This window comes from Rhinatrema bivittatum, chromosome 2, assembly GCF_901001135.1.
Source record: "Rhinatrema bivittatum chromosome 2, aRhiBiv1.1, whole genome shotgun sequence".
Lineage (NCBI taxonomy): Eukaryota > Metazoa > Chordata > Amphibia > Gymnophiona > Rhinatrematidae > Rhinatrema > Rhinatrema bivittatum.
In genome coordinates this window covers 464820471-464946423 of record NC_042616.1, presented here as the reverse complement: position 1 = coordinate 464946423, position 125953 = coordinate 464820471, and the positions used below count along the sequence as shown (strand labels likewise).

Sequence of the window (125953 nt, the reverse complement as noted above, 5' to 3'; positions counted from 1 at the left end):
AGATGAGTGCCCAACCAAGTTCTGTCTCAGTGCTGCTGTCGGGTTAGTGTTTTCTGAGTGAATATTTGCTTGATTTGACCAATTATTAGGGGTGTTTGAATTTTTGTGTATGATATTAGTAAAATGAATTAAATGTATTTTATATTTTTGTGGATCGCTAGTGCGAGATGCTTTATTTAAAGTTATGATTGAATTTATGAGAAGCTACATTTTGTTTTGACAATAAATTAGTGAGATGGGAAAGAACCTGTTGAATAATAGGTAGTTTACTATGTCTGTGGATGATATATATTATATACAATTTTTTGTTGTTTTTGTAGATGAGTATTTCTATTCTACACACATAGAAAAACACAAACATACATATATTACATGCATTGTGATCATATTGTGAAGACATGAGAATTGTATCAGCGATAGAAACATATATAGATGTTTATATCCCCTGATGAAGCCATATGTGAAACAAGGGCCCGTTGTTGAGTATATAGGAATTTTGTAACAGAATATATGTAAAAATTTGGTAATTTTAAAATAATGATTGTATTATATTCAGGCCAGCTGTCGCAAGAAGATTCAATCAATGTCCCTAGCCATGAAGTACAATCAATGAGCAGCATGTTGGATGTTTTGAATGAATCAGAGTTTTTGTGCGTTATACATGCATTGTGATGATATTGTGAAACATGAGAATTGTAACAGCGATCGATGTTTATATCCCCTGATGATGCCATCGGTGAAACAAGAGCCCATTGTTGGGTATATAGGAATTTTGTTACAGAATATATGTAATAATTTGGTAATTTTTATATGTGTATATATATATATATATATATATATATATATATGTTTGTAGATTTTCTATGTGTGTATAATTGTATTAATTTCAATGTTTACCTACTATGGGGAGTTTTTAAGGGAACTATTTGTATATAAAAACAAATTTTAATATTGGTTTTGCAATAAATTCTTAAAGTATGCATACTGTTATTTGATATTTTGTGACAATGTGTGTAATACCTGGCTTCTTCTTTTGTATATTACCATTGTGCATAGTCTTATGCCAGCAGAGATTGAAAATGTTTAAAAATTGAAAGATTGTTAATAAAATGTGTTATTTGGTGAACATACTTAGCAGTATAAAACCATCTGTTAATTTATGCAAATTTCCCACAGAATCACTGCAAAATCTACCAATGAGCTGCTGCAGAGATCTGGGGTGTTTCACTGTTAGCAGTAGGCAGAATGGTAGTCACCTTAGCACTTGCAGTACTCAAACAAGAAAGCAATGCCTTGCTACAGTGGGAAGGATAGTCACTGTCGCAGGGATGGGCAATTCTGGTCCTTGAGGGCCACAAACTGGGCTGAGTTTTAGGATCATCTTAATTAATATGTACAAGGCAGATTTGCTGGCAGTGCATACAAATCTATCTCATGCATATTCATTGTGGATATCCTGAAAACCTGGCCTGTTTTTTGACTCTCAAGGACTGGAGTTAGCCACCTCTGCTCTAGCAACTCAGTATTCAAGGAACCACCAATTTCTAATTTAGAAAGTAGGTCGCCACCTCATCTAGTCATTCAGCAGTGCAGTATGTGGCTGGCCATCACAAATCTCGCAGTTGTCATAGATCCAGCAGATAGAATTAGGGCAAAACATTTTTTTTAGAGGAATAGATAAGAAAACAAGATTGACAACAGAACTCCTCTTCTCCTGGAACTCTAATCCTTTACATCAGGGGGTGCTCAAAACAGTCCGTGAGGGTCCATCAGCCAATCAGGTTTTCAGAATATCTCTGATGATTAATATGCATGTGATTTATTTGCATGTACTACCTCCTATATATGCAAATATTTCTGAAGCATAGTCAGGGATATTTTGAAAACCTGACTGGGTGGGGGTGGGGGTGGGGGAGGGGGGAGGAGTGCAAGGACCAATTTGAGGACCCCCCTGCTTTAAACTGAGAAGGATTATGGTGATGACAGCTTGAGATATCAGACCCAGCAATCAAATAGAGCTGGTGGGGCTCTATGGAATAATGCCAGGGAAATATTGATGCTGTTTGCCTCTGAAACCCTTTTCCCCCTGCTAAAATCAAGCAGTGTAGCCTACTTCAGCATGTATTTCTTTATGCACTTTAATCTTGTTTCTTAAAACCAAATTTTGCTTTCTTTGATGACCACTCCCCCTGTCATGGGTACATTCTCAATTGAGCCAAATAACCAAATATCAGAAGATACCAAAAAAAAAAAAAAGATAATTATGACATTTGCTGCAAAGAAAAACACTCAAATCAACTTGGTGACTAGTTGGAGGAGATTCCCTCATGTGCTTTAATTCTTGTACACCATTGCATTCTGCAAATTAGAAGCAGGCCATACAGAATATCCTATGAAGAGTGAATATTCTCGATGTAGCAGGTCTGAATTGTGATCAAAGGTGAGCTCCACTCTCCAGTGTTACATTCCCATCTAAGGAAATTGATACATGCTTCCATTACCAGGGTTTGAGAACTACAAAATAAACATTTCCATTTTGCCTGGTTAGAAGCACTTCACATGTCTATGTATTGATTGTGGTTGTTTGTCATCAATAAAACTACAATTTGAAAAAAAAATGTCCATTTTGAAACATCACATCAGTCAAAAGCATCAATTATGTTACAGTTTCTCTTTATAAGCATTTTGGGTTTTTTATTTCCTCAAATATTTAATCAATTTTAATATACTTTTTAAGATTTTCAAATGGAACTTAATTCCTGAAAATTAAAAAGGAAAATGATCAAAACAATTCAGAATGACAAATTATGCTTCTTGTCATTTGTATGTAGTTGCTTTATAGAAAACTGATAAAAACTAATGGGAGATGCTTGAATTTAGCCTGTTCAGTTCACTGAATGATTCATGAGACATAGGTTTGCCATTGTAAGCCTCAAAGTTTAGTTCCCTATAACAGGGGTAGTTAAACTACAGCCCACAGGCCAAATCCGGCCTGAAAGGCTTTTTCCAGCCTTCCTTCTACTCAGTTTGCCCCATTATCTCTGGCTCGCCAGTGCCTTGCAATGATGTCATCACCAATGGCCTGATATTGTGGGCCTTTGTTGATGATGTCACCCTGGGTATTGGTGGCCAGTGGTGATGTCCCCTTCAGAGGCGTAGCAGCATAGAGAGAACAAGCGGCCCCAAGCAGTATGACCAGCGGGGCAGGAAGAGGGGGAGCATCGTGGCCCCACTGGAATCGGTGTGTGCTAATGGGAGGTGGCCAAAAACAGGGAGAGAGGCTCGTATGGCCAACAGTGGATCCCATCTAGGGTTGCCAACTTTTCCACCAAGCAGAACCAGACACTTTGGGGGGGGGGGGGGTTTGACTGCAGCCTCCCCCTCCTCTTCTTCCCTTTTAAATCAGCCTTAATAGTTTCCTAGGCAGATGCTGCTTGCCTGTCTGTGAGGCTCAGCTGCGACTCTCCTCGTCCTGTCTCTCCCCACAGCTTTTGAGCTGACATGCCGCTTCACTTTGACCTCATCTTAAGTCCCACGTGATGCAGCCCCCATCTCTCCAAATTATGTTTGGAGGGTGAGAGTGTACAGAAACACCACTCCCCCCCCCCCTCACCTTGTTCTGTTTGTATCATTTTATTCAAGTGAAAATCAATAACATTGTTGAAACAAAGATAATTAGCTATGTCGCGCCTGCTGCTTCACGCTGTCCTCATGCCCCGACCATTTAAGTGAGTCCCGCACAGACCACAGAACGGCTGGCATGGCCAAACTGTAAAGTTAGTCCAATACCATTACTGTTTAGCTGTGCTTTGGCCGGCGCAGAAGAAGAGCGTGAAGAAGCAGGTGTGACATAGCTAATTCTTTGGATTGGAGAGATGGGGCTGCACTGCCTGGGACTCAGATGAGGTCAAAGTGAAGCGGCACGTCAACTCCACAGCGGTGGGAGACGAGGGAGGAAGAGGAGAGTCAAACCCAAGCCCTGAAGACTGGCAGGTTTTTGGAGCGCTACCAGGTTGCCATCGCTGATTGGTCCCTGGCCTTGTCTAACAGGGTTTTACAGTGTCCGGTTACCCTTGTAACCGGACACTGTACAACAGGCTGGAAAAACCAGGCTGTTGAGTCCAAAAATGGGCAGTTGTTCATTCTAACCCCATCCCACTAGTGGCTGAAGAAGTAAGAGGCCACACATAAGGACAACCGGGAGTAAAGAATTGAGCCTGTCTCATCTTCTGTGACAGCCCTGCAGTATTAAAAACACAAGGGTAGCAAGTTCACTATGCTTATCTCGCGATGCATGAGCTCAGCATGGAGGAAGTGCTAGTTCCGCAAATTTTTAAATATTGCAGGGCCTGCAGAGAGGAGCAGCAGCAGAGAGGGCTTCTGTAGCAACGATCGATCAGCTCCTCCCCAATACGCATGGGGTGGCAGTGACAGTGGCATCTGCAGCAGAGGAGTGAGACAGGCTCCAAGGTTGCTGGTAAAAGAAAGAAGGAAGCCTGCCTGGGTTGGGTGTGAATGAATGGGAGCCTGCCTGGGGGTCTGTGTGTGTGTGAGAATGAATGGGAGCTTGCCTGGGGACGATATGTGTGAGGGAGCCAATGAGAGCGAGTGCATGTGTGTGTGTGTGTGTACGTGAGGGAGCCAGTTACAGTTTGTGCATGTGTGTGTTATATGGGTGGGTAAGAGAACACATTGTGTGTATGGATGAGAGAGAGCATGTAAATATGATTGGGTGAGAGAGAACATATGTGTGCATGGGTGAGAAAGAACATATGTGTATGTGGGTGAGGGACAGCATATGTGGTGTGCAACAACCCCCCTTCCTCTCTGCTTGCTAATTCATGACAATCTCAGGGCATCTGGAAATCAAGAGTTCCCAGGTATGGAGTATGGGAAATTTTTAAAAATATCTACTAGTTTTAATTCTTATTAATTATTGGATATTATTTGATGTGTCTCTTTTGAAATAGTTTATGGTGTCTGGAACATTTTGATATGAGTGTTTAACTATTTGATGTTATTCTATTTGTTAACTCTTTGGAATTATTCTTTTTATCGGGATGGTTGCTGCTTTGGGGTACACTTGCCATGTAACCATCCCCTCTTTCTCCCACTCACAGAGTTCTAAGGGGGACAAGCCCCCTCCCCTGGCTCAGATAAGCACCAGTAATGTGACCCTGTTTAAAAAAAGGTTTTCCCCACTCCTGCCCTATAGATATCTCAGAAATTAAGCACCAGTAGTGGCTCGAGATAGGAAAAATGATGGATGGTAGAAAGACTTTCAATATATTTCATGTGGTGACAACAGAATAGCATTACTATATAAAGTTCAGAAATATAATTAGACCATAGATGCCATTCAAGAGTAACTAACCCTCTGTTCACAGACGGTCTTTGAAAAAGCTTTATTTGACAACCACCAGACAACCCCAGCCAGAAGATCTACTGGTAGTCGTGCATGATAGCTCATGAAAAAAAATCTTAGGCTCTATTCTGAACTTCACATCTCAGTCCTATGGTAGGCAGGAATCAGAGTCTGTGGGCTCCCTGTGATGTGTGCTGCGATGCCTGCCTGTAACAGAATGTGGGGTAGCAACAGAAACAAGGCAATACTGTACAACAGTACAGTACCTTTCAGAGATTACAGGATAACTGCTGCTTGCTTCATCATCTTTTCCAGTAACTCCATAGTCATAGTCAGAAACTACAGCAGTTGATAGATTTATTAGGAGTCCATTCGGCCATCATTCTACATGCTAATCATATGTAATATTAGACTTTCTTCCTACTCCTTTTTGGCTTCGAGCTCAGTCAGAACCAGCCTCTGTCAAGCTACAGTGCCATAAGCCAAAATACACAACTACTTGGAAGAACTCTCTCTTATTTTTATCTACCCCCCCCCCCCCTCCCCTCAGTCCAGTATCTACAGCAAACATCCTTGCTCAAAGAATACAAACCACAGCTATCACAGGAACTCAGCTAACATGGACCCTAAATTTGGCCTTGAAGTGTCACCATTGTGCAGTGGCCGATACTCCTCCGGGGGCTGTGAATGTGGCCACCACATCTCCAATCCTGGCAAGGCTGGGGAGCAGGGACTAGACCTGCGAATTGAGCGCTAAGCCACCAAGTTGGCCTCTATTAGTGGACTTTTGATGCAAAGTTAACTATGTCAGGATAATACAACTCAAAACTCTACCAAAGAAGATTTGGTTGAGGAATAGAAAGGGAAAGGTGCTGAATGCAAGGGTAAGATAGTTCCTTGTTTGCCCATCTTGTGTAAAACGCTGTAATAATAATTCTGAAATACTTTGTTTTCTTAAGCATAAATTTAATACTATACATCTTTTTAGTAGAAACTCAAGTTTAGCTATTTTTCATGTACAATATTAAACATTTATCATTTTGATCTTTTCGCCAGTAATTTTGTAAAAAAAAATTTATAATCACTTTACATAAAAATTTGCCTTATCCAACAAATCTTATATTACCTTACAATGTATTCCTGGAATCGAAATATCAAAATAAAATCACTTTAAAAATGTCTTCTAAATGTTTATTTACACACCATGGGGCTTATTCATCAATGTGCAGTAAAACTGGAGTGTTAATGCAGTATTTACAAAATAATTATATGCAAAACCTGTCAGCATGCACTAACTAATTTGTATGTTAATGCAGATGTCATGTTAATACCAAAAATGTAACTACACTTTAATGGGTGTAGTTACATTTTTGTATTAACATTTTCACTATTTAACACACATCCAACATACCCATATTAATGAAGGAGATAATTTGCATCTCATTACCAGATTATGGTAAGACTTTGTAGGAATATTAATGCCAGTGCATTCATGTCGATCTAGCTCATGCTAATGCATGCATCAGCACTAACACACTTTATTAAACAGATTCCCCCGTGTTTGGGATTTCATCTCTGCAAGCAAGCCACATACTATCCTGATCTTGGAGGTAAAGACTGATTTGCTTAGATCGCCATCTGATCTGTAGTGTGCTAATTTATTTATTTATTTATTTTCAGCAAACTGAAGTCACGCTGGTAGCCGTAACCAATTAATCTCCTGACTCCACCGCGCTGATCTAAAAATATTGCAACAGTGATACCTTTAGGATGCAGAAAAATGAATGATAGTAGGCTTGTAATGTTACATTCAGATGGAACATTTTAGAATGACAACGTCTGTAAATTACACTTCATTCTGTCCAAGTACCCATGAGCATAAAGAAAAATAATCTGGTTTTCCCACATCATATGGTGCTTTTGCATATTAATCATGAGCTAGAATCTTTTTTGTTAGTTTGTGAAGTGATTTTAGTGTAAAGTTACTTCTATGAATTAAAAATCGCAAATGCACTCCGTTCCGCTTTTATGTTTTAGGTGCTGCTCCATCTTTAAGATAGAAACGTCTTCTCCCTTTCCTGAACTTTGCAAGGCACATCAGAAAGATCCTTGGCCCGCATCTAAACTTTGGCAGATATTACTACCCAGACCCTTGGAAACCAAACCTCTGAGGAACATGAAAGAGGTTTTTTGTTTTTTTTGCTAGTAATACTGCTTATGGGCTGCTGTTCAGTGCTGGAGTGTTACATATGTTCTCGTCCCAATCCTAAATAAAAAAAAAAAATAATAATAAAGCCTCTCATTTCCACGCTTCCTTGGATAAGTGCTCTGATTTCCCCTCCTCTTGCACAGGTACTGATGCTGCATTTGGGTGGCATGGCCCAGGGTGCTGGCAGTCTTGGGTTTCTTCCTGAACCACAGTTCCCAGGCTCCTCTCACATTTTGCTGCATCGCTCTGCGCTTCCTCCTCTGCTGCGCAGGCTTGATGAGCATCGCTGCACTTTGCATTTTGCTGCTGAGTATTTGCTACAAAGCTATCGCAGCGGCTCTGGTTTTGCTCCTGCACGGGACTTCCCACATTTCCAGACGTTCCAGAAGCGACAGGTGCCTCTTGGGAGTTTTGACTGACATAGACAACAATGATATCTCCCTTAAAATTCATTACTTGTCCACTTGAAATAAATGTAGAGTTACTGTTTCCAGTCACGTTGCCTAGAGGGAAAGAACAGGCATGATTAACGTTTACCAATGTTATTCTGCAGTTTTGTTTCACAACGTGAGGATTTCATAACAGTTTTAAATTACACAGTTAATACAGAGAGGGATTTTCATGCCCCCCCCTACGGAGCTCGTACCCACAAGACTGCAGGCTCGTTTCCAAAGAAAACCTTCTTGCAGAGTTCCCCTTTAAAACTACGGCCTGCGTGCATAGCGAGAGTACAAAAGTGCCTGTGTGGGTGCAAAATACGGGCATGAAAGGCTACGTGGAGATTTGAAATTGAAATCTCAGCCCGTGCTTTCACTCCCCTGCTCTAACTCTGCCCACCTTTGCCCTGCAGTAAAAGTACTCATGGCTTTTGTTCTGTTCAACACCTGTACCTTTATCCACATACGAGGGGTGCGACGATAAAACCACAGAAGTAAACCTTCAAGACGGAGGTAAAAATACATCTTTCTCGTGAGATGTGTTAAGTTTATGTAATGTTAATGTAATATATGGGTGTTATGCATTATTGGTTGATACTTATGTATTATGTCTATACTTATGTGATCCGCCCTGGACAAATTTTAAATTTGGAAGTTGAAGAATATAAGTATTTTTAAATAAATAAGTAAAATAAACCCATTGCCCCCACAGTAACATTAAAGCTGAAGGCAGACAAAGACCAATTGACCCATCAAGTCTGCCCAGTTAAGAGTCTTCCTTTGGGTAGATGAGTCCATGAATTCCCAATACTTCCACCGACTCCAGCTCCCCCACCTGCACCCCTCACCATGGCTTCTGCCAGACCTCTCCACCCTTTTTCTACTGCTGCCCTCTATGGGTGAATTTTCAGACAGCACCCATTGTTGCACGTCCGCAGATACTGCTGCCATACATACTGTACAGCTAATTTTCAAAGCAAATCTATTTGTGTGGGGGGGATAGTGCATACACTTTTCAAAATGTCAAGTACATGCACTATTTTTCTCCCCTGACCTAGATATACTCAAAGGGACGTCTCATTTTAACCAGAACAACAAGTTTGCTCATTACGGAAACTCGCACGCACGTTTTGCTAGGCAGAAGCATGCAATTTCTAGTCAAGCTAATTTATTTAACTAAATTGGCCAGTCTGAAACCTGCCTTCTGTACCCTTCTCAAGCATGACCAAATTGTTACCGTGCTTGTCTTCCTCACTGGCAAGCCATTTGAAGTCTGGTCTTCCTTGTCAATTCTTACAAGGCCAGTATTGAATCCAACACCCAAGCCCCGCTTCCACGCATAGCCACCAAAATTAGTGTGGCTGCTGCCCAAGACCTCCGGCCCCCCTGTGCTTACAGAGGTGTGACCACTTTGTGCAGGTCCCCCGCCACTACTTGAAAGCCCAATGAGACGGTAATACTGCTGTTAGGGTTGCCACCGCCTTGCCATGCCTTCCTGAAAGCCTGATAGAGTCAGACTGCTGCCATGCAGGTCATCCCAGTGCTTTGGGGTTGAAACCATAACATAACAACTCACCTTATTTTTTGTCTTTCTAAAATGTTGCATACTACAATACCCTGTTCACCAATCCAGATATGTTCTGCCATATTTTATTAGGAATCCAAAGAAGCATTTATACAGTTATACATTTTAGTTAATTTACTTTAAATAAGATGCCAGCCCATCAGATTATAGTGTTCATCTTGGGCACAGAGTTGGTTGCATTAATCCAAAAGAAGTCAAAATGCCTTAACTCCAACTTTAAACAGTCCTTGCCATAAGAAAGCAATGCTATTACATCTCTGGATCAGCGTTTATCCATTCGAACTTTAAACAAGTCTGCACACCTGGTGTTACCATGAACTTTTAGGTAACAGATCTGGCTGAACTCTGAAAGTCTTATGGAGGTGGCTAGAACTGTCTCAGTCGAGAGCACATTCTGTAGATTTAAGCAGCAGTGCAATCTACAAAAATATGCCTGTCATTCAGTCAGCAGAACTAGAGAGTTAAGGTAGCCCATCCGGCTAAGTTAATTTTCAGCCATAATCTAACTGGTTGGGTAGTGGCTGTAAACTCACCTAAATTTAGCTGCCTGTATCTAGCCGATCACTTTGGCCACTCTGTTCTTTTTTGAAAATTGCCACCAAAGCCTTAATGTGCACATTAAGATGTCAGCCTGTGCTTTAGTGCCTGGATGGTAAAACCATAGCATGGCATAGTGAATGCACGCAAATATCACCTCGTGCACGAAACCACTTGCTAATTCGCAACCGAGGCTCAAAAAATTAACTTTCCTCTGTTAGCTACTCTTGAAAAACAAATGGTCACGCATACAAGCTTTCTAAGGCAAATTGACTTAGTTTTGTTTTAGCTTCCGAGAAAACCAAATGGTTATTTTGACGGACATGCAGACCCCTGGGGCTACCTTCTTTTAAGACATTAGAGAACTTGGGGCATTGCCAGATTTAAGATTATGGCACCAATAGACAGAGGACCAGGGATAGGTAGGCTTTGCCCCTCCCCTCTCTAGAAATCCTACAGCAGCAGGAGTTATTCCAGTTTTTGGGCACCTTCAGAATTTTGGTGCCCCAGGAATGTGCCTAGGTTGCTTTCTCCTAAATCCTGCCCTGACTTAGGGTTTGCATGCGTGGAAATTACAGTGGATCATGGAAAGAAGGCCCCGGCCTCCACTATGCTTCGTATTTTTTTCTCCGAACTAAAAGCCAATGACTTCAGCTTAACTAACCATTAGGAGACAATTATTCCTTCGTGTTTGCCAATGAGAGGCAGTGGAATAATTACTAATAAGATAATTAACCAAGAATAGATCTTCCTTTGAAGATTTAAAAACGTAGGATTCCTTCATTCGGTATTAAGAGAGAAACCCTGCTATGTAGACTTTGAGGTATGACTCGGATGATTTTGGCCTGCTAAGTACAAAACAGAAGTAAATTGTCTTCTTTATGAGTTTAATGCATTTTTTGTAAGCAGCCCAAGGCTCAGAGTATATCTTAGCTAAAATGCTAGAAATGATAGTGAAGTAAATTAGGTGGCTTGGTCTAATTTTATTTTTAATAAATTCACACAGTTAAATGTCTCATCAAAATGTGCGTGCACTACAGACTGCATTATAGGGACTAAGGGAAAGAGTCAGCAGTTAGAGAGGAATTTTGTTAATTTTTGTAGTGTTAGTGTAGTTTGTGTAGCCCCTGCACCATGCCAGCCCTAGACACAAGGGCTTCAGGGAGGCTTCATGTCCCCTCCCTATTCTATATAATAAACAGTTTCTATATTATTTTCTTGGTCCAGCTTGCTCAGAGGCTTATGTATTTTAGACAAGGAAAGTTTCTCAAGCTCCTCCACCATAAGAACCCAAAGATCCCAAAGCAAAGGACTTCTAAAGATACCTACAACACAGAGTACACATCTAACACAAATACAAGACCGAATGTTCTCAACAGCGGGCCCCAAGCTGTGGAACTCTCTTCCAGAGTCATTACATCTGATAACAGAAAGAAAATGTTTCAAGCGTGAATTGAAAATATGGCTATTTAGAAAAGATATGATTTAACATAAAATACCAATATACCGATAACTTCACTGTCAGTACCAGAGATAACATTAGCAGAGTGAGCAATTAGGACTGAACGATGTAAGGTGTAATGTCAGTAGAATCAGAATTTGTATTTGATGTTGTGTTGCTCTAGAAAATGTAGAAATGTGAACTAGATTATTTATTTGCTGTTATATTGATCTAAAATAGGTATGAATATTAACTAAAATATATATTTACTATTGTGCTGACCTTGAGTATGAAAGCTGAGCCAGTATGTGAATGTTGACCAAGAATAAGTATGCTGATTTTGCAAACCGTTCTGATCTTCTTTTGGAACGACGGTATATTAAACCCCCAAATAAATAAATAAATATTGGGAATTACCCCAATATTGACTAGGTAAGTGAATCATCAGGACAATCTACAGAGATAAAGTTCCTGGATGGAATAAATGACAGTTTTTTGGAGCAATTGGTTCAGGAATCAATGAGAGAGGGAGCAGTTTAGATCTAATCCTCAGTGGAGTGCAGGATTTGGTGAGAGAGGTAACGATGGTGGGGCATCTTGGCAATAGTGATCATAATATGATCAAGTTTGAATTAATGACTGGAAGGGGGTCAGTAAGTAAATCCATGGCTGTAGCACTGAACTTTCAAAAGGGAAACTTTGAAAAAATGAGATAAAAAGTAAAAAAAAAAAAAAAAAAAAAAAAAATTTGAAAGTTGCAGCTACAAAGGTAAAAAGTGTGCAACAGGTGTGGACATTGTTAAAAAAAACAACAACAAAACATCCTAGAAACACAGCCCATATGTATTCCTTGCATTAAGAAAGGTAGAATGAAGGTCAAACAATTGCCAGCATGTCTAAAAATTCAGGTAAGAGAGACTATTTTAGCCAAAAGATCTTCATTCAAAAATTGGAAGGATCCATTAGAAGAAAATAGGATTCAGCATAAGCATTGGCAAGTTAAATGTAAGACATTGATAAGACAGGCTAAGAGAGAATTTGAAAAGAAATTGGCCGTAGAGGCAAAACTTCACAATTAAAAACCTTTTAAAAAATATCCGAAGCAGAAAGCCTGCAAGGGAGTCAGTTGGACCGTTAGACGATTGAGGAGTTAAAGGGACACTTAGGGAAGATAAGGTCATCATGGAAAGATTAAACGATTTCTTTGCTTCGGTGTTTACTGAAGAGGATGTTGGGGAGATACCCGTTCCGGAGACAGTTTTCAAAGGTGATGATTCAGATGAACTGAAGCAAATCACAGTGAACCTGAAACGTGTGGTAGGCCAGATTGACAAACTGAAGAGTAGTAAATCACCTGGACCAGATGGCATATACCCTAGGGTTCTGAAAGAACTAAAAAATGAAATTTCAGATCTATGTCAATTAATTTGTAACCTCTCAATTAAAATCATCCTTTGTACCTGAAGATTGGAAAATGGCCAATGTAACCCTGATATTTGAAGAGGGCTACGGGGTTGATCCGGGAAACTATAGACCAGTGAGCCTTCAGTGCTGGGAAAAATCATAGAAACTGTTATAAAGAATAAAATCACAAAACATTTAGATGGACAAGGTTTAATGGAACACAGCCAGCAACTATTTACTCAAGGGAAGTCTTGCCTCACAAATCTATATTTTTTTTTTTGAAGGGGTAAATAAACATGTGGACAAAGGTGAACAGGTAGATGTGGTATATTTGAATTTTCAGAAGGTGTTCGACAAAGTCCTGCATGAGAGGCTTCTAAGACAACTAAAAAGTCATGGGATAGGAAATGTCCTTTTGTGGATTGCAAGCTGGCTAAAAGACAGGAAACAGAGAGTAGGATTTAATGGTCTGTTTTCACAGTGGAAAAAGGTAAACAGTGGAGTGCCTCAGGGATCTGTACTTGGACCAGTGCTTTTTAATCTACCATATAAATGGGCTTGGACCGACGTGCCGCAAATGCGCAGTAGAGAGCAGCTCTACTGCACATGCACGAGAGCACGTCGGTCAGAGGAGAGCCCAGCAAACGGCTGTCTTGAAAACGGCGAGGAGGAGCAGCGGCGGCAGCAGCAGCACAGGTCTCCGGGGGGGGGTCTCTCTCTCGCACGTGGGGAGAAGCGGCGGCATAGTCACAGAAATGGGAGGTCGCCGGGAGTTTCTCTCTCTCGCGCGCGCCTCATCACAGAGCGTCGGGCGGGCCAGCAACGAGCCCTGTGGAGAGGCACGCGCGAGAGAGAGACCTCCCATGGAGCAGTGGCAGTATCTAAGTGTCAGGCGGGCCAGAGAGAAGAAGAGGGAGTGGAGGAGGGCTGAGGGAGAGGGAAGGGGTTGAGGAGTTGGGAGGGGAAGGAAAGGGAAGATGAGAAGGGATGGAAGGAAGAGGATGTAAGTGGGAAGGGTAAAGTGGAATAGAGAAAAAGAGGGAATGGAGGAGGGCTGAGGGAGATGGGAGAAGGGGAAGGAAAAGGGAAGAGGATATGACTGAACATGTGGGAAGGGTAAGAAGTTCTGGAGAAGAGAAAAAAGAGTGGAGGAGGGCTGGAGGAGGGAAGGGGTTGTAGATGAGGTGAGAGAGGATGGAAGGAAAAGGGAAGTTGTGGAGAACAGAGCGGCTCTAACCGTGCCGGTCTGACCGATGGAATCTCGCCCGTTTTAACAGGCTTAACGGCTAGTATATTTATAAATGATCTGAAAAGGAGTACGAGTGAGGTGATTAAATTTTCGGATACACAAAATAATGCAGAGTAGTTAAATCTCAAGTGGATTGTGATAAATTGCAGGAGGACCTTGCAAGACTGGAAGATTGGGCTTCCAAATGGCAGTGAAATTCAACATGGACAAGTGCAAGGTGTTGCATATAGGGAAAAATAATCCTTGCTGTAGCTACACAATGTTAGGCTCTATCTTAGGAGTTACTACCCAGGAAAGAGATCTAGGCATCATAGTGGATAATACATTGAAATCATCGGCTCAGTGTGCTGCAGCAGTCAAAAAAGCAAACAATGTTAGGAATTATTAGGAAGGGAATGGCAAATAAAATGATTGATGTCATAATGCCTCGGTATCGCTCCATGGTGAGACCACACCTTGAAAACTGTGTGCAATTCTGATCACCACATCTGAAAGAGGATAGTTGCACTGGAGAAAGTGCAGAGAAGGGCAACCAAACTAAGTGGCATGGAATGGCTGTCTTATGAGGTAAGGTAAGTTAGGACTGTTCAGTTTGGAGAAGAGACGACTGAGCGAGGATACGATAGAGGTCTACAAAATCATGAAAGGACTTGAAAGATTTTACTCTCTCATAACACTGGGGAACAATTTTTAACATAATTACTATTGAGTTTGATTTTTCAACTGTTTTAGACTTAAATAGGCATGCTGATTTCAAAACTGCAGTTAGTTTTCTTCTATCACGTCAATTTTTTTCTCTACAGCCTCTGTTAGGCCTGGATTTATCAAAATGCACTAAATATCGCATGCGATAGGAAAAGGGGTGTATTTTAGGGTAATAGGCTGTTTATTGCAAAGTGCGCTATCCAAACATTCTACATGAGCCACTTGTTGACAGAACATTATATTCCCACCTCTGCACATGAAACTGGGTCTCATGAAGCAATTTGTTAAAGCTTTGTCAAATGAAGGAGACTGTTTCAAGTATCTCATTTTGGCAATTCCTAGCCTGCCGTTTGAAAAGATAAAGGCTGGTGTGTTTGACGGTCCTCAGATTCGGCAGCTCATTAAAGATGAACATTTCATCAGGACAAATGTCAGAACTCCAAAAGAATGCTTAGTTGTCATTCAAAAACCTTGTCAAGGACTTTCTTGGAAATACACAAGCACAGAATTACACCAAAATTGTCCAGAAACTCTTGGAGAGCTTCAAAATGATTCGTTGCAACATGAGAATCAAGGTGCATTTTCTACATAGCCCTCTTGCTGACTTCCCAAAAAACCTTGGTGCAGTCTGTGATGAGCAAGGTGAACGATTCCACCAAGATTTGAAGGTCGTGGAGGCACGGTATCAGGGTAGATGGGACATATGATGGCTGACTACTGTTGCAGCATCAGGCGAGATTGTCCACAGATTGAACACTGCCGGAAAAGCTATAAGCGTAAATTTTTACTTTAATATGTATGTTTGGAAGCAGAACTTTACTACTTGTACACAATTTGACTTACAGTAACAATATATAGTCTTTGTATGAATAAACTAACTAAATAAACAGTATATTCAGGTAATTTTTTCTTTTATTTCCTTTGTATGTACATTTTGTATGATTTTGGGGACAAAGGGAGGGTATCCTGTACCTTAAAAAGTTGACATGATAGAGAAAAACTGGGGTCATTTTTGGATTCAGATGTCAAAAGTTAGTCAAAAACAAGTGTCAGATATAACAACGAAAATTGTGTTCCCCAGTGTAATAGAAGGACTAGGGGGACACTCCATGAAGTTAGCAAATAGCTCATTCAAAACAAATCAAAGGGACTGATGCAATAAATTCACATAGAAAGCGGGTGCTGAACAGTCAGCGCCCACTCTCTTAATGCACCCCAGGTGCCCCCAAGGGAGGTGCCATGCAATATTTAAATTAGGGGGTCATGTTAGCAAGGAGGCGTTAGATGACAGTTAAATGTGCGTCCGAGACTTTTTTTTTTTTTTGCATCGGGAGTGAATGCCTAATAGCCTCATTCACATGCATTTGCATGTGATGAGCGCTATTAGATTGACTCCGCGTTGGCCACGCGTTGAATATGCGCTAATCTCCTTTATTGCATGAGGGGATTGATTAGCACCTATTCTACCCATGTCCAACTGCATCAGCCCCAAAGAAAATTCTCTCTCACTCAGCACATAGTTAAGTCTGGAATTCATTGCCAGAGGATGTGGTTACAGCAGTTAGTGTAGCTGAGTTTAAAAATGATTTAGATAAGTTCTTAGAGGAAAAATCCATAAACTGCTATTAATTAATAAGCAATAGTAGCTTGGGATCTATCTAATGTTTGGGTACTTGCCAGGTACTTGTGGCCTGGTTTGGCCTCTGTTGGAAACAGGATGCTGGGCTTGGTGGACCCTTGGTCTGACCCAGCATGGCAATTCTTATGTTATGTTCTCTCGCTCCATTGTTTATTCTTAAATTCATTTTTGAATACACATTAACTAGGGACTCAATTAAGCTCATTTATATTTTGTTCTATAATCAAATGGAAGATGTTGCCTTCTAGTAAGAGGAGCCTGAAATCAACAAGAACTAAAGAGAAAGAAGACTTGCAATCATCCTAGAGAGAAGGAGAGAGAGGGGAAAAAAGGAGTTTTATGGACCCACAACAGGGCCGAGTAACATCTACTGGAGGAGAGGAGCTGCAGGTATCATCCTGATAATGAAAAGGAGAGGAGAAGTGCAGGTGAAGACACAGCATGGAGGAGGTAGAAGATAAATGACTGTGTATCATGAATTCCAACTTTGACACTTCCCCTACATTGGGAGAGAAACAATCAGCTTGCCCTATACCCATGGGAGGGAAGAGGTCATCAACTAAAGATTATATCAATTGCCTTTACCATCTTGAACTTAAACAAGACTTTAAAGAAATCACACATTTATTTACAAAGCACTTGGAGCAACGAGAAGTGAATCAATCAGCTGTAGAGAACTTTATTCGTTATCTTACAACCTATCAGGAAAAGTATTCTTGGAAACAACCAAAGCCTTCATCATGTTTCCTTGTTTAATGACTCGAGCATTTATCTGTGTATTTACCATCACTGCAGTATACAAGAACTTTAAATTGGGAATTAAGAGTAGCAATCTGAAGGGCCTTGAAAGATCTTTCCCCCACTCAGTGAACCCTGCAGTAATCTAATTTGGTCTTATTGCTATGATTATTATTTGTATTTATTTTGACTGATTTTGTATGTCTCTTGTAACCCTAGAATGGTAGATGGGCAGGCTATACATTTATAAATAAAGTCTTTAACCACTCGAGAGTGGCCTCTGGAACTACTATCCGGGTACAACCATCACAGAGGTTACATTGTATTTACAAGAGACATACAAAATTCACTAGCTCTGATCGTGCTTCCCAACCTCTGGGAAAACCTTTGGCTGTGCTGGCCCATTTCAGTTGTACATTTGAGAGGAAGAGGTATTTGTGTAAACCTACCCTATTAATGCATCACTGGCAAATATTGCTCATTTAAAATATCCTTCCTTCCTTATCCTAGCCCCTGCGATAACGGGAACTGCCAGTATGTAGGCACAGTTGTGTAAGGGTGGTCAGGGGGTCACGTGTGCTATCGCCATAAAATGTACCATCTACTCTGGACCACACTTAGGCACCGATTACACGTGATAGAAAGCCTCCGACTGGCCAGAGACAGGTTACATGAGAAAAGTTTGGCTGCTGCAGAAGGAAAGCAGTTTTGTGAGCTTCAGAGTTTTCCTCTAGTGCGATGCTACTGAAACCTCACAGAATCCTGAAAATACAGAAGAAAACCCTAACAGGTTGATTTATGACTCAAGGCGCATTCTGCTTTTCTTCCTTCCTATAAAGCAGATTATAACATGGCTAGCTAACCCTCACTTCACTTTTATTTGCAAAACATTTCTGCCATATGTGCAAAATGAGCAAAATCTTTTACAAAATGAAGCCCTGTGGATAATTAAGTGCTTCCCACAAAAACAAATCAAAGCGGTGTTTATTGTAGCACTTGGAAGGCTTACAGATTCCTCACTGGTGCTGTTATTTCACGTTGGCTTGCTTAAAAGAAATGTGAGTTTCTAATTAACAGAAATCCCACAGCTCATGTGTTTTTTCCTCTTTCTGGAACTCCACAAGGTTAATTTATTTTGGCTCTTGTTGATGGAAAGATCTATGGCTAAAGAGGAGATGATCAAAACAGCTCCGTCTTGAAATGTCTGAGTGATATAAAAACATGTCAGGCAGTTCATTTGTATGGTGGCAGAACGGCAAACAAAGCCAAGATTATACCGTGCTCTCTCTTTCTTGAATTGATCTAGAAGTCTGACAGGACGCCTCCGTGTACGGGCATGTCATACTACCTTTAATAGATGATTCTATCACAGCATACAAGCTCTCTCTCCCAATTCCTTTCCAACAAGATAATATCCGTTTTGTCCAACTGAGATAAGATTTGTGGCCAACACAGAAATTCTTTTAATATTTTCTGGCCTTCTGATCAGCAAAAGGTACCACAGTACAACACCCAAGACAATAAGGAGCTGAGCAGGAAGCACACTTCCTTTCCACATGATCACTTTTTCTTCCTCCCCCTCCCATAACCTCAATAAGGGGCAAATTACATGAAACAGGACAGCAAAATTCAAACCAAAAGCAGCCAGGCTTACTTTCTTTTCTCTTCCTCGCCTACCCTGTCTATTCGCAGTCAGGGGGGGGGGGGGGGGGCGATATCTAACTCATGGAGCACTATGGGCGGATGAGCTAGGGCATTAGTCTGTGCCAGGAAGGGAAGGGCAAAATGGCTTGCAGAAGCAAAGCGGGCTTTTCAAAAAGGAAACGTCAATTGCCAATGATGCCCACTAATAATATGTGAATACTGAAGGAAGGCTCTACCGTACTCAAAACCAGAGGTTCTGCAGCTTGCCATGGGCGCTTAGGGGTAGATTTTTAAAGGTCTGCGCGTGCTTCCCGGCGCACACGCATGTTATAAAATCTGGGGGCCGTGCGCGCAGGTGCAGGCAGCACGCGCAAGGGGGGGGGCAGACTTCCGCAATTTTCACGTAGCGACGCATCCCGGCCTTCCCCAGTTCCCTCCTACCTAACCTCCCTTCTCCTTCTCCTTCTCCTCTCCTCCCCACCCCCTAAACCCTCTCCTACCTTTTAATTTTTAAATTTTGTTGCTTACTGCTCTGTTGGAGCAGCAACAACCTACACACACCGGCAGTCCCTTCCTCGGCACAGCAGAAAATGGCCGCTGTACCGGCCGCCTACAGTCCCCCCCTCCCCCCAGACTGCCCCCTTCCTTCGGCTCTGCATGCATGTTATAAAATTGGGTGTAGATTTGTGCGCACAAATCTACACCCACGCATTGGTATTAAAATCTGCCCCACTTTGCGGATATTCATAAAGGATCTTCTTCTCCACACAAACCCCACTTGGTCTTTAGTTATTAAAGAGGGAATAAAATATTTCAGTCTATTAGCTAATACCTTAGCATATAATTTAATATCAATGTTTAAAGAGAAATAAGGTGATAACTAGCCGGATAACAAGGATCTTTCCCATTCTTGTGAATAACTGTAATAATCGCTTCTCCCATCATGGAAGGTAAGCAAGAGCAAGTGGGCAAATGACTGAATAGTGCACAAAGATCATTCACTTTAAAAAGCCCACATCTAGACCATCTGCTCCTGGTGAATTAAAATTGGATAACTTTTTTTATAGCTCTACAAAACCTCTGTCACTGAGATAGGTTCACTCAATTTTCTAGCTGTCTGCTCAGATTTTTCGGTAGCTGAATATTTTCTTTAAAAAATCCGCACAGCAACCCATTTCCATATTAGTGCCTTGTAAAGATTGGCATAAAATTCCCTGAACACCCTACCAATTTCTCAACTATGTGTCCAAAGTTTCCCATCTCTATCATAAGAAGAAGAAATAAAATTTGAGGAACTTGGACCATGGACAAGATAAAGCAGGTAAACTCTTGGCTAATTACCATATAAATGTAATTTATGTTTGAAAAAAAAAAGTGTACGACTGGCCCTAGTATGCAAAAGGTTATTCAAAGATTGTTGAACTCTCTGATAGCAGGCTTGATCTTCCTTGGAATTGATAAGCAGCCAAATTCTTTTGAGGCCCTGCATTTCCTATCCCAATTTCAGAATATTCTGGTTCAAAACCTTTTTCTTATGGGCCACATTACCTATTATTTCTCCATAGAGAACTACTTTTGCCATCTCCCAAAAATAATAGGGGATTGGATCTATGCTCAGCATTACATTCTGCATAAAATATTCTACTTTTCCTCTAAAAACTGTGGAAAGGTATTATCTTGATAAATAAAAGGCAATCTCCTGGCAATTGTCCGAATACCTGATGGACTCAGATCTACTTCAACTATAGGGCAAAGATCTGAAATCAAAGCAGTTTCTATTTCTACCCTTTGTAATTTACCAATATGTACCCTTTGTACATATTGTATATACTTGCAAATCTTGTTTATAATAATTTAACGCTATACTCCCCTTTATATCTCCCCCCCCTCAATTACTCTCTTGTTAACATGTTATATTTGTTCGACGTTATATTTGTTCGATGTAAAGCGCCACCCCAGGCTTCTGTTTGCGTTACACTGTGAACCGATGTGATATCATTGATGAATGTCGGTATATAAAAACTTTAAATAAATAAATAAATAAAAATCTCTCTTCTGAAACCATCAGATAATCGATGCAAGTCTTAGTATTATGGGCTCTAGCTTGGTGAGTAAAATCTATGTTGATGGATTAAATGCTCGCCATGCATCTACAAGTTTTAAATTAGAACATAAGAACTCCACTTCCTTATGTTTACCCAAACCCCCTTTAACACAGCCAGGAATTCTATCCAACAATGGCTCAACAATACAATTTAAATCCCCTCAAAAAATAGTCGGATAGTTCCCTAAAGATGATATTTTAGATATTAAAGTAACAAAGGAGGAGTGAGTATAAGAATTGGGTGTATAAGCCAAGACTAGTATACTTTATAGCCTTGAAGTTCCCCCAAAATAATTATAATCCTGCCCTCAGGATCTATGACATACTAAAGCAATTTAATAAATGAGGTATTTCTATGAATTAAAATTGCCACCCCTCTACTCTTGGCAGTATCTGTAGCTGAAAAAAACTGAGCAACCCAGTGCCTCCTCAGCTTCTGATGTTCTTTTTTCAGACATATGTGTTTCCTGCAATGGACAGATGTTAGCTTTGAGACGTTTCAGATGGCTAAGAACTTTTTCACGTTTTATGGGTAGATAGATTCCATGAATGATATGTAGGATCTAAATGGTAGAATGAATACCAAATGAATAAGTAAACTGGGATTCCCTAAGAGAACCATTTGTCCCATATCAAGCATATCTATGAAGAAAAGAAATATATGCAAAATGCAGTTTGTACAACTATTAGTATACACATACACCCCACTTACATAAAATTAAATCCCCATCTTCATCATATGTCCCATATAGCAATTCACCCAATCCCCCCTCCATCAACTCCCTTCAGTTTCTCATCTCCTACTCCAACCAACAAAAGCTTGAATAGCTCAGAAACTTCTGAGTAGAGGACCATAATGACATGTACAGGTGCCGTCCCTCCTAATTAAACCAAACTTAATATGACAATGCAAAGAAAATCAGCAAAGCTTCACTTGCTGTAAGAAAGAAGAAAAAACATCTCAACTGTAAACAATCTGAACGACCACAGATTGGATTAGAAAGCAGTGAAAAATGGGGACAATTTGCTTCTTACTGTACAGGGGAGCACACATTAAGAATCTTTGCCATATAATTTAATTTAAAAACTCTTCTATACCGTCGTTAAGTTAGATAACCATCACAACGGTTTACAGAAAGGCACGATAATGAAAATTATGAGTGGTATAGATTACAAATTAATCATGTGCCATCATAGTACAATTTTATACAATAAATTGTGTGTGTAGTTTAGGTCTGTTTGTTAGGAACATATTAGGCATTTGTAGGTTAAGAATAACAGCCTCTAGCTTGGTGCGTCCTTATGAATCAATTGATTTTCTCCTTCTCTTTATTTTTGTAGAAAGCTAGTTTAAAGAGCCAAGTTTTCAGATTATTTTTGAATATAATAGGCAAACCCCCCCCCCCCCCCCAAAAAAAAACCAAAACAAACCCCAATACAAACCCATGTCAGTTAAGTCAAAAGTATATAGACTGAGTGCCCTACCTCATACCATTGCCTTGGTCAAAAATTAAAAGATTGATAAGTAAAGTAACCATAGAGCAAACAGAGCTAGTCCAACCAATGACCCAAAAATACAATATAAACCATCGTCAAGCATAATAAGCAGATGACACTAAAAGGACAAATGCGCTATCCTGAAAAGCTCTGGAGAGGAAAAAGAAAAATTATCTGCATCACAGTTGATTGTCTGCAACACAAACCCAGGCATCCAAAATGGCCCCTAGGACATGGCCTGAAGTAAAAACATAGAAGAGCAAGCACTTCTTCCAGAGTCCGAAGACGAGTCAGGCAGGGCTGCTACATGTCACGTGGTATCCAATGCAGACTCTAAGAGCTTCATCTTGCTAGCATTCCAAATCCTGAAACGAGCTGGATATTGAAGCACAAAACGAATATCTTGCCTGACCAATTCTGAGCACACCTCATGGAATTCTTTACATTTAGCTACTACACTTGCTGATAAATCTTGAAAAATAAGTAGCTTTTTGTCTTGATGAGAGAGATTTCGATGCTTGTGGTAAAGCCTGTAAAATCTGAAGCTTGTGAGTGTAATTTAAAAACTTTGCCTTAACCACTCGAGATCTGGTCACATCTTTTTGTTTCACTCCCACTCGAATCATACCACCACCAACCAGCTCCGGGTGGCCACGTTCTCTGGGGAGCCATTGTTCTAATAAGTCTGGTAGCTCATGATCTTGCACGGTTCCACTGACCCCCCCCCGAGTCTCAAATTGTTCCCATGTGACCTGTTTTCCAGATCATTGATCTCACTACTGAAATCTTTAGTTTGTTTCTCTAAGGAAACCACTTTTCTCTGTAATGTAAGTGCATCAGCCTCCAACAAAGAAATTCTCTCTTCTGCTGCGGACATTGTTTCCCACCTCCAATCCTGTAGACTTAAGTTCCCCGATATTATCATTCATTGCCACAAGACTATTCTCCAACGTCGCAACTACTGCTTTGATTATGGATGTAGTCATCTGTTCATATGAAGACCTCATAGCATCATCTGCCAACTTACTTTTCTCCTTCTCTTTGCGGGCTGTGTAAGGCGATTGTAGTTGAGGGAGTCAAGGTAAAAGGGCACTAAGGGAGGACAAGGCTATAGCAGAGAGATTAAATTATTTGCTTTTTTTTTCTACTAAGAAGGATGTAAGACAGATACCAATGCCAGAAGTGATTTTTAAAGGTGATGATTCAGAAGAATCTAAACAAATCTCAGAATTTAGAAGATGTACTAGGGCAAATTGACAAACAAAATAGTAACAAATCACCTGGACCAGATGCTATACATCCCAGAATGTAGAAAAATCTGCAGACTTACTGATAGTAGCCTTATACTATCCTTTTGGAGTCAAACTAAGTCAGTAGATAAGAAAGGGTTTTTTAAGCTGCGTTTTTTAAGCAGCCTAAAACCACTTTTTTTATGCATGTGATTTTATAATAGTTGCATAGGTCATGAATTTACCATTGCTTGATTGTTGCAATTCGATTTCTGTTGGGTTGTCTGCCTATACCCTGAAAGTGCTACAGATATTTCAAAATGCTGCAGCATGAGCGATTCCAGGAAAGAAATTGAGGGAGCATATTATGCTAGTGTTGAATGACTTGCATTCGCTGCTGGTTGAGTCATGAGTGAAATGTAAGGTTGTTACTATTAGTTTAAGTTTTTACAATCAGATTCTCTTCTTTGGGTGAACGCTATGTTGAAAATGTATAATCCTGCACGCTCCTTCCGATCGTGACAATGAGGTCTGCTAGACGTCCATCAGTGCAGCAGGTGTGCCTGGCAGAGTCCAGAGAATGGATTTTTTTCATTGTGGCCCCAATGCTGTAGAACTCATTGCCTGAATGTCTTCTAACAACTTGTGCTAAGACATTGAAAGCAATGTTGAAAACTTTATTCTAGTTAGCCTCGTCTCTGGACCAATGTTTTTATTTATTCCAGTTGATTTTATTTCATTTTGTATGTGATTTATCTGTTCTATTTTATGTATGTAAATATTTTATGAACATATTGAGGTAGATCTTCAAAAAATACGCCGGCGCGAACAAAAGTACACCAGATTTTATAAGATATGCGCGTATCTTATAAAATCCGGGGTCGGCGCGCACAAGGCTGCGCAAAAAATCGGCAGCCTGCGCGCGCCGAGCCGTGCAGCCTGCCTCCGTTCCCTCCGAGGCCGCTCCGATTTCGGAGGGAACTTTCCTTCCGCGTCCCCCCACCTTCCCCTCCCTTCCCCTATCTACCCCACCCCCCAGCCCTACCTAAATCCCCCCCCTACCTGTGTTGGGCAAGTTACACCTGCTTGAAGCAGGCGTAACTTGCGCACGCTGCCCCGGCATCCTCTGGCACAGGCCGCAGTGCCGGGGGACTCGGGACCGCCCTCCTGGCCCGCCCCCGAATCATCACCACACCCACATACCCACCCCTGCCCTGCCCCCTCCCGCCCCTTTTAGGAAGCCCCGGGACTTACGCGCGTCCCGGGGCTTTGCGCGCGCTGGCGGCCTATGCAAAATAGGCGGGAGGATTTACGCGCGTAGGGGTTTTAAAATCTACCCCTTAATTTGTATGTCACCTTGGGCTTCGGTATTGGCAACTACATCTTTAATAAACAAACATATCGGTTGAAAATTATCAGCTGCCACCCAAGTTTTTCTTTGCTTACCTTCAAGCGCGATACTACCTGCAGGCCTTTCCCTGGCGGCCAGAGGAGTTTTTAAGAGAATCCGCTTTTGCTAAAACTCTGTTTGAATTTGCGTACTCACACAATTCTATCAAAGGCTGGAGTGGCTTGATTAAAAGCGTGTTGCCTACCTCGCACCTTGATCTTCTGGCCACCTATTGAACACCTTTTTGTGCAAAGGACATACCTGTTACCTTCATAACTTCTTGCTTTTCCTCTCTCCATAAACGGCTGAAAGACAGTGGTTTGCGAGACTTACACTTTCGGATTATCCATCATGCAATCTGTGACGATGTGCGACATTTTCATATGGGCCAGTTCCCTTCTTCCTTATGCATCAAATGCTCCAAAGTTGAAGGCACTATGGTACATCAGTTAATTCTCTGTCCGCCCTTAGAGACTTTCTGGACTCAGATACTGGCTTGTGTCACTAAATGCCTTCAGATCCCTCTCCAAATGTCTGCTGCCCTCCTTCTGGCTGGATCACAGGTGAAGTCTGAAAAGTGCACCGGGGCCCAGGATCGCTTTGGCCAGATTGCGGTTTTGTTAGCATGCTATACTATACTTGCTGATTGGACAGATCCATTAGCTAAGCCGCCACTTGCGGCCTAGCATCACCATATGATAGACATGGCACTGCTGGAGCGGATGGATTATACAAAATCACCTAAGACAATGGACCAGAAATATGCAGATTGCTGGGCTCATTACTACTCTCTTCTTTCCCCAGATTTTCAAGGTCATTTGCTTACTGCAGGCTACCGCGTCAATTGGTATTCCACTGCTTCCTCTGCAACTAAACCCTTAGTGGGACTATAATGCATTTTTTCTCTGTTTCTTTTCCGTCGAGGTTCATATTTCTGTAGATGGGACTTGGGACTTCTGGGCAGGGTTTTTTTTTGGGGGGGGAGGGGCTGTGTTTGTTGGTAGGTGTGCAGTGTGACTGGTATGCATGGTCGAATGAGAGTGGGCTCAGCTTGGGGTGTTCAGATTGAATATAGGGGTGAAACAAGTTGTTTAAAATGAAGATTTGCGATACACTGTATTGATTGTTATCGTGATGGTATCGTTTTTGTATACCTCTGTGATTGTGGAATTGCACGTCTTCACAATAAAAATGATTTTGCAAAAAAAATAAACAAGCATATCATTAAAATCAGCTACAGTACCTAAAGTCCAGAGGGTGACCAACATAATGAGAGGTTTTTTGTTTTGTTTTTTTTAAAGGTTCCAGTGATGATCTGGGAAACTACAGGCCAGTGAACCTGGCATCAGTGCTGGGAAAAATGGTTGAAACTATTGTAAAGATCAAAATTTACCGAACAAATAGATAGACATAGATTAATGGGACAAAGCCAACATGGATTTAGCCAAGGGAAGTCGTGCCTCACCAATTTGCTACATTTTTTTGAAGGCATGAATAAATGTGGATAAAGGTGAGCCAGTAGATGCTGAGGTAGATCTTAAAGAAGTACGTGCGTGCGTACTTTTGTTCGCGCAACCGGCGCAAACAAAAGTACGCCGGATTGTGTAAGATATACGCGTATCTTATAAAATCCGGGGTCGGCATGCGCAAGGCTGCGCAAAATCGGCAGCCTGCGCACGCCAAGCCGCACAGCCTGCCTCCGTTCCCTCCGAGGCCGCTCCGAAATTGGAGCAGCCTCGGAGAGAACTTTCCTTCTGCGTTCCCCCACCTTCCCCTCTCTAACCCACCCCCCAGCCCTAACTAAATCCATCCCCTACCTTTTTTGTGCAAGTTACGCCTGCTTGAAGCAGGCGTAACTTGCGCGTGTCGCCTCGCCATCTCCCAGCACAGGCCGCAGTGCCGGGGAACTCGGGACCGCCCTCCCGGCCCACCCCTGAACCCGTCTCGGCCCGCCCCCTGACATGCCCCCGGACACACACCCCGACTTCCGACACGCCCCCTCCCGCCCCTTTTACGAAGCCCCGGGACTTACGCTCGTCCCGGGGCTTTGCGCTCGCCGGCAGCCTAAGCAAAATAGGCACGCGAGTGCCCTGCACCCGTAAATCCGACAGGATTTACGTGCGCAGGGCTTTTAAAATCTACCCCTTAGTGTATCTGGATTTTCAGAAAGCATTTGACAAAATCCCTCATGAGAGAAAATTAAAAAATCAAGGGATACAAGGCAGTGTTCTACTGTGGACTGAAAACTGGTTAAAAGATAGAAAATCTAAATGATCAATTTTCTTAATAGAAAAAGGTGAATAGTGGAGTGCCCCAGGGCACTGTACTGGGGCTGCTGGTTTTTGGGGAGTTTTAAAAACATATTTATAAATGACTTAGAGATGGGAACAATAAGTGAGGAGATAACATTTGCTAATGATACAAAATTATTAAAAAGTAGTTAATTCACAAGAGGAATGTGAGAAATTGCAAGAGGACTTTGCATGATTGGGCGCCTGGGCATCCAAATAGCAGATGACATTTAATGTGGACAAGTGCAAAGTGGTGCACGTAAGGAAGAGCAACCCAAATTTTAGCTACATAATGCAAGGTTCTACACTGGGAGCCACCACCCAAGAAAACAATCTAAGCGTCAACATGGCTAATATTTTAAAATACTCTGCTCAGTGTGCAGCAGCGGCCAATAAAGCAAATAGAATTATTAGGAACGGAATGGAGAATAAAAAACAGAGAATATCATATTGCCTCTGTATCACTCTATGGTGCAACCACATCTTGAGTATTGCGTGCAAATCCTGTGTGTTTATCCCATGCCTTTTTAAATAAATAAATAAATACCCTTGGCATAGAAACCTGAAATGGCTGTCTGGGTTAGAAACTGGTTGAGTGGAAGGCAACACAGTGTACTGGTAAATGGAATTCACTCCAATGAGAAGAGCATTACTAGTGGCATGATGCAGGGATTGGTCCTTGGACCAATTCTTTTCAACATTTTCAAAAGCGCTTTGTGGAAGGATTATCAGGAAAGCTTTGTCTTTCTGCAGATGATATAAAAATATGCACAGGGCAGAGATCCAGAAAGGTGTAGTACACATGAGGAGAGATCAAGCGAATTTGGCAGCTAAAATTTAGTGCAAAAAATGCTGGATCATACATTTGGGTTGCAAAAGCCCAAGGGAGCAGTACAGTATGGAGCTTTACATTCTTTTATGCATAAAAATGTAATGGGATCTATGGGTGATCGTATCTGATAATTAAGGTGGCCAAACAGGTGGGCAAGGCGATGGTATTTATTTATTTATTTAACATTTTTATATACCGCAGTTCATGTAGCAGAGTTACATATCACTTCGGTTTACATTAAAACATTAAACAAGCATGTAAGAATGCGATTACATTGAACAAGGGAGATAAACTAGGATCAAAGTAACTGGGGAATAACGTACAATGAATAAATAGAAAAGTAATAAGAGTCTGTAGTAGAGTTGAAATTGATCTGGTTAATGATCTAGGTGCATATTGGAATGAATTAAAGTCTCAGTACATGGAGTACATGTTTGGATTGTTGATTGCGGTAAAATTTGGTAAAAAGTTTTGGTAAAAAAGTAAAAACACATTTTTGGTAAAAAAGAATTTGGTAAAAGCCAGAAAGACGCTTGGATGCACAGAAAGAGGAATAGTCAACAGAATAATAGAGGTGACATTTCCACTATATAAATCCCTAACACCCCATTTGGAATTTTGTACAATTCTGGAGATTGCACCTTCAAAAAGATATAAACCAGATGGAAACGGTCTGGGGGGGGGGGGGGGGGGGGGCTGCTTGATCTTCACTGTAAAGCTAATGGGGAGAGACTTTAAGATCTATCCATGTATACCCTAGAGGAAAGGCAGGATAGGGGAGATAGAGAGACATTTAAATGCCTCCAAGTTACCAATGCACATTAAGTGGGCTTCTTTCAACAGAAAGGAGGCTCAGGAAAGAGAGGTCATAGGATGAGGGTGAAAGATATTGGACTCAGGAGTGATATAAGGAAATATTTCTTTAGAAAGAGGGTAGTGGATACATGGAAGAGCCCCTCCAGTGGAGGCGGTGGAGACAGTGTCTGAATTCAAGAAAGCATGGGATGGGGCAGGGCATCTCTAAGGGAGTGGTGAGGATTGTAGAGTTGAGCAGTTGGTGTAGATTGCAGACTAGAAAGGTCATGTTTTTTTTCCTGCTGTCATGTTTCTCCGTGTCTATATTTCTATGAACAAATAAAATGCTGCAGTCTTGATATGATATTTGCAATAGTGTTTATGCCTTTGTTCTGGAGAAAGGTGCGGGACCAATTCAGGGATGTGGTTATGGGAAATGGATCATGTCTATTGTATGCTGCTTAAAATGAATGAATGGGATTCAATGAAAATGCAGAAATATGTCTGGAATAAGTGAGATGGCAAGACTGGAAAGTTAATAAGTGGAAGAGAAAGAGAGAGGTGATTAGTTTTCTTAAGGACTGCTTCCTAGTTAGAAGGCATGAGTCATCAAAATCTTTTTCCCTAGACACAGAACACGTGAAGAGCCTTGGTGAATCAGGCCCATAATTTTAGATTGCTGTTTTTAGACTTTTGCAGGGAGGAAGTAATGTCTTTCATGTGAAATGCAGGATGTGGGGAAAAATAAAGGTTGAATAGAAGATCCATTTTAAAGGTCTTGTGAATGCAACTCTTGGGACCAAATGTTTGTTCTAGAGCAGTTTTACAGTTCATAATTCTGGGAGAATTTGGCTGCAAATATCAAAAATGGTTTGGTGTAAATTGGCTGATGATACTAGATATTCTACAGAATGTTATACTTTATGGTGCAAGGGTCCTGTCAGATGAGATAATGATGTGTTCAAATTTTGTAGAAAACATTTTGTTAATTCAATTCAAAAAAACCTTTCCAAATATCTTTTGATTTTGTAGAATTTTTCTTTTAACTTACACTAAAGCTGCACATGCTACATATGATGGCTCTCTCCAAAGGCGGAGCCCTTTTTGTCACTGAGAATACCCCTGCAGAGGATTCTGGGTGGGGAGAAACCTCTACTTGGTTTCTAATTCTAATGTCAAGGAATGAAGGGGTGGGGAGATACTGCAGGAGAGCAGAAGTGGTCCATGCAACCGAAAGTTAAGAGGTGCTGGGAAAAGGAGTAGGATGGCACTTACCTATGGGGTACTTGTAATGAATTGCCACCAGATGGCTTCATGCATGGTAAAATTGCATTCATGTGTACTGTGATAGTGTTCATTAGATTATGCTGGTAAATGTCTCCTTTAAGAGGTGACAGAAGAAAGATTCTTTAGGGGAAGTGTATTAGGTACTACAGAAATCTGAGTTCACAATTTGGCTGGAGGCTTTTCCTCTCAAGGGGAAAGGCCCGAGACAGAAATAACCAAGAGCACTCATCCAGGGTCCCCCCAAAAAAGAAGAGAGGTCAAAGGTTCCAGTGTTTGTGGAAGACCTAGAAAGAAGGTGGCCTGGAGGCGGCTTTGACTTTGATAATCCAGGGATACTCCAGCCAAGGCTTTAAGGAGCACTTCTGGAGCTGTCCTGGAAGAGAGGTGATCCCAGGGTGGTAAGAGAAAATTATTGGTGTGCTTTGAAATTCCAGTGTGAGGACATGGCAGGAATTTGGGCATTATTCTGGACATTTTTGATGCATGCCCAACTGAAGGCAGTAATAAAGGCTTCCTTTTTTAAACTGCGCATCTCACATAGGCTGAAACTTTTACATAATACCTCCAGCTTTCACTCTGGCTTCACCATACAGGAATGAATTATTGCTATTCTTTACTTACTGGTACCCTGCGTTATGTTTTGAAAGCACTGCAAACTGCCCAAAATTTGGCTGTCAGGGTATTAATAGGAGCCAGTATCCATGAAGAATGACAAGACAGATTTTGCTGTCATTACAATGGCTTCCAATTGAGTGATGGATTACATTTAAAATCACCTTGTTGGCACATACATTGTTGAGCAATAATATGGCACCTTGGATCAACTTGATATTGTGTATCTATGTACAGACAAATGCTTTGAGACCTGCTTGCGGCTTCCTCGAAATTTCATTGGCACATGTTGAGCAGCACACGAGCAAGCATTTTTAGTAAGGAGGTCCTATTCTGCAGAACTTTCTTTCTGAGTATCTGCGGACCATGACATATACCAAGTCATTTAAGAAAGCCCTAAAGGCTCTCTTTTTTATGCAAGCTTTTGATTTGGAGGGATCCGAATATCAATTTGCCGCAGTTCCAGGGGCACTTTTTATTTTATACTCTTATGTTAATATAGTTGAGGTCAGGTGTTGCCTATGCTAGTACTAGCATTTTTCATTTATAGCAGTGGAGAGACCCTAGCTGGCCCTAGCGCCCAGCCCTTGGTTAGGCAGCTAAGAGGGACATACCATTCTCAATACCTCCTACCCAGATGTTTGCTGGAATGGATAGCACCGAGTTCACAAGGAGGATGGGGGAGGCTAGGAGATGAGGACACTATGGCAGTGTGGATTTGGTTTTTGAGAGTGTAAGAAGTGTATGGTGTGTGCTCTCAGTTTTAGGCTCCCAGCCTACAACAGATTAGGGAGAGGACCTGCCTTGTCAATAGGGTGGCCAACTTTTCCATTGACCATAACTGGACATCCCACTAAACTTCATGCTTTGGGAGTGGAGGGACATTACAGACTACTGTCAGTTGTCGATCCACTCATTACTTGGCTTTCAAGCACTCCCCCCATCAATATGCTTTGCTTTATAAAATGCTATTTCAACTATCTGCAAACACGACAACCACAGCCTCTCTTATACAGTTTTGCTATCACAACTAAAGTCTTTCAAATTCACACCCATCTCTATACGTCCCCATAAACACACAGCCTCCTCTCTCAGGCTCAGATGGTTCGCTCTCCTTTTCCTTAAAACCTTCCCAGCCTTTCATCTGTCTCCCTTGTGCCACCTGTCTCTCAATATGCCCTCCCCCTCCTCTCTTATACTGCCCTCCTATCTCTAATCCCCTTCCTCCCCCCTTCTTTCCCTCTCCTCCCCAGTGCCTTCCTCTCTCATTTCCTCCTGTGTCCCCCTGTCTCTTTTGTGCCTCTTCTCTCTTCCTTTCTCCAGCTGTCTCCCACCTTCCCTCAAGCTCCCATTGTGCCTCTGCCCTTCCCTGTGATCTTTCCGCCCTTGCTCCCCATGCGTCTACCTTCCTTTCCTTCCCCTTTTCTCTGTGCCCCCTGTGTCTCTTGCCTTTCCTCACCCTATGGCTCTGCCTCTTCTCATCTGTTCCTGTATGTCCTCAGCTGGCTCACTGCAGCCCCTCTCTCAGGTCTTGGCCCAGCACTCAGTGAGGGCAGGGAGGGACCCGGAGGGCATTGCTGCAGAAATCTGTGGAGCCAATGGGAAGTGAGGGCTATGCTGTGCCCCGCCTCCTCTCCCTATCCCATCCAATCACAACACAGGAAAGGAGGGGACACAGCTCAGCTACCAGCTCTGGCTTTCCCTGTAACCAGGAAGCTGTGGGAAAGAGGAGCCTCTTGCAAAAACCGGATTTTCAGTGTCCAGTCAGTATTTCTGGCCAGAGACTACACAGCACAGCTGAAAACCTGGCTGCCCAGTCCAAAACTGGGCAGTTGGCAACCCTACTTGTCAGCTCCTTGTTTACGGCTGGCAGGGATTTGGAGAGAGGAAGATTTTTTGTAATTTTTCTTGGGTTTGGCAGTCTTTTAACCTGGCGTTCTGGAAGGTTGTTTCCCCAGCTCAGGAGGGAGCTGTACACCTCTTCGCCCCATCCAAGAGGAGGTTGCAGTAACCATCCAGGTGATAAAAGAAGGTTTTCTTGTTTTTTCCATCTCAGAGGGAAAGCAGTTGTATTTTCTACCGCCCTTCCTTATCCCAGAGCTGGAAAGCTCTAAGAACTGTTTCCAGCAGGGGCCTTTCCTCCAGGAAGGCCTGCCTGCAGTCTTGAAAGAGGAATCCAAGGGAGAGAAGAGGAGAACATCTGGAGACGCCCAGAGGAGTTTCCACCCTGGGGACACAGGACACGGCCAGGTTGGAGATCAGGAGTAAAACTGTACCTCAGATACTGTGGGGATACCCTAGGATACCCCAGCCACTGTGAGATGCTTATCAATCCACACCATGGAGGAAAAGACAGTTTCAAGACCCTACACTGAAAGGCACTTCCATAGAGATAGAGAGACCCTTAATCTGTACTCTCGGACAACAGTGACACCTGGATGTATCTGGACAACATATTTATGCATCCTAATTATTTGGCAATGAATCACAGTAAAGGTTTATTTGAACACCCATCCAGAGAGTCCAGCCTGGTTTATTAGTGTTCCTACCTTGAAAAGTCATATATACACGCACAGATCTGGTTCCACTCCAGCTCTAGGCCTTGAAGGGTATCCATTCCCCCAAGAGACAAGAACCCACAAACCCTGGGCAGAAATGACTGTGACAGTGAATACTTTAATGCTAGCCCAGGATTGTACTATTTTGTTTTATATGGGCCCCTTAGGATTCAGGCTATCCATGAAAAAGGGGTTACAGCAGTGTTTAAGATCTGATCCTGTGGGCCTTGATGGTTTTTTTTATATGAATTTCATAGAGTAGGATGTCTTATCTTTTCATGAGTATCTCCTGTGTTTTTGTTTTTAGGTTTTGTCTGTCTATTCTGCAATCCGCCGCAGATAGTGGAGTGGAATATTAATTTTTTTTTTAAAATAAACTAATAACAGTGAAGGGTAATTGTGAAGTAACATTTTGACAAAGGACGGCATAGAGTGATGGGAGGAGAGGTATTTGTAACACTGTATGTACTACTATTTTGAAAGTTGGTAGGAGTAAAGTATCAATCTATTGTTTGAAAACTAATGCTATGCTACAGCCTGGCTGTAGAAGCCTGTGAACACCCTGTTTCCAGTCATAAACCCTAACTGCTATTATCTCAAGACAATAAACATGAATACAGCTGAATAGATTCAATTCCCAACCCTAAAATGCTCCTTTTTTTATGCATGTTAGGAACTTGCACACATTTATGCACCTAGGTTTTGACAACTGAAAATCCATTTCAGGCATATGGAAGACTTGTGCGTGCAAGTTCATATTTAGCATGTGTAGATCCCATCAAGGCATTTAAAAATAATAACATAAGAAATTGCCATGCTGGGTCAGACCAAAGGTCCATCAAGCCCAGCATCCTGTTTCCAACAGAGGCCAAACCAGGCCACAAGAACCTGGCAAGTACCCAAACACCAAGAAGATCCCATGCTACTGATGCAATTAACCCCTATTTGCCCATCATCTGAGCGTATGACAGACCAGTTTGGTGAGCAACGGCAGAGATATGCTTCACACAGAAATGCAGTTAATGTGCTCTTTGTAATAATTTCTTGAGGAAAACCACAACTAAAGTTGTAAGCTCTCTGGAATAGCCTCTGTTCTGCCTTAGCAAAGTTATAATCATTCCAAAAAAAGTCCTTAACTCAGGGAGTTTGCTTAATCCAAAAGAAATATCTATACCAGGGCTGGCAGCTAACAGACCTGTTCATAGCTCTGGTAGGAGACTTGTAACCTGAATGATTCTCCCAGGAGCAACCACAAGTTCTACCACATACAGGAAATAACCATGCTCTCTACTTCCTGTCTGACTTTGTCTATCTCCACTTCCTAGACTCAGTCCTCAGGCTAGTAATTACTCTAATTGGAAACCTCTGAGCATTTCCTCAAATTGCTGTAACTCAAGCTCGGTAGCTGTAAAATGAACCCTTTCAATGAAAAGTCTGTCTATCCTGTATCAAAGTAGATGACCAGTAACATTCACTATATACACAGAAATATCATGAGTACAATCGATTTTAAAAGCATATTTACCTGCAATACTCTGAATTCATACACTCTCCTGTTATGGACCCTGGGGTCAGGGAGTGGCACAGGACTGCAAGGCAAGATTCGGGATAAGACAATGGCCAGTCTTCTGCCTAGCCAGCCCCCTCCCCCGCAGGTTGAGCCCTTGGGTTCTGGGGGCTAGTAGGGCTCTGTGGGTAATTACATCATAGTGGTGAGTCCACACAGGCTGTGACATGGCTGAACACGGAAAAGCTGGACAGGCAAGGCTTGGTCAAGGCAGGCAAGGCTGGGCAGATGAGGCAGACAGGGATGGCAGGCTGGACAAGGCAGCCGAGGCAGGGCTTGGCAGGATGAACAAGGCAGATGAGGCAGGTAGTGTTTGGCAAACAAAGCAAGGGTTGGTACTGGACAGGACCTGGAACTAGACAATACAAAAAAGAGTGAAACAAGACAAGGACAGGAGAGGATACTTGAAACAGACAGGACAAGACCAACAAGGCAGACTAGGGCAGGATTTGTACAAGGCCGACAATAGAAACACCGAACAAAGAACATGGAAGCCTGAAGGCATCAAGGCTTCAAACAGACAGAATAGGCCCGAAGGCCCCAAGGCAGGATAGGCCAGAAGACCTTAAGTCAAGGCAAGAGACCAGAAAGCCTGAAGGCCACAAGGATAGGCAAGGCAAGAAAGCCTGACGGCCACAAGGCAAGAACAAGGGTCAGGTCACGGAGCCAGAAGTGACACTTGAGAAGACAAGAAGCTTCTATCAAGACAGGGTTTCACAGGGCTGGGACTTGAGCATTGTAAGGGCCGTGAAGACTAGTGATGAGGCATGCTGAGGGCCTCTGCTGGTGGAGAGGCGTGATGAAGGTAGGGTAAGGTTGCATAGCAGGGGAAATCCTAACATCTCCAAAACAGATGCATGCAACTTTTAATATTAGTGTTAGCAAGTGTTCTAAAATGATTAGAGGTAGTTTTGTCAAAGAACTACAAAAGCTTAAGGACCTTAATACATTTGCATATTTTAAAATTGCTCTTCACACAAACATTCAATGGAAGTATAACAAGTTCCTGTTGCTCATGACTGACATATCTATTTGTCCTGCCATGTAGAGCTCTAGCGCCATCTCTCCTGTATACACTGACAAAACCCAAACCACTTTTATTTTAGCTAGAAACTCCTACATAAGTTATTTTGGGTGCTATTAGGGCAAGGAGTGCTCAATCATAATGAGCGGTAAAGAAATGGAAGTTGGGCGTGAACAATTGACGCAATGTAGTATATTACTAACATTAAGCTACATAACCTTGCTCTAATAAGTCTAAAAGTGCTCTCTGTTCTAAATAATATTCTAGCAGACAGCAATGCTAGACTTATCAATTCTTTGACATTGATGTTGCTCTTTCTTGTGTTCCATTTCCACTAGCTATACAGGTGGATATCTTGAAATAAAACTGGAGGTTCATTATGTCCAGTCTTCTAATCCTCTTGCAGCTAATACTTTGTGGCAATGCAGAAGAATGCAAAAAATAGTCTGCAGCTAATTCGACTGCACAGTGTATACAAAAAATTCCTTTCCAACCACACCATGTTGGTAAAATCCCTAGATCAGCACATTTTCCTAGAATTTGTATACAGTAGCACACACACCAGTTTCTCTTTCCTAAAAATTATTCTCCCGTTTAACTTTTGTGTTATTTACTGTAGCAACCACAGTAGGATATACTAGAATTTCTCCACTTAGGAGGGTAATTTTGTAACCGCCTGTATACATTTTCAAATACAGGCATATTTTCCCTTTGAAAATTACCTCACCAAAATTACCCGCATAATTTACACCTCCCAATGTGTGTGCAGTTCTCCCCCCCCCCAGCGAAAATGTAGTCGCTTAAGAGTGTGTACGCGCTAACCCCTCTCTAACTCCACCCCAGGAATGCTTCGACTCGTTGTGGGTAAACTTGCGTGCATACAGGCCATGCATGCATCAGTTTAACCACATATCAGGCAGCCGGTTTTGTAACAGACCATTTCTGTAACTAGAGCACTCTTTTACCCATAGAAATGCCTTTGACAATTACCCTCATAAAAGTACAAAATCCCTTCCTCTGAAGGTGGGTAAAATCATGTCCCTTGATTTGTTAGTTGTTCTGACAGAAAATCCATCTGTTATAACGTGCCTGTACAGTCTACTGATACGTTTGTGCATGAAAATTCAACTCAACGTTGTCATCTCTTGCCTATGTGTACCAGAAATCATTGAGTGAACAACTCACTCCCAATCAACTTCCCTTGCTAATCCAAAGGTAAACAAAACCAAAGTTTCCGGGTATGTTCAGATCATTTTGTCTACCTTCTATCTCGGTCAACCCCCACCCTTTGCTCTCTGGCTCACCTCCCTCAACCCCAACCCTTGAAAATCCAGAAGTAGGCTTGTAAGTGCAAATTCCCTCGGCTCACTGCGGATGCACAGAGGTCCTACCCACAAATGCTTACCCACATGTTGGGCAGGCAGTTTTAGAGCTCGCTCTTTCCATGACTAAACACTGTTTACCTGTGGAAATGACTTGAAAATTACCCTCATCATGTACAGTGCTGACCGTTCTGTTGCAAAATTTTCTTATTTACCCACACTTGCAATCTCACAGTGCCTCTATGTTCTCTAGGCATAAAAGATTAGTTTTTGGTATAACTCCCTTTAGAAAACAAGGGGCATCTTCAGCTGCTGCAGCCATGGGACAAGATTCTCCAATAGAGAGTGGGGGGTGCAGGATGCACTTACTCCTAGGCCCAAAGTGATCAAGCACAGTCACTCAAATAAAAAGCTCACACTTGAATTGTTGTCCCAAAACAAAAATAGCCTTTTCTGAAATCCAAAAAAGTGAAGTAGTACAGATATACCAAAACACAGGAAAACTGTGCTCCAAAATTCATTAGACAAAAAAAAAATACAAGAAAATTAGTTTCCCAAGTTTCTTGAGTACTTGAGCAAGGATTTAGGCCTCAGGAGTTCAAGGTCTCCCTTCCTCCCAGAGACCTAGCCAAAACGCCAGCATCCTCTTCTCCCACTCTAAGGTTATCACTGAACCTGGTTAGTGAGATATACACTAAGCCCTTCTAAGCACAGCCTTCAGGGTCCCTCCTAGAACCTATTCCAATCGTCAATTTCTAAAGAAATAGAATTAAAATGGAAAAAGGAATTTTCCCTTTCCAGGAACAAGAAAAACAACAGTCAGATGCTGCCTCTCCACTGCAATCTCTCCCCCCTAGTGCTCCCCAAGCACTTGTAGATTTTAGTAGAAAGCCCTTCCCTATAGGGATAGGTCATGAACACCAGTACACTGCCCCAGTCACTCCCAGAACTAGAAGGTTCCACATTATCAACAGCAGTAAAGGCATAGCGGGCCCTGCACTGGAATGGTAGCCTTTTGCCTTTACCTCTTTATAAATTGTGTGCTGCTATAAATTCAGGTGACAAGCCCAGGATGTGCCCACTAAACCACTGTCGCAGCCTCTGAACAAGTAGCAGCCTACAAATCAAGTGCTGCTTACCTATGTTTACAGGGTGCTCTGTTTTTGTATTTTTAAAAACAATTTATTTTAAATATTTGCAAAGAAGTGTCAGTCAGTAAGGAATTCAGTTCCTGCTGTACCCTTCACCTTGAAGAGAGAGACATTTTATTGTATTGCATATAGTAAATTCTTCCTCTTCTGCCCGGCTGCCTTTTGACCCATGCTAAAGTTCAGTCTGTAGAGCCTAGTTTTCTAGAAGTATCATCTGACTGGGTCTGACATTGGGATAGATAGAAACAAGAAAGGGAAGTAATGAAAACAGTAGTAAAAAAAAAATAAATAGAGTAAAATGAAACCGCGCCTTTCAGTTTTAGAAAGAAATTTTTACATATGCATGCAAGGGACACTGGTTCAGATTCCCTTGGCCAAAAACAAAGACAGAGTATCATGATTTAATGGTCGCTTTATATTTAACAGATGAACCATATAAACCACACAGCTATGAGCCACATGTTTTAAGAGTTAGAAGTACAAATCACTAAACTTTGCTTGTACAGTTTTAGGAAACCAAAAAGTGGTTCATTGTCCAATTTCAGACATGTACTGTACATGTTTATCCTCCCATGCAAAGACTCTCTTGCTTCTCCAGCTCTCATCAGTCATCGCACAGCCTGAGGTGCCTTCTTCCCTCTGGCCAACAAGACCCTGCAATAAAAACAGCCTTGAAACCTCTTCCTGGGGGGGCTGTGCATGTTTTTTCAGTTGCACCTCATGGAGGAGGAGCTCAGTCAAGAGTCCTACCTAGGTCTCCATATGAGTGATGAAAAGTATTAACCATAGAGCTACCGGCAGCTTTCAAGCACCAAAACTACATAACTGCCAAAATGGGGGTTTTTTTTGTATTTTAATGAACCAAACAGACAGGACTGTGCATGTGAGCACTTCCACGCAGGCCCAGGATTAGGCATCAGCAATGTAAGCAACTGCCTCCAGGGTCAAATTTTCTTAAGGCGGAGAGGTACTGCTACCATGTGCACCTGCCATCGCAGGCCTTTTCTTGATAACTCCTGCAGGAAACTTTAGCGTGGGGGCCTGTCGGCGCATGTCCTACGGTGGCAGTCCCTTGCATGGGTTTCCATGGTAACAGGAAACCCGTGCGGGAGGAGGGGGCAGGGCCACTGCAGGGGCTTCTTGCAGAATTTTGCAAGAGGGACACAGCAGCTCCAGGTAAGGAGGGATACAGGAAGAGGCCAAAGGCAGGATCTGGGCAGTTGAGGTGCTCAGAGGGGGTGGGAGGAGAAATATCCTCCATTTTCCAAAAATTACAGGAGAACTTCCAGTCCTCCATTGCCTATGGGTGTCCAGATTTAAAATCTGGCCCTGCTTCTATGCAGTAATTATGGGTTAAACTTCAAGTAGCAGTAGAAAACCTCTGTTTGCATCATCACATAAAAATGTAGGTTTGGGTAAAACTGTGCACTCAGGATCACATGGAATTTACTGGCGAAAACCTCAGGCTGAGCATTTCCTTTATGCTATTGTGTGTGTGTGTGGGGGGGGGGGGGGGTTTGGGGTTTTTTTCCCACTCTTTGCCAAGCATGCAGCCTCCCATCTAAAGTGAAACTAAACATGGCAGGAAGATTATGCTGGAAATGGCACCTTCACCTCCTCCAAATTCCCATTTGAAGGATTTGCAGCACACTCGTTAATGTGCATCTTTCCTATTTGAATCCACTGCAAACAAACATGTTAGGCAACAGAATCAACCGTCCAGGTCCTGTACTGAGAATATGAAGGGCTTAACATCTTACTGGGTGGAGGAAAAACCACTGGCACCAACAGGAAACCTCAGTGACTCTGGACTGTTTCCACAATCCAAGAAGAAATTGCTTCTGCCACTTTTCTAACATGGTATTGCGAAACTGGCTTCAAGGCAGACAAACGAGAATGCCTCACTTCACTAGTGTGCTGTTTTCTTTGAAGAAGTTTAGAGGAAGGACTGCTTTGAGATTTTAATTTCTATAATATATTGGAAGACCTTCATGGCGATTTAGAACGCTATGAAAACCACATTCGTTTCTAAACCTCACATTCAGCTATAATCTTCGATATATATAAATCAAGAAGACTGAGTTATGTTTCACAGGGACAAATTGAAGATTATAGCTGAATGTGAGGTTTAGAAACTAACGTGGTTTGCACAGCGTTCTAAATTGCCATGAAGATCTTCCAATATATTATAGAAATTTAAATCTCAAAGCAGTCCTTCCTCTAAACTTCTTCAACGAAAACAGCACGAACCACCTTCATGGCAATTTAGAACACCTTGCAAACTGCGTTCGTTTCTAAACCTCACCTTCAGCTATAATCTTCGATTTGTCCCTGTGAAACATAACTCAGTCTTCTTGATTTAAGCGCTGTCATCCTGGATCTGTCTAACATCATCTGTTCCCCCTGATGAAGCCGTTTTCGGCAAAACAACGGGGCTTAGAAAAACTCCCGGTACAGATTCTACAGCAACATTACTTCTTTGCAGGAACAGCTCATTAGTACAACGTGAGCTCAAATTGATAAATTCTTGGGACAGTATTTAAGAACTCTTATTACAGGACAAGTCGTTTACAAGAACCTTTGGGACATTTACCAAGTTATTTATGGATGTTTCTTATTTATTAGAGGATTTCTGAAGCAAGTCTGTTTTCTAAATGCTACTAATTCCTTAGAAAAATAGTCACATGCGATGTCTTTACTATTTTCACAAATAGTTTGATTACAGTGTTTTAGGTTCAAGTATAAAAATAAACAAATATATATACATATTTATATGAAAAAGGTTTTAGGGTCACACGCTTATTCATAAATATTTCTTGTATATTTAATTTACACGGTTCCCTTCTCTTTTTTTGTCTAGTACATATCACTTCAGGAACTATTTTAACATTGGGTTTTTTTCTGCCTTTCTTGCTTTACTAAATATATGTGTGTATATTTTAGGCTTTGGAAAAAGAAAATTGGCAGTGAGTAATCAAGTGAAATAGAAAGCACACTAGGTCACCTCTAGATACACCTACCTGTTGGGGACGGGAGGTCAGATGTGCAGCTGCTTGCGATACCACTTGCCTCCGAAGTGCTCTCATTTGTGCTCTGGTGTTTTGTGTCAGTACTGTCAAACGATGCGCTTTCATCAGTGCCGCTCTCCAAACTAATGTGGCCGGTGGGTGGGAAGTCCAAACTACAGGAGCACTGTGGAAAATTCTCTTCTGATAATGGTGCTCTGGAAGCCAGGGGTTTCCTCCATTTTCTGTGCGACTCCCTCCTGGACATCTCACATGCATGGGAGCTGTTTAGATGGTCCAGGTTTAACTGTGTGGCACATGTAGCTCTGCTTTGAGCATCTTCTGAGGGATCTTTGCAGGTGCAATGGTAAGACCTCAAACTGGAACTGCTGTGTGAAGAAGCTTGCGTACAGTCCGTCCCACATAAAAATTCAGAGTCACAGTGATCGCCTGCATCCGGCATGCTTTCAGTCCCTGTGAAGCACTGACTGAGACTGTGATCCTCTTCAACTTCCAGAGGCTTCGAGAAAGGGGCCACAGGTTTATTCTCAGGTGGACCTGAGGCAGCTAAATATGAGGCCCTTTGAAGGCCACTGTACACATATTCATCTTCTGTAGGACCCAGCCGGAGTTGGTCGTCCTCAGATTCCGAAGACAGCATGAGTGTGTCGCCTTCAAAATGGCAGTGCCTTGCATCTAAGCAGCCCTTCCCACACGCAGACTGTCCGTTAAGGCAGCACATGCCTTCCGAGAAACTTTTCTCATCAAGCGTCAGCAGAAACACGCCTTCAGAATGTTGCCGGCAGAACGTGTTCATGCGTGCATTATTGATAGTACTACAAGCAGACTTTTCCTGAGCAAAAATGAAAAAAAAAAACAAAACAAATTATGCTTTGTCATCAAAATCTTGATTTGCAAACGTGCAGCGGCAATGGAGCCTGTGGCATGAGCTTTGTAACGGATGAAACCCCCCCCCCCTAGGGTGCCCATGGACCAGGCTGTCCCGGAGAAGCGCAGAAGCTGCAGGTTTGGATCCCCCTTCCGTCAGGACTGATCGGGCATGGGTATGGCACAGAGGGGTGTACTCAGACCTGGGGAAAGAGGGAAGGAAACGCCGCTGCCCAGTGACCAAAAATGCTCACAGCTGCTTAAAAACGTAACATCTTGGGAGGGGAGAATGGCAGAGAAAGCAGAGTAAGAAAAAGACAACAGCACCCCTTCCACCCCCCCCCAAAAAAAAAATAAAAAATTACAGTGTATAAAGTGGGTATGGCCTCCAGTGCTCGATGTCTTTATATTTTTTTTTTATTTTGGAGGGGGTGGGATGTTGGGTTTTTTTCATGTAGTCTTAAATTACAGAGCTCTAAAAGGTAGATTTTAAAACGAGCGCGAGCGTGTCCATGTGCGCGCGGTTCCCGGTGCGCAAACACAGACACAATCATTTTATAGCCTGCGTGCGTTGGTGCACACACGTTATAAAATGCGATATCTGTCACCGGATTTTAACATCCGCGCACACATGGACGGTCAAGCCCGTGACTCGCGTGCGCGGGGTTGGGGGGGGGAGAATATTCTAAAGTACACGCGGCGACTCGTTCGGGCCTTTGCCCGGTTCCCTCCCAGCTCCAAATAAGGAGCAGACTGGGAGAGAACTTTTCCTATACCCCTACCTACCCCTTCCTTCCTTTTCCCCTCTCCTCCCCGACCCCTATACTAGCCTTAACTATCCCCTATTTTTTTTGTTTCTATACTTACTGCTCCGGATGAGCATAAGTGGCCGGCGTGCACTTCTCCGGGACAGCGTCTAATGGCGCTGTCCCGGCCCTCCCCCTACCCCGCCACTCCCGGCCACCACTTTCAGACAGGCTGGCACTTCGGTGTGTATCGGGGGATACGCGCATGGCCAGGCCCATTCTAAACTACGCAGGCAACCCCCAAACGTTACGCGCTCAGCCCTTTTAAAATCTGGCTTTAAGGGATCACAGGGGTAGAGTGGAAGATAGGTCCTGCTTATTATCCTTCAGGTACAGTAGTCATCGTCTTATGAGGGGCACCATCGTAGGGTTATTGAATATTTCCCCAAACCTCTCCTTTTTGCAGGTTTGGATCATTTTATTGCTTTTTCCCCAATCAAATGAAACATATAACATCAAGGAAACCTATGCACTATATAAGTATACTTAGACACTATAGTAACTCAACAATAAAAAGAACTGACAGGGGTACAACACAATAACATGCAACACACACCATCTGAGGTAAGGGCACGTCGCTCTCATTAAATGCCATCAAGGATTGTAGTTTTCAAACTGGCCGCTCTGCTGGAAGTCAAAGGGTAATTTTTACCTCTGGATAAGTGCACCAAATTTCAAAAGGAAAAAAAAAGTGTGTGCATGTGTCCCTTTGAAACTGCCACAGGTACAAAAGCACCGGTGCACTTATGCACCTGCTTCTTGTCTGGATACGTTTCTCAGGGATAACGTACTTAGCTTTGAAAATACGTCCTGCTTGCGTTATCTGCTGAGCCCACTCAAAGCCCCCCGCCCCTCCCCCCGGGGAGCGCCTTTTCCAAAGGCGGCTACAAGCACGCACTGTGCGGGAGCATCAGGCATACTTTTAGGTGGATTGGGAGAAGACAATTTCCGGACAGGCAATTTACCCTCAGCAATGGCTTTAAAAATTGCTCTTTCCAAACTTAAAAAAAAAACAGCTCAGGTGAAACAACGCTCGAACAAACGGCCATCAGTTTTTACTGAGACTGGTAGAGCGGCTCCGGCCACTCAGTAGCGCTGCCATGCAAGGGACTTGGGTTTGACATTGGGGCTTGAGGCCCTTCCTCCCCCCCCCTTGCCACCTCTTGGGAAGTGTTGCTCTCCTGGAGGGATGTCCGCTTCGGAGGATGGGAGGGGGGTGCCTGCTCTACCGCCTAGATTAAACAACATGCAATAAAACCGCACATGAACAAAGTTTAAACATGCTTTGGTAAATAGGCCCCCATTTGTCGATAGGTTTTCTCTTATCTTGGCTTCCCTTTTTGGAGCATGGGCAGAAATGAGAAAAAAAAATTGCTAATTTAAATTGCGCTCATAAAGGGGAAGGTGCAGAAAAGTTACTGCACAACTCTAACACATCTGTCATTTCCACTTCCTTAGGGGGCCAGCGTATAGCTCTGCAAATTCATTACCCTTGGCTTTTCTGTTTGGGGGAGACACTTAATAATGAAGCATGCAATCTGTACACAAGTCTAAGTATTTGTCTTCCTCAAATCTAGATGCCGACTGCAAGTTTTGATATTTAGCGCAGGTTAAACTATGACCCTGCTGCTCCCTCTGCAAGGGTTAGAATGTAAAGAGGTGAAAGCAGAATACAAAGACGAGTTTAAAATTGTCATTGTGAGATGAAGCAACCGTACCTTGGCTCTTCTTATGCTGCTGCATGCTTCGTTGACCCAGTTCTGCAAGTCTGCTGCAGGAAATAATGCCATTGGATATGGTCAGAATTCTTGACACAGTGCATTACAGCTTCACTGTTTAATTGCTACACATTGCTTGCTTGCCCTCTGCATCCCTCCGAGTTCTCTTCAGCTTATCACTCAAGACAGGAGGGGTTCCAAAAGGCTGGAGAAGCAACAAATATGGCAGAGCTGCACAAGCGTGGGCACGAGGAGGACGGGATCTTTTAGTTTCACAGCAGCGGTGGGCATTGCAAGGTAACAGAAGTACTACTGAAGGATAGAAAAGTGCGGTAGCTTGAAAACAGTGGGTTTCAGGGATCACAGGTAAGATGGTGTCACAAGGAGAAAATCTGGCTAAACTACCTTGAGTGATTTCTTTCAGTAAAAAAAACATTTGACGCTGTTCTTTTCCGCACAGAAGTTAGCCAATCTAGATGATGAAAGAAATATTATACGCTGGGTGAGAGGCTGGCTGAGCAACAGAACTCAGAGACTGGTGGTTAGTGGGGTTCAGGCTGGTGAAGGGAATGTGACTTGGGTGTGGCACACCCAGTCCTCTTCAATGTCTTTATAAATGATAACGGGGTAGGGGGAGTGGATAAAATATTGTGGTTGTTTGCAGATGATATTAAAATTTGAGAGTAGACATGAACGAGGGGCAAATAATATAAAAGAAGACTTCAAAAACCTAGAAAAAATGCTAATTATGCATTTGGGATGCAAAATCCAAGGACCTAACACTCTTTTGAAAGTGACGAGCAGTAACAAAAAAAAAAAAAGGGAAACAGACCTGAGGATCATCATCTCCGATGACCTTCAGGTAGCCAATCAAGCAAGGCTATAGCATGCTTTACTATCAGAACAAGTTAAAATATTTGACATGCTGAAAAGGCTAATCTAGATTCTAGAGACCATCTTTATCACCACCATATGAGATATGTAAACTGAAAAGATACAGGTTTTCTACTCTGGTTTAACAATTAGTACATATAAACAAAAATGCTTCCTTAAAGAGAAGCTCCCATACCAACAGAAATCCAAAAAACAGTAAACTGGGGCCCACTTTAAGGATTTTATTGAAAACACAGATACTTATTAAAAGCTCATACATATAAACAGCAGCATCTGGTGAATCAAAATGGAGATGGCACATCAAGCTGTCAGCTATCCAAGCGATCTTCATTTTGACTCACTGTTATCAGTTTTGTCTTGCTGGTTGTCTTTGTGAAGGTTTGGGAGCGGTGTCCTGGCCTGGAATATGGACATTGTCAATTCCCTGTGTTGGCTGAGACTTTTAAAACTCATTTTAAAGGAGGTCTATATATGAATGTTTCATTCCAGATTAATCCACAGTACCTCCTCATCTCGTAAGCCCAGCAGTTCTGTTTTCATGTTTTGTTTTGTTTTTTTATAGAGAGGGCCAAATCTTCCTCCCTTTCTTCCTATCCTGTCCTTGCTGAGTAGATTGTAACCCGAAATAACTATATACCGGTCATGGTTTTTCTAGGCTACAACGTATTCAGGAAGCATACGGTAGGAAGAAAGGGAGAAGCAGCAGTACCATATATGAAAAATATTATTAAAGCAACAGAACTGAAAGACTTAGGATAGGAATGGCCTGGGAACTAGGGTTCATATTCCACTTCTCCTCTTGACACTTCTTGTCACCTTGAGTATGTCACTTAAGAACATAAGAACATGCCACACTGGGTCAGACCAAGGGTCCATCAAGTCCAGCATCCTGTTTCCAACAGTGGCCAATCCAGGTCATAAGAACCTGGCAAGTACCCAAAAGTTAAGTCTATTCCATGTTACTGTTGCTAATAATAGCAGTGGCTATTTTCTAAGTCAACTTAATTAATAGCAGGTAATGGACATCTCCTCCAAGAACTTATCCAATCCTTTTTTAAACACAGCTATACTAACTGCACTAACCACATCCTCTGGCAACAAATTCCAGAGTTTAATTGTGCATTGAGTGAAAGAACTTTCTCAGATTAGTTTTAAATGTGCCACATGCTAACTTCATGGAGTGCCCCCTACTCTTTCTATTATCTGAAAGAGTAAACAACCGATTCACATCTACCTGTTCTAGACCTCTCATGATTTTAAACACCTCTATCATATCCCCACCCTCAGCCATCTCTTCTCCAAGCTGAAAAGTTCTAACCTCTTTAGTCTTTCCTCATAGGGAGCTGTTCCATTCCCCTTATCATTTTGGTAGCCCTTCTCTGTACCTTCTCCATCGCAATTATATCTTTTTTGAGATGCGGCGACCAGAATTGTACACAGTATTCAAGGTGCGGTCTCACCATGGAGCGATACAGAGGCATTATGACATTTTCCGTTTTATTCACCATTCCCTTTCTAATAATTCCCAACATTCTGTTTGCTTTTTTGACTGCCGCAGTACACTGAACCGATGATTTCAATGTGTTATCCACTATGACGCCTAGATCTCTTTCTTGGGTTGTAGCACCTAATATGTAACCTAACATTTGTAACTATAGCATGGGTTATTTTTCCCTATATGCATCACCTTGCACTTATCCACATTAAATTTCATCTGCCATTTTGATGCCCAATTTTCCAGTCTCACAAGATCTTCCTGCAATTTATCACAATCTGCTTGTGATTTAACTACTCTGAACAATTTTGTATCATCTGCAAATCTGATTACCTCACTCGTATTTCTTTCCAGATCATTTATAAATATATTGAAAAGTAAGGGTCCCAATACAGATCTCTGAGGCACTCCACTGCCCACTCCCTTCCACTGAGAAAATTGTCCATTTAATCCTACTCTCCGTTTCCTGTCTTTTAGCCAGTTTATAATCCACGAAAGGACATCGCCACCTATCCCATGACTTTTTATTTTTTCTAGAAGCCTCTCATGAGGAACTTTGTCAAACGCCTTCTGAAAATCCAAGTACACTACATCTACCGGTTCACCTTTATCCACATGTTTATTAACTCCTTCAAAAAAGTGAAGCAGATTTGTGAGGCAAGACTTGCCTTGGGTAAAGCCATGCTGACTTAGTTCCATTAAACCATGTCTTTCTATATGTTCTGTGATTTTGATGTTTAGAACACTTTCCACTATTTTTTCTGAAACTGAAGTCAGGCCCTTTTTAAATATTGGGGTTACATTAGCTATCCTCCAGTCTTCAGGTAAAATGGATGATTTTAATGATAGGTTACAAATTTTTACTAATAGGTCTGAAATTTCATTTTTAGTTCCTTCAGAACCCTGGGGTGTATGCCATCCGGTCCAGGTGATTTACTACTCTTCAGTTTGTCAATCAGGCCTACCACATCTTCTAGGTTCACCGTGATTTGGTTCAGTCCATCTGAATCATTACCCTTAAACCTTCTCCAATTCAGGTAACCTCCCCAACATCCTCTTCAGTAAACACCGAAGCAAAGAAATCATTTAATCTTTCCACGATGGCCTTATCTTCTCTAAGTGCCCCTTTAACCCCTTGATCATCTAACGGTCCAACTGACTCCCTCACAGGCTTTCTGCTTCGGATATATTTAAAAAAGTTTTTACTGTGAGTTTTTGTCTCTACAGCCAACTTATTTTCAAATTCTCTCTTAGCCTGTCTTATCAATGTCTTACATTTAACTTGCCAACGCTTATGCATTATCCTATTTTCTTCTGTTGGATCCTTCTTCCAATATTTGAATGAAGATATTTTGGCTAAAATAGCATCTTTCACCTCCCCTTTTAATCTTCCATTGTCTGAGATGCCTACCTAGACTGGAAATTCTTTGGGGCAGGGGCTTATAGCTGTGCACATCCAGTAGAATTATACAAAAATGATAAGTATTCTCATCTGTCATTTCAGACCCAAGACACGTGGCAAAAAAGTCACTTGTCAGCATATTTTAACCACTGTTTTCTTTGCACCGTTTATCTTTTCTGTTGTCCATTTTGAAGCAATTATTGGCTCATTTGTATGTTGTCCTTGGAGATATGATAAAGAGTTATTTGATTATGTGGATTATGGGATAGAAGAGTCACTTGGACTCACGGGGTTTTTCCACATGAACATAAAAATGAGAGAAAACCATCTGGCCCCTAGAAATTGATTTTTTGTTCACTTTTTAACTGTGGAACACATAGCAATGGTTTCTGAGTATGAACATTTTTAATAAGTATCTGGGCTTTTTAAAAATCATTTTTGAGCCTCACTGAGACACAATTTACTGTTTTGGTTATCTGTTGGGAAGTAGTTTTAATGTCTGACTTCCCTAAATATGGCCATCCCCTTCCCCTATTTTATTTTTAAAGAAAAAGTTGGAGGGGTATTTGGTCACAGAGGACATTTTAAAATGGAGCAATTTAAAATATATAGATAAACTACAAAATGTATAAAGTACACTGATAGAGCAAACCTTTATTTTCTCTTTTCAGTTACCTGCCCATGCACAAATCATCCGGCTCCCACTGGCACATTTGTTTGCAGTTTACCAGCGGGAATCTGAATCATCCCATGGCATTATGAGATGATTTTCCACAGGACCCAGATGGCAGCAGATCCTGAGGACCAGGCTGAGTCAGATTTCATTTTCCCCATTACATCTGTGAATGTATAAATTATTTTTGGCTGCCATGTTAGTCCACTTGAATGCACAGAGATAAAGGTAAACAAATAATATATGGTGATATCTTTCTATTGGACTAACAATATATTTCTTGAATGTGTAATTTCAGTTTCTATAATAAAATCAAGGCTGTAAATCCATAGCTGAAATGGAATAAAACCAGGACTGACTCAGCCTGTCCCTGATGACCTGGAGGCATCGAGTGATCCTTCCTATGGAGATTCACCCCAGAATGCCCAAGGTCAACTCTCCTTCCAAAGTCTATCTCCAGGAGCGGCCCATAGATTGATATGCAGGCAGGCATTGGAAACAGCACCGAGTGTGACTAAAAGGAAATGCAAGCTTTTTTTTATTTTTTTTTTTAAAAAAGCTTCTTTCTGAGCACTCCCTGGGAGCCTCTTTGTCTTTTCATTCAATGGCAACTGTGGCCAAGTTGAGAAAAGACTCATTTTACACCACATTGCAAGAAGCAGCTGTTGGATGTACCTGTAACGGCTTTCACCTTCTTCCTGTGGTACACAACAAAGATGGCGACGACCACCAGCGTCACAGACACAAACAGCAGAGAGAAAATCACAAACTGTAAAACCTTACTCAGTTCTGTAAGGGAAAGAAAAGAAACAGGACACAAAAATAAGACAAATACTTTTTCGCCATGCATTTTGTGTCTAATTACTATTGTTAATATGCTATCAGCACTACTGAAGTCCAACACGTTCCATTCCTTTGTTTCTTTCAGAGACCCCCATATGGGTATAGGGAAGCCTCATTATATTAAGTGACTCCAAATGTAGGGCAGGGGGGCACGGGGAATGATACAAACCCTATTAAAAAAAAAAGGGCTTAGGATGCTTAGAGTGTGTTCATTGATGGAAGGAAGGAAGGGATGGCAGGACATTATGAAAACTTTGAAGTGTCAGACGGGCTTCAGTGGGTTGGGGGAGGATGAAATCTTCCATTGACAAGGAAATTCAGGGATGGGGGTCATGATGTGAAGCTGAATGGCGTTGGCTATAGAGGAAGAGTGAAAAGATACCTCTTTGCTGGGAAGATGGTTGATGCCTGGAGTGGTCTACCGGCAGAGGTAGGGACCACCAAAGCCACAACAAAGTTTAAAAATGCTTAGGGTAGAGACAGATTATAGTAGTTGGGGCGGGGTGGGGGTTAACAGGTAAAAAATGGCACAGGGACAGGCTTGGGACAGTTACGGAAGATGGTGGTGTTGGTGGGAGCAGAGTTAAAAAATCAGGAGAAGGGCATGGAGGAAGAGCTGGTGTTGGTGTGGAATTTGTGCGCTCATCTATCCAAGCTGATGGATAACCAGAGAGAAAGTGTCTCAAATATCTGGCAGACTGGATGGGCTAAATATAATCTTCATCTGCTGTCATTTACTATGTTGGTTACTATAATACATTTAGGTGTCCATATACAAATGCTACATTGTTAAAAAATAAAGGGTACTAAATGAAAACAGACATAATAGGCATTTCAGAAACCTGCCACAAAAAGGAGAGCTAATAAGACACTGCTATCTGAGTATCAAATATATCAAAATGGTAGATCAGATCAAATTGGTGTTGGGATGGAACTATATGGTAAGGATGGCATACAGTTAAGTAGAAATAAAAATTCTGTAGGATACAATGCAATGCAAGAAGAGTATAACAGTGGGAATATATATCATCATCCACCAGACCTGGATGCTGACACAGACTGTAAAATGCTAACAGAGATGAGACAGGCTACTATAGTCAGAAATACACTAATACTGGAAGATTTCAAATATCCTAAACTTGATGGATGAATGTCTTCTCACAGCATGCTAGGGAAGTAAAGTTTTAGATGCAATTAATGACTACTTCTTGGAGCAGCTGGTCCTGGAACTGATGTGAGGAGGAGATATTTAAATCTAGTTTTCCACGAAATGCAGGATATAGTGCAAGGGGGACCAATGGCAGAGCCATTTGCCAATAATGATCATAAAGCAATCAAATTTGACATAATTACTGGAAGGAGAATGATTAAAAAACAAACAAAAAAAAACCCCTACCAAGATTTAACTTTATGAAAAGAAGACTATGATATAATGAAGAATTAGTTAAAAGGAAATTGAAAGGAGCAGCTGTAAGGTCTAAAAGTCTGGGGAGAAGACGACTGGACTTTTGGACCTCAGGTAGGATTTCCCTGTCCAACTGGGACAGTTTGTTCACTCAATCCAGGAGTGCTAAACCTCATTCCAGGAGCCTGGGACCAAGCACACCCAGTCAGAGAGAGCTAGTAAAATAAATCCCTATAAACCCAGTTGTAATTTGGTAAAATGTTATCTGCTGATTGGACATTTATTTATTTTGAAGAAATCAAAGTTAATTTGTATTTGAACACCCGTCCGGTCTGGTTCCTGCAGCACATCATCACATAAAGAGGTGGCACACAAGTGGAAGGAATTTCAGTAAAGCATCTGGGCCTAGGACATCCTTCCCCCCCAGAGAAAGGATCCACAACTTGGGACAAGCAAAGAGGGGAAAATATACCTTATGGAGACATTTGAATAAATAAATACTTGTATGGCCCTGTGGGATACAGCCTCCCCCCCCCCCCCTACTGAAAAAGGGTTACAAAAGCAGGTACACTGGCCAGATTGCAGTCAGGGTTGCCAATTTCTGAAAAATATTTTAGTGACAATGTGCAAAAGTGTCCTCAGATTCCCAGAAGGAACCTATATATTTAATAATGCCTCCCCAGTGAATGTCAACCCGTGCTTTTCTCATTGTATTCACCAGCCCAGAGTGAATCCCGGCCTCTTGAAGCTCACGACTGGAAGCATGGCGGGCAGATTTGGGGTTTATAGGGCCAGTAATGGCTGATATCAAGTCAGTATCTGTGTACTCAGAAGTATTATCTAACCAGTCTCCTAAAAAATGGAGGTTGGCAGCCCAAGAATATGCCCTGAAATCGGGGACACTGAACCCACCTTGAGCCTGCGGGGCAGATAGTGTCTGAAACGATATCCAGACATGGTCATTTTAAGAGCTAGTACAGCATTTTTGGAATGAACTCATATGCTGCAGTTAACAGTCAATATAGATAGACTCATTGAAAAATCCATGGCCTTACCATAGTCTGATTTCTCACAGATGGCATCTGTCTTTGTGGTCCCAGGAACTTTTTCTACCATCCCCAATGCTGAGCAGCTTCAAAAATAAAGAAAAGAAAGTATTCACACTCGCATTCCCAAGTCCAGCTTTCAAATGTGATGTGCATGTCTCAGGTTAGGAGGGAGATAAGAACCAGCACAAAACTTAACACAGTCCATTCTAGGCGACAATTCAGTTTCTTCTTTCTACAGTAAATAAGTGCTAGAGTTTGAATCAGATTCATATAGTGTGTGAGAGAGTACATGGATGTAGACCGATATATTACATAGATTAAAGAAGACAGATGAAAATGAGCCACCCCTGTAACTCTGACTGTAGCCCTGCGAGCTGTGAGGCAGTACGTCCAGGTCCTGATATCCCTTCCCTTTGATTCAGGTGGACACACAGGCATGCACCCAGGGAGGAAGGGAAGACTGGCTGCTGCTGCTACTGTGACGGCCCCTGCCTGCCAGCAAGGGGCACTGAAGGTCTACCTCAGGGAGGTGTCCTTCCAGCTCTCGGACTGCTGAGGTCACCTGAGCTAACTAGGCATGCCGGACTGGGCGGGAAGAAGTGGCAGTGACTGTTGGAGGGGAAACAAAAAAAAAAAAAAAAAAGGAGTAAAAATAAAAGATGAATGAAATCCTTACTTCATAAGAACATCAGAAATTGCCATGCTGGGTCAGACCAGGGGGGTCCATCAAGCCCAGCATCCTGTTTCCAACAGAGGCCAAAACCAGGCCATAAGAACCTGGCAATTATCCAAACACTAAGAAGGATGGATGTTCTTATGAATGACATAGAAAGGACAGATATACAGTAAATGCTGTGATCACATAGACAAATCAGAGATGGACCAGCTTTTAAGCGGCAAGGATCATCATCCAAGGGGAGAGGGCACAATCCAGGTATCTACTGATGCCCAATCCACTTTTAGATTGTGGTCTGCAATTGAAACAAAAATTCTGGGAGTGAGGGGGAAATTACGCGACAGGTTCAACTAAATCCCGCATCACATCACGATCGGAATTCATTAGAGTTTTTCATAAAAATAGTCATCCAAACAAAGTATGAGGATCAACAAATATGTGGATCATGCCCCCATCCCCACATCTCCCCGGGGACACTATCCTTGCCAGCAAAAAAATTGGTCAATTTCTAAGAAAAATCTGGTTTAGATGAAAAATATGCTGATGCACGAGTCAAAGCACATTCTGCCCTTAAGTAAAATATATACGAGTGTATAGCTTTTATAAGTATAAAGGAATGCAACCATCTCTAGGGGAAAAGACTAGAACACCAATTTTGATCTACAGGATAGCTTTAAAAAGGTGAATAAATATAATTATTATTGTCAGTACCACCACCCAGAAGCAGTTAGGTAAACCAAGTGTCAGTGACATGCTCAAGGTGACAGAGTTCACAGTAAAGCTTAGATGAAGGGGCCATGCTACAAGGCTGAAACGATGGATTCAGGAGTAACATTAAGGGATGGTGGATGCATAAAATAGGCTCCCAGTGAAGGTGGCAGAGGCAAAAGCATCAGAACTCAAGAAAGCACGGGATAACTAACAATGATCCTTAGGTGCAGAGAAGCACTGGTAAGGTCGAGATCAAACAGGATCTGTGATATTGCATGGGCAGATTACATGGGTCTAGCAGCCTTTATCTACCATTACTGTCTTTGTTTCTAAACTGGAACTCATCTCGTGCTTAACTCACTAGACCACTCTTGTCAATGATGCTCCTGCTCCAAACACAACCACTTCTCTCAGAGGCCGTTATGCGAGATGTGTCTATTTTATTCCTTCCTGTGGCTCTTATGCAAAATGTGATCCATAGCTTATTAAATAGTCCCATATAATTAAGCCTAAAGTGCTGGAGCTGGCCCCTTTCATTTCTACGGGCATACTCCCGACCTTCTCCATTTTATAATAAGGCGCTCACTCACTTAGTCCAAGGTTTACATTTTTCAGTGGCTGATGAATTGCTGGAGAAGTGCTCTGCCAGGCATTCCTTGCAGATGGTGTCCCTGTCATTATGTGCTGTGGGAAAGGAAACAATGGCTGACAGTTTATCTCCGGATCACACTTGGTGGACAAGGAATCTCTAGATGTATACACTGTCACTATAAAGAATTCCTACTTGAAACATGCCATTAAAATTATAATTGTTGTCAGAAGCTAAGAAGACATGCTTCGGGCATCTAGTGTGATCTAAAACAGAAGACACATTTAAGCAAAACAAAAAATAAACTATATTGCCAAAGAATGGATAAATAGAAGAAGTCTTCAAAACATTAAGTTAACATTTCCTCTAGAATTAAATAAAAATCATAACAAAAACAACGGAATCTGTGTTTTACAAAGATACAGTACAAGGAAATTTCAGATAATACAGTTTCATTTGCATTACAAAAATCACTAAGATCCTTCTTCTTCATTTAGATTTCAGTTCATTAGTATAGAGATATTAGTTTTTGAAAACTTCTCCCACATAACCATTCCTACCATTAAGAATTAATGTACATTAAAATCACTGCAGTGTTGATCTTTGCACGTCACATTGATATGTGACGTGCAAAGACATCACTGCTGGCTGAAGGACATCTGTATCAATCTCCCTCTTCCTAGTATCTATACCACTTTACCCTAACACAGAGAGGGAATAGTCATGCAGTGGTTTACCTCTGCATTGCTGTGCAACCAGCTTGGCACTTATGATCAGTATTATTCTGACCTAGGGAGAATGAATAAATCCCTTCTATGATTCATACCAAACGTCATCAAAGGAGGGAGAAAAGCTGAATCTGCCCTCTCCCTACCAGCATGGACAGTCTCGTCATATAGAATTATGTTGGTAGGACTCACAGTGGTGATACAAAGATGTAAAATGTATAATTTAAAGGGATGCTGTCAGGGCTGGTAAAATGGCAATAGCTGGCATTTCCTTACATACATGCTGTCAGAGTAAAAAGAAGCAAATTAAAGTCGCAGATTCTGCCAACTCAGCAGGATGAGTCTCCCCTACTGTCTCAGCCTATCTTCCTGCTGCACTAGGGAGGTAAATAGAAATAAAAAAGAGGCAATCCTTGCAGATGCATAAAATAGTAAAATTATTTTCTTTTTCAAAAAAATGCACAGAACAGGTAAGTTACATTGCACAAAAGCTGGGTAAGCCTGAATTTAGAATCTATAGCTTTCACAGGCACTAAGATTACTTTTGCAAGACTTTTCTTTCAACTCTCTCAGTGCTACAACAGCAAAGATGTGCAAATTGAAGCAACAGGATTGGTTAAAACCTGCTGAGCTCCATTAACACTATAAACAAATGCCAACTGTTGCAACATGGCACACACAGGCTCTGACCTTTTCAAAACCAATCTATAGCAAAAGAATGGAGAGAAAAACCTAGCAGATAAGTAAAACATGAAAACAAAAAAAAAAAGTCCACTAAAATGATAAAACTAGCACTGGGATACAAAGATTCTGTTTTCTAAAAGTAGTAAAATCCCAGTCATGCCTCTTTCAAAACATTACTTTTCCTGCTAGGCGTGTGTGCAACCTAAATAAACTGACCCGAACAGCATTCCAAAATGAACCTTCTTGCAAATCCTTTTCTGCTTCAAGACGGATTTTATATCTGTAACTACTGCCCATTCATGGTTATGCTAATATTGCTTTACTGTATCTGATCTAGCCATAGTTTTATCCTAGGCTAAGGCTACAAGGTTAACATATATATATTTAATTTATGCTATTGCAATAGTTATTTGTCGAACAGTTCTTTCTATTTTGTTAATCTAAAAGAAAAACAGCAAAAAAAAAAAATCTTACAAGGAATCTCAGCTTCAAACCCAGGACCGCACTCTGTATTTCGCGTGCAATACTCAAAGTCACCAATCCAATGGTATCCTGGTTTGCAAGCACATTCTCTCTGGAAGGTGCTGTTCCCTTGGTTCACCACCACTAAACCTTTCCCTGAAAGGAGAAGAAGGAAAGACACCTAAAGAGCAGGCTCATTTTAATGCACACAATTCAACAGCAGCCGCATCTTTTTTCTTAGTCTTCCTGACCCGTCTTTTCATAAGCAGCACACACCATATGTATGACTAAACTGGAGTACACAGGCCTAATCTAGATCAAGCGTCACGCATTCGACATCAGTTTAGCCATGCTTATTCTAACGCAGCACCACCTTGCTATACTGCTCCGCTGCCCTGTTGCTCTCTGGGCACGTCAGCACAGTTCTTATTCCTGTCTTGAAGTTCCTGGTGATTTCCAGACTAGGCCTCATTTCAGAGTCATAGGACTTACATTTGGAATAAACTATTTAGCCACTGCATTGGATCATCTTGATGCACAGGGACTTGAAACCAGAACTGCAATACGAGCAGCCTGGACCCAAGAGATCGTTCTGTGTTTCTAAGCCCACCCTGTGTTGAGAGGCGAAATACTGTAAAATGATACAAGATTTTGTTTTTGTTGTGTAGAATTTTATTTTACCATATGGCATTTCTACTGGAATTAACTGAGAGACCCTTCATTCAAATATAAGGACAGCAGACCATAAAAGCAGCATTTTAACAAGGCTAACTTAAAGGTGAAAAAAAAGTTTTAAATGTTCTCTCATAGCTACATCATGATATTTCAGAGGTACAAAATGTTGACGTGTTTCCTCATGGCTGTATAGTGATATTTCTGGGATAGAATGTGCCAAGAATATAGAACTTCTGATCTTGGCGGTAAGCAAGGAATCTACTGGTGGACATGAAAAGAATGCACCTCCTATTTAAGAACTATTTATTATGTAGGGTTTGTTTTTTGTTGTATGACATTCATTTTTTGACTGTGCTATAATTAAACAGAGGTGTGTGCATAGTTTTGTTTTGTTTTTGTGCCAGTTTCATTTCTGGACTGGGGGTGGGCCATTTCAGTCCACCCCCCTGATCGGAATTTTTTTTTTTCATTTAAAAAAAAAAACCACCACTCCAAAACCCACCCAAACCTTCAAATTTCATCCAGATGGTCCAGCGGGGAGCCCAGAAGCGATCTCCTGCTCCCAGGCCATCGGCTGCCAATAATCAAAATGGCATCAGCAGCCCTTTGCCCTTAACATATCATGGGCTAGAGGTGCCATTGGGTAACCCCTGTCCCATGGTAAGGGCAAAGGGCTGCTGGTGCCATTTTGATTATTGGCAGCCGACGGCCTGGGAGCGGGTGTATCTTGGGGAGGGGAGGGCCTTAGGGGGCTTTATATTTAATGACATTTGAAGAGTTGTGCGAGTTTTGGGATTTTTTTTTTTTTTTTTTTTAGGTGTACACTCCCCCCCCCCCCCCCAAAAAAAAAAGCCACTAGGAAAACCACACGAAATTTTGTAGGCTTTCCTATCATTTTTTTTGCTTACCGAAATGCAACTAAATAGGAAATATCTTTATTTCCTATTTTGTTGCAAATGACTGCACATCTCTATAATTAAATTGCCTTGTTACATATACTGCAATTCTGAAAACATTTATTACTAGCATAATGGCTCATCAAAAATGATTTGGGGGGAAAAAAAAAAAGGTTTTTATACACCTACATTCACTCCCTGCCACCTTTGTGCATCCCTTGAGAAAATCGATTTTATTGTATTTTGTGTTCAATCCAGATTAAAGGACAACTTTTGAAGGTATACTAAAAATAGACCCTAAGGAAACAGAATCAAATAGTAAATGTCCCCAAAAGCAGGAGCACATATGATTTATTCAGGCAGGACTGGTAGAATGATCAGTATATTGCATAGAGAGAGGCATTTTAGTGTTTCTTAATTTTTATGATACTGGGTTTTCTTGTTATTTTAAGCTTGCACTGACAGGTGAATTTTAAAAGCCCTATGCGTGCCAAAGCCAGGAGATGTGCGAGTATTTCGGGCCGGTGTGCGCTGCGCGGATTTTAAGAGGTACGTAAGCATGCGCGTGTCTCCCCGGTGTGCGCACAAATCAAAAAGTTTAAAGGGGGGTGGGGTGTCGGCATGGTCTGGGCATTCCATGAAGTTACCTTGAAATGTACGCACAAGTATTTACGCACAGAAGCATGGGCCGGGATCCCCTACCGCCTAACTTTACTTCTGCTATGGATGGCGTGTAAGTATTAAAAAATTAAAAGCAAACAAATAGGTGGGTCAGCAGGGTTTTAAGGGTCGAGGGGTAAAAGGGTAAGAGAGAGGCTAAATAACAGAGGGGCTTAGGAAGTCCAATCCATTAACTGGGCAAATTGGGAAAAAACTTGGAAAAAGGGCTACTGCGTCGGCACGCATCGTTTTTAAAATCCCCCAACTTACGCGGTAGAGCCAGCATTTCCACACATGTGCGCATATCCATATAAAATTGCACGCACAGCCGATTTTATATCATGCATGCATACACCCGCATATGTTGTAAAATGGCCGCGTCCATTGGGGCGAGCCAGCGTACACGTGTAAATGTGCACCCGTGCTGCTGTTTGAAAGTTACCGTCTTATTGCGATATGGTATGCAAGAAAGAAAACTTTCTACGAGCTTCACCATTTATATTTTTCAAAGAATTTCATAATCTTCAGTATAACAAATTATTCTCGACAATTCATTCACGCTAACACTTATAAAACATCCTGGGATGGTCTGGCAGAAATTGTTTTCTGTAAGCAAACAGGGATCTTCATAAGTTGTGATATCTTTTACTGGACCAACAATTAAGATGCTGTGGATGTAGTCCATGAGTATCAGAAGGACTCTGTGGTCTTGAAAGCTCATGTATTATAATATGTTCAATGTTGGTTCAATAAATGGTAATATGACTCACTAAGAACAATAAGGCTACCAAAAACTCTGTACTACATGAATTTAAGCAGAAATGTATATTTTCCATAGTGTCTAGCTAGCAAGCCTGCATACTCCTAACTCCAGAATGCCTTTAGATCACCTGTCTGAGTTATGAACAGGTCAGCTTTGGGCAGTATATTTCAGATGGCTCACTTTCTCCTTAGCCTCTTCTTAAAATGGTCAAACCCTGCTGGTACATGTCCTAATCCCTTCCCAGGCCATATTCTAGAAGGGTCTGTCCATTTTAAGAGGAGGCCATCTGAAAATGGCGGGTGGGAGATATTGTGGGTGCACACCTGCATTCCTGGCCTCAGAGAGGAGAGGCCGGTTCCCTTCTATGACTCCCATATTGCTGGGTGACTCATGGCATGCACTTAGCTTATGATCTTACAGCAGGCCTAAATGAGCCAAGCTAAGAGCACAGGGTTATTTAATTTCTACAAATAAATTCCACGCGATAAAGAATTAATAAAACTATTGTGCAAAATGAAATACAACATCTACCCTCATCATATCCACCCCTTTTAAAAAGGTGAATTACACTGGATCATCAACATAGCACGCAACCATGGATCATTTACCTGGATCGCATAATTTTTGCCGCAGACACTTGTCCTCCTCATTCCACATATTCATGTACTGATCTGGGCCGCATGGCAGACAGGTAGTGTTGGATGTGGCGTTGCATTTAGCACGCATGTAGTTGCCTGAGGAAGGAAGGTAGGAATAAAAAGCACAATTAGCATTTATTTGTGGTAAGGAAAACCGAAGCAAAGGAAGTTCATAAAATGAGGTGAAAAATACAGTAAAAGAAAACCTGAAACTGCTGGTCACGCTTTGCCATCCAGCAGTAAAACATTTGACTGGATACACTTTGATTACTTTTAACATGGTTTTCTTTATTCCTTTTCTGAAGTCATTAAGAGATTTCAATTATTAAAAAAAAAACCAAAAAAACACAGCACAACATCAGAGCGATCAAAGCTGGCGTTTAATGGCTAAATAAAAAGCCAGAATTCAAGAACGATGGAGCAAAACTAGAACAGAGGGTATGATGTTGATACTCCTTCCCAACCTTGTCTAACATGAGCCTGACTCCCATTCCCTCTCTCTTAGGATAGAGGGCACGGGATTTACCTGGGGCCATCCATGCTTTTTTTTTTCCCTCTCACCATAAGAGCATGTGCAGGCCTGGGAATCCCTCCTGGCGCCATTAAGGAGAGAGATCTCTGCGCTAGGGACTTTCTGGGCGGGGCAAAGATTCTCTGAATCAATTGAATCATGCTGGAGAATCCGTATTCGCATTTTTTTGGGGGAAAAAAAGTGACAGATCTACAGTTAAGCAAACCTTGGCACAGCACCACACTGATTTGCTGCAATAAGGAGCACACTAAACAATAAATAAATAAAATAAATCACTGCCTCGGTTGCTACTGATACTGAACAGAAGGTATGAAATCCACTGGGAGCTTTTGTATGGGCAGGTAGTTTATAATTTAAAGGCAAAAATGGAGCACAAAACCGGGCTAAAGACACAAAAACTCCTATAGCTGCAGGGGGCCTTCCCCACACCAGGTCAGTAATGTGTGCTGGGAATTAAAAGCAGATGTTATCCTCGAAGGTGTGTTCCCCCCCCCCCCCCCCCCTATACAAATAAGCCCATTTCGAAATAAGAACACAGTAAAATGCATGACCAAAGATCAGAAAGGATAACATAAGCACACCAGCAAATTTAAACTGCAAGGGACAAACAAAGTTAGTGCCTCCTTTTTAATCAAAATCATTTTCTCATCTGTATCTGTTTGCACACTAACCAGCAAGAAAGCAGCATTTCAGTATGAAAATAAACCTACGGTATTATTTATTTGAGCTTTTGCAAGCATCCAACAGAAATTCAGGGCTTTTTAAAAAAAAAAAAAGGTTTCAGTAGTGTCCGTGCTCTTGGCAGCTGGTATTGTCGCTAGATCACTGCTCTTTCCATTTCATCTGCACAGACTGATCTTCCAGTTATTCCTCCTCCTAGAGGCACTACCCACTGACTGACAATGAAGTATCTTACAGCATGTCTGCAAAGCTTCTATTTCTTTCTGTGGATTTGGATAAATATGAGCTCGGGGCTTCTGAAATAATCAAAATAGGGAAAGATACATAGCATTGCATTGCCGAAGTTCCCATCAGAACACTTAATGCCACTGAGACTTCCCATAACGGTTAGAAGGAGGGTCAACGGGACGCTGCACTGTGATCTACCACCGCATTCTCTGAAGAGAGGACCCGCTGCATTTTTCCCAGAAAGCAGCAAAACATCAACGCGCATGAGCAAAGAGAATTTATCATTAGGAAACCTCAAACTGAGATTCACACTTACCTGGCCCACATTTCACACAGCACCGGCCCGCATGCACATAATTCTTCTCGCTTTCACAGCCGTGAGAGTCCAGCTGCAATGCCTGGGGACCAGAATCAGCGAGCGAGTCAACATCAGGATAACCTCTCTGCAGAAAACCCTTCCCAAATGAATCATTTCTAAGGAACAAATTTTGCACGTGTGCTTACTTTGCTCTGTAAGGGCAAAATTAAAACATGCCTCTGTCCGCCAAGCTAAGTGGTATCTGCTTCTTGCCACCACAGCCTTGCCAAGTAAGATGGCCAACTCAAAATACCCCAAAATGAGGACACTTGCCTCCCAAAAGGAGGACAAAATGCAAGACACAAATTTGCATGTATACATAACCCGACCAAGGGTTACTAACCAGTTCTAGAGAGATCCTGTTATTAGGTTCATTGGAAGGTCTATGAGTTCCTTCGACCCCAGAGCTCTTGCACAGTGCAAGCCTCTCTCGTAAAAAGGACAGGCCGTAAGGGGGATGAAGTAATCCTTACAGCAGAATTTGAGTGATGATTGTGTGGAGTGGGAGGTACATTCCCCCAGTGGGTAATGGGTTTATATCAGAGAATATATAGGGTACCCCCTAGGCACCTAGTGGTTGTTTCGGGAGTCCCGGGAATAGAAAGGGCTCCTGAGGCATCCAGGCCCGTCGCAGCAGGAAACAGAAGAAAATCCAAGTTGCAGTCTAGGATTGCGGGGCCTACCATAATAAGGAAACCCAAGGGAAGGAATTATGCCTGGGAATGCTCCAGCAGAGTGAATTGTGTATTAAATATGTGGCCCCGAAGGCATTGGTGTGGAAGGTAGTTGTGAATGGGCTCCCTCCTGCTAAATTAAGATTGAGACGTGACTAATGGAATTGTTTACAATTGGACAGTGTCCAGTCAAATATCACAAACTTCACCTGATTATTTAACTTTTGGATCTACAATAAATGTCTGGTTCCAAACAAAAAACCCCAATCATTGGTGTGGCCATTGGACTTTGCTGGAGCCAGGTAAGTCTTCCCCTAAGCCTCCCAGATTCATTTCTGGTCCCCGGGTGGCAATCGCTGGTAGAGCTGGACTAATTTCAGGGTTGCAGAAGGAAAACACAAAATCGCTGCAGTCCCCAAAGGAGATGCCCAGAAAAGGGGGTTATATATAATTAAGAGAAATGAATTTGAATATGTATATATATTTACATGTTTGTGACATTACAAATTACTTCTATAATTTATTAATTTATTTGTTGATTTTTATATTCCGACATTCGTCGGAACATCATGCCGGTTTACATTATAACAAGTTAACAATAGAGTGAAAATACAATAAACAGAGAAGGGGAAGGGGGAGCAGCAATGAAAGAGGAGAGAGGACAGCAGAAGGAAGGATACAGAAAGATTTTAAAGGAACATTTGAAAAATAAATTAACAATAAACAATATATGTACAGGTGGATATTTGAGAAAATAAATATAAACTAACAATAATAATAATTTAAACATACATTTAAAAATTACCATTTTTGAAGACTCTAACCAAGTAATGCAGATCACAGCATATTTAGAATTTGGGTAGGATAATTCCCTGCCCAAAGAGCTTATTAGGCCAATGGAATACCGTGCGCTGGCGCGATTGCATGCACGTCCATAACCCCCGATGCAAAACGGGAATCCAATCAAGTGCATAGGTAATAGCACTCATCACATGTAAATTCATATTGATGAGCCTTATTAGCTATTACCATCGATGCAAAAAAAAAAAAAAGTGTGTACCCAACGTGAATATTTTTACTCTCAAAAATTAACACCTGCCCCAGAGCTGGCGTTAATTCTCGAGAAGCCCCAAACGTTTACAGATAAGCAGAAAATACTGATTTTCTGTAGTTCCTCCAAGTTAATTTTGTGGTGATATTAAGTCGGACCAAAAAAAAAACAAAACAAACACTATAAAAAAAAAATGGAGAAATTACTTACCTGATAATTTCGTTTTCCTTAGTGTAGACAGATAGACTCAGGACCAATGGGTATAGTGTACTCCTGATAGCAGTTGGAGACGGATCAGATTTCAATCTGAAGTGAGCCCTAGTACATATATCCCTGCAGGACGTGCAGCTCCTTCAATATTCTCCTCGAAAAGCATTGTGGACATATGTATGACTGAATAACTTGGATAACTTAATCAAATTGAATCAGTTGAATTGGATATAGCTGGAGACCGCCAGTGCCCTCAACCGAGAAACGTCGACACCTGGTAGGATGGGTGTCCTAGCTGGAGGAAAGCATGGCTTACCTGTGAATCACTCGCTCAGCAGCCATGGGTGGGATACTGAGTCCATCTGTCTACACTAAGGAAAACGAAATTATCAGGTAAGTAATTTCTCTATTTCCTAGCGGTAGCAGATGGACTCAGGACCAATGAGATGTATAAAAGCTACTCCCGAACTGGGTGGGATGCTGCCCGTGACCCACTTAGTATTGCCCTTGCGAATGCTGTGTCCTCCTGAGCCTGAACATCCAGGCGATAAAACCTGGAGGTGTGGATGGAGGACCATGTTGCCGCCCGACAGATCTCTGCAGTGACAGCAACCTGGTTTCCGCCCAGGACACTGCCTGGGCTCTAGTAGAATGGGCCATGACTTGTAGAGGCGGTGGCTTGCCTACTTCTACTTAGGCAGCCTTGATGACTTATTTGATCCAGGGGGCTATGGTTGCTCGCGAGGCTGCTTTCCCTTGCCTCTTCCTGCTGTGAAGGATGAATAGGTGGTCCGTTTTTCGTACGGGTTCCGACATTTCCAGGTATCTGGATAGGAGTCTGCCAACATTGAGGTGGTGTAGACTTCGAGCCTCTTCCGAATTCTTATGCTCATCTGGTGATGGTAGCAAGATGGTTTGGTTGAGATGGAAGTGAGACACCACTTTGGGGAGGAACGATGGAACCGTGCGTAACTGGATGGTTCCCGGGGCGAGTCTGAGGAACGGCTCACGGGAAGACAGTGCTTGTAGCTTGGATATACGACAGGCTGAACAAACTGCCAGTAGGAATGTCGTCTTCAATGTTAATAGTCAGAGAGACAGGCCGCGGAGAGGTCTGAAGGAGGCTCCTGCTAAGAAATCTAGGACCAGGTTGAGGTTCCAAAGAGGTACCGGCCATTTTAGCGGTGGTCGGATGTGCTTGACTCCTTTCAGGAAACGGGAGACATCCGGGTGAGAGGCTATGCTGCCGATCTCGCCCTTGGCACCGTAGCACGACAATGCGGCCATCTGTACCTTGATTGAGTTGAGGGACAATCCCTTCTGTAGGCTGTTCTGTAGGAACTCCAAGATCGCAGGAATTTTGACTGAGCATGGTATGATGCCGTGGTCCTCGCACCAGGCTTTGAATACTCTCCAAATCCTTATGCATGTTAGAGATGTGGAGAACTTGCATGCTTGGAGTAGGGCATCGATTACAGCCCCCGAGTATCCGCTTTTCCTCAGGAGAGTCCTCTCAATGGCCAGAACATAAGAGAGAATCAAGCTGGATCCTCGTGGAGGATTGGTCCTTGTTGGAGCAGGTCTCTGTATGGAGGTAGTAGCAGGGGGGTCCCTATCAATAGTCTTCACATGTCTGCGCACCACGGTCTTCTTGGCCAGTCCAGGGCCACCAGAAGTACTGATCCCCTGTGGTGTACTATCTTGTGAATGATTGCGCCCAATAGGGGCCAGGGCGGGAAGGCGTATAACAGTCTTCTGTGGCCAGGTCTGTACTAGGGTATCGATTCCCTGGGGCTGAGGTTCCTGCCTGCGGCTGAAGAAACTGGGCCCTTGGGCGTTGGACCGGTTTGCCAGAAGGTCCATGGTTGGTGTTCCCTAACGGTTCACTATCAGAACGCTGCGGTCGACAGCTTCCATTCTCCTGGGTCTAGACTTTCTCTGCTGAGGTAATCCGCAGTGATGTCTTTCCAGGCGATGTGGACGGCTGAGATCTCCTGGAGATTCACTTCCACCCCGACATTAGAAGGTCTATTTCCAGAGACACCTATTGGCTTCTGGTTCCTCCCTGACGGTTGATGTAGGCCACTGTTGTGGCGTTGTCCGACATTACTTTGACTGCTTTGTCTCGGAGTCTGTGACCGAACCGTAGGCAGGCTAGTCTGACTGCCCGGGCTTCTAGGCAATTGATGTTCCATCCAGACTCTTCTGTTTTCCATTGGCCTTGGGTGGTTAGCTCTTCGCAGTGTGCTCCCCATCCTTGTAGGCTGGCATCCATGGTGAGCAGGATCCAGGTCAGTGATGATAGTCTTGTTCCCTGGCTCAGGTTGCCATCTTGTAGCCACCATCGTAGTTGGGTCCGAACTCTGCCCGGGAGCTGAAGACGTACGGTGTAGTTCTGGGACAGTGGATTCTATCGCAACAGAAGTGAGCACTGTAGGGGTCTCATGTGAGCTCGTGCCCATGGTACTGCTTCCAGTGTGGATGCCATGAGACTGAGGACTTGTAGGTAATCCCATTCTGTGGGACGAGGTTCGTTCAGCAGGGTTTGCAACTGGTTCATCAGTTTTGATCTCATCGGTGTCAGGATGACCTTGTCTTGTTTGGTGTCGAATCGGACTCCCAAGTATTCTAGAGACTGTGAAGGCTGCAGACAGCTCTTGTTTGTGTTGACCACAACACAAACTCTCCAGTAAAGTTTTGACTCTGTTGGTTGCCTGGTGACTTTCCTCTGGGAAATTTGCCGTGATCAGCCAATCGTCTAGGTAAGGGTGCACGAGGATTCCTTCCTTCCTCAGTGTTGCCGCCACCACCACTATGATCTTGGTGAACGTCCGGGGTGCTGTGGCTAACCCGAAGGGTAGTGCCCGGAACTGGTAGTGACAGTCCAAGATTTTGAAGCGTAGGAAGCGCTGATGTTCTTGATGGATCGGAATGTGTAAGTAGGCTTCCAACAGATCCAAGGATGTGAGGAACTCTCCCGGTTGTACTGCCCTTATTACTGAGCGTAGGGTTTCCATGCGGAAGCGGGGGATCCTCAGGTGGCGGTTGACTGACTTGAGGTCTAGGATGGGTCTGAATGTTCCCTCTTTCTTGGGGACAATAAAATAGATGGAATAATGCCCAGTATTTATTTGTTGTGGAGGCACTGGGGTTATGGCCTCTAGAGCTAGCAATCTGGCCAGTGTGTCTTCCACTGCCACCCTCTTGGAAGGGTCGTGACAGGGGGATTCCACGAACTTGTCTGGAGGGGTTCGGAGGAAATCCAGGTAATACCCCTCTCGAATGATGGTTAGGACCCACTTGTCCGAAGTTATCTCGACCCATCTTTGGTAGAATAGGGAAAGTCTGCCCCCTATGGCTTCTTCCTTTGGACGGGTCGGCTGATTCTCATTGTGGGGTGCGGCTGGGGTCTGGTCCCGAGCTGGTTCCCCTTTTGTTGCGGTTGCTCCGAAAGGACTGGTTCCTGCCTGTAGGGCGAGGTGCTTGATAAGTGTTTCTGTATGGGTTGAAGCACTGTGAACTTCTGCCCCTGGACATTCGGGGGAAGGGTCGCTGGTTTCTCTTATTCCTGTCCTCTGGTAGCCATGGCAGTGGGGACTCGCCCCAATCGTTAGCAGTTTCCCTAGTTCGCTTCCGAACAGGAGGGATCCCTTGAAGGGCATCCTTGTGAGTCTCGTTTTGGATGACGCATCGGCCGACTAGCTTCAGAGCCAGAGTTGCCTCCTGGCTGCCATGGCTGATGACACTCCTCTAGCTGCAGTTCGCACCAGATCGGAAGCAGCATCCGCGAGGAATGATACTGCTGGTTCCATGGCTTTCCCCAGGAGTGTTGCTCCTGGTCTGTGATAGGCAGGCACGTGTCACCACGGCACAGCAGGCCGCTATCTGTAGGGACATAGTGGCAACGTCAAAGGACTGTTTGAGGATGGATTCCAGATGTCTGTCTTGAGCATCTTTGAGAACTGCTCCTCCCTCCACTGGGATAGTAGTGCGCTTCGAGACTGCGCAGACCATGGCATCCACTTGTGGGCATGTCAGAAGGTCGTTGGCTGACAGGTCCAGAGGGTACATGGCTGTCAGAGCCTGTCCCCCTTTGAATGTAGACTCTGGAGCATCCCAATCCAGTTCAATTAGCTGTTGGACAGCTTGTAACAAAGGGAAATGGCGGGAGGTCTGACGGAGTCCCTCTAGCAGGGGATTCATTTTAGGTTTCCCCCGGGGCACTTGTGCCCGGGATAGCAAGCTCCTTCAGGCTGTGGGTGACCAGGTCTGGAAGTTCGTCCTTGGTGAAGCACCACCTCATGGTCCGGTGTGGCTCTGTCCCCGGAGGGAGTTCCCCCTCCTCCAGGGGCTCTGATTCCTCCTCCGAGTTGTGTGTCCCCCCCATAGGTGGGGCTTCTGGGCGGTGGATTCACTTCTCTGGGCCTAGAGGGTTCCAGGGCATAGAGGTCCTCTGGTGGAGGCTGTGGCCGTGTTATCGGAGGCTCCTTCTGCATGTGAACGAAGGTGTGCAGGCCTTTGAAGAATTCCACCCAGGAGGTAGATGCTGGGTCCAAGCTAGGAGGCGCTGTGACCCTGGGGGGTCCCGTTTGAGGGGGGGTTCCGCTGGGGTTCGCCTAGTCCAGGGTACTTATTGATGAGCTAGAACTCAGTCCCGGCTGGGGCTGGCCCTGGGCTGGATCCCCAGGGCCTCCTTGCACTGGATACACAGGGTGTTGGCCTCTTCGTGTTGTGCAGCTCTGATGTGGCATGCCGGGCAGAGGCCCTGAGTCTTGAGCTACTTTTCCTGTGGTCCATGGATATAGGTGCATAAAATCTGTTATGCGCTGCATCAAGGTTGTGCGCGTGGATTGGGTGTGCGCTCAGGATGTGCGCGCACAATCGCAGTTATGCGCCTGGCAGAGTAAGCGCGTGTTACGCGTGTATCTTGTGTGCACGGTACTTGAGTGTGTGATGTTGTGTGCACGGCTCACCTCTGTGTGCACGGATCGAAGCGGTGGACCGAGCGGCGAGCAGGTCAAAATGGTGCCGGCGACCACCACAGGGGTCTCCACGTGGGAGGACCTTTGGATCTAACCGGGGTCTAGCCCTGCTAAGGCTGATCAACCCGGTGGCACTGGTCCCAGACGGCAACCTGTGCAACTCCTCGAGCTTCGGAGACCGGAGTCTTTAAAGAAGATTTCTACCTTACCTTGTCTCGGCGCTTCCCGGTTACGTTCCGGGCAGTCTCCGGCTGCGGGGGTAGAAGGAAACTACCTTCACCACTGTGCTCGAGGTTGCACCCGCTGCCTCTCAGCCGCACCCGAAATCGGGGGCTAGGTCCCCACCGAGGCTCGGCCACTGGACCAAAGCTCACCTCCGAGGGATCGCGGAAATCACCTCGAGAATTCTCAACTGGGGGAGGGCGCCAGAGGGTTTCACCACAGGAGAGCGGAGCTCCATCTGTAGAGGTAAGATTTCTTATTATTTTGGGTTTTCTCTGGTAAATTTACTCTAACGCTGTGAGAGTGTGCAAGTAGTCCCGAACTGCTATGGAGACGGAAAATACTGAAGAGCAGAGCTTCCTGCAGGGGTATATGTACCAGGGGCTGACGTCAGATTGAAATCTGATCCGTCTCCAACTGCTATCAGGAGTACACGATACCCATTGGTCCTGAGTCCATCTGCTACACGCTAGGAAAAAAAAATGGTGTGTCTGTGATCAGGTTGGGGAAATGGATGCTCAATTTTATGAAAATCCATTTTCCTAACCTGTGCTCAGCCACTTTTCTTGGGCGCCCATTGCCAAGGAGGCGCTAGGGACTCAAAATTTTCCCTAACGCCTCCTTTTCACCATGGCAGCCCATTTAAATATTAAATCAGGTGCCTGGAAGAGGTGGATCATCGCTCGTTAAGAAAGCTGGTGCTCAATTATTGAGTGTCCTTTTAACGCGCACGGATATTGCATCAGCCTGTATGTGAGCTCCTTGCCCCATCTCTTGCTTTAGCTCCCTACCCCAACAACCTTAACGTCTCTCTATGTCTGTATCCTGCTCCTTCCTCCTCCTCCCTCATTTCCCCTCCCCGTCTCTCCTCTGCTCAGTAACAAATCTCTCAACCTCTCCCCCCCCCCTCTCCCTATATCCAGTAGCAGATTCCACTCTCTTCTCCCTGGCTAGCAACAGGTCCAGATCCCCCTCTCTCCAGCATCAGGTCCACTCTCCCCTCTCCCAAGCAGCAGACCTCCTTCCCCAGCACCAGGTCTCCCTCTCTCTCTGACATTACTTGTTTTCTCGCTGGCACACAAACACACACACTCTTCTGCTGTTGACCATGTACCCAAATCAGCAAGTTCTTCTACCGCTCCTCATCCACCCCCAGCAGACCTCTGCACAGTTTATAAATGGTGTGTGCTTCCCCCCTTCCCTGACTCCTGTCCGTGACTCAGCCCTCCCTTCCTGAGACAAACTTGCTTTCACCTTCAGATCCACAGCACTTTCTCACTGGCTGCCTGCAGAGTCCCGGCCCTTCCCATACACACTGCTGCCGATCTTTTTGGCTGGGCAAGAGAGCTGGATAGGGACAGAGAAAGCAGAACAGCCTGGGAGAAAGGACACAACCACTCTAACACCAAGCTTTGACTGATGGTTTTGTAGGCGGTCATATGTAAAGTTCACTTTTTTTTTTTTTACTTTTCACTTTCCAAAATCTGCTTTCATTCAAACTCCTGGAAGGAACTTCACAATCACAAGGGATGTAAATGAACTTTTTCTTCAAACTTCACTTCTGCTGAATTTCTTTTCCTGATGAGAGACAATATTAATAAACAGTTGACGACACCCCAGATCTTTTATGATTTGGGGGTAAAATGACAAGTTTCTCAGATAAGCATCCATTTGGGTGTTTCTTTCTTTTTCTGCTAATTAAGGCTTCCCACTCAGAGAATTCTCAGAGCCATTTTTCTAGCTCTTTTTTTCCTCACAAATATTTATATTCTTAGGAATCTCCTAGAAATATAAGCCAGCTTCTCCTTAATCCTATGCACATGATATAATGGGTTTCTGTTTTTAGGGGTTTATAAGTTTCAGTATTTATTTTTTAGTTATTTTAGGGGTTTATGTAATAAGGGGTGCTAGAGTTAGTGCCAGTTTTTATTCCTGTTTTAACGGGCATTTTTGTGGCATAAGCTAACTCTAGTATGCAACAGGGAATTTAACTCCTCAAAAATGGATGTTAAAATAGGAGAAAAAACCAGTGCTAAGATTAGTGTGGAGTGCATGCAAATCCCATGTATAAGAAGGCATTAGCTATTCCTCAGCAATGCAGGGAGGTGCATTAAAGGGCAGACAGCTTAAAGCACATTGTCTTAATGCTGGAAATTTAACTCCTGGGTCAGCACAAGAGTAAAACTTATGGTAACTGAGATTTCTGGTTGATATACTATACTATTGCTTTGCCCGATATGGTAGCTTCTAGTTGCTCCTACCAGACTGGGCATATCAATAGAATAACTTTGGCCACCAGAAATGTGAGTTTACTCCACCTCGGACTAGTCCTGGGGGAATTCTGCGCTACTGTGGAGCACAGAATTCCCCCCCCCCCCCCACCACAGAATTGCCAAATTCTGCGCAGAAAATGGCAGAGGAGACCCCGGTATGCTGCGAACGGAGCACACCATTCGCGACGAAGATGAAGGCCCCTCCCCCCCCCCGCGGTGCGCCGTTTGCAGTGAAGATGAAGGACCCAGCTTGCTGTAAATGGAGTGCGCGCCCCATTCGCAGAGAACATGAAGGCCCTCGCGTGCCTCAGAATGCACTCCACTCATGACAAAGATGGAGTCCACGGTGAGTATGAATGTATGTAGAGAGGTGTGTGTGTGTGTGAGGAGGAGTGAGAGGGAGTGTGAGAAGGGGGAGGGGAGGATGAGAGATTAGGAAGGGTGACAGAGAGAGAGCAGGGGATGAGCAGGACGGTATGAGAGAGAGCAGAGGGGAGTGTGAGAGAGAGCAGGGAGATGTTGGAGTGTGAGTACCAGACAGAGGGAGCCTATATGAGGAGATTGTGAAGGTGTGTGTGTGTGTGTGTCTGGGAGCTCGTGTGTATGAAAAAGGGTTCCTGTGTATGTGAAGGTGCTAGCCTGTGTGAAGGGATTGTGTATGTATGACAGAGAGCCTGTGTGAAAAAGTGCGTGAGAGAGAGACATAGGTAACCTGTGTGAGGGTGTAAGCGTAAGAGAGAAAGGGAGCTTGTGAGAGTGCGCATGCAAGAGAAAGAGAGACTGTATGAGGGGATGTGTGTGTGCATGTGCACTAGAGAGAGGGGGCATGTGTGTGTGAGAGAGGGAGGGACAGAGGGAGCCTGTGTGAGGGGCAGTACTGAGAACAGGGTCAAACCCTGGGAATGGAGATAGAGTGGAAGGGGTTGAGTCTAGAGATGGAGGGGGGAGAGATACTGGCAGGTGGAGGAGTTGGGGCCTGAGAGGGCAAAGTGGCCAGGGGAGTAGGGAGAGAGAGTGGAAGGGACACTCTTACAGTGAATTTCTAGGGAAATTCTGCTCAAAATATTTAAAATTCTGAATTTTTAAAGTAATAACCTTTTTCTGTATTAATTTAAAATGTAATTACTTAAGGACCATCATGCAAATTGTGTTATTTTGACCAATATAAAGTTTGAAGAATTTTAAGTTTTTGTGCACAGAATTTATATTTTTATGTGCAGAATTTTAAATTTTTTTGCACAGAATTCCCCCAGGAGTAACCTAGGACACAGGAGTTTAATTCCTGGTGCTCTCGGGGAGGGCACCTCAAACTGAACAGTACAGTGGCACTGTGCATCCAACTCTGCCCACCGCAGAGAGTTTACACTTTGTTCAGCAAGCTGTAAGTGTCCACTCCAAAGAGCATGGTGAGTAAAACTGAAGCATATGCTCTCTGGGGTGGACAATTACAGCGAGCTTAAAGCATAAACTCTTTGCGGTCACCTAGGATCCATAAATCACTGGATTGTATGATTCAACATTAGAGCCCAGGAAGCAATAGTTCACATAAAGCAGAGGTCCCTAAACCTCAGGAAAGAGTTTGCATAAGATGCAGACTACCTCAAACTCATTAACTGGCTGGGAAAATCTAAAGGAAGTAGATGAGCTGCACGCAAAACTAGAAGATATTGTAAGGGCAATAAACCATCTTGTTATGAAAGTAAACAAAATTAAGGTGAAAAAAAGGCTGCTGTGGTTTACAAAGGAAGAGGCTGAAAAGATACAGTCAAAAAGATTAGCAGTCAAAAACTGCAAGAGATCAAAGAGGAAGACAGACAATAATATCTGTAAAAGCTAAGAGAAGCTGGGAAAGTAATCAGGAGGGCAAAGATAGAAATGGTAGTAAAAACAGTTAAAGACTTTTTAATTATGTTACTAACAGGGGAAAGCACAAAAGTGGAATAGCAAGATTAGAAGGTGAAGGGCAGGCTGACAAGAAGAAAGCAGAAATGATTAAATATGCACGTACACTGTTCACAGAGAAAGGGCTAGAATAGAACCATAAAACTTCTACCAGAAATAGGAATGAAAGTGAGAAGGTCCTCAAACAATTTTCTAAAGTTTTCACAAGAAGCTACTAAAAGAAGCTACTAAAACTTAAAAATAGGGCCTAGGACAGTAGTATTCACCTCCAGTCTTCAAGGGCTGCAAAGGGGTCAGGTTTTCAGGATATTACTAATGAGTATGTTTTAGATAAGTTTGCACACAACTGGGGTGGTGTGCATGCAGAACTCTCTCATGCATATTTATTAGAGACGTCCCAGAAACCTGATCTGAATGTGGGCCTCAAAGACTGGAAGTGAACACTATTGTCCTAGATTATTAAAGGAATTTAGGGAGTTCTAACAGCTATACTGTTAGGTATTTTCAACACCTCGATGGAAGGAGTAGTCCCAAAGGACTGGAGATGGGAAGATGTGGTCCCTCTTCACAAAAATGGAAGTAAGGAGAAGACTGAGAACTACAGGCCAGTTAGTCTGACCTCTGTGGCGAGCAAATTATTGTAATCACTACTAAAATGAGGATAGTGCCATTTCTGGAATCCAGCAGATTACATGATCTGAGGCAGCATGATTTAACTAGAAATAGGTCTTGTCAGATGAATATAATCAATTTCTTTCTCTGGGTGGCCAGAAAGTTGGATCGGAGAGAGCACTAGATGTAGTGTTCTTGGATTCCAACAAGGCCTTTGACACAACTCATCGTAGGTGACATAAACAAACTCAGCACTCTTTGTATGGGCCCTAAAGTAATTGACTGGATTAGAAACTGGTTGAATGGGAGGAAACAAAGTTAGTGGTACAGATAACTGCAAGGAAAGGGGGTGGGTGGGAGAGGTTATTAGTGATATGCCTCAGGAATACGTCTGGCTCTGTTCAACAATTTCATAAGCAATATTGCATAAGGCTATTGGGGAAAGGTTTGTCTTGTTGCGGATGGTAAAATCTTCAACCAAGCAGATACCAGGAAAGTTGCTGAAAACAAAGTAATCCAATGAAGTTTGAGGAATAGTCTGGAGTTTGGCAGCTAAGGTATAATGCAAAAAAATGCAGATCATGCATTTGGGTTGCAGTATGAGGGGGTGTGAAGTTCTGATAAGCAAAGAACAAGGGAGGAACCTGATGCACTTAAGGTGGACAAACAGGGTGAAAAGGCAGTGACAAAGGTCAGAAGGATACCGGGGTGCACAGGTCGAGGAATAACCAGTAAGAAAAAGGAGGTGGTAATACCTCTGCGTAAATCTGTGGTGAGACCTCATTTAGAGTTCTGTGTACAATTCTAGAGGACCACATCTTCTAAAGGATATGAACCAGACAGAGTCAGTCCAGAGGGCAGTTACTGACATATAGTCAGTGGCCTTCACTATAAGGCATATGGGGGCAGACTTCAGGATCTAAGCATAGATACCCTGGAGGAAGGGAGGGAAAGTGGTGAGAGATCGAGTATGGGGAATAAACCAACATGAGAGCCAGTGAAAAATCTCCAAGTATACACACACACACACACACACACACACACACGAGGCGGGCCTCTTTCAATGGAAAGTGCATATAAGGAATGTGAGGTTATGGGATGCCAGTGAAAAGGGAAAGAATGAGGAGTAACCTAAGGAAATATTTCTTCGCAGAAAGGATGTTAGAAGTATGGAACAACCACCCAATGGAAGCGGTAGCATCAAAAACAGTATCAGAACTCAAGAAGGCACAGGACAAGCACAAAGGATCTCTGAGGGAGGGGAAGAGATAGTAAGGAAGTGAGGATGGATACTCTGGATTGGCCTTATGGTCTTTATCTGCCATCTTATTCATACCTGGGAACTCTCAGGATTTCACCCCGAGACTCGGGGCATTTGCATCAGTTGTAGCATCTCAGGGCCTCTCTGTATGCAGCTCAGCCGCTCCCCTTCCTCAGTAAGCCTGCAGAGAACAGGAGAAGTGGGGCAAGCCTGCAGCTTGTGGGGAGAAACTTGAGAGGGGCTGCCATATACACACAAAACTCAGTCTGCAGCTGTGAGGCCAGATTTGGGACTCACTCAGGCAGAGTGAGGATGCAGAAGTCATGGAGCTGTAACGTAGAGGGGTAGGGAGTAAAGAGAGTCAGGGAGAGAGGAAGGGGAGGAGAAAGTGTGGATCAGTTGGAGTGGGGGGGGGGGGGGGTGGTAAGAGAGAAAGCTGTTACATATTATTCCATTCCTTCCCACCCATCCCCGCCCTTTGCTAATCAACAGCAATCGTAGGCCGACCACAACGCAAAAGTTCCCAGGTATGATTTTATGCTGTTTCTATGATCAAATCTGTAGTGATTAAAATTCAAACCCTTATTATCAGCAACTAATTTTAACTAAAGTGCTTCCTAATCAGCATCAATACAATCCATAAAGAGGTATAGGCAGCCCCCCAGGACAAGCTTCAAGATGCAGCAAAACCGCAATGCAGACCTCTGCTACTACAACAACAACAAATGCAAACTTGGGGCCTGGTTTACAAAACCTCCCCCCCCCCCGCCAAGACACAGAATGGAAGAAAGGCCTTAGAGCAGGGCTTCCCAAACCAGTCCTGGGGACCCCACAGCCAGTCGGGATTTCAGGCGATCCGCAATGAATATGCATGAGATAAATGTGCATATCATGGAGGCTTGGTATATGCAAATTTATCTCATGCATATTCATTGTGGAGAGCCTGGCTGTGGGGTCCCCAGGACAAATTTGGGAAGCCCTGCCTTAGTAAACAGACCCCTAGGATCAGGGATGGCCAACTCCAGTCCTCGAGAGCCATAAATAGTCCAGATTTTCAGGATATCCACCCTGAATATGCATGAGATAGATCTGCATACAATGGAGCACTTGCATACAAACCAATCTCATGCATATTCAGGGTGGATATCCTGAAAATCTGAACTATTTGTGGCTCTCGAGGGCTGCAGTTGGCCACCCCTGCCTTAGATTGTAAGCTCCCTAGGACAGGGAACTATGTGGTATACCTGACTGAATACCAGCCTTTTTCCAAATCTAATCTTAAAATGAGTTACAATCTAATTAAATCTAAATATATTCCTATTACTTATTTCTATAGTGCTACGTACACACACAGGAGACCATCCTTGCTCCATGAAGCTTACAATCTAATCAAGACAAACAAACACCACAAATAAAAGACTTCTGCAATTATATTTATCATAGAAAACATGAATAAAATCAACAAGGCTATGATCAGAGATAACCGGTTTTAAGATTTAAAAGCAACCTCAGAGATACAGTAGGTATTTAGGCAGGAACTAAAGGCTAAAGAAGTTAGGACTTTCCAGCTTGGAGAAAAGATGACAGAGGGAATATGATAAAGGTTAATAAAAATTATGAATGGGGCAGAACGAGCAAATAAGGAGTGGTTATTTACCCTTTCAAAGAGTACTAAAACTAGGGGAAACTCCATGAAGCTAAGAAGGAACAGATTTAAAACAAATTGGAGAAAGTATTTTTTTCACTCAATACACAATCAAGCTGTAGAATGTATTGCCAGAGGATGTGGTCAAGGCATCTAGCACAGCTGGGTTTAAAAGGGGTTTGGACAAGTTCCTGGAGGAAAAGTTCATAAATTATTATTAGCCAGGCAGACACAGGAATGTCACCCACTTATCCCTGGGATCGAGCAAGAAGGATTGGATATAATCTTTGTCAGGTTCCTACTAGTGACCAGACTGGCCACTGCCAGACAGGATGCTGGACTCAATGGACCTTTGGTCTGACCAAACTTGGCATGCACACACACAAAAAAAAATTTAAAAAAAGGATTTCTTTTGCCAGACCCATAGTCCAATTTGTATTAAAGTGCTTTGTTTAAATAAAGCCCATAAAATGCAGATGTTTGAACAGTTCCTACAAATTCACCGACTCAACAGCTCATGACATAAAAAGTTAGCAATACCCATAAAATGCAAACAGTTTAGCGGCATACTTAATATATAACTTCAAGGTGCAAGGTACTTGAGATGATCCATAACTTTTTGGTAAAGGAGCAATGCAAATAATTTATGAGCTTCATAATGCAACTGCAAAGTGCAAAGTTCCTTGATGAGTCCATTTAGAAAATACTGCACGCATGGTCCATTGAACCTCAACATTCAAGCATAAGTTTCATAAAGCAAATGGACTTTAAACTGTACTGCACTGTAACTCATGAATTTAAGAGTGTGAAGTACAAAATGCAATCCTCCCAAAATGTTTAAAGTGCAAAAACAGCTCCTATAAGGTGTAATAGTTAATCCATGCACTTTTAGAAAGCAAAAAACTGTTGTAAATCCAAAACTTCCCAAGGAATATAAAAATAGAACACAGGAACCAACATGGTCTGCATTTCATCGCAATAGTGCCTGCATCAGGGGATTCTTCACAGATGTCTCTGGTGGGTAAAAAGCTTCTAGAAGTGCTTCTTCTTCACTTCCAAACTGCCTCTAAAGATTTGCCAGTTCCCCCTCCAGAGACACAGAGATTATGTAAAAGGAATCCCTGATATACTTTATAATTCATGAATTTTAAAATGCAAAGTGTAAGAGTCTCAGGGGTCATCAGTATGGAAGCAAAAGTCCTCAAGAATAAGGGAAGGGGAAGATAGTTCAAGGAAGAGGGAAGCCAGGAGTCAAAGTCTGTGACAAAGGGCGGGGACTTATCAAGGGAACGATAGATGACCACGACCTGCAGAGACAGTGGGGTGAACAAGCAAATGGAAAAGGCCTGAAACGAATAAAAAGGAGTGAAACTGAGGAGGAAGAAGAGGATGAAAACTGCAAGAGGGGGATACCAGCAGCCTGATACCACCAGCACCTCAGACTACTGAGGAAGGTGCATGGGAGGAGGCGGCATTGCTTCACTTGCTATTCTCTATCATGGAAGTTAAGTCCTCAGGGCATACCAGCTCTCACGCAAAGTGAGATGGAGAGAATGCGAGATGATGAGGTCATGAATGTAGATGAGCTTGAGCATGCATGCGTTGGAAGTGGGAGGAAGGTGGGGGATAGGGATAAGATTGGAGACATAAGAAATGGCGATGCTGGGTCAGACCAAAGGTCCATCAAGCCCAGCATCCTGTTTCCAACAGAGGCCGAACCAGGCCACAAGAACCTGGCAATTACCCAAACACCAAGAAGATCCCATGCTACTGATGCGATTAAAAGCAGTTGATGCACACAGATTGAGATGAGAGTTCACTTGAAGGACCAGGACTGGGATTGAAATCTGCAGCTGAGTGAAAGAGGAGAAGAGTACAGAGAAGAGAAACAGACGTGCCTTCACAAATTGTCTTAGTCTCCACCAGTGCTACTCCCTCCAAGGCAATCAGCAACTACTCAGTGTTCTGGGATGCCCTGCATAATGCTGTGCATGTGATTGGCCTCAGGGACAGTGAGCCACTATGCACTCACAAATCCATGCGGTGTCATGGTCCAGTCTTCTCCCCCCTCTGAGGCTTATTTCTAAAGAAAAGATGAAACTGCCTAGTGGCTCAGACTACACAGTCATGCACACACATAACCTGATACAGGACCATCTAGTGTGGATTTGGGCAAGTGTGGAATGAGGAAGTATGATCTATGGAAGTCCATCTGCAGGGAAGCAGAAGAGATAGCCTGGGTTGGGGGTGGCTGCGAAGGCCTGAGGGTGAAGAGCAGCAAATTCTGAAGCCAAATCAAATCTGAAGCCAGAAACTTTGCACCAGCCCTATTTATGGAAGAAGTAATGAAGAGGGCTAAGAGAGAATTTGAAAAGGAGATTTCCATAAGGTATGCACGTTCAAGCCTACATGCAACGTATATTGCAGGGTAGAGATACACATAACTTGCATGAATATCATACACATGCTATAAAATACTACAGTAAATCTAGGTGCAGCCACGTACACATGTATCTGCCACCACGCACAGTTGTTTGAAAATTGTCCTTTTTGTGAATGTAGTTTGGTAGCTTGTGTGCATAACAGTAGTTACATGCACAAATTTGCAAACTGTGGGCACAACTACCAATATGTGTGCAAGCTACCGAAATGCATGCACAAATTGCTGCAAATGAAAAAAAAAAATCAAATAGTAATCCACAACAAAAATGTGGGGCTTGTACATTAAGAAAGAAAATGCCTTTTTCCAAAAAAATAGTGATTAGACACGTTGAGATATGCTCAAGAGTGCTGTTGGGAAAATCCTTATCTCCCCTTTATTGTTTGGATTCTACATGGATTTTTTTTAAATTCTAGAATGAAAACTATTTATGTAAGTACAAAGAGAGATCATGTAGATCAATTAATAATAATGAACACAGCAATGCCAGAAAAGGAGGAACTGCCCTAGGTTTCTGAGACAGTCAGATGTCAAGTTGTAGTCTTGATTAAACATTTATTTGGGGGACTCTGGTGTAACCTGATGCCAGCAAAAGGAAAGCATCATGGTAAGGGCTAAAATTACTCTGTGCTTATATTTATAAACTGACAATTTAGTCAGATCGCACTGTTGACACTGTGGCACGTGCCCCTTCCTTAGGGAACAAGACGATCAACTTGGGGGTTTCCATATGGAACTCTTTTCATTTTACTTGTGCAGACATCAATGACTGGTAGTAGTGATACAGACTATTGAGTCACTGCCCTGGCTCCCTACCCACTCCCACATACAGTTCATGCTCCTCTTTCTCACATACAAAAGCCTTTAAAAGCTGCATCTCCTCACTGCTTCTCCTCTCTACACTCCTCCTCATGCACTCCGCTTATCAGTCAAGTCACTACAATCAATGCCTTCTCTTCCACTTTCAAAGTTTTTGAATAACTGTTAGGGGGTCATGTGCTGCTTACTGATTCATTATTTTATGTCAGTATTTTATTGTTGCTTTGGATTTAATTAACAATCTGATGTACTTTGCCTAGCATGACTTATTTGTTATAGGTGGATGATAAATATTTTAATAAATAAACATACATACTAGGTCTGATTTTGAAAAAAAGACTTACATGCTTAAAATTGGGGTTTACATGTGTAAATGCACTTTATCCATGTTGGTGGGCTTTTGAAAATTGTTGCATTATATGCCATTGAATTGACCACAGGATTTACCTGCATAAAGTGCACTTAGAAAGTAGTGGGCTTTTTGAAAATTGCTGTAATAGTAGTTACATTTACACACACAAATCCTTTTGAAAATTACCTCCACTGTTAATTTCCAACTCCCTGCTTTCCACCTGGCTGCACCATGTGCTTGGAATAGTCTGCCTGAAGTGATGCGTCATGCTCCCTTTCTCGCCGTGTTAAAATCCCATCTAAAGACCCTCCTTTTTGAGGCTGCTTTTAAATCTTAGGCCTGATTCTCTGCTTTCAGCCTCATTAACTTTCTTTTTCTTTTTTAATCATTGTCTTACTTTATGAAATGCCCCAAGTTTCTTGTCCTGCATGTTTGTCTTATTAGATTGTAAACTCTACTGAGCAGGGACTGTCTTTTTTATTTGTTGCTTATAGAGCGCTGCATACTTCATTTGGCACTACAGAAATGTTACCTACTACTACTACTACTAGAGTGGCACTGTTCAAAGACATCAACAAAAGTAAAGTCAGCATGTGAAATTATACCACACAGCCTCGGAATACTTATTACTTTAGGAATCTTGAGAATTATGAGTGAAGTCAACGGAATTATACAGAACAGGGAAAATCACTTCACTTTTGTTGTGTCTTGTGGGCATTCCTGTGTTGTTTTGGGCCTAGTCCTATAAGATTATCAAGTCTGTGTGTCTGACTGTTCCCTCCCCTAATAACCTTTGAACAATTCATCCAATTTCACTCAAAAGTATTCCACGGTCATCTGCCCTTGATGCCAACACTTAGAATTCCTTTTCTTATTTTCCTATAGGGATATAGGGCAGTTCACGTCAGAATCCCAAAACAGCAAGAGGAAATTGCCTCAAAAGATCTAGATACTATGTGCAAAATTTATCAAACAAGATTTCAATCAACCTCCTGTGGCAATGGCTCACAGTCTGGCAGCAGAGTTGATCAGGGAGAATAGGTTACCTGAAGAATGGTTACAGCTCTGTTCCTCCTAGAAAGGTAGCAATTAGTTCAGTATTTATAGGGAGGTCCATATTCAGAGGCATTTAGACAGATAACTCACTAGTCATTCAGCTGAATGAATATTTGGGCACATCGCCAGCTAACCTATGGCCAGATAACTTAGGGAGGAGTTACATTAGCCAGATAACTTAGGAGCATTCTGGAGAGGAGTTACATTAGCCAGATAACTTAGGAGCATTCTGGAGAGGAGTTACATTAGCCAGATAACTTAGGAACATTCTGGAGAGGAGTTACATTAGCCAGATAACTTAGGAGCATTCTGGAGAGGAGTTACATTAGCCAGATAACTTAGGAACATTCTGGAGAGGAGTTACATTAGCCAGATAACTTAGGAACATTCTGGAGAGGAGTTACATTAGCTAGATAAGTTATCCGGCCAACTCTGAATATCTTGTTAACCGGATAACTTATCTGGCTAAGTCTGGTTGTAACGAAGAGCTATCCTAAAGCTAACCGAACAACATTACCTAGCTAACTTTAAGATAGCTGGCCATATTCACTAGTGGGACTGCACTATTGACTGTGCCTCCAAAGTTAGTTGCATAAGTTTATCTGGCTAACTTTGCTATCCGGAACAGTGAATATGTACCCCAGGATTACGACTTGATAGGAGAAGTGGGAAATCCTTAAATACCTGTTAACAAGAACTCTGCAGAGATGAAGATCTGGGAGGCTTTTGTCCAGCCTGGTTTACAAACTGCAGAAATGCTAATAAAGCCAAATCGTTTTATGATTTTTCTCTATGTATCAGGAGCCTGAGCATAACTGGGACAGGTGTGTGCGTGTATGTAGTGAGGTTCTCGAGCAGTCTGAGGAGTTATGAACCCACCAGTTACATTTCCATTTCAATTCTGGTTAGAATTAGTTCATCTTTCTCTTTCTGAGTTTTTGGCTTTGTTTGAAAATCCAGTGTATACCAATAATCCTAGACAACTATATGCAAATACTATAAATAATGTAAAGTTATTTAGATTTATACGCCACCTTTCTATTAGTTTGCACAAGGTGATGTGAAATGCTCAAAAAAAAGTAAAATACAATATCCAATCGAAAAAAATCACGCTCCACCAGTAAACACTGCTAAGGAGTAATCCTCTGTGGACTGCAGGGGTATAACTAGAGCTGAATTTTTTTTCAGGGGGTAGAAGAGTGGGAGGGTGATCAAGTTTAACATGGGTAGGCACTATGGCCTGCCTCCCACCCAGCCCTGCGCCATTCCCCTCCCTTTTCGTTTCTGGTAACACTCATCTCCTGTCTTTTCACTGTCTCTGCTGTTTTTCACTCTCCCTCTCTGGTTATAGCCACTATTTTACACAAGTGTTAATTCTGGCTGCTAAAGAGCAATAGGCTTCCTCCTAGCCCAAGCATTCCTGAACTCTGAAAGGGCTGAGAAGAGGAGGAATATATAATTACTTGCCAAAAGTCAACAAAGACTTTGATGGCCTCTAAGGCACCCAAAGGCAAGCTATCCTCCTTAAAGGCACAAGGGATTAGTGACTGGCAGGGATTCTAATGCTTCCAGACCATCTAACTCCTGCGCCTTTAAGGAGCACACTCCATGGGACATAGGGTCGGGGCCTGTGCCCAAAGTGAGAGGGTGCAGGCCCCCCCAGAGGTCCACCCTTAGCTAAGCCTCTAGAGGACCAATTCAAAGGCCTCAGTCACTGCCTCCCTTCACCAAAAATGGTGCTGGTTCAAGAGGACTGGAAGTGTCCTCATTCGCTATTTGAAATATTATATCAAAGTTTTAAAAATGAAAGTAAAGAAAGAATTAATTTATAAAAACAGCTATTTTCCTCTTTAAAACTTGGGGGGGGGGGGGGGGGAAGTTAGTCTAACTTCCAAACACATGACAATATTTCCCGATCTGGAAGAACTGACTTATGTGATGGATTTCATGGGACAGAGTCTTGGATATTGTCAATCACTTCTTTTCTGAATTATCTTTCAGTACAGTTATGTTGGAACCACATTCATTGTCCAGCACAATTACTGTTACTGTACATGTTAAAGACTTTTAAATACCACGCAGGGCCTTGGCGATGACTCTATGCTCCCTCCACCCCCTAGACAGGGAATCCCGAAAATAGAAGGACTTAAGGGCAATGTAGGTGGTTTGGAAGCTTAAGCCCTTGGAATTGGCGGTGGCCTGTGGATGCCTCGGTGAGGAACTCAGACCAGGGGTTACACACACACATACATATATATCTCATATTCATCAACTAAAGAAAAATGCAAGCTCTACTGTAGTACTGAAAAAAAAAAAATCCACTCGCAGCCAGTAGCAGTAATGGAAGACCAAATGCAATATCAGTACCAAGATCAATTTCAATCTTATATCAACAAAGTTAATATTCAACTTAATAGAGCCTCTGTAACGTACCTTATTATAGTGCAATGAAACTTTGCCCCCAATACTAAATCAACAAGTCCAGAACTGGTATTTTAACTGAAATACACAGCCATGCCAAATTCAAAAAGTAAAAACAATGAGATCACCTAAGCTATCTCCAGGCTGTTTTGCTTTTCTGCCAATTCTTTTGCCAGATTGAAATATAAAAAAAACATTATCTAAGTTAACTCAGAATTTAATTGGATACAGTATAGCAGGTGTCACATTGATGAGATCAGGATTGCTTATATCCTTTATTACCACCATCTGTGATATTCTACCCAGATATCACTTGGATATCTGGAGGTCGATATTCAAAAGCCATTTAGACAGATAACTGAAAAGTTATCCGTCTACATGGCAAAGCAGCAATATTAGAAGCCATATGCGGCTAGAATTTAGCTGCATACGGTAATTTGGGGGAAGTCCGGGGGCAGGCAGGGGATGTTTTAGGGTGGGCCAGGTTAGTCGATATTCGGAGTTAGCCGCTTAACTTATGCGGCTAACTCTGGTCGTGCCATAGGGCTGTCCAACTAACTTTAAGATAGTCAGGTATATTCAGAGGCACAACTACACCGCTGAATATCCCCATTAAGTTAGCCAGATAGTTATATCTGGTTAACTTAACTAGCTGCTCCGCGGTTTAATATCTGCCCCACCATGTTTAACAACTTTACACATTTACATGTATTTTGCATCTGCTACTCCAATATGTACCATGCCTTGAACTCCTTGGCTGGAAAGGTGTGCCACAAATAAACAGTGACGATGATTGTAAACACTGACTGCTGTATGTTCGTCATTTCATTGTTTTGATTGCAAAAACTTTTAATGATTATAATTTCTCCTAGATATTTAAGAACCTTATGGTTCTGAGCAATTGAGTTATTTAAAACATTTCTTACCTGCCCTTCCTACGTTCATGGCGGGGTACAATACATACATACATACATATTTGGTAATATGTAAATAAAATACACACATGAAAAAGGACTCACCAAGACTAAGATAATAATACAATAAAATCTAAAATAAAATAATGTAAAAAAATAGTAAAAAACCAAATACCTGCTGGTTGTACAGTTAAGGAAAGGTTTATGGTGATTATGTTATGTCTGCCTAATTTGGGAAAGCTTTCTTAAACAAATAGGTTTTTAAAGCTTTCTTGAAAAATGATTTTTCAGTGAGGTTTCTTAACTCATTCAAGAGGGAATCCATAGAAGTGGACCTGAAGATGAAAAGGGCTGTTCAGCTTGGAGAAGAGATGGCTGAGAGGGGATATGATAGAGGTGTTTAAAATCATGAGAGGTCTTGTACGAGTAGATGTGACTTGGTTATTTACTCTTTCGAATAATAGAAGGACTAGGGGGCATTCCATGAAGTTAGCAAGTAGCACATTTAAGACTAATCGGAGAAAATTCTTTTTCACTCAACGCACAATAAAGCTCTGGAATTTGTTGCCAGAGGATGTGGTTAGTGCAGTTAGTGTAGCTGGGTTCAAAAAAGGTTTGGATAAGTTCTTGGAGGAGAAATCCATTAATGGCTATTAATCAAGTTTACTTAGGGAATAGCCACTGCTATTAATTGCATCAGTAGCATGGGATCTTCTTAGTGTTTGGGTAATTGCCAGGTACTTGTGGCCTGGTTTTGGCCTCTGTTGGAAACAGGATGCTGGGCTTGATGGACCCTTGGTCTGACCCAGCATGGCAAGTTCTTATGTTCTTATGTGCATTCTCGAGTTTCTTGTGAGACTAGGGATTACTATCGGGCAATGAAGATCAGAGCGTACACCCCCTGATGCAGAATCTCAATTCGAAACCTGGACCGTGTTGGGGTTTCTGTCAGACACATCACCACTGCTACCTAACAGGCTCTGGAAAAATCTCGATGAAGCTAAGTAATTCTTTTTATGTACATAAAACATTTTTAAAAACTATATCTAGAACTGTGTTATGACAAGACACTTGAATTAATGAAAAGGCAATGAAGACTTGTTTTTTAAACTGGTAGTGCCTATTATGAAGGTCTTAAGACATTTTTTGAATGTCATTTATATAGGGTTTTTTGATTTGTTCTCCTCCCTGCTCCCTCTATATCATTGCATGACACCGTTTTGTTATGCATTTTTTTTATTTCAAATTCACTTAGCTTTTCAGAATTATTGTCAATCTATGCCTTTTCCAGTAACAGACATTTATTTTTCTTCAGCAAGGAAAAAGGTGACGTCCTTCAGTGTTTTGCAATGTGTCACTACAAAATCGATCAAGCGTCAGGAAGACTTCTGTAGTGAGCTCCACATGTTACAAGTGTATTGCACCCTCTCACTGTTCCTAGTCTGGTCACTGCAATAACAGTCCTATGGCTAGAAGTCATGTACCAGGACTCCTGCCACAGCGCTATATCACGGGCTATCGAGGAACACATGACAGCAGAGGTGGCAATAGGTTGGAAGATAAAAGCACTATTGTGATCTGTTCCTGTGGCTTCACTGCCTTCTTGTCTTCCACTTGTGAACATCTGTTCTACCAGGACTCATATACTTCAGAGCAAGGGAAGTAGACGGGGCAGTGTAAGGTATTCTACAGTTATGCATTATCTGACATTAAAATCAGATAACATATGTCACAAGTTAATGTAAAAGGGAACAGAATATCTACATCTTTTAGAAACAAGTGAGTTTTCTTTTTTAAAGTAGCAGCATAAAATATACAATGGTGTTATATATAGCAGATACTGTTTAGAATTCTAGTTCAACAGGGCAAAGCTCTCTCTATCATAAAGGTTACGAAAACCACTGCATTTAACTCAAAGTTAACTTGCAGTTGTCAAATGCAATGCCAAGCCAATTAAACTACCCCAGTTTCAAGTAGCAGTTTAGCCAGTTATCTTATGCTGATTAGGAGTGCATGAAGATGTCATGAAGATAGGCTCAAGCTCTCCTGCTCTCCGCTGCAACCAGGACGTCCTTCTGGAGAATAAGGGTTCTGTCTTAGCACGGAGGGCAGCCACCTGGACCTCTGGTAGGCCACAGTCTCAGAGCAGCAGATTCAGAAATTACAGACACCTCTGTAAACTATGCAGCAAAGACAAGGCAAAGTTGGCTTGGTTTGCCAAGGATTCCACAAGGATGAGGTCGACAAGTACTCACAGTTAATGGAGCAGGCCTGGGCTGGGAGCCTAAGAAGAACATAAGAACGTGCCATGCTGGGTCAGACCAAGGGTCCATCAAGCCCAGCATCCTGCTTCCAACAGTGGCCAATCCAGGCCACAAGAACCTGGCAAGTCTTATAACTTAGCTTGAACTTGTGAAAAGTCTTGGGAGTGGAGTTTGCATGAACGCCAGCAAGCAGTACGGCCCGCTGTGGCAGTTCAGTCCAGAAACCAAGACCTTTTCTTTCTTCTCTGGATTTTATACAGATGCATATTTATTTATTTATTTATTTTATTTATTAACTTTTATTTACCGACATTCGTGCAGCACATCATGCCGGTTTACAAAGAACTCAGGTGGGCGATACAATAAAACAATAAAACAATGTACAATAAAACAATGTACAAAGAATAAAACAAAAGAATAAAACAAAACAATAAAACAATGTACAAAGAATAAAATAAAGTAACAAAAACATAACAATATAACCTTAGAACAAAATACTATTTCTTACGAAAAGGACACATTAACCAATCGTGATCAAAAGGATAAATTAAGCAGTAGAGGGGGATGTTGTTTCTTCTAGGGTATCCATGGGTGGTGTGAGGGGAAGCGGGGAAAGCATAGGGAGGGGTGGAGAAAGTTCGAGCAGAGGGGGCTGGGAGAGATTAAATGATCCAAAATATGATCCAAAATATGATCCAAAATGATCCATAATATGATCCAAAAGTTAATACTGATTGGACGTCATCACATTCCACTGGTGTTGGCTTGGTGGGCTTCCGATATGACTTCATCTTAACTGGTACGTGCATGCGTATTCTCACAAAGATGTTGGCATGAATCAGAAGACACCTGGTGAACAATTCTAGACCTCATAACTAGATACAAAGTTTGTCAAGGCCTCAACTGAAGCAAGTTTGTGTCCAGCAGTACCAGCAAAATTATAAGGTGAAAGCAGATGCTTGGTATGAGGAAGAGCAGCAGTTTCTTCTCCTCGGTGTAATTCTCACAGGCATTAAACCTGCAGAGACCATCACGTGGCTGGCTTTGCATCTTGTGTTGTTCAGGTTTGCAGAGAGTTTGGTTCAGTTGCACACTCCTTTTAGGGTGACTGGCTTATGAACTAGTGATTCTCACATGGAATGACAGTATATAAAACACTCAAAGAAAATAAATCCCTACAGCAGCACTTTCATCTTCCACATACTGCTACCACTATTATATTTTATGCACAGATTTATGTCTGTCTAAGCCAGAGGGAGCAACTGAGGGAGTAAGAGATACCTAAAATATTTTGATAATTAGTATAAGGCTAGCTCAGTGACTAGTAATCATTTTATAGGTCTACTAGATGTACACATTGTACAATGGTGGAAAGTATTCAGGTAAGATAAGTTCCTGCCCAAAAGAGCTTACAGTCTAAAAGGCTGATGCAATATCAAGCGCCAAGCCTAGTGCATAGGTTAACGAGTGCTTGGACATGCGCTGTGGATGCTCTATAACTCCTGATGCAAAAAGGGATCAGCGCATCGAAAATATATGTCCAAAGCCATGCGTAGCTAATAGCGCTCATCACATGTAAATTCCATGTTGATGAGGCTATTAGCTACTATCCCATGATGCAAAAATCCCAGTGCGCCCGAAGCTCACTTTTTAATCCATCAAATTTTATGCCTGCCCGGAGTAGGCGTAAAGTCTTCCCATGCGTCAAGGGCTCAACTTAAAAAAAAAACTGCTTTTCTGTGGTTCCTCCTTAGTATCATCGTGATACTAAGTAGGAAGAACCACAGAAAGAAGTACCATGCAAGAAAAAGACTTGACATAAAAAAAAAAAAAAAATTAGGGGCACACAATATACATGCTCAAGGCCGTGTATACTGCATGTGCCTGTTGTGACTGTAAATTAGCTGCTGTGGGATAAAATGGACGCTCATAAATTGAGTATCTGTTTTGGTAACCTGCACACACAGGGCACTTAATTATTAATTTATTCACTGCTTCACTTACTGCCGATTGGTCCATTCACTGTCACATGTCAGTGAAAAGGACCAATCGGGAACAGCCCTGCCAGGGAGCGGAGAGGGAGCTCTGGCCAGGCTGTTGTGGACACACAGCCACTTCCCCTAGGCGCCCAATGCGAAGCACTAGGGATGCAAAAATTATCCATTGCGCGTCCCTCTTAGTGTGGCGGCTCATTTGGATATTGCATCGAGCACCCTGGAAAGGTGGATGTGTGCGCATTAAAAAAAAACAAACATATGTCCACTTTGGACGCACGTTTTACGCACATGATATTGCATTGGCCTATAAGTGGGAACCCGAGGCAATGGGAGATAAAGTGAGCTGCCCAAGGTCACAAGGAATGTCAGAGAAAGATACAGGATTTGAACCCTGGCTTCCCTACTTCACAGTCCTTTGCTGCATTTACTAGGCCAGTGTTATACACTGCTATGTGGAAGGTGCGTGGTCCAATCCCCAGGTCCAGTCTTCTGCTCCTCAGCTCAGCCCCCAGAGGCGAGGTAGTTGTGACTCTTGCTCAAAAGTGACACCTAGTGGTTGGATTTAGTGCCCAGGATTGCCTAGTTGCAGAAGATCTGGTGCATATCCTCTGGTCCCAGACCATCACTCAAAGAACAGACTAGGCACATTAGAAGGGAAGGGAAAAGATCCCGATAGTTGCAAAGGAAGACTCGTGATGCCACAATCCCAACCCTGATTCTAATTGACCAGGAGGACCGAAAGTGCAAGTGGAAATTACCAGGTCACAAAAAAATCCAACAATTACAGATGAGCAATTGGATGTGCGTGTGCACGCACTAAATATGACAATAAATGTTTTCCCCCAAACTCTTGGACTAGTGATAACTTGGTTTACTTTTGTTAGCTAGCAATTTGCACTTTTTTCCCACACTGGAAAATATGGAGGTTTTTTAACCCCTCAAGTTTAAAACGCCATAAAACTTTTATAGTAGTTCCATCTGGAGTCTCTCTACACTCTAATACATTTAATTAAGATGACATAAGAATTATCCAAAAAGTACTGTGCACAAGCTTCTGAGATGACAAAGATCCCTCTTCAGATGTACTTCCGTACTATAGCACGATAGCTCAAGAGAGCTAGGATAACTTTTACAAAGCAAAATGTTCCTGCCTAGTAATCAGAAAGGGCTTCAGTTCTAGAGTGGCTCACCACACACACAAACATGTCTGCAAATAGGTCAGACGTGGGCCACAGCACTGCTAGAGAAACACGAGCTGACACAAATTGAGCTCTGTAAATATTGCTTCCAAGGCTTCCTTGCTTTTTCTACACAGCCTGAACCTTACACGGTGCTAATACGAGCAGTTGCACTATGTTCAAGAGAAATAAATACCGAAAGCATTTGCATTTTTATCTTTGTTTCAAGAACTGTGTAAGAGAACGATTTAAATAATGCCCAATTACTGAAGGGGAGGAAGTTCTGAGTTAGTGAACCAGCATTTGCATGCACTTGGTAAAATGCAGCTTGCTCCTATAAAATGTCCAGTGAGCATTTCTGCAGATCAGAATAAACTATCCCTCCTTTGTCTTAGATGCTATTTATTGCCTCCTCTGCAGCCAGCACGTAGGACAGGGGATCCCGGGCTAGGCAGGGGCAGAACTCGGCCTCTGCTGAGAGAGCCTGGGTGAGGAAGGCCCTAGCCTCTCACTTTTATGAGAACCTCCCCACAACTTGCCTCAGTAATAGATACCTTACAGGTATAAACCGAGCACAAAGAAGACATTGCTACCCGGATTTCCTCAGCTCTGTTAGGTCCCAAGGGGTGTGTCCTTTCTACGGGGGGAAGCACTAACCTCCTTGGCCCAGGGGGTGTGTGTGTGTGTGTGTGTGTGTGTGTGTATGTATATATATATCTACACACACACACACACCCTGCCTGGTGATGCTGGCTGCAGGGATCAGACCGGACATAGTGCTGGGTATTCAAATCAAATGTACTGATGAGTCTCCAAAACTGAACTCAATGTCCAAGCAATTAAATAACTGTTACAACCAAGCTCTCTCTAAGCATTTACAAGTTGGACTCTTCTTCCTTCTTCTGTGTATGTGTGTCCTCAGTACCAGATCCTGGGCTATGCCTTATCCCTTCAGGGAGTGGGCTGATAAGCAAAACTCCCAATTTGGCAGGGAAATCCCCGTGTCTGGAGAATCATCCGTGTTTCAAAACGGTACCCAAGGTCCGCACAAATCCGATCCTTCCCCAGCCTGTGTCCTCCGACCCAAAAGTGAAGATCCTGTCGAGAGTCTCCCGAATGTCTGGTCACCTCTGCTCCTTGGATTCCTGAAGGAAAGGTCTGTACTAGAAGAGGCAGGCTAATATAGCCCAGCTTCACTGGGAGGACGGATGGCACTACACCTCCTCAAACAACAAAAAGAGGCAAAAAACACTGCCAAAATCCAAACGCTTCTTCTGAGGTGATGAGTCACTGCTGCCCTTCCACTTCAGGGGAGGAGGTACACAGGTCTTCTCACCTCTGGTTCTTGCCCCTCCCCAGAACTAGACCAGAGTCTCATCCCGGCTACACAAGACAAACTGCTCAAGATGCAAACCAAGTCCCTCCTTCCTACCGGAGGCAGTGATCTCCTCAAAAATCCCTCAGCTCCCAAAACTGGCTCGTTGCTCTCCAGAAGCCAACACAAAATGACCACACTTCCGAGCTGCTAGCTACCCCCAAAGTGGACTAAGGAGATACCATTTACAGCCAGCCTCTCAAGGGGAGGTACTGCAAGGGGATGGCTTTTCCCATTAAGCTGGAAAATACCTATAGCAGGGATATAGGGCCATCTAGTGGAGACTTGGGAGTCTCTACACTCATAAAAAGCAATTGTAAGTCTTGTCCCCCAACTGAAATCTTGCACAGTATTTCCTATAATAATTACATTCATCCATATCCAGAGCTGAAAGTTTTGTGTTTCCTCACCTTGATAATAAGGAATGAGCTGGGGGAGAAAGTTGCTCTCTCTTTCTCTCCTTCCCCTATCCTGCTCATGTCACACTGGCCCACTTCTCTGTGCCCACCTCATACTCTCTCACATAGGCGTTCGAACATCCCCAATATTGGATCTGCCTCCAACACCACTTCTTCAATCTCCTAGACCTGCAGCAACTGAAGAGACTGAAAAGGTAATGAAGAGATGATGTTGGAGACAGATCCAAAATTGGGGGTGCTTAAGCGCTCAAAGTTGGTGCCTGTGCTCTCTCACATGGCAAAAAACAAACCATAGTGCTGCTGCTGAAGATCCTGCACAAACCTGCATCCCTTCCCTCCCCCTATACATGCACTTCCACATCTGTGCAAGTGCCTGGTTTTGGCCTCTGTTGGCAACAGGATGCTGGGCTTGATGGACCCTTGGTCTGACCCAGCATGGCAATTTCTTATGTTCTTAAGTGTGAGGATGCACCCAGGAGTTTGCCATGGGGGTCATTATTTTCATCACAACATCACCAAGACCTGATGGAGGGCAGTGCCAGGACCTGGAGATCCTAACTATCCCAGAGATCTGGAGCTCAGGTTCACAACCCGGCCATGTCCCATTTATGTCCATATCTAACTCTCCTTATAGTAAACAAATGTGTTAGTAGCAGGCCAGGTCATTATGGGATACTACCCAGCTAAATGAATTTTTGAGCACTTAGCCAGCTAAATTCTAGCCAGCTACTAAGGCAGGCTAACTGTGCTAATTCATACAGCAGTGGAGTCAAAATGGAAAAAAAAAAGATGTATTTAAATGAGATAGCAATTTACTTTCTAAATGCTGTTTATATCCAATTGGACAATTAACAGGGCATTTTTAATAGTTCTATCAAATGCTACTGGATCAAAAATGAAAGGCTGCTCTAAACCGTTAAAAGTGCAGTGTGATCTCCAAATATTTGAAATTTAAATTTTAGCATTTTTGTCTTTTAGAAAAAAAAATCACTTACGTATTCACTTTGTCTGAGTGTCTGTGTACACATTATCTCCTGAATCATTCAACCTACATTAGCCAAGTTTTCAGGCTAGCTGTATGAACATAAAAGCTAGAAACCCAAATAATGTTTTCCCAAAAGACTTACAGATGTAGCCCAAAGCTGGGAAAAAAAAAGGACATTTTCCCCTTAAACCAAGAAAAATTGCTCTGAAATGTTTTTTTAACTCATCGGTCTGTGTAGATAGTTAGGTTGGGCCTGAACTGGCAGGTGGGAAAAGGCTCCTTGAACAAAATATCACAACCTACCATTCTATCGGTTTAATAGTGGGGGGGATACTTTAGGTGTTTGCTGTTTAGAAACGGGGCAGCAAGTTTGAAAGTTGATTTCTGGGGCTAAAATCTTTTTATCCCAGTAAACCCCTAACAGGGAAATAAAATGTTGAGAGGCTCTGACACCGTTTGTGTACTATGTCAACCTCTCCGGTTTGAGAGTTCTGCAATATTGGGTCAAGTGGAGGGTGTAGTAGACCCAGGCTAGAGGCAGGGAAACCCTTCCTTTGGATCTCCCCTCTGTGAACCCTGTCCCTCTATATTCCCCTTTTCCTTCATGGATGAACCAAAGTGCACCTCAAACCACACCCAGGCATTGTTCAAAACTTATAACTTCAATTTTCTGGAGTTACCAACTAGCCACTATTTACAATATTATAGAGGGTAAAACAATATTGCTGAATAATTCAGAGCTCAACATGACTCTCAGTCAAGATACATTTCTCAACCACTTCTGAGTTTTTTTCAAGTTCCAGGGGGTACGTAAACGATAAGCTCTCCCAGACTCACAAGGAAGAAGGGAAGACAGACAAGTCAGAATAAAGGAGGAAAAGAAATATAATATACTGCATATTGCTTATCTTGACAAGAAGATAAGATCCATTGGTTGCCACTGTCTTCCTGGGTGAGCGCTGGACTGGTCTAGCAGGACTCAAGGAAAGAAAGTTATCAGGTAAGACTTAGGGGGTCCTTTAAGAATGCTCTCTTTAGAGGCTCAAAGGGTAGCGCTGCTAGGGCATTAATAACTCAATTAAGGCCCTACTCTGGGACACATGTGGCCTGAATACAGGACTCACTTAACCTCTTTCAGGTAGCGTGGAACATTTGGGTGCGTAGAAGATTGTTTAGCTTTCACCATCTCCCTATAAAAGGAAATAGTAACCACCTGTACTTTCAAGGATCCAGGGGCTAGACCCTTGTCTAATATACTCTGCAGCAAATCCAAAAACAGATGTTATGTCCACTCTCAAAGGACAGACCTTATGATCCTTGCAGAATCTCTCTTATCAACTCCAAACCCCACATGTATGCTATGAAAGTAGATACCTTCTGTGCCTTCAAGATAGTTGATATGACTACTGGAAGAGTAGCCCTTCCTTCATAAACATGAAATGTTCTATCAAGGGCCAGGTCATAACAGAGAAGCTAGATGGGTCCTCCATTACCACTGGGCCTTGATGAAGGAGTTCTCTCTCTTCAGGGAGATGCAGGAGAGGAGTATTTGCAGGTCCATGCCCAGGGTTGCCTTGAACTATCTGATCCCACTAATATCACCATCATTGGATTGTTCTTTATTTTTCTTAGCACCCTAACAAAAAGGCCAGAGGGGAAAGACATACAGGAGCTCATTCTTTGATCAGAGCTTGATAAAGGCACCTATCCCACTAGATTAGAGTTCTTTTAACCTGCTGAAAAAAAGTTTCTGCTTTGGGGTTTGATCTGGTTGCCATTAGCTCCATCGCTGGGGAACCCTTCCTGTCTACTACCCTCAGAATGCTTCTTTGCTGAGTTACTACTTCCCTAGGTCCAGCCTGTGGCTGCTGAGGAAATCATCCTGAACCTTTTCGCTTCCTGCAATATGTGCTGCCGTCAGGGCCCCAATGTTTTTCTGCACATTTGAAGAGGCTGCTGGCTTCCTTTGCCAGTGTAGGTTGCAAGTGCCTCCTTGTTTTTTCACATAAGCCATTGCCAGATAGTAACCTGCCTGATCTTCCCTTTAGAAGAAGGAAGGAAGGAAGTGTAGTAGAGCTAGTCTTATGGCCCTTAATGCTAGACTGTTTATGGACCAAGAGTTCTCCTTCTCCATCCATCGCCGCCGAGAATGCCCCCCCCCCCCCCCAGTCAACTATGCTGGCATCTGTGATTACCATAATCCCGTTGGGTGGCTGTAGATCTACTCCCCTCAGTATGTTTGTAGGATCTCCCCACCATTTAAAGCTTTTCCTGGCCCATGGGGATAAAGCCAGGTGAGATTCATAGTCCTAACAGGTGGGGGCCCACCAGGACAGGAGGAACTCCTGCAGCGGGTGCATGTGTACTCCTACCCAGGGGATTAACCACAGGGTGGACGTCATGAGGCCTAGCAGCTGCAGGGGCAGTTTGCCCTTGCAAGGCCTGCACAAGGTATATGAGCTTTAAAGCCTTCTTGTAGTTTAGGATTACCAACCTCTTTTTGGTGTCGAAGAAGGCTTCCAGAATCTCTAGAGCCTGTGAGAGAGCTAATTGCTCTTTGGGTGGTTTACTACCCAGCCTAAGTGCTCGAGGCGGCGTAACACTGTAGCTGTCACTTGCTGACTCTCCTGACAGGATTTGGCCCTGATGAGTCAGTCTAAATATGGATGCACCATCACACCTTTCTTGCATAAGGCCACTACAATTACCACCATAACTTTGATGAACTTGTAATCGCTATGAAGATTTAAGCAGATAGCAGTCGCTGAAATTAACTCCAAGAGATCACCCTGAAGCAGCACGAATAATAGCGAAACATGGTCATGTCGGTGTTGTTCTGTTGAAGATAAGATAAGCATTGTTTTAGAGGATAATTTTCCCAATGCACTTTGGACCAGATAAAGCTGTCCAAACAATCTAAAGTTTAAAACAATGGTATAAGTTAATGAAATGACTTTTAAATAGGAGCACTCTCACAGCTGAAGCACAGGGGTAAGGAGCAGAACAGATGTAAAGGGGATTTTTCAGATTTTGCAAATTGTTAATCTCTATTTTCTTTTCTTTTTTAAAGTGAATGATATTCTGGATACAGTAATGGTAATGTTAAATCATTTTGGATCAAGAGGAATATGCATGGTCCAAACATATCAGGGAACTCAAGATGGCAGATTTGCATAGTCTTATGATGGCTTCTGGTATAGCGTTACTGACAGCATTATGCGGTCTGAGCTAAGGGTGGAATGATGTGATGCTCAGCAGATGTCACTAGTTAACGAATGAAATTGCCTGAGCGCCTCTTGGAAGAGTGGAAAGAGACACTTCCCTCCTCACTTAAAGATTTCCAACAAACCTTGGACCAAAATGTCTCTTTATTTCTCCCAGTCTCTAATTGGAGAGACCCCCCAGAATCCTAACCCAGGCAAATAATAAAGTTGGAAGAGACAAGGTCATGCTTCCCTTGGGAGATTAACTTAAGAAATCCAAATAAAAGAAGTCTACACTCGGATGGTGATAGAGGTTTATAAAGGCTTCGAACCCACCATCTCCTCCTCGTACATAGGGAGCCCACACCCCAGCCTCTAATCTCTCTGTAGCTCCCCAGCTGTTTGGTTCAACCTTTTGGGTGAGGAATCCTACGGCTCCTTACACCTGTTTTCTGCCTGCCGTTCCGGACATAAGAATATGGAACTGTATAATGAAAGGCTCATCTGCGACTGCATCAAAACATTTTTCACTTTTGTCTCAGCAGCAGCCAATTGCAATCTATCACAGCGGGCAATTTCCGAAGAAAAACAGCCCACTCAGGCACTAAGTCTGCAGTTACTTTGCACCAGCAGGCCACGGATGAAAAAACACAGGAGCTTGCACCTTCTTTAACGAGCAAAAGGAGGATATTTCTAAAAATATTGCTGACCTAAAATAACAAGGAGCCTGTGTTTCAGTTTCTTTTCCTTCTTTTGGGTGGCTTGGAAGAGACAAGAGTGATCAGCATTACAGAGGTGCTGTCGCAGCTCAAAGAGATTGGGAGTATTTCCACCATCAAGAGGGGATGTTTCCATCTTTGTAACCACTCAGACCTTCAATTGGGTCATTTTATTTCATTTTTCAGCTCCTGCCTTGTTTCCACTTTCTCATCTTGAGCTCCAAAGAATTCAATTCTCTCTCTCTCTGTTTTGCTGCCTTGGCTGATACAAAACTCCAACAAAGTAGACTCAGGAACAATGTCAGGAAATGTTTTTTTTCATTAAAAAAAAAAAAAAGTAGCTTGCACTGCATGCCAACCCTGAAGAGGTGATAAAAACAAGAACAGTAATGGGAAAAGCACAGAGGATCCCTAATGGCTAGAGAATGGAAATGAAGAAACCAAGTCGCCTGTGGTAACTTTGTCTGTAACATTTCTATATGGGGTAACCTAAAAAGAGTGGCAGTTACAACCCTGAATAGAAGGGCATGGGGATGATGTGCCCAGAGCGGCAGTTACCACCCTGAGCAGAAGGGCATGGGGATGAAGTGCACAGAGCGGCAGTTACAACCCGGCATACTGGATGATCCATTTTGGTCTTGTATCTGCTGCCATTTACTGTGTTACTAAGCCCCTCGTTAACCTCTTGGGGCTTCACTCACAATCAACCTTTCAAACAGAGGCAGTAATGGGTTTAGGGTTTGGCTAATCCTAGCCACTGTTTGTGTTGTCGCTCCTCCTCACTGTCCCTCCTGCGGAAGGTCAGATAAAAGGGCACAGAAGGGTTAAGGTACAGCCCCCCAGTTTCAGGCCTCTTCCTAAATCCAGACCCTTTATTATCCATTATCATATCTGTATATATGCTTCACCTTCATAGTTAATTTACTTTGCTCTGATTATAAGTTGTGACGCAACCTTGAGTGCATTTTTTAATTTTGTTTGCAATGCACCTTGAGACTAAGTTAGGAAAAGACAGAATATGAAATGTGTATAAATAAGTTGATTTTGCAGCAAGAACCAGAAAATTCTGAATCACATTGGCAAGCATTTCCATCTGTTACATTACATTCTAAAAATAAAGTTGCTTTCCGGCCCTGCTTGTGTCTGTATAATTCATTTTTTTTTCTCTGAGTGAGGAAAAGGGGGATCTCAAGTATCAGCACAAGGAGATCTCAGGGATGGGGAATGGAGAGGAGGAGGTAAGAACACCAGAGATGGGGAGAAGAGGAGGAGGAAGATCAGGAATGGGGTGAAAAGGTGGTGAGTGGACTGGGGATGGGAGGAGGAAGATAATGAGGAGAGAAGATGAGGAGAATCTAGGATGGGGAAGAGGAGAAAGGAAGGAAGGAAGATCTAAGACCAGGGATGGAGAGAAGGGAAAGGTAGAAGAGAAGCCAGGCTCCATGATCTAAAGGACAAATCCCAGCTCAAGTAGCGGGGTGTTAGGGAGAGAAGGCGGTCTCCCTATCCCAGCTCTGGTCCTGCTACCCCGTGCATTCCCATTCCCTCTCTGTCCTCCCACCTAATATAGCATATGTGCAACCACCACCGACCCTCTACTCTCTCACACACCAACCCTGACACCCCCCTCCCCCCCAACACCTTCTTCTTGCTCACACAAACGTATGCCCCCCAACTGATTCCCTCTCATCCCAACCCTCCTCACCCCCAATAAGCCTCCCTCAACCCCTCCTAAACTTCCAAAAAATGGATCCCACAGTTGATCCTCCTCTCATCCCCCTAATGATCTGTCCCTCCCTCCCCCACCACCTTAATCCCCCTCTCATTCCTTTCTGTCCACCCTCCACCCCCTCCCATCCCCAGCTCACAACTCCATCCCCAGTTGATCCAGGCTAGTAAGACGAGGAGAGCAATGGTGGTGCCTTTGACTACCTTGTCCTCCTTTGACAACTGAAGCCCATGCAGTCGGATCCCAGGCAGCAGAGGATGATGATGCAGCATTGCTGCTCTCCTCCTACAGCCAACCCAGATCAATGACAGTTACAGGTATTGCAGGAGGGGGGGGGGGTGTTGCTGGGAATAAGGTCTTCACCCCCCCAAGCCACATCGGAAGGGGGGAGGGGGTGTCAATAGCCAGAGGCATTACTAGGTACTTATAGATTTAGAGCTCAGTCCCATAGGGGCCTACCCTGAGACTTTGATAATTCAAACTGGATCATGATAAGCCCTTCTCCAAGAACAAGCCTGTGAAAACACAGGTAACTGAGATCCTTACAAGCAAATACACTGCACTGAAAAGGAGCAGGGTAGTTTTTTTTTGTTTTTTTGCTGTGCTGTCTGCTCCAGCCTCATCTCCTTCCCCCCCTTCCCTGCACAGAACAGGAGGGGGAGGGCTGGATGAGAGAGCAGAGCAGCTTTTCTTTCCTATGCTCTGTTTGCTCCCTTCACACGCACTCCTCTACCGTTCTCTGCATAATGCCTAGGGGAGGAGGGGATTGGAGCAGGGGGCTGTTCTCCGTGGAGTGATACTCAGAGCAGCTGGATGGCAGAAAATCTTCAGCTGGTCTGCTGTCCCCAGATGTGAGCTGTATTAGGCACAGGCCTAACGTGCCTGGTGGCATACCCTGGCCAGAATTATAGTGAACTATTGAAACCAGCCACCAAAGATGGTTCAGAAGAACCACAAGAGGGCAATGTTCACGCTCGTTTATCTCAGTGAGGCTTGTGTGTGTGTGTGTGTGTGTATTTGCATCTCTCTCTTGGTCTGTTGCCACATCAGGGGAAAGAGCTACCATTCAAAACCCAAATCCTACCATACATATTTACACAGGAGTCTAATGTCCCCAGTCCATCAAAGATTATCCACACCCCCATACATGACTTCTCTTTCTATCTGTACTCAGGCTTAAACAGCAGCAGCTTTTAGACTTCAACTGCTACCAATTTCGATACCTTATATAATCAAAATTTAATATAAAAACACGCATTCCTACAGACCCGCCAATAAAACACAAGAAACTTTCCCTCAGAGCCCTTCTAGTGTGTTGGGGGATTTTACTTCCGACTAGTTTCCCACCTGCTGCGACATCCCCCCCCCCCCCCCCCAGTGGCGGGCCATTCGTCGCAGTGTGGCCTGGTGCCAGCATGGAGGCATGCCTTAATAAAAAAATGAAAAAAAAAGAATTAATCGGGCGAAACCAGGGTGACCGGCGGTGGTGGCAGAGGGTGTTGCGTGGAGGAGATGGAGGGTTGGGAGCCGGTTGTCGGTTGCAACAGAGGGCAGGGTGCCCACAGGGCAGGGGAAGTTCGTAATCACCATGGCGGGGGCAGTGGGCTGGTTGCGAAAAGGATGGAGCACCAGATGGGTTTGGCAAGGGGGTCGGAGTGAACCGGGGCCGCGGGATGGTGTGGCGCAGAGAGAAGGCAGAGAGTTCTTCAGGCCACTTGGGAGAGATCGGGGGATAGTGCGGGAGGCAGCATGGGAGGCAGGGCACAGGTTTGGAGCCTGGGGGGGGGGGAGGGGGGGTCATTGGCCTGCTTGTATGCGTGAGGGCCATGGCGGCCAGAGCTCGAGTGCCTGGTGTTGCATGGACGGAGGGAAAGGGAGGACGGGCGGGAGAGTGGATAGAAGGGGCGGGGTCAGCTACAAGGACGGGGAGCCGGAGTTAGGTTAGTCAGGGCTAGGGGAGGGTTCTGCGGCTTGGGCCTGTGTTTCCACAGGAGCGGCGGAGAAGGAGTACCAGACTCGAGCAGACCGGAGGCTCGGTGGGAGCAGATGCACGTAGGTCTCGACAAGCATTGAACAAAGCAGATCTGTCGCGAGGGGCGGAGAGAACTACTCAGGAGGCGGCAGTTTCCATGCGAAGTTGCATGTGAGTATTCCATGAGGGGAGATGAGGGTTGCACATGGGGACAATAAGGAGGAGGAGTCAAGCGCTTGTGGAGCAGGGTCGGATTCGAGTTCGGCATTGACTGCTTCAGCACCATAAAGGGAGTCTACAGTTGAGGACATGGGGGAGGGGAGGGTCTGAGATAGGATAAAGCCAACCGGCGTTAGCATTGTGGAGGATTGGCGGGAAGAGGGCCCGGGTTAGTGTTGAAGAAGGATTTGCCAAAGGATATACGTCCATATTTTCAATAGTGGCCGGCACAGGGGCAGGCAGGAAGAGGATGAAGGGTGAGAAGAGGAAGAAGGGGAGTACGGAGGGTCCTACGGTTTCCAAGATACGTTACATTAGGTGGGTGGTTTCTTAGACGGGTTCGGTGGTAGGGTAGTGGCAGCATACGTAATATGGCGCATGGGGGCAGCAGGGGACAAGATTTTAGGAGGATTTAAGGATTGCGGAGGTTAGGCTGGACCAATTACGATGTGCAGTGGCGGGATAAGATGGTGGGGAATCACCATATGTAATGGGGAAGGAGAATTTCATTCTGGGTGTTTCACAGATGTATAATAGGAGTGCAAAAGCAGGAAGAGAGCAGGGAGCGGGGCAGCGGGAGTGGGCAACAGCTAATGGAAGAGGGAGCAGGAGCGCAAGCTCCTTTCGGGGTGCAGAGATTAATAGCAGGCCGGGAACTGGTATGCAGGAGAGTCCTTCAGGTTGTGTATCTCTTCCAGCTTGTAAGGGGGCACAATTACGTACTGGGGTTTCCAAAGGGGGTGTTAGGATATAGTAAGGGGGTCTGAAGAGTGTGGAGAGGGAGAGTTGCATAAAATCAGTGGATCAGTTACGGAGCATAGTACAGGCCCAAGTGGGCGCGGAGTGGAGAACGGGAGGGTTGCGGAGCCGTCGTGGCGGTGACTGCATCTCTTGACGGTGTAGGCATCCCAAAAAAAAAAAAGCCCCAGGTGACTACGGGCTATTTCTTCATGTGGAACGGGTGAAGAGATGAATTGCGTAGTTTAGTTCAGGAGGAAGGCAGCACGAACACGGACCTTGCAAGAAAGGGTTGCTTTTTGCCTGCAGGGCAATGGTGATAGAGTGGGCATTTTTTCGGATGATGTTAGCGGCGACGGTGGGTTTTGGGGCAGGCAACACTATTGGAATTACCCCAAAATTAGGGGAAATTATGGGTCTGGGAGACAGTGGGCTCCCTAGCTCTCATTTTATAGGTCAATGGCGTATGAAACCATGGAGAGGGGGGACCGGGTGGTTAGTGAGCAGACAGAAAATACCACCTGGTAGGTTATACCCAGAGTGGTGGCGGAGGCGATTGGGGGACCAGTAGCAAATCAAGAGGTGGTACTTTGGCACGATAATGCGGGGTACCGCAGGTGCTTCACCCGGTCGCCGACTCCTCGCTTGCAGGTCTCGGCCTTGCACCGAGGGTTTACAGCGCGGTTTAATTAAGGAACGCTGGCATCATGTGCCGGGAGTTCCAACGGTAATAGTCGAGCTCTCCCTTGGTAAAACGGAAGATTTGTGAGCAAGGGCGACACAGGCAAAGGGGATGTAGGAGTACTTCATGGGGTACCGGGGAGCCGAGGGGGGAAGGGTTGAAGAATGAAGACTGCGACGTCAATCAGCGGCTACTGCTACGTGAGCGAATCTATAGCTTGAGAAAAGGGGACGTGTTTCTGCGAGCTACGGGATGGCACATCGTGTAAGGGGTACACGTACTGGTGGTTTGGTGGCATCAGTCCGACCACAGGTTACAGGGTTTTCCTTGTCAGCGGTAGACGGCAGGGGAGCCTAATATGCAGCGGTCTGGTGCAGCGTTTTAGGAGTGAGGGTAGGGGGACAGGAGGAAGTCCTTCTGTTGGGGGATTTGATTTAGTCGAAGGGGCAAGTTAAGGCTGTGTGTGGGTTCGGTTCCGAGGTGTGGTAGTTGACCGGTTCTTTCGTTGACTTCTGTGGGGCACGGCGACGGCGAACCTCCAAAGGGATCAGCCAGTTACAAAATGAACCTGATCTAGGCATAAAGAACCAGTCATTGCACTTCCCCGGCAAAACAGCGTTTTGGCCAGTACGTAAGACTCCGGAACAGGGCGCCGGGCGACCGCCGGTTACAGGGTCTTTTATACTGCCTGTGGACGGACAGCCATTTACAGGATGGTGCGGGGAGTCTACGGCTCGCCTATTCAAGCAAAGGGACTCAAAAAAAAAAAAAAAAAAAAAACCTGGTAAGGAAGTGAGGGGGTACTGTCTGACTTCTCTTATCTTGCAGAGCTGTTAGGGGTCTTTCGGGTCAGAGTGCGCCTGGACCACCAGGACCTGGAGTGATGGAATTGGAGGATTGCCGGGTTCAGCAGGAGGGGCGGGAATGGGAGGAGCTGCTACCCTTCTGACAGGAGCGGACAGATTTGCAGGGGAACAGAGAATTATACGACTCACGTAGGGGGTAATGTCGTAAAAATGTCGTGCAAGGAGCTGATCCCATCCAGGAAGAAGGACTTTGCGCAGATCCCACTCCGAAGGTTGAGCGTTGCAGCGGGGGGGGGGGGGGGGGGGGGGGGGGGGGGGGGGAATGGACATTATGGTTTGCCTTTGATGCAAGGAGGAGGTCCTATGGAAATCGGGGTAAAGAAAAGGACTTGGCTCATTGGGAACTGGGTAATCAAGAAAAGGGGGTTTGGGGGTGAGCCATGCAGGGGTAAGGGATGTGGCTGTGGGTTTGTTTCGGGGGGGGGGGGGGGGGGAGAGCGTGCACTGATCGGGTGCTGGAATGGATCTTTTCCGCAACGCCTTGCCGGCAGTGGTAGGGCCAGGGGTTGGTTACAGGGATCAGAGGCCACAGTGGGGGGAACAAGGACGACTTAAAACGTCCTTGTTTGTGGTGGAAACCCGAGCCCAGGTTATATTGGGGATGAATGTACTGTTAAAGAATGGCTGGTTACTGCTTTACCACTGGGACGAGGTGGTAGAGGTCTCAAGGAGGGAGGTGTAAGGGGGAGGAGGAAGGAAAGAGGGGGTGTTTGTTATAAGTGATAATGTTATCAGGTTATACAATCGTGCGGGCTCGGGTTAGGTTAATAAACTGCGGCCTGTTGTAATGCCAAAATTATCTCATGTCTTATTGGGTGGGAAGAGATGGGCGAGCCACGCGCAGGTCTGGACTCCTGGGTTATCTTTCGGCAGTCGAAGGGCTCTTGAAAGAGCTTTCCACAAAACAGGCTCCACCACCAAAACAAAATGTTACAAACAGTTTTCTGCAGGCAAACCTCCAGAATAGCCAGGGGACAAAGAAATTCCTCCTTTATGGAGCACAGGCTCCTTGTCGGGTTATATACAGTCCAGCTATCAGCAACTCTGCACTCATAATTACAGATTTTAGTTTACATGAAGGAGGACAGCAGCACGATATTGGCGGTAACATAGTAGGTGAGGATAGAAAAAGACCGGCTGGTCCATACAGTCTGCCCAGTTATTTTGTTCCAAATTGCTAAGGAGATATTCCATCTACCAGAAGCAGAGGCATTGCTAGGTACTAGAAATATTTTGAGAAAATTAAAACTCATCATCATGTTAAACCCTCCCGTTCCCTATTCCACTATCTTGTGAACAATCCTGTAACATAACACAGAACAGGAATATAACTGAGATCCTGCAGAGTCTAAGAAGCACAGACAGCTACAGACCTGTCGCTGTATATCTACTCCAACCCATCTCTTCCTGTCCCCGAGCAGAAGTCAGCATTTCTGGTTGGAGGGGGAGGGGAGTTTGAATTTGGGAGCAGAGTAGCTCTCCTCTGCTCTGCACAATTTGCTGCCTCCTCACCCTCACCCTCTCCCCTCCTGGTTCCTGCAGCTGCCTGGGATGGGGAAACAGGAGGGGGGGGGGGGAGAGGCTGGATTGTGCGTAGTTCTCCTCTGGTCACTAATTTTGTGCTCCATACTCGCCTCTCCCCTCCTGTTCTCTGCAACACAGAAGCCCTGGGAACAAAGCAGAACACTAGCAATTCAGGTCCTATCAATTTTGGGGCCTTAAGTTAGAGGGAGTCACTAGGACATTGCCCTTTGAAGTACTCCTGCATCTTAGAACCCAGCCAAGAGTCTCCAGAGAGAAATCACTGGGGCGGCAGCAGCACCAGGGCCGGCTTAACCACAGACAAACTAGGCAGTTGTCTAGGATGGTGGTTTTTGAGGGGTGTTAGAGAGCAGCTGGTGCCCTTTGATATGCCAGGTTTGCTATATAGGATTCAAGTGTCTTGTGTTACTTCACAAACTTCTTTTCTGTAGGGGGTTTGTATCATTGATACAAAGGAGACACCAGAATTTGACATTTTTTTTGTATGGTGAGTATCAAGGGGAAACATCCTAGTCAGCTCTGCCAGTCATTTTAGAGATTGCATTTAGCCAGTGTGTATAGATTTCTTTTTAATTAATGAATAAATGTATGTATTTCCTCATTTCATTTGCAGCCTGCCTTAAAAAAAAAAAAAAATCACATCTGATACATTCATCAGGTACTGTGACATGATTTCTGAAATTATATCTACAGTATATGGACAGATGGAAATAGATATAGATCCATACACAAACGCACACACAAAACAAAGTTTAATACTTAAAAGTAAGATATCCAGTTATTTGCTTTTACCAGATTTTTCTGGGATGGGTGGTAATGGGATGATGATGGTTGTTATTTAATTATCAAAATCTCAGGAAGGGGCCTGAAAGTTAATTGTTGTGGGAGAGGGCAAGGGCGGGTGCAAAGCTGAAGGTTCACTTAAAACACCTAATGCCATTGCACCAGCCTTGGGCAGCAGGCTGCCTGCAGAGAGAGCACTGACAGATGCCAGGGTGATAGTAACCTACAACCTGTGCTCCCCTCTGAACTGCAGAACCTATAAGGAGAGCATGTCAGGCCCCCATGCACCCACACTTCTAGCAAAAAAAAAAAGGGAAATATTTTAACACTGTCCCACTAGCCACGCTTTTAGCCCTTATTCGGGCCAGTAGCAGAAGTTCCCTGCTGGGCACACTGCTCTTCTTGGACTGGCTGAATCCTGTTGCTATAATGAGATCCACTCGGGGCTGGTTTGTCTTGGAAATACCAGGATGGGCACGAACCTCACTGTTCAGTCAGGTGTTCTGGGTACAAACTCATTCTCTCAAATGTACTGCGAGTGCTGCTCTCCCTACTTAACACTGGGCCAAACAGGGATTCCTGCTGGAACTCATCCGCTATAAGACACACACAGGGTGGCCACGCTGGTGCAGCTGGTCTACAGCTTTTACTCTGGTCACTGTGCAGTCGCCCCCATGTTTACCCAAATCTCCTCTGCTGAGGGAGCATGCTAGCAGAGGGTTTTGTTTTTTTTGACAACGGACACACAGCAAGCCTAAATGCAACCGCCGTCAAGTTGGCTCATTGCCAGAGCCCTGTGGGATTAAGCTCAGGAAGGAAGAGCCACATTCCATGCTTATGCCACGAAGAGGGAAATATTGCATTGATTCATTTTGCACAAAGGGCCCCCGATTAAAAAGTGTTTCAAAGGCACACATCTGTGAAGGTTCCCCCGCTGCTGCCTGTGAAATTGAGAAAACAGCCACTTCAAAGCGGACCACTTTCAGGTACTGTTTTCCTGTCCCCAGAGGGCTCACAATCCTAAGAGCCTCATTTACTAAGCATTTTTCTCCCCCCACAGACAATGAAAGGGAGAAAAACCTTTAGCAAACAGAACTGTAAGCTGGTACCGGAGACAATGGAAGGGGACGAGACTTTTCCCAAAGCCACACGGAGCGCTGGCTCTGCTTTCCCCCCGGTTCTCAGCCCGCAGCTCTAACCACTAGACTGCTCCTCCTCTCCCAGCGGTCACACAGTCTTTTGGATGGAGCTGTGCGACCTCCAGGAACAACTGCAGCAAATGCTGTCAGATTGTCTGGGAGCAGCAGATCCCACAAGGATAAAAAGCAGGAAAGGTCGGGCTCCGTTCTAAGAATCAGAATTCTGTTACCAATGAGAGGGGGGGGGGGGGGGGGGAGGGCACTGCGAGGTGTGCCGAGCACCCCATAAACAGGCCGATACAGAACGTTTTACATGCGCTATTATTACCCCTTCTACTGTAAGGAGTAATAGCATGTGGAAAATGCACGACAAACACCCCCCCCCCACCCCGAAACTAATAGCACTCATCACATGCAAATGCATGTTGATGGCCCTATTAGTTATATCCATGGAATACTGAAAGTAAAATGTGCAGCCAAGCCGCACATTTTACTCTCAGAAATTAACGCCTGCCCAAAAGCAGGCGTTAATCAGGGATAACTCCGGGAAAGGTGTACATAAAAGCAGAAAAAAAACCTGCTTTTCTGTACACCCTCCAACTTAATATCATGGCGATATTAAGTCGAAGGTCCCAAAAATAAAAAAATAAAAAAGCTGTACGCCGGCCTGCAGGTTGGAAAACAGATGCTCAATTTTGCCGGCGTCCATTTTCCGAACCCGTGGCCGTCAGCGAGTTCGACAACCGACGCCGGTAAAATTAAGCTTCAATTGTCAGACCTGCCGACAGCCGCCGCTTCCACTAATAAGGAGGCGCCTCCTTATTAGTGCCGGTCCTAATTTAAAGAATCGCGCACCCAGGGGAGGTGCCTGAGCGGGCGCGCGCCTCGGAGCGCCGGCTCTCCCGCGGAGTTTATTGAATTGGCCTGAAAGAGCGAGCCATACCGGAGTCCTGCACATGGTAGACAGTTTCTAATCATATTGGTACGAGGAGCGGATGTAGTACACCCCTTTCTGATCTCTCTATTGCAAAAGGTTTTAATTAAGCCCATAGGAAATCCAAGCATGTAAATTCCCATTCCGAACGATGTGCACTAGCCAGCAAAGTTTGAATAAGGTACATAGCGTAGTATTTATTTATTTATTTAAAGGCTTTTATATACCGATGTTCATGTACTGGTACATATCACGTCGGTTTACATAGAACCAAAGTTGGAAATTACATCGAACAAGAGGGTACAAATAACAGGGCTAACTTGGTAAGAACTTATAGATAAAGCTGAGAACGACTTAAAATTATTACAAATAACAAATAACAGTCAACAAACTCGGATTTACGACAGACCTAATAAGCATGGTTGCGTATTAAAGTACAACTGACAGAAGAATTTATGGTTACAGCATCGGACAGCTAGCGTATTGGAGTTTGAAATGCGTGAATCAATCCCATAGGGAGAGACCTTTAAGTGAAGGCTTTTGTGAAAAGCCAAGTTTTGAGCTTCTTTTTGAACGTTCGACTACAAGTTTCAAGGCGAAGGTCCGTGGGGAGGGCATTCCAGTGAGAGGGGCTGGCAGTCGAGAATGCTCGTTTCTTTAGCAGTGACTTGGCTGGAGGTGCATGTAAGGTGCCTAAGTATCTGGTTCTGATAGGTCTCAGTGATGCATGAGGACGAAGTGGGTTGCGAACTAATCGGCACAGTTCTAAGAGTGCAAAAATAAATGTGTGTGTATAATATATATATTTATATATTATCCTTTTTTTTTGGGGGGGGGGGGAGGGGCGGGAGCATTGTATCCATTAGGTTCAAGCCTTTTTCTGGCTGTTTTCACAGCCGATTCTGCTCAGTGATATAATTCCATTATCACATCCATTAATAGCCCAGGTGAATATCCGGTCATTGCTTATATAACCGGGGTCTGGTGGACTGGTTCTGAACCCAAGCTTGGTAACCGGGATCTGGTACAATTGTGGTTTAGCATCTGTTGTAGTGGACGGAGGCCAAGGTGCTCCTCTCTCTGGACAGGGACAAATTATCCCCTCTGTACCTGGTGCCGTCCACTTCTGAGAGGGGCTCATGATGTTGACTGCTCTCCCCTTCCCAAGCGTGCAACACTGCAGGATGTGGGAAGGGGATCAGGGAGAAGACCTTCAAGTTTGCATCCAGATCTGTGGATCTAGATAAAATGAAAATACAATAGAAGTTAAAAAAAAAAAAAAAGTTTAGACTATATATAGAAAGCTGGATGAGGGTATGCAAAAAAAGAGGAAGGTTAGGTCAGGCGGTAAACAGCCAAACTCAACCTCAATGTGTGTGTGTGTGTGTGTGGTTTTTTTTTTGGTTTTTTAAGCAAGTGCTTTTAACACATATTTGTCTTAACAAACGTCAGGTGACATTTTGGCCATAAGGAAAGTACCTTGTCTGGAATAGCTAGCAAAAGTGGGTGCAGGTTTCTTGCAGATTAGGGTTTGGACACTGAATGAAAGACGGGCGAGATGCGTGCAGCAGCACCAGCTAAAGGACTCTGATAAGGTGAGGGGCTGGCCTAGTGCAGCAGGAGGAGACACTGCAAGCACCTTCCAAGACTGCCCTTCGGAGGTTTGGCCTTCCTGGTTGTAACAGAACCAGGATAAAATAAATTGAACAACAAAACAGGCTCTCTGGAGGATCAGACTGTGTCTTTCTTATCTTTAAATTACCTTTTCCTGTGTTGCCCAACAGAAGCATTGTCTGCTAGAGATATCAGCCTGGGAGGGGGGGGGAAGGTAATTTTGAAGCTTGCCACGGAGCCGTAGCCACTTTGTACCAGAAGGACTGCAAGTTTTATGCCATTTTTCATAGTGTGCAAACATCATGTCGTAAACAGACATGATGTTTGCACACTAATGCCGGTATAAAAAAGCCTTAAATAAATAAATTTTCAGGCAAAACTATTTCACCATTTGAATGTTTGTTTAGCAAGATTGTGTATGTACTGTTATTGCATTTCTGTCAGAGAAAGTTGTGTGACCCTTAAGCCTCTATATTAGTGGCTGCAGGGATTTTAACAAGGATCCCATACCCTCAAGGAATTACGAAATCTGAATATAAAACGGCGAGACATAGAAACATAGAAATGACGGCAGAAGAAGACCAAATGGCCCATCCAGTCTGCCCAGCAAGCTTCACACATTTTTTCTCTCATACTTATCTGTTTCTCTTAGCTCTTGGTTCTATTTCCCTTCCACCCCCACCTTTAATGTAGAGAGCAGTGATGGAGCTGCATCCAAGTGAAATATCTAGCTTGATTCGTTAGGGGTAGTAGCCGCCGCAATAAGCAAGCTACACCCATGCTTATTTGTTTTACCCAGACTATGTTATACAGCCCTTATTGGTTGTTTTTCTTCTCCCCTGCCGTTGAAGCAGGGAGCTATGCTGGATATGCGTGAAGTATCAGTCTTCTCCCATGCTGTTGAAGCAGAGAGCCATGCTGGATGTGCATCGAAAGTGAAGTATCAGGCACATTTGGTTTGGGGTAGTAACCGCCGTAACAAGCCAGCTACTCCCCGCTTTGTGAGTGTGAACCCTCTTTTCTTCTCCCCTGCCGTTGAAGCAGAGAGCTCTGCTGGATGTGTGAAGTATCAGTTTTTCTTCTCCCCTGCCGTTGAATCAGAGAACTATGCTGTATATGCATTGAAAGTGAAGTATCAGGCTTTTTTGATTTGGGGTAGTAACCGCCGTAACAAGCCAGCTACTCCCCTCTTTGTGAGTGCAAATCCTTTTTTCTACATTTCCTCTTGTTGTTGAAGCTTAGAGCGATGTTGGAGTCACAGTAAGCATGTGTATGTTTATTTAATAAGGGTATTGACTCCAGACAGTAGCCATCATTCTGGCGAGTCACCCACTTCATTGGCAGCATCTTGACTTTATGGATCCACAGTGTTTATCCCACGCCCCTTTGAAGTCCTTCACAGTTCTGGTCTTCACCACATCCTCCGGAAGGGCATTCCAGGCATCCACCACCCTCTCCGTGAAGAAATACTTCCTGACATTGGTTCTGAATCTTCCTCCCTGGAGCTTCAAATCGTGACCCCTGGTTCTGCTGATTTTTTTCCTATGGAAAAGGTTTGTCGTTGTCTTTTGATCATTAACACCTTTCAAGTATCTGAAAGTCTGTATCATATCACCTCTGCTCCTCCTTTCCTCCAGGGTGTACATATTTAGATTCTTCAATCTCTCCTCGTACGTCATCCGATGAAGATCCTCCACCTTCCTGGTCGCCCTTCTCTGTACCGCCTCCATCTTGTCTTTGTCTTTTTGAAGATACGGTCTCCAGAACTGAACACAGTACTCCAGGTGAGGCCTCACCAAGGACCTGTACAAGGGGATAATCACTTCCCTTTTCTTACTAGATATTCCTCTCTCTATGCACCCCAGCATTCTTCTGGCTTTAGCTGGTTCAGAGACAGCGAGAGAGGTCTGCTGCGACTCTAGCTGCAGAAGCAGACTTGTTCAGTATTTCCATGAGGGGGGAGAAAACCTCTATACTGTACCCCTGGGCCAATACCTACTAAAGCCTCTAGTTTGGGAACAAAGGAAATTAAACTCCATCTCACGGGCCACACAGCAGCATCTGCCTATGAATATGCCAGAGGTGATTTCTTTTGCTTTAAATTGTTTTATAGGCACAATGGGATCGACCCACCCACGGTGGTTCTGGTTCCCAGGTGGCAAATAGTGGCTGAATATCAGGTTTCTGACAAATATCTACCATCATAAAAGGAAATATTTAGCTGCTACCCGATGCATTTTGAAACTTTCCATAAGATATTCAGAAGGGCCGAAACGAGATACCCGGAGCACGCAGGAGGGCACAGCGCCTGCATATTCTCCATTATCATCTTCCATTCTGCTTCCACTGGTAACTCGGCCCCTTTGATCCGCAGATTGTATTCACCTCTCTGAGAACTCTACTCAAAATACTTTTACTCCATCTCTGGATAGTCTGTCTGTCTGCATGGCCTCATTTCTTCTTCCTTACCTCCCATTATTTCCTACAGAAAGAAAAAGTATTCTTTTTTTCTTTTAATGTCACTTTACGGAAAATAGCTGGTCATTTACATACGGTTTCCTCTAACTCTATCCAATTTCATGGGAGTACAATCAAGTAAGGAGACGGCAGGGCAAGGAGGTTTGCAAGCTCCAGTGTCTAAGCAGAAGGGAGAAAGGAGGGAAGAGCCAGGAGGCATGAGAGTGGGGACACAGGGGGAATGTGCAGGTCTGACGGCCCCTCTAATCCATTGGCCCTGAATTTGTACAGTTGACGGCTGGTAGACTTTGGAGTCTCCACCTCCCTCTAGTCCCTGCAACCTGGGGGCTGCCGTGGTCCTGGCTATTGCAAGCAATTGGCTTGTTCCTGAAAGGGAGTTGGTCGCCACAGGCTGTTTAGTCTTCCTGGAAAAAGGAATCTTGGTTTGTAGCAACCATTTCTTCTGCCCTTTTGCATAATGCAGCGATAGCTCCTCTTGTGTACAGGACGTATGATGGTAGGTGCTGAAAGGCAAGGCGGGCTTCTAGGCGCAACGGCACCCTCGGCAAAAATCAGCCACCCCACCAGCTCTTCAGCATAATCATTTCCACAACTTCAAAGCGAATTACATTCAGGCACTGAAGGTATTTCCCTGTCCCCAGTGGCATCTAAGGTGCCTCCTCAGCTCACAGCATCCTGGGCGACTGCCCAGCGCACCCTCCGCCAAGGCCGGCACTGCTGAAAGTTAATTGTCTCCTGAGAAGCAAGAGATGTAGTGGCAACCTCTAAACAGAGACCAAGATTATAACTGCTACAAAACAGGGCTCCCCTTTCCCCAGGAACCCTTCTAGTCTTCCTCTTAAAAAGGTGCGTAACTAGTCCCAGCCTGTGTGGGGGCAATCTCCCACAATGTTTGATTTTCTACATTTCCTATTTGTGTTCCGTCTTTTCTTTAGCTCCCTGGCAGTTCTGCTTTTGAAACTGTGGTAACGTATGTGGTGCCAGGCTTCGGTACAGCCGTATTTTATTGACCTCATGATTTATTTTATTTATTTAACGGCTTTTATATACCTGCATTAGTAAGAAACAGCATGCCGGTTCACATTTTAACAAAAGGTGTGGAAAGTACATTATAACAAGGGATCGAGGGGAAAACAGGATAACAATAACCAAGAGAAAGGCAATGAAAGTACAGATCTCAAAAACTGAAACAACAACAAATTCAACCTTTGATTAATGACAAGTTCAACGAAAGAAAACAGCAACAGATTAACCAGTTGACAATTCTAGAGATTATAGTCTTGTAAGGGGAAAAACTGAAAGGGGGGTAATGGGCAAGGATGATTTGGGTGGGTTTTTTTCCCCCCCACTGATTCCTATGGAACCTGGCCAAATAAGTGTTTCACTGAGGATGCAAATGAGGCAGTGTGAAGAGTGAAGTGTGGGCAAGTGTTTTTGCCCTCAGAAGGCGTGGCAGCATGGCACGCTCGGAGCAGCTTTCCCACCATTCTCCATAAGGGAACAAATGCCACCCGAGCCACTTTGCACGTCTGAAAATGGAATAGTCAAGCTCATGTGTAGCGAAACGAGGCAGCTACTGCATTCTGTTGCTCAGAGCAGCACAGGACTGAATTGCTTCATTATAATTAGGGCTTTTATTCTTGGGTGTTTGTACTTTTTAAATGTCGATGTTTATTTTCCAGCATTTTAATCTGTTTCACAGCAACAGGCACTACTGCTGGATACCTTTTGCAGAGGACTCAAACACATATTTGTGCAGCTCAGGAGTCATCAGCTCAGAACAGGCACAAATAAAAAAAAAAAAAAAAAAGTGGAGGATCCAAACCAGACAAGGGGAGAGATGAGACAGTACCAGGGGAAGCGGGCTTATCCACTAAATATGTAGGAGGATCCCACATCTCAGCACCACTCAACACCATGTATGCTTCCTGGATTTTTCTCATCCAAATTTGCTTTAAGTCTATTCTTCTCTCTCCTGCTGTCAGAGCAATCACCGGTCGCCAGAGAGAACAAGCGCACCTCCCGGTTTCCTCAACGGTCGTCACGTGTTTTACTCCCACAAGGGAATTAGGTGTCCCTTTCCCTTCCTCAGTGCATTCAATGAAAATATCTGCACTAGAACAAAAGTTACATTACTTTATGCTGCCCGAATTTTCATCTCATCTGATCCAGGCCCTCCACAGGCTGACGTCCTATGTGCACACCTGAAGATTTTACGGCAAGAGCTCTTGAACGGAAAATCGACAAAATGACATTCCTATATTATTTTGTGCCTGTCCAGCAGAAGAGGAATGGAAAAATACTTATTTCTCTCCCAAACTGAGCAAGGCAGCTTACAAGTGCTGCAGAATGGACAATATTTGTGCACCCGGTCTTTAAAATTGAAATACTGTTCCTCACCTGGTTAAAATAAAAGGAAGAAAAATGTCCCCCTTACATCACACAACTAAAATGTAATAGTGGAGCTAAAATAACAGATCTTTCTCCTCAGGCTGTCCAGGAAAACATCTGGAAAGGACTAGGAGATGTGGTCATTTCATAACTGTTACCCCTCCACCCCTCACAAGTCCCAAATAGCCAACAGAGATTGTACCCACCATTCCCTGGGCTAATAACGCACAAAACCAACCCACTTGGAGATACCAAGCATGGACATCATCATCTTTCTAACTATAGGTGGGGAGAGAAATTTACAAGCCTTGGTAAATGATTGCAGGGGCTAATTTTTCTCATGTTTCCTCCGAGAACAATTACTCATTCAGTTATGACTGAATCAAGTAGCTGCTGAGTTAGTACATTTGGATATGCAGAACCAAGGTCAGCAAGCAAGTGTAGGTGATATCTTTTTATTGGACTAATATAATACACTTGTGACTAGCTTGCAAGAGTTGTGCCTCTTTCATCAAGTTTATGCAAACCTAGATAGGGGAGTTTATGCTGGGAACGAATAAATACATTGCAGGCTGCCTTATAATGATGGTGTGGTGGTTGTAGTTGTAAAATAAAAGATTATGGAGGGAGGAGGGTGAAATGGTGGGAAAGAAATGATAAAACTATCAGAGATTTGGTTTTGCTGAAGAAGCCAATGTCCCTTTGTGCTTGTTTGAAAATACTTAATCTATCCCCAATGTAATACAACCTGTAATTAGCTAGTATACTCCTCCTAACAAGGCTTTTTTTTTTCTGCCAGTAGGTACTTGCAGGGGCACCTTTTTTCCCTGAAATGGCTCCTAGGAAATGACATGAGAAGAGGGTCTGGATTAGGGAGCAGAGTAGCTCTTCTCTGCTTTGCTCTGTCCTAGCCTCATGCCTTGTCTGTTACCTATAGGATAGGAAGATAGAGGAAACAGGAGGGAAGAGCCTGATTAGGGAGCAAAGAGTCTCTTTACTCTGTTTCACCCCCCTCTCCTCCTGTTTTCTGTATGCTGTCTGGGAGGGAAGGGGCTGGGGCAGGAAGTAGATAGCTATTCTGTCCCGGGTGAGATCTGCAATCCTCTGCTTCCAGCTCCAACACTACCCATTCAGAGGCAAGGAAGAAGAGCTACTCTGCTCCCTAATCCAGTCTATCCTTCCTGTCCTACCCCCATCCCACCCCTGCCATGTGGCCTTTTGCCTGGGGACAGGAGGGGCTGGAGTGGAGGCTGAAAGGGGGTGAAGTGATAGGGGCACGAATAAGAAAATGTAAACTTTGTGGGAGGGGAAGAGAGGGTGAAAGCTTGGGAAGGTGGTACAAGGAGAGAGACAGGCACCAGAACGTGGGAGGGAGAATAGAGACAGAAAAATATGGAAAATGGAAAGAGGAAGTCAACTGTGTGTGTTGGGTGGAGTGGGGGCAGAAGGGATAAAGGATGAAGAGAGAGTGGTGCGTTTCTCTCTTTCAAACTACCACCAGAGGTACATCGGTTTTCTCCCTCTGCCCCCATTGGTGCTTCTCCCATGCCATGGCAGTGAGAGGAGGCACCAGCTGATAAGAGTGCTCCTGCCAGCAAGGGGGAAGATAGAAGGAGAGCACCATGGCCAGCTGTGAGGGTACAGGGTCCTAGGTGGTCTCCCCACCCCCACGGCGATCTTGCATCTGATGACCAGCACCTTTCTTTCTAGAAAGAAAAACACTAGCTACGAGTAATACTGGGGGCCAACTTCACCTCTTGCTCATTTTTCACTGCCCTGGTGAAGGGAAGGGTGGCTCTGGAACGCTAATCACAAATGTATTAAATAAGTCCAATTAAAAAGTACCACCTAGGACTTTTTTTTTTTTTTCATTTTGTTTTATATTTTGCCTTTCAGGCACTTCAAAGCAGATTACATTCAGGTACTGTAGGTGCAGTTGTGCTCGTGCGTTTACACACCCCTGGAAGAATTTGTAAGACGTGTAGCATTTTTAGAAAACATGAGTGATCAGACGAAACACGTCTATTATTGTTAATGTGTTTCAGATTATAGCATCACAGAATAGCACAAATCAAACAGAACACAGCAATAAGGGAAAGAATAAAGTGGACCTTTATTACTATGCTTTAAGACTTGAAAACAAGATTCACAAATCACTATTTTGTGATTAATGAAAAACACTTTTCCCTTTAACAGACTTGCTGAATCTTGATTTCGAATTGTGCCTGGGTTTGGCTGAAAACTTCACAAAGTGAGTTCTCTCAAAATGTAGGATATGACCAATAAATCTTTCGGACTGTCTAGCTCTGTTTTTTTGGTGTTCTTAAAAAAAATTTGCCAACTAAACCAGCAAGTTGGAGAACCTGGAAAGCCGCATGTATCTCCCAAGACTTGGGCCTGAGTCTAGGAATCTCTCCAGGATGTGACAATTACAGACTGAGGGGGGGGGGGGGGGGGGGGGGGGAGAGAGAGAGAGAGAGAGAGAGACAAGGACTGGAAAAGTACCGGAAGGCTGTGCACAAAGGATCCCAGGCAGAGCCAACGTTTGAGTACAGTGAGCTGGCCACCCTGACCAATCCTGCCTCAGGCCGAAAAGAGGCCTAGCAGGGCCACCGGGGACCCCCATTCCACCACTGCCTGAAGAGAAGGGGAGGCCCTGAGAGTGTATGTGTGAGAGCCTATGTGAATACATGTGTATGTGTGCACACATGTGAGAGAAAGTGTGAGAGAATGAACATATGTGTGTGTAAGTGAGAGCTTGTGTGTGTGTGAGGGAGAGTGAGAGGGCGTGTGTGCAGCCTGTTTATGTGAGAGCATGGATGTGTGTATGAGAGAGGGCAGGTAGAGAGAATGAACATTTGTAAGTTTGTGTATGTGAGACACAGTATAAAGTTTGTGCAGCTCTCCTCCCCCAATCCATAATCTCAGGGTAACTGGACATCAAAAGATCCCAGATATGAAGAGCATATAATCCTTATTAGTTTCGATTATTGGATGTTATTAGATGTTTCTGCTGTTTTGAAATATTTTACTGGTGTTTGGGCAAATTTATAGCATTTTTTTTTAATTAATGGAGGATGTTCTATTCAAACATTTTGAAATATATTTATTAGTATGATTTTACTATTATGAATCATGATTTATATTTCTTGATTTTATTGTTTGACTGGTAATGTTGCACTGCATACAACAGGGGTCGGCAACCTTTATGAAGTGGGGGTGCCACAATTTAAATCAGCAGTAGTTTAATCCTGGTCCTCGAGTGCCCCGAGCCAGTCAATACCCTCATCTGCCAGATTCCTTTCAAACAACTCTTCAATATTCATTTTAATTGACATTCATTTTCAGTTAAATATTCAAGTTATGTAAAAATATGATTGAAATGTATATGCTTTTCGTCACTGAAAAAGAAAATTATAAAAAGGAGAAGAGAAAAATGTCTCTCCCTCCCGCTCAACGCTCGCCAATACACCAGCTATTAGGAAAACAGAACAGACCAGGCCTATTATAGATCCCTACAAAGAAACTACACACTAACAGAATCTCTCACCTCAGTCACACATACAGAACCTCACCAAATACAGAATATAGTGACCAAGTATAAACAGAAACATGCAGACAAAAACACATACTCTCTCTCCCCCTCCACATACAATCACACCCACCCAGACACTCATGCACCCATGCACTCTCACTGCCTGGGCCTCTTCCCAGCCGTTAGCGGGGATGGGGAGTCCATTTTTCTTCTGCCTCCATGGGATGTGCTCCATAGCAGCCCGCCAAGACTCTTCATCTTTAGCTGCCAGTGGGAGAAGGTCCGCTGGCTGCCACCGGGTCTTCTCTCTCCCCCCCCCCCCCTTCCACCGAGAGATGGGCTCTGCGGCAGCCTGCCAGAACGTGGAAGGCACAGCAGCGGGAGTCACGTTTAACTAAACATCATCTCCTGTTGCCCCGGGGCCGGTCTTGGTGATAAGAGACTAGCCCCACAGCAGCAGCAAATGATGTTTAGTTAAACATGACTCCTACTGCTGGCTACTTCTGGCTATTGTGATGCCTATGACTTGGATAGTGGCTGTGGTGGCCACTCAGCTGCTATTCAGTGCCATGGCACTTGCCATAGGTTGCCAGCCCCTGGCATACAGCATCTGGCTTACTGCACATTTTTATTTATGCTTTATAGTCTCTTTATTCTGTATTTTTCTCCAACTGACACCTGTGGGTATATCTTGTATAGTGTATGTGGTGTTAAGTATAATCTGAATATGATCTTGTGTTCATTTCTAAAATTGTTGATGCAATGCTGTCAAATGATTTAAACAATTTTGCTGAATGTCTAGAACTGGCCAGGGTTTTCTTTTTTGCATTAAGGGCCCTTAGGTGTTTTTCTGTAATGTCTTATAGCCAAGTTGCTACATAAAGTTAACAGCAAGCCAAGAACTGCATAGTCTAAGGGTGTGCTCTACTTCTTGGTTATTTAGACAAAATTTGAAATCTGTGTAGAAGATTTTTTGGCTCAGTTCTGATGGAGATGGGTGATCCAGGGATACATGATTGATAGAAAATGACAAAAATATGCCTTTTTATTCTGTAGATGCATTTCTATGGCTAGAGAATCTGTATTTCTATATTGCTAATGCCAACATTGGAGGGGGGGGGGGAATGGTGAGAGGTCAAGGGGAAAGATAAAGCATTCCCACTGCTGCTATGTTGTTAGCCCTTCTCCCTCCCCCCCTTCTGACTTCCTTACCCTTTGCCATGCAGGTCTGAGCTGACCTCTCTATATGTGTGCATTTACACTGCCGCATCAGAAAAGCTTTGGGATCAGGACCCTGACAGAGATATAGACAAAGTTCTGGTCACCTGGGACATTTCTATTCCAAGAGATAAACAGCTCCATGTGCTAAAGGAGAAAAGCACAAGAACAACAGTGCTAACAGAAGTGTCAGCACCAAGCCACTATTTCACACAACCTCAGATACGAAATGATGCAATCACAGACCAAGAAAATGTGGCAGAAAGATACAGAAATAATCCCAAATGTATTGAGCACCACTGTCCTGACAAAAAGAACTTCCAAGCACACCTTGACAGGTTACCTGCTCCCTATGAACCACAGAGGGAGGCTCTTTTTGGCACGACGCAAGTGTTAAGGAGAGCATTAGCAGTACATTTGAGAGGCTCCGATCAAACCCGACACACGAGTGAGGTTCATGCCTGTCATGGAATACACACAGCGCTAAGCCATTTGAGAGAAATGATGCTGCTTGGAAAGATTGCTGCACATCCTTAGGGGACGCTAATGGGGGGGGGGGGGGGCATATTCGCCCTGGAATAAAGGCCCACAATTCCAGGAAACACCACCCCTCCTCCCATGGATTGTGCCAAGACAAAGCCGACCAGACGAGTTAGATTGCCAGCAAACAAAACCAAAACGACAGCTTTCCAGGTAAAGTTCTTCTTCGCGTTTCTTTAAGCGGAGCGCATCTGCAGAACAGGGAGGTGCGGCTGCCGTGGGAGCCCACAGACAGTAACAAGCATGGCAGAGGGGGGAGAATAAATCACTTTCCTATTGCTGCGGGCGATCGAGGCACAGGGCGAGACCCCCCAGTGCTGCTCAGGGTCGTGATCCCTCCGGCCAACAAGCAAACCTGGTGCCAGCCCAGCCTGGCAGCGCCCGCATTTCCCCCATCACCCCGAAAGCGCGCAGGGAACAAAAAAAAAAAAAAAGTCAAGGGGGGGGGAGGGGAGAGCTCCGAGCCTCAGACCGGGAGGGGAGAGGGGCGGCCGCGTCAGTCCTAACACTACTGCCCCGGGCGATGCCATCGCGATCCCTCCTCCCCCGAGCCAGGGCTGGCACACAAGTCACGCCGCCACTTTACCTGCTTTCTGCCCAGGACGAGGGAGAGCAGGATCCAGCCTCGGAAGAAGAAGCAGGCCGGCCCCTGCCCCAGTGCCATGCTGCTGCCGCCGCCTCGGTGGCCCGCTGGATCCGCCGGCCCCGGAACCGGGGCGAGCAGAGGGGACGCGCGGAGCTCGGCGACTACTTCAGCAACATTTCCCGCGCGGGCGAGCAGGAAACTTCTGCCGTCTCCCTAAGAAGTCGGTGGCCTCCGCATGCTCTCTCCCTGCTCTGCTCGGGACATCCAAACGGAGCAAGCAGCGCGCCCAGGGCGGGCAGGCAGCTGCTGCCCCCTCCCCTCACTCCGCCCACCGGCTCGGGGCTCTTGCCCCCTCCCCTCACTCCGCCCACCGGCTCGGGGCTCTTGCCCCCTCCCCTCACTCCGCCCACCGGCTCGGGGCTCTTGCCCCCTCCCCTCACTCCGCCCACCGGCTCGGGGCTCTTGCCCCCTCCCCGCCCCTCTGTCGCTCCCCGCCCACTTTGCCTCTGCCCTCCTTTTATTCCCTCTGAATAAAAGCAGCAGCTTTGGCGGACTTCCCGACTCCCTCACCGCGTCCGAGCGTTTTGGATTTTGGGAAGGGAGGAGGGGGGCAGAGAGGGAGGCGCCAGTGCCTTTCCCTCCAACCACTCAGAGCGTAGGGGTGGGCGGGCGGCTGGGAGACGCTGCTGCTCCTCCCATGCCTTGTAATGATCGTCCCCTTGGCAGTGCCGGGACAAATGGGCTTCCTCAGGGCGAGGACCGGCACTGGCAGAAGATGAAGCCAACAGCAGGCAGCTTGTGAGGAGCCAGGGGGAAGCAAAGACAGCTCACGCAACAGGGGAGCGGCTGTAATAATGCCAGTAGTGCAATGGATCCCCTCCGACCACCAAGCGGAAGACTCCAGGTTCACCTCCTGGCTGGCACATGCTTTCTTTCTATAAGACTTATTTTTTGGGTACTTGCCAGGTTCCTGGAGCGTGTATTAGCCACAGGATGCAGGGCTTGATGGAGGCTTGGTCTGACCCAGTATGGCAATTTCTTATGGGCACAGGTTTTAGTGCACATTTTTCTGCTGTAAGTTAATCCTGGAATTTAATAGGAGTTTTAACTCCTAAAAAATGTACACAAACAGGAACAGTGCTAAAGTTAGCCAAGGTGCATACAAATCCCATGTATAAGATAGCATTAGGTATTCCCCAACACTATGAGGAAGTGTGTTAAAGGGCAAACAGCTTAAAGTACACTTTTTAACTCTGGAAATGTAACTCCTGGATCAGAGGAGGAGTGAAACTTAGTTGACGTTTCTGGTTGCCGTATTATATTGTTGCTGTGCACAGTGTGGTAGTGTTTAGCTGCATTTACCAGACTGGGCAGAGCAATATAATAACTTTGGCCACCAAAAATGTGAGTTTTCTCCACCTCAAACCCAGGAAGGTATTATTTTTACAGTGTAAGCTCTCTTGGGTGGTCAACTACAGCTGAACAGCACAGCAAAGTCGGGATATACGATGCCAAAGTGCACATACCATTCACCTGAAAATGCTCCCCACCACCCTCCCTGAGCATTTAATGTTCAAAATTTATGGAGTGAGCTGGAGTGATCTCACATTTCTGGTGGCCAATATTTTTCTATTGCTGGGCCCAGTGTATTTGAAGCAGCAATAGACTAATATTGGCTCTCTTCACTGGGGAGGGATGAGAAGCCTGCCAGCGCATCACCACAGGGCGCTGCCATGCAGAACCAGTGCTAACTTTTCTGAAGCCCTGTGCAAATAATTACTGGGCTGGCCCCTCCTCATTCTGTTTTGTTTTTTCTTTTTTTCATTTAATTTGTTTTCTTTTACTAATCAGGGTCAATGCAAGGTTATAAGGCACCCTAAGTGAATTTTACAGCTTTGTGCCTACCTTCCCCATATCATGGCTCTCTCCACACACAGTTTCAAATTAGGCATTTATAATAACATATTTTACATGAAAAACACACTCAAAGTATCTTTATTAAAGTACAGTCTTTTGAAGTAAAAATATTACAACAGCATGTATATTATATATACATGCACTGCTGTGATGTTACCTAAAAAACCCTGCATAAAAGCCAAAAAGACACTTGTAGCACATATAGTATTAGGACTATTGTAATGCATGTTGGGTGTCAGCTTGCTCTTCAGAAAGCCATGAGCAAACTATATTACAATTACAATATAATAAACCTCCAAAACAGCACTAACTGCTAGACTCAAACAGTTATAACCCTATGAAAAAATGACCCTCCAAAGCTTATATTAGGTCCTAAAACACCGATATACCTCCTATTAGGAAAACAGAACAAACCAATCTTCTACAGATCCCTACATAGAAATGACACATTAGCAGAATACTTAACCTCAGTCACACATGCAGAATACAGATAGACCCTCACCAAATAGTGAATAAAGTGATCATAAAGTAGTAATACAAACATGCAGACAAAAACTGAACTATAAACCATAACAGGCCAGACTACGTATGCAGTGCAACAATGGAAAAACAAAAACATTAAAATTCTTCATAAATCATCAAATAATAAAATCAGGAAATATAAATCAATAGAAGTAAAATCATACTAATAAAAAAAATATTTACAAAAGCTGACAAAAAGAATAACATCCAATATAAAACAAATTTTCCAAAGATCAATAAAATATTTCAAAACAGCAGTCACATACACCACCCAATACTTAAAACTTAAAAAAAAAAAAAAAACCAACCCTTGTTTGTCCATATCTGGGATCTTTTGATTTCCAGATGCCCTGATATTGTTGTGGATTAGCAGATGAGAAGAGAGGAATTGTTGCTCACAGTCTTCTCCTCTCTCTCATATATATACATGTTGAAACATAGAACATGCTCTCACACACATACATACACACAGACACCCACCCCCCCAAGTTCTCTCTTCTCACACTCACACCCACACCCACACAAGCTCTCTCTTCTCACACCCACAAACACACACACAGACATGCTCGGTTCCTACCCCCTCCCCATCAGACACATTCACTTCTTCCCATCAGAAGCAGAAGTCCAGCAGGCAGCCTCCTCTTCTTGAGGCCACAGGGGCTGATGCCACATTGTTTCTTGCATATTGGGGGGGGGGGGGTGTACGGGAGGAGAGCAATGCATTGTTGCTCCTCCTGTGGTCCAATGCCACACAGGCCCAGGGTTGATGCTTCCTCGGCGCGGAGGACGAGCTGTTCTTTTCTCTAGCTGTGAGCGCAAGGCCTCTCCTTCTTCCCACCACTTCCTTTTCTGGGCTGTGTGGGCAGGAAGGAAAGACCATGCTGGCACTGCCCCCAGACCGGTGGCATTCTAGGCCAGGGGTGAGCACATTTTTTATTACTCGGCCCCCCCCCTTCCATCTATACAATTTGTTGGGCCCCTCACCAACCAAAGTTGGGTTACATCATGTCTCTTATATATAGAAAATGGGGTAAGTAGCACAGAAATAGTAATGGAATCTATGGGGTAGATTTTCAAACCGCGCGATTTGGCGTACTTTTGCTGGCGCATCAGGCGCAAGCAAAAGTACGCGGGATTTTAGTAGATACGCGAGTAGCCGCGCGTATCCACTAAAATCCTGGATCGGCGCGTGCAAGGCTATCAATTCCGTATAGCCGGTGCGCGCTGAGCCGCGCAGCCTACCCCCGTTCCCTCCGAGGCCGCTCCGAAATCGGAGCGGCCTCGGAGGGAACTTTCTTTTGCCCTCCCCTCACCTTCCCCTCCCTTCCCCTACCTAACCCACCCGGCCCTGTCTAAAACCCCCCTTACCTTTGTCGGGGGATTTACGCCTCCCGGAGGGAGACGTAAATCCCCGCGCGCCAGCGGGCCGCTAGCGCGCCGGGACGCGACCTGGGGGCGGGTCCGGAGGGCGCGGCCACGCCCCCAGAACACCCCGGGCCGTAGCCACATCCCCGGGCCCGCCCCCGGAACGCTCCCGACACGCCCCGCAGTTCAGGCCTGGCCCCCGACACGCCCCCTCAGAAAACCCCAGGACTTACGCGAGTCCCGGGGCTCTGCGCGCGCCGGTAGGCCTATGTAAAATAGGCTCACCGGCGCGCAGGGCCCTGCTCGCCTAAATCCGCCCGGATTTGGGCGGATTTAGGCGAGCAGGGCTCTTAAAATCCACCCCTATATGAAGTGATAAAGATATGCACAGGACTCTACGCAGCATTCCTGTGAAACTATTACAGGAGCATTCTTTCTTGTGGACTGTGGTTCAACTGTATTCCTTTTTCATGAAGGTGTCTTTCATGTGACTCATTTGCAATTCACAAAGGATCTTTCTCGAAGTCCAGCTCTATTGAAAGGGTTTTATTGTTTCATTACAAGCACTCCGTATATATTTTGACAATGTTTTCTATTGTTATTTATACATGCTATAAATGCACAAAACTAAAGAGAGTTTAGAAGTGGTGTGAATGAGGAATAAATGACTATGACAATTGAGTAATATGTATGTGTGTTTTTGAATAGTTTTGATATTCTTTACCATTGTGTAATAAAACTTGCAATATTAAGCATTTCTCAAATCATTTCAAACATCAGTGGTGTTACTTACCCTACATATACACAGATGTCAAAGTCTATCACCAACCAATCAGCTGTTGAACCATTTGCTAAGTAGCAGGCAATCACATTGCCAGTCAGAAGCTCAAAATTCCACTTTTGATTCTCTTCAGACAAGAATTGAAATGGAAACCCCAAGAAGCCAAACTGTCTACAGTGTAACAATGACAGAACCACCATTCCTCATAACACAATAAAATCAAGAAACATAAAACATCAATTATAACTAATAAAATAATATTTTAAAACTACTGACAAATAGTACAACTTCTATTAATTAAAGTCATATACATTTTTTTAAATTTCCAATGCACCAATAAAATATTTCAAAACAACACACATATCAAATAACACCCTATAATTAAAACTAATAAGGATAAAAACAAAAAAGCCCCTGCTGATTATACCTGGGAACACTTGATTTCTAGTTACCCCGAGATTGTAGAGGATTAAGGAGCTAGGGGGACACACAAACTTTATCCTCTCTCTCGCTCTCATACTCAAATGTTCATTCTCTCTCATACATATACATACATACATACATGCTCTCATGTACAACAACACACAGGCTCTAAGATCCTCTTCTCCCCACCCCCATGCATGAAAGCTCTTCCTCCCCAAGATTCCCACATACACACACAGACTCTCACACAGACTCCCAGGCAGACACCCATTCATTCTCTCACACACAGAGAAACTCCTAGGGAGGCACCCATTCATTCTCACACACACACTCAGACCCCAGGCAGGCACATCTGCCTCCTGTCTGCAGGCCTCACCCCATTAAAAATTTGCAGGGCTAGCATTTCCTCCATGCTGATCTCATACATCGCAAGATCAGCATACAGAACATGCGCTTCTCTTGCAAATTTTAGTACAGCGGGACTGCACAAATGAGGGGAAAGGTGTCCTCTGCTCAGCTGCCGTTGGATTGAGGTCCACTGGTGGCTGCATGGCCTCTCTCCCTGTTTTTCGGCTGCCAGTGGGATTGGGTCCACCAACGGCTGCATGCACCTTCCCGGCTCACTGCTGCTGATGCCATCCTGCTCTAGGCAATCGTGGGCCTCTTCCTTATCTGCCACCAGGTGGGATGGGCTCCCCCGGCAGCTGCGGGCTTCTTCTTCTTATGCCCATGGGTGCCCCCTGAAGACTGGCACCTGGGAGCCTTGGCCCCCTACCCCCCTCCTTGCTACACCACTGCCAAGGTTGACATCAATTTGTAACCCGACACCTTGAATATCAGCACCGCTGTTCAAATTTGCCAGGTAAATTGCAGCTTTTAGAAGGTTGGTTATTTATTTATTTAAAATATTTGTTACCTGCTCTTCCATGGTTCA

General features: G+C 43.9%; 1 protein-coding gene across 3 annotated transcripts; it reads right to left on the bottom strand.

Moving 5' to 3' along the window:
* Positions 1 to 5960: 5960 nt before the first annotated feature.
* Positions 5961 to 120334, bottom strand: TNFRSF11A (TNF receptor superfamily member 11a). Of its 3 annotated transcripts, none has more exons than XM_029590496.1 (10): positions 120012 to 120334; positions 62030 to 62111; positions 60243 to 60368; positions 56653 to 56796; positions 54768 to 54861; positions 52797 to 52873; positions 50169 to 50282; positions 45030 to 45079; positions 41633 to 42470; positions 5961 to 8077 (listed from the first exon to the last, which is right to left on the bottom strand). In XM_029590496.1, the coding sequence occupies exons 1-10, from the start codon at positions 120087 to 120089 to the stop codon at positions 7665 to 7667; spliced, it is 2016 nt and encodes a 671-aa protein (XP_029446356.1). In that variant the 5' UTR covers positions 120090 to 120334; the 3' UTR covers positions 5961 to 7664. The 3 variants fall into 3 exon arrangements, with proteins under 3 accessions (XP_029446356.1, XP_029446354.1, XP_029446357.1); XM_029590494.1 differs by having other exon boundaries at positions 5962 to 8077; positions 45030 to 45082; XM_029590497.1 differs by lacking the exon at positions 120012 to 120334 and adding an exon at positions 75334 to 75589 and having other exon boundaries at positions 5962 to 8077; positions 45030 to 45082.
* Between the last annotated feature and the right edge of the window lie 5619 nt (positions 120335 to 125953).

Excerpts from the sequence above, each read along its gene's own strand:
- TNFRSF11A (XM_029590494.1), bottom strand. The coding sequence starts at position 120,089 with ATGGCACTGGGGCAGGGGCCGGCCTGCTTCTTCTTCCGAGGCTGGATC. Across the intron at positions 56,797-60,242 it reads GCAAAAATTATGCGATCCAG|GGAAAGGTTTAGTGGTGGTG; the intron begins GTAAATGATCCA and ends TTCTCCTTTCAG. Across the intron at positions 52,874-54,767 it reads AAATGTAAACCTTGGACTAA|CTGCTCAGCATTGGGGATGG; the intron begins GTGAGTGAGCGC and ends TTATTTTTGAAG.